Source organism: Anguilla anguilla, chromosome 12, assembly GCF_013347855.1.
Source record: "Anguilla anguilla isolate fAngAng1 chromosome 12, fAngAng1.pri, whole genome shotgun sequence".
NCBI classification, from domain to species: domain Eukaryota; kingdom Metazoa; phylum Chordata; class Actinopteri; order Anguilliformes; family Anguillidae; genus Anguilla; species Anguilla anguilla.
This window is the reverse complement of record NC_049212.1, coordinates 41,147,554-41,276,662: the sequence shown is the minus strand read 5'-3', so window position 1 is coordinate 41,276,662 and position 129,109 is coordinate 41,147,554. Positions and strand designations below refer to the sequence as shown.

At 39.1% G+C, this 129,109-nt stretch overlaps 25 protein-coding genes, 1 long non-coding RNA gene and 1 pseudogene across 27 annotated transcripts; 13 read left to right on the top strand and 14 right to left on the bottom strand.

Moving 5' to 3' along the window:
- Positions 1-2,680: 2,680 nt before the first annotated feature.
- Positions 2,681-4,998, bottom strand: LOC118210122 (annotated as a pseudogene).
- A 1,984-nt stretch (positions 4,999-6,982) lies between these two features.
- LOC118210321 (olfactory receptor 4S1-like) lies at positions 6,983-8,225 on the top strand. Its single transcript, XM_035386407.1, has one exon. It carries the CDS (start codon positions 7,296-7,298, stop codon positions 8,223-8,225), a length of 930 nt encoding a protein of 309 aa, XP_035242298.1. The 5' UTR covers positions 6,983-7,295.
- A 6,447-nt stretch (positions 8,226-14,672) lies between these two features.
- LOC118209316 (olfactory receptor 1-like) lies at positions 14,673-17,494 on the top strand. Its single transcript, XM_035384544.1, has one exon. The coding sequence runs from the start codon at positions 14,987-14,989 to the stop codon at positions 15,914-15,916; it is 930 nt and encodes a 309-aa protein (XP_035240435.1). The 5' UTR covers positions 14,673-14,986; the 3' UTR covers positions 15,917-17,494.
- A 542-nt stretch (positions 17,495-18,036) lies between these two features.
- On the top strand, positions 18,037-20,855 carry LOC118210062 (olfactory receptor 1496-like). Its single transcript, XM_035385902.1, has one exon. The coding sequence runs from the start codon at positions 18,351-18,353 to the stop codon at positions 19,278-19,280; it is 930 nt and encodes a 309-aa protein (XP_035241793.1). The 5' UTR covers positions 18,037-18,350; the 3' UTR covers positions 19,281-20,855.
- Positions 20,856-21,395: 540 nt separating this feature from the next.
- Positions 21,396-24,215, top strand: LOC118209997 (olfactory receptor 2G3-like). Its single transcript, XM_035385779.1, has one exon. It carries the CDS (start codon positions 21,710-21,712, stop codon positions 22,637-22,639), a length of 930 nt encoding a protein of 309 aa, XP_035241670.1. The 5' UTR covers positions 21,396-21,709; the 3' UTR covers positions 22,640-24,215.
- A 539-nt stretch (positions 24,216-24,754) lies between these two features.
- LOC118210046 (olfactory receptor 2G3-like) lies at positions 24,755-26,738 on the top strand. Its single transcript, XM_035385869.1, has one exon. It carries the CDS (start codon positions 25,069-25,071, stop codon positions 25,996-25,998), a length of 930 nt encoding a protein of 309 aa, XP_035241760.1. The 5' UTR covers positions 24,755-25,068; the 3' UTR covers positions 25,999-26,738.
- Positions 26,739-28,433: 1,695 nt separating this feature from the next.
- Positions 28,434-29,743, top strand: LOC118209041 (olfactory receptor 1496-like). Its single transcript, XM_035384146.1, has one exon. The coding sequence runs from the start codon at positions 28,434-28,436 to the stop codon at positions 29,361-29,363; it is 930 nt and encodes a 309-aa protein (XP_035240037.1). The 3' UTR covers positions 29,364-29,743.
- A 2,017-nt stretch (positions 29,744-31,760) lies between these two features.
- On the top strand, positions 31,761-33,153 carry LOC118209042 (olfactory receptor 2G6-like). Its single transcript, XM_035384148.1, has one exon. The coding sequence runs from the start codon at positions 31,817-31,819 to the stop codon at positions 32,744-32,746; it is 930 nt and encodes a 309-aa protein (XP_035240039.1). The 5' UTR covers positions 31,761-31,816; the 3' UTR covers positions 32,747-33,153.
- Positions 33,154-35,042: 1,889 nt separating this feature from the next.
- On the top strand, positions 35,043-37,749 carry LOC118209039 (olfactory receptor 1496-like). Its single transcript, XM_035384144.1, has one exon. The coding sequence runs from the start codon at positions 35,233-35,235 to the stop codon at positions 36,160-36,162; it is 930 nt and encodes a 309-aa protein (XP_035240035.1). The 5' UTR covers positions 35,043-35,232; the 3' UTR covers positions 36,163-37,749.
- A 1,001-nt stretch (positions 37,750-38,750) lies between these two features.
- On the top strand, positions 38,751-41,120 carry LOC118209038 (putative gustatory receptor clone PTE03). The gene has a single exon (XM_035384142.1). The coding sequence runs from the start codon at positions 38,962-38,964 to the stop codon at positions 39,889-39,891; it is 930 nt and encodes a 309-aa protein (XP_035240033.1). The 5' UTR covers positions 38,751-38,961; the 3' UTR covers positions 39,892-41,120.
- Positions 41,121-42,021: 901 nt separating this feature from the next.
- On the top strand, positions 42,022-43,688 carry LOC118209040 (olfactory receptor 8I2-like). Its single transcript, XM_035384145.1, has one exon. It carries the CDS (start codon positions 42,336-42,338, stop codon positions 43,263-43,265), a length of 930 nt encoding a protein of 309 aa, XP_035240036.1. The 5' UTR covers positions 42,022-42,335; the 3' UTR covers positions 43,266-43,688.
- Positions 43,689-53,107: 9,419 nt separating this feature from the next.
- On the top strand, positions 53,108-55,439 carry LOC118210254 (olfactory receptor 52J3-like). The gene has a single exon (XM_035386279.1). It carries the CDS (start codon positions 53,317-53,319, stop codon positions 54,244-54,246), a length of 930 nt encoding a protein of 309 aa, XP_035242170.1. The 5' UTR covers positions 53,108-53,316; the 3' UTR covers positions 54,247-55,439.
- A 439-nt stretch (positions 55,440-55,878) lies between these two features.
- LOC118210172 (olfactory receptor 1-like) lies at positions 55,879-57,812 on the top strand. The gene is made up of 2 exons (XM_035386125.1): positions 55,879-55,957; positions 56,276-57,812. Exon 2 carries the CDS (start codon positions 56,315-56,317, stop codon positions 57,242-57,244), a length of 930 nt encoding a protein of 309 aa, XP_035242016.1. The 5' UTR covers positions 55,879-55,957; positions 56,276-56,314; the 3' UTR covers positions 57,245-57,812.
- A 3,850-nt stretch (positions 57,813-61,662) lies between these two features.
- On the bottom strand, positions 61,663-62,904 carry LOC118210116 (olfactory receptor 10J5-like). The gene has a single exon (XM_035385994.1). It carries the CDS (start codon positions 62,902-62,904, stop codon positions 61,927-61,929), a length of 978 nt encoding a protein of 325 aa, XP_035241885.1. The 3' UTR covers positions 61,663-61,926.
- A 1,277-nt stretch (positions 62,905-64,181) lies between these two features.
- On the bottom strand, positions 64,182-65,876 carry LOC118210115 (olfactory receptor 2B6-like). The gene has a single exon (XM_035385993.1). It carries the CDS (start codon positions 65,874-65,876, stop codon positions 64,953-64,955), a length of 924 nt encoding a protein of 307 aa, XP_035241884.1. The 3' UTR covers positions 64,182-64,952.
- Positions 65,877-67,488: 1,612 nt separating this feature from the next.
- LOC118209198 (olfactory receptor 8I2-like) lies at positions 67,489-79,053 on the bottom strand. The gene is made up of 2 exons (XM_035384358.1): positions 78,885-79,053; positions 67,489-69,669 (listed from the first exon to the last, which is right to left on the bottom strand). The coding sequence occupies exon 2, from the start codon at positions 69,585-69,587 to the stop codon at positions 68,658-68,660; it is 930 nt and encodes a 309-aa protein (XP_035240249.1). The 5' UTR covers positions 69,588-69,669; positions 78,885-79,053; the 3' UTR covers positions 67,489-68,657.
- Positions 72,758-74,140, bottom strand: LOC118209199 (olfactory receptor 8I2-like). The gene has a single exon (XM_035384359.1). It carries the CDS (start codon positions 73,877-73,879, stop codon positions 72,950-72,952), a length of 930 nt encoding a protein of 309 aa, XP_035240250.1. The 5' UTR covers positions 73,880-74,140; the 3' UTR covers positions 72,758-72,949.
- LOC118209197 (olfactory receptor 8I2-like) lies at positions 76,066-78,891 on the bottom strand. The gene has a single exon (XM_035384357.1). It carries the CDS (start codon positions 78,704-78,706, stop codon positions 77,777-77,779), a length of 930 nt encoding a protein of 309 aa, XP_035240248.1. The 5' UTR covers positions 78,707-78,891; the 3' UTR covers positions 76,066-77,776.
- Positions 79,054-80,547: 1,494 nt separating the features above from the next.
- LOC118210086 (putative gustatory receptor clone PTE03) lies at positions 80,548-83,621 on the bottom strand. The gene has a single exon (XM_035385951.1). The coding sequence runs from the start codon at positions 83,363-83,365 to the stop codon at positions 82,436-82,438; it is 930 nt and encodes a 309-aa protein (XP_035241842.1). The 5' UTR covers positions 83,366-83,621; the 3' UTR covers positions 80,548-82,435.
- A 2,600-nt stretch (positions 83,622-86,221) lies between these two features.
- On the top strand, positions 86,222-88,806 carry LOC118209435. Its single transcript, XR_004761720.1, has 3 exons — positions 86,222-86,290; positions 88,599-88,640; positions 88,733-88,806. It is a non-coding gene; the product is annotated as an uncharacterized LOC118209435 (long non-coding RNA).
- Positions 88,807-92,125: 3,319 nt separating this feature from the next.
- LOC118210073 (olfactory receptor 1030-like) lies at positions 92,126-93,439 on the bottom strand. Its single transcript, XM_035385923.1, has 2 exons — positions 93,426-93,439; positions 92,126-93,248 (listed from the first exon to the last, which is right to left on the bottom strand). Exon 2 carries the CDS (start codon positions 93,238-93,240, stop codon positions 92,302-92,304), a length of 939 nt encoding a protein of 312 aa, XP_035241814.1. The 5' UTR covers positions 93,241-93,248; positions 93,426-93,439; the 3' UTR covers positions 92,126-92,301.
- A 2,233-nt stretch (positions 93,440-95,672) lies between these two features.
- On the bottom strand, positions 95,673-97,361 carry LOC118210113 (olfactory receptor 1D2-like). The gene has a single exon (XM_035385991.1). It carries the CDS (start codon positions 97,267-97,269, stop codon positions 96,181-96,183), a length of 1,089 nt encoding a protein of 362 aa, XP_035241882.1. The 5' UTR covers positions 97,270-97,361; the 3' UTR covers positions 95,673-96,180.
- Positions 97,362-98,615: 1,254 nt separating this feature from the next.
- LOC118210083 (olfactory receptor 6N1-like) lies at positions 98,616-100,804 on the bottom strand. The gene is made up of 2 exons (XM_035385946.1): positions 100,777-100,804; positions 98,616-100,652 (listed from the first exon to the last, which is right to left on the bottom strand). The coding sequence occupies exon 2, from the start codon at positions 100,626-100,628 to the stop codon at positions 99,687-99,689; it is 942 nt and encodes a 313-aa protein (XP_035241837.1). The 5' UTR covers positions 100,629-100,652; positions 100,777-100,804; the 3' UTR covers positions 98,616-99,686.
- Positions 100,805-101,172: 368 nt separating this feature from the next.
- LOC118209228 (olfactory receptor 5K1-like) lies at positions 101,173-109,952 on the bottom strand. Its single transcript, XM_035384398.1, has 2 exons — positions 108,892-109,952; positions 101,173-101,239 (listed from the first exon to the last, which is right to left on the bottom strand). Exons 1-2 carry the CDS (start codon positions 109,801-109,803, stop codon positions 101,213-101,215), a joined length of 939 nt encoding a protein of 312 aa, XP_035240289.1. The 5' UTR covers positions 109,804-109,952; the 3' UTR covers positions 101,173-101,212.
- LOC118209227 (olfactory receptor 6N1-like) lies at positions 104,656-106,382 on the bottom strand. Its single transcript, XM_035384397.1, has 2 exons — positions 106,355-106,382; positions 104,656-106,230 (listed from the first exon to the last, which is right to left on the bottom strand). Exon 2 carries the CDS (start codon positions 106,204-106,206, stop codon positions 105,265-105,267), a length of 942 nt encoding a protein of 313 aa, XP_035240288.1. The 5' UTR covers positions 106,207-106,230; positions 106,355-106,382; the 3' UTR covers positions 104,656-105,264.
- Positions 109,953-117,619: 7,667 nt separating the features above from the next.
- LOC118210094 (olfactory receptor 52D1-like) lies at positions 117,620-119,057 on the bottom strand. Of its 2 annotated transcripts, XM_035385965.1 has the most exons (3): positions 118,993-119,057; positions 117,803-118,738; positions 117,620-117,753 (listed from the first exon to the last, which is right to left on the bottom strand). In XM_035385965.1, exon 2 carries the CDS (start codon positions 118,725-118,727, stop codon positions 117,807-117,809), a length of 921 nt encoding a protein of 306 aa, XP_035241856.1. In that variant the 5' UTR covers positions 118,728-118,738; positions 118,993-119,057; the 3' UTR covers positions 117,620-117,753; positions 117,803-117,806. The 2 variants fall into 2 exon arrangements, with proteins under 2 accessions (XP_035241856.1, XP_035241854.1); XM_035385963.1 differs by having other exon boundaries at positions 117,620-118,738.
- Positions 119,058-122,408: 3,351 nt separating this feature from the next.
- Positions 122,409-123,806, bottom strand: LOC118210110 (olfactory receptor 51E1-like). The gene is made up of 2 exons (XM_035385987.1): positions 123,768-123,806; positions 122,409-123,523 (listed from the first exon to the last, which is right to left on the bottom strand). The coding sequence occupies exon 2, from the start codon at positions 123,510-123,512 to the stop codon at positions 122,592-122,594; it is 921 nt and encodes a 306-aa protein (XP_035241878.1). The 5' UTR covers positions 123,513-123,523; positions 123,768-123,806; the 3' UTR covers positions 122,409-122,591.
- Positions 123,807-129,109: the final 5,303 nt, after the last annotated feature.

Sequence of the window (129,109 nt, the reverse complement as noted above, 5' to 3'; positions counted from 1 at the left end):
ATGGGTACAGTCACCTTATACTGTACTTGTGTCCTTAACCTCGCTGGCCATAAGGTCAGTGGACAGCAGTGATAGAGAGGTCAGAGGGCAAATCAAACTTGTAGTCTGATTATATGGGTGTGGTCTTGGTGATTTATGACGGGCGTTGTAAGTAGCATGAGGGATCAACTTGGGGCAGTAAAACACAATAAACAGTTTATGATGACTGCAGTGTGAGTTGGAATGAGGAGGGATGGTCAGCACAGGGATGAAATATAGTACATGTGGCCCTTTTATACGTCATCTCTCTGGAAAGCAGGGAATTTTGGAGAATTCTGAAACGCCTCAGGCGTAGGTTGTTCGGAACACGTTGATGACGCCAGAGGGCAGTGATTGGTTAATAGGAATGTTGTTCCAGGAACAACAGCTAGATTGCATCTGGCGTCATCCCAGCACCCCCGCACACAGGGACATGGCTGTGTTTCCACAGACTCAACATTGTAACGAGAACAAATAATAAAGTCAGAACTTGCCAGCTAGCTCTGAGCCGTTTTCTCTAGTTAGTTATGTATTTGACACAATTGAACAATCTAGTACTTTAATGATTGTTGTGGTAACCTATTGATAGCTAGCATCAAAGTTTAAATTCCTGAACTCTTACTTGTTTCTCTTAGGGTCCTGAGCGCTCTGCCTCAGTCACTTCTGATGCTTCTGTGTACAGTACCTAATTTGTACTGAACACCAAATGTGTAAGTCTAAATAACAGGCCTCACAAAACATTTCTCTGCTTATTTATTCCCATATCAAAGATGAAAATATATGAATTGGATTACATTTTTGGAAGTACCTAAGAAAAGTACTAATGTTGGAAAAACTCAGGAACAAACTACAAATTGTGCTTTTAATTTTAACATAAAATGAGATCGACGTGTCAATTTTATTACTGTCTGGTTTGGATTATATTATTTTTTCCACAATATTTCTCATATGAATAAAATGCAAAGAACTATATGATTGAAATTTTACAACAGTTCATCAAAAAACCTTCATGTCAGAAAGTAATTTAATAATTTCCTGATGTTCAAGCCAAAAGGCTGAAATCCCCTTATTTGGTTTGTTTCTAACTGTCCAGAGAAAGCAACATGCAGAAATTTTGAATGTTTATGTTAACTGCATCAGGCTTTATATCTAGATTGCTTCAAGGGCCATTGAGAATTAACAGCCAATCACCAGCCTGTACACAGCGGCGTGTGCAGATTATCCAAGGTACAGGGGCAAAAAATGAAAAAAGGTTACGTGCATTAAGTCTTACACACACACACACACACACACACACACACACACACAGGTAATGCTGTGGAAAAAAGTAATAAATTGCACTTCCTGCCATCCAGGTGAATGGTTCTTGCTCATCTCCACCCTTGCTCCCCAGTGGTGGAAAAATTTTCCATTCCTCTACAAACCACTCAGTCACTGCCCATTTTCCACCATGGTCTGAAGACTAATCTCTTAAGATACAGTTCCCTGTATCTTGATCTTCTAGCTTTTTCATGTTACACTTGTATTTTCATCTAGCACTTGTGTTGCATTTGTACATCATCTTAATGTTGTAGCTCTTTATCATATCTCTTCTTCATGCCTCACTTCATGTCTCACCTGTATAGACAAGGTGACCAACAGGAGGCAAATGTGTCAATTGTATATAACAAGAATCTGAATATATATGCTAAAAAATTTAAATAAAATCCTTGATTTACTAAAAATATTTTTGATAAACCTGTTTCAGTCACTCATTTAAATGAGCGCTCTTTGTGGTATATATTAAGTTGCTAGCTACCTAGTTAGCTACTAATGTCAACTATTCAAAGAGCGCTCATTTAAACAAGTGACTGAAACAGGTGCAGCTAAAATATTTTAAGTAAGTCATGGATTTTTTTAAAAGCATATATATATATTCAGATTCAGTGATGCAGTGGGTAGCGCTGTTGGTTCACAGAAAGGTCCTGGGTTTGAATCTGGGCCTTTCTGTGTGGGTTTCCTCCGGGTACTCCAGTTACCCTCCCACAGTCCAAAGACATGCAGGTAGGCTCTAAAGTTTCCCATAGGTATGAGTGTGTGAGGGAATGGTGTGTGTACCCAGCGATAGATTGGCGGCCTGTCGAAGGTGTATTCCTGCCTCTCGCCCAATGCACACTGGGATAGGCTCCAGCACCCCCCGCGACCTTAGTCAGCATGAGCAGGTATAGATAATGGATGGATGGATGGATATTCAGATTCTTCTTCTATTCATGTGATGCATTTGCCTCCTGTTGATCACATGTCAATATGTTTAAAAAAAAAAAAAACAATATATGGTGAAATTTTAAAAATAGGAAAATGAATTGTTTTGATTGCAAACCATTTCACTTTTTAATTATTGTACATTGAAAACATGTTGTTAAGATATAATTTGTTTTGGTACCATGTTTGGTATGAGTAACTGATAATAATAAAAATAATACATATAAATGTGTAAACCATAAGGTAATTAAATCTAGAGTGAGACATGCAGAAATATACATACACGCAAACACACATACATTTCAGCTCAAAGAAACAAATATGCGTGAGTTCAATTATTTTTCCTGTATCATTAATTGAATTAAATTAAAGTATCTGTCATATTTTTAAAAGGATTATGGGTAAATATTTCAATGCGTTTTTATATATTATTTCATTTATTATTATTAATTTACTTTGCAATAATGTCATTGTCCATACAAGGCCTTCTTTTTCCGAAACAAGTTGTTTTGTAATGAGTCCGGCAAAGAAGGAGAAATGAGAATTGCAAATGAAAAGTTGGCACATTTTAAAAATATGAATACATTTTATTAAGGTCCATGGAGTACATAACCATTGAAAAATGTGGTTATCAATCAGGGTGAATTGTTGGATAGTTACTTAATTTTTAATGATGTGGAGCAATTTTCAGTTAACCGCTGAACTAATGAACAGAAGTTCTCACCAGCCGGAGTGACACTGCAGGATAATGGTATAATCGCAAATTATTGGGCTTCGAAGTAGCAGATTCTCAGGCAGGGCAATGTCACTATATCTCTGCGAAAGCTACTTAACCTGCAGCCCTACTACCGCAATGAATATCCATCAGTATGAACGGACGGTAAAATAAAATGTAATATATTAGTTGCCGTGTAATATAAGCTGTGTTAGTTGCGTCATAGGCTATATATCACATTGACAGTCATACATATTTCAAAGTGTCCTTCATTCAAGCTGTGGAAATTTCACAAAATATGAAAATGCACATATTACGTAACTTACAATGCCATAGTAGGGGAGAGAAACATCCACGCACATTTTCTTTAAGCGATGCGTACGGATGGATTTTTATGGAAAACCCTTCCTCAAATCGCACTGCTTGGGCCATGGTAGTGGTTCAAAAGCTTTTAGGACGATTGCTTGTGGTCTGCGGTTGACAGCTGCACGTGCTGGGCAGCTATGCTGGAGGTAGGCCTAATGCACACAATTCGGGATCTACGTCTTTTCGTTCGGTTCAGCGTCGTCGACCATGTGTCCCTTGTTCTTTCACTAACTAAAACCTAATTCCATAAGTAAAAATACATGCGTGCGATATGCAGTCTACATTTATGATATACGGCGTTTTTAAGGAATAGGATTTTTTACGCAATTCAAACGCCGATATAACTACTCCAAATGTAAAATACGGATTCTAAAAAAACAAAATTTTCCAACCTGTACAGCAAAGAACACACAATATTTATTTCAGAGTACGTATTTTCCGGCTGCAAATTCTAAAGATCCTCCGGCGGACCTGGTTCAGTCTCAGGCCATAGATTAGGGGATTTAGGAGCGGTGGAACAAGAAGGTACTCCAGGGACATGAAATTGCGGAGAGTGTGCAGATGGCTGGTGGGACCAAAGCGAGCGTACAAGAGGTCAAAAAGAAATGCGACCGAGAAGCAGGTCAATGCGACTAAATGAGGCAAGCAGCTCTGCATGAACTTGCTCCGATCCTTTTTCTTTTATCGCACGGAGACTTTTATGATATTAATATAAGAAATTAAGATCAGCACTACCTGTGAAAAGTGAAAAAACATGAGAAAGAACCCGAATACGTTGTTGATTGTGGTGTCCATACATGACAGCTTTGCCACTGCCCAAACTGTGCAATAAAGCTTTTCAATTTTGAATCTACAAAGAGTTAATCTGGCTATCAGGACCACCCCAATAGCAGATTCACTGATGGATAAAAGCCAGGTAAAAATCAGCAATTTCACAATCCTCTGAGGCGTGATGATAGAGTGGTAATTGAGTGGCTTGCATATCGCGATATACCTGTCATAAGCCATCACTGCTAGCGTATTGAACTCGCAGAATATATAGCTGTATATTACAAATATTTGGGCCAGGCAAGCTTCATATGAAATAACACTCAATTCAGATGAAAGGTCCACCAATATTTTTGGATAAAATGCAGAGGTTCCAAATAGGCCATTTACACACAAGTTACACAGAAATATAAGCATGGGCTCATGGAATGTTTTCTCCAAAATAATTGTTGCAATCAAAGTCAGGTTCACTAAAACAGTGAAAAGGTAAACAGGAAGAGTGAGGAAAAAGTATGTGTGTTTGCTTGACATCGTCTCATTCAGTCCTTGTAGAACAAACAGTATTTTAGTTGAATTCTCCATGGTAGTTTCATAGCAGGCGTGAGGTTCCAAGATGTTCTTGCGTCAGCTGTTCCAGTGTTCGGCTGCACGTCAAACAGAAAAATATGAACAATGATAAGACTGCCTGTTTGTACAGCTTGCTGATTTCTCACTCAGAAACAATCTAGCTCTCATATTATTTGTTCACAATATTTGCCATTTGAATTAAATACAAAGAAGTATGTACAGCTAGTTTTAAAAATAACATAAGGACCTTCATATATCGTAAAATAATGAAATAATTTGCTGACGTTCAAGCCAAAGGGCTAAAGTCTTCATGTGGTTTGTTTCTACAAAGGAAGCAACATGCAGAAATATTTAATGTCTATGTTCAACGTGTCAGGCTTTATATCTAGATTGCGGCAAGGGCCATTGAGAATTACCAGCCAATCACCAGCCTCTACACAGCGGCGTGCGCGGTGGCGTGCACAGACTCTCTAAGGGACAGGGGCAAAACATGGAAAAATGTGGAGCGGCATGCATTAGGTCACACACACATACACACACGCACACACACACACACACCTTAAGCAAGACTGTCTCTCAGTGGCATGTACAGTGATGAGCCATCACTTTATCAAGTACTGAAGTCTGAAGCATGAAACTATCACATCAGAGAGCCATTATTCTTCCATCACTGGATTCACCACAGTGATTTTAATAACGGCCTTTGGTTGCTATGAATGGCTAAACAATCCTATGCTGTTCACATTTACTCACATTATATTTACACCTGATTAATTCTATACGTTGTTTCCTCAATAAAGCATTCTGGCTAATCATCGCACCCACACATTTGTTTTTCCTCATATTTCCTTTTTTTACTGTACTCATTCAGGAACACATCACATGCATTACTTTAAAGGTAATGTTGTGGGGAAATAAATAAATAAATTGCACATCCTGCTATCCAGGCGAATGGTTCTCTCTCGTCCCGACCATAGCTCCCCAGTGCTGGAACAAACTCCCTGTTTGTGCTTCACATTGATGAGCGGAAACTCATCTCACCCACCACCAATGTGTAGCATCCACCTGGGTGATGCACGGCAGCCATTTTGCACCAGAACACTCACCACACATTAGCTAAACTTGACGCTCAGAGCACACATTGCGTAATTTTCTTCATCTTTCTATCCTTGTGGGGACATTTGGTTCTCACAAAGATAGTAATACTGGTCCACACACCCACCCACACACACACACACACGCACATACACACACATATACTTATGTGATGCATTAGGAGGCAAATGCATCACATAAATATATGAAGAATCTGTGTGTATATATATATATATATATATATATATATATATATATATATATATATAATGATTGGTTAATAGGAATGTTGTTCCCTGTTGTATGTTTGTGTTTACATTTGTCTCTGTTCAGTGTGTTTCGTGTTTCCGGTTCGTCATCTGATTGGCCGTTTCTGTCTCTGGTTACTCAGTGCGAAAAAGTCACTGTATTCCACCTACCATTGGAGACTGGCTCTTTGAACCCTACTTATGTTTGGGTAGGGCAAACCTTACTGAAGGTTTCGTTTTACTTTCTTTGTCATGGCTGGAGAACATGGCTGTGGCCTAGAATATAACAGACAGTAATCAAGAAAGGAGCATGCGCCACCTACTGGCCAAGCTAGATTGCATCCGGCGTCATCCCTGCAGCCCCCACACAGTTTTCACAGACTCAACATTGTGAAGATAACAGATAATAAAGTCAGCGCTTGCCAGCTAGCTCTGAGCCATTTTATCTAGTTAGTTATGTATTTGATATATCTGAAACAATCTAGTACAATATTGGTGGTTTTGGTAACGTTATTGATTACTAGCATCAAAGTTTAAATCAGGTGTGTAAAATTTTGAGTAAGAGTGAACAGCATGATTCTTAGGATTGTTTACCCATTCAGAGTAACCAAAGGCCTTAATTAAAATCACTGTGATGAGTCCAATGATGGAGGAATAATGGCCCCCTAAAGTGATAGTTCCATGCTTCAAACTTCAGAACTTAATAAAGTGATGGTTAATCGCTGAACATGCCACTGAGAGCCAGTCTTGCATAAGGAGTGTGTGTGTGTGTCTGACACCTAATGCATGCTTTTTTTTTTTTTCATTTTTGCCCCTGTCCCTTAGAGAGTTTGTGCACGCCACTACGTACACCGCTGTGTACAGGCTGGTGATTGGCTGGTAAATCTCGGTGGCCCTTGATGCAATGTAGATATAAAGCCCGACACAGTGAACATAGAAATTAAATATTTCTGTGTGTCGCTTTCTTTGTACAGTTAGAAACAAACAAGATGAAGACTTCAGTCCTTTTGCTTCAACGTCCACAAGTGATTGAATTATTTTTCCGGTATATTTGTTATTTTGCATGGATTTCAACCATATAGTTCAAATATTAGGAACAAATAATACTAAAGCTTGGCTGTTTCGGAGTTAGAAATCTGCAAGGCTTACTGTATATAAACAGGCAATCTGATCATTGTTGACGGTCTTCTTTCTTCTGTTTGTGATGGAGGAAAAACGAACACTGGAAGAGCTGACGCAAGAACATCTCGGAACCTCACACCTGCTATAAAACTACCATGGAGAACTCAATTAAAATACTGTTTGTTCTACAAGGACTGAATGAGACGATGTCAAGCAAACGCACATACTTTGTCGTCACGTTTCTCGCTTACCTTTTTACAATTTCAGTGAACCTGACTTTGATCGCGACAATTATTTTGGAGAAAACGCTCCACGAGCCCATGCTTATATTTCTCTGTAACTTGTGTGTAAATGGGATATTTGGTGCCTCTACATTTTATCCAAAAATATTTGTTGACCTTTCATCTGACTTAAGTGTTATTTCGTATGAAGCTTGCCTGGCCCAAATATTTGTAATATACAGCTACGTATTCTGTGAGTTCACTACGCTAACAGTGATGGCTTATGACAGGTATATCGCGATATGCAAGCCTCTCAATTATCACTCCATCATTACGCCTCGGAAGATTGTGAAATTGCTGCTTTTCACCTGGCTTTTATCTATGAGTGAATCAGCTTTAGCGGTGGCCCTGATAGCCAGATTACCTCTCTGTCGATTCAACATCGACAAGATTTATTGTGCAGCTTGGGCAGTGGTGAAGCTGTCATGTGTGGACACCACTATCAACAACGTATACGGGACAACTCTCATGTTCTTTCACATTTCGCAAGCAGTGCTGATCATGATTTCCTATGTTAATATCATAAAAGTCTCTGTGCGATCACCGGAAGATCGGAGTAAGTTCATGCAGACCTGTTTGCCCCATTTAATCACACTGACCAGCTTTTTGATCGCATTCTTTTTTGACATCTTATACGCTCGCTATGGTCCCACCAGCCGTTTACTGGGTCTTCGTAATTTCATGTCCCTGGAGTACCTCATTGTTCCACCGCTCCTAAATCCCCTAATCTATGGCCTGAGACTGAACCAGGTCCGCCGGAGAATCTTTAGATTTTGCAGCAAGAAAATACGTGCTCTGAAATGAATATTGTGTCTATTTTCCTGCCTGGAAATAAAAAAATTAAAAATTAAAAAACAATTTGTGATTGATTGAATTTTACATTTGGAGCTGATAAATAGGCATTTGAATTGTCATCAGTTGAGTCGTCTAATTTACTACCTAATTATTTAGTAAGATGGATTCATTTTTCTTGTGATGTGATTTTGTTTGTATACCCTGTATAGCCTGCTTTAATTCTCTCGCACACATGCAGGTAGGCCTATTGTAGGTGCCTGGCACACAGTAGCCTACACAATTTTAGTCTCAGTGTTTGCACAGTGAAACTGCTTCATGGTTAAAAATCACGTGCTTATGTGCACACCTTCCAAGAGCATGGATATTCAACATATTTCAATGAGGAAATATTTGATAACATATTAGAAACCTATTAGAATTAGAAAAAACGGACAAATGGAAGAATCCTTCCCTGTAATTCTTCAAAAGTTCAACACCAGATGTAAATACACAAGTTTCTAGAGGAAAATTATTAATTTTTAAACCTGAAAATTTAAGACTTCATATGAATATTGACATCATTGCAAAAAAACAAGAAAACTCCATTAGCAACAAGAAAAAATGATGATCAAATACAGCCTTGTCCCGCATTTCTTTTTTGCGAATTCAACATGTACCACACAAACACAAATCAACCGGTGCAGATGAAATATCAAATAATGCACAGAACAAATCACTGACACGCTTTTAAAAGTAACAATTTAAACCCCGCACTTTAAGACTAATGGGAAGTACAACAAAACTGCAACATACTATATCACGGAATGAGAATAATTTTGCAAAAAAACACTATTTGATTGGATTTGTCCAATTATAACACACGCACACACACACGCACTCATGCACACAAATTTTAGTAGTTTAAATACATCGATGTGATCTGTGTCATAATTAATTCAGTACATTTCTCCCTCCCTTCTTCTTGGAGTATGCTTTTTCATAGCCTACGCATTGTCCTTCTCCCCATATCAATTCCACAGACAACTTGCAGCTTTGGTGGTTTGCTGGGACCGCACGCGCCCAAACCGGTTACATTTCATGCGTTTATCATGTAGACATAAGACATGAAGACATAAAGACATAAAACTTTTATTTGCCATTTGCTCAGGTACAGGTGTACAAGGGCACTGGAATTCTTGTGTGGATCTTCCAGTCAAGTATGTAGGTGTTCTATTGAGCATATTCAAAGTCTCAGTTTCATAAAAAAACATGAAAATATGTCAATGGCATTATCTGCCAAATAGATGTGATCTCTGCAGAGTTCTAAGCCTATCATTTCTTCCTGGGTTCCATTGACTCTTCATCCCAGGTGTTTAAAGGTGTGTTGCTTTTCACAGATCAGGGCCGAGACCAGGAGCTCACACGGAGAGCAAGTTTTGATTTTCGTTTCGTTTAATTTCAGTTTTTTTGTCTGAGCACACAAGACAAAAAAAAAAAAAAAACTGAAACTAAACAAAACGAAAATCAAAACTCTGAGCGTGCTTACGGTCTCTGCCTCGAACAGTGGAGAGCAGCACACCTTTCAGCACCTGGGCTGATTAGTTAATGCAATCCAGGTGCGTGTGCTCTCTCCACCAGCCATCACAGCCGAGACCAATCTGCTTCTCCGGTGGACCCAATGCCATACATACACAGTGGCCCCAAAAAGTATTTGGACATTTAAGCCACGCTTAAACATGTATGGATTCCATTGAATTAGATAACAAAATTTAAAACCAAGTAGCATTTATGTTAAAGACAGATACCTTAAGCACACCTTTCAAGCAAAACTTTTCACAAAAAGATGTTTGTTAGGTTTTAAATTATAAAACAATAGATATACTGTTCCAAATTAAGACAAAAAAGTATTTGGACACTCAAACCCATACTGATTGTGAAACTTAGTGGAACATGTCCATGGTTAATTTGATGATGAACTACACCTGTGGTTGGAGCACCTGTGTGAAATTAAGGATAATTGACTCATTTACCCACTATAAATGACCTTGGAGCAGTTGTTTAAAAGTAATTGCAAAAATGGCTAAGAAAAGTGAAGTTCTGAGAAAAGGTCTAACATCATTTGTTGGCACAAAGAAGGCAACTCTATTCGACAGATCAGCAAAAAACTTAATCTCCCATCTTCCACAGTTGGGTATATTGTAAAAAAATTCAAAGATGAAGGACCTGTGAATGAGAACAGAGAGCGCAGAGGCAGACCCAGAAAGACCACCAGCAAATTGGACAGGATAATTGTAGGTAGCATCAAGAAAAACAGGCGAGAAACAGCAGCAAGGATTGCCTCAGACATCAACAAGAATCACCAGATACAACTCACAGACTATTCGAAACAGGATCAGTGAGCATGGGTACAGAGGGAGAGTAACGCGGTGAAAACCATTCATTAGCCTAAAGAATAGGAAAGCCAGGTAAAATTCGCAAAAGAACATGCGCACAAAGACGGCAGCTTTTGGAGAACCGTCTTATTTTCTGATGAGTCCAAATTTAACCTCCATGGATCTGATGGCAGAGCGTTTTGTGTGGAGAAAGCCAGGAGAAGAATTCCAACCGGACTGCACTGAAGGTACTGTAAAGCATGGAGGTGGAAATGTGAAAGTCTGCGGCTGTTTTTCTGACAGCGGTATTGGTGAGCTCGTGTGCATTGATGGAATCATGAACTCGGAAGTATACAGATGCATTTTGAATGCAAACTTACTGAAATCAGCAAAGAAATTATTCAAATTATTCAAACGACAGAAGTGGATAGCAGGATAACGATCCAAAACATACCAGCCGCCCGTTGAAAGAATACTTTGCCAAAAAGAAAATTTCAGTCTTAGAATGGCCCTCCCAGAGCCCTGACCTAAACCCTATAGCATCTATTGGATGCAATAGAGAAGAAAATGTCAGGCCATCGATGCACTCGTGTGGATCAATTGAAAGCTTTGCTGGCTGAAATGTGGAGGAAAATTTCACCACAGCTGTTCATGAAACTAATTGATTCCATGCCCAGACGTTGTCAAGAAGTTTTGCGAAGTAAAGGGTGGCAAACTAAATACTAAAACACTTAAACTGTGATCTTTATTGAAGGCATTATTGAGTGTCCAAATACTTTTTTGTCTTAATTTTCAGCAGTATATCTATTGCTTTATTGTTTAAAAGTCAAACCAACATCTTTTTGTGAAATGTTTTGCTTGAAAAGTTTGCTTACGGCATCTATCTTTAACATAAATGTTATTTGGTTTGACATTTTGTTATGTAATTCAATAATATTCATACATTTTTAAGCATGGCTTCAGTGTCCAAATACTTTTTGGGGCCACTGTATATGCTGATTCTTGTTATATTCATGTGACGCATTTGCCTCCAATCGGTCAACTTCTCTATATAGGTGAGACCACACCTGAACTTCCTTCATTTAAGCCCTGGTGAAGACCAGCCTTAGGCAATCACACTACTATTATCCCACATATTATTATTATTCTTTCTTTCCACCCATTTTTTGGACCGCTACTCCTCCCAGAGTTTTCGCACCACGTACACGTGCAATATGTCAAATCGAGCGGCTTGATCGGTAATGGTGTGCTATTACTTTGTGGAAAGATTTGTTGCACAGTTTTTGAAAAATTTGAATTTTTTTGGGCAATTTTTCCCCATAGGGAATGAATGGCAGAATGTTCAGCCTTGTGATGTCACAGTGCTCTGTCTTCTAGCACCAGTACTCTGGTCTCTCTCTAGATTTGAACATTCTGCCATTCATCTCTATGGGGAAAATTGCCCACAAATTGTGCAATGCCTCATTGGACATGGTAGAGAGTCCTTTGTCCATTGGTGTAGATTAGCCTCGCCCCCCTTCCTGATTGGCCGATGTTTGATATTTCATAGCTTTTGAACCGTTTGTCATAGAGAACTATGGGTCGCGTCATTGGACTCAGTAAAGACCTAGCAACTGCCTAGAACTCCATAGCAACCCCCTAGCAACACCCTAGCAACCACCTAGAAAACCCTAGCAACCGCCTAGAACTCCATAGCAACCACCTAACAACACACTAGCAACCACCTGGAACACCATAGCAAATGCCTAGCAACACCATAGCAACCGGCTATAACTCCATAGCAACCACCTAACAACACCCTAGCAACCACCTAGAACTGCATAGCAACCACCTTGCAACACCCTAGCAACCACCTGGAACACCATAGCAAATGCCTAGCAACACCATAGCAACCGGCTATAACTCCATAGCAACCACCTAGCAACACCCTAGCAACCACCTGGAACACCATAGCAACCACCAAGCAACAACCTAGCAACAACTTGGAACACCATAACAACTGCCTAGCAACACCCTAGCAACCGCCTATAACTCCATAGCAACCACCTAGCAACATCCTAGCAACCACCTATAAAATTCTAGCAACCACCTAGCAACACTCTAGCAACTGCCTATAACTGCATAGCAACCATTTAGCAACATCCTAGCAACCACCTAGCAACACCATAGCAAACACCTGGAACACCATAGCAACCACTTAGCAACACCCTAGCAACCACCTATAACTCCATAGCAAATGCCTAGCAACACCCTAGCAACCGGCTATAACTCCATAGCAACCACCTAGCAACACCCTAGCAACCACCTGGAACTCCATAGCAACCACCTGGCAACACCCTAGCAACCACCTGGAACACCATAGCAACCACCTGGCAACACCCTAGCAATCACCTGGAACACCATAGCAACCACCTAGCAACACCCTAGCAACCACCTGGAACACCATAAAAACCGCCTAGCAACACCCTAGCAACCGCCTATAACTCCATAGCAACTACCTAGCAACACACTAGCAACCACCTAGAATACCCTAGCAACCACCTAGCAACACCCTAGCAACCACCTGGAACACCATAGCAAATGCCTAGCAACACCCTAGAAACCGGCTATAACTCCAAGGCAACCACTTAGCAATGCCCTAGCAACCACCTGGAACTCCATAGCAACCACCTAGCACCACCCTAGCAACCACCTGGAACACCATAGCAACCACCTATCAACGCCCTAGCAACTTCCTACAATACCCTAGACACCACCAAGAATCACCCTAGCAACCACCTAGAATAACATAGCAACCACCTAGCAACAACCTAGAACTCCCTAGCAACCACGTAGCAGCACCCTAGCAACTACCAAGAAGACCTTTGCAACTACCTAAAACTCCATAGCAACCACCAAGCAACACCCTAGTAACTGCCTAGAACTCCATAGCAACCACCTAGCAACACCCTTGCCACCATCTAGAACACCCTTGCTACTGCCTAGAACACCATAGCATCCACCTAGCAATTCCCTAGCAACCATCTGGAAGTCCATAGCAACCACCAAACAACATATTTGCAGCCGCCTAGAGCTCCATAGCAACCACTTAGCTACGCCATAGACAACACCTAAAACACCCTTGCAACCTCCTACAGCAACGTAGCAACTACTTAGCATTGTTCACTCTGTTCAACAGAAAGTCGACTTTGCATTGGCGGCAACCACACTTCACAATTTCTGCAGGAATTGTCTAGTTTGTTATGTTTTCCCCTCCTAATTGCGCGAAAGGACATCCAACTGATGTTCAGCCAATCACAGAGCCTCTTTTTATTATCAGTGTTCCTTAGCAGTCACTGTTCCTTGCCTGACGACTATGATTTTGCGATTCTGTTAATATGTGTACTTACTAATACGGTAGAATTTGCATGTTCCAGTTAAGATCTTGTACCTAACGGTATGACTTCTTGATACTCAAACCACACACACACACACACACACACACATACATAAGTACGTGGGTGCACTTAGATATAAATATAGACTGTAGCTATGTATTTAAAACGTGCAATAAGCATTAAAACAAGATTCCTGACTCCTGTGTCCAGACCGACACACCATTGGGACAGCTGCCATTTTCTGGTACAGCCGATTAACCTGTAAACCTCCTTTACGGCTTTATATTGAAAAAATAATGTATAAAAATCATCAAGTGTATTACAATATGAGTGCGTGAATAGCACAATCCTAAGGAATGTTTAGCCATTCATATCAACCAAAGGCCTTTATTAAAATCACTGCCATAAGTCCAATGATTAAGGAATAATGGCCCCTTTAAGTGATAGTTTCATACTTCAAACTTCTCACTGTACATGCCACTGAGAGAAAAGTCCTACTTACAGTGTGTGTGTGTGTGTCTGTGTGTGTAAGAGAGAGAGAGTGACATAATGCATGCACCCCCCCCCCCCTCCACCTTTTTTCATGTTTTGCCCCTGACCCTTAGAGAGTCTGTGTACGCCATTGCACACGTCACTGTGTACAGGCCGGTGATTGGCTGGCTTGACGCAATCTAGATATAAATCCAGACGTGGTGAACATCGACATTAAATATTTCTGCGTGCTGCTTTCTTTGTGTGGTTCGAAACAAACTGAATGAAAACTTAAGCCCTTTGGCTTGAACATCAGCAAAGGATTTCATTATTTTCCAGTATATGAAGCTTTTTTTAAATGTTATTTTGAAAAACTCTTGAAGGACTTCAACCATATAGTTAATTGCATTTAATTCTAATGACAAATATTTGTGAACAAAATATTTGGATAATTTCTGAGTAGGAAATCTGCAAGCCTTACAAACAAGAAGACTGATCATTCTTCACTGCCTCTTTTCACTGTTTGTGGCGCAGGAGAAATTGTCACCAACATCGAGTGCACAAAACTACCATGACGAATTCAACTGAAATACTGTTTGTTCTACAAGGACTGAATGACACGATGTCAAACAAACGCATATACTTTGTTGTCACTTTTTTCGTTTATCTTTTTACTATTTTAGTGAACCTGACTTTGACCGTGACCATTATTTTGGACAAAACGCTCCATGAGCCCATGCTTATATTTCTCTGTAACTTGTGTGTAAATGGGATATGTGGTGCCTCTACATTTTATCCAAAAATATTGCTGGACCTTTCATCTGAATTGAGTGTCACTCCGTATAAAGCTTGTCTCGCTCAAATATTTTTAATATACTGCTGCGTATTCTGCGAGTTCAATACGCTAACAGTGATGGCTTATGACAGGTATGTCGCGATATGCAAGCCGCTCAGTTACCACTCCATCATCACGCCTCGGAAGATTGTGAAACTCCTGCTTTTGACCTGGCTTTTTGCCATCTGTGAACCTGCTATTGTCGTGATCCTTACAGCCAGACTGCCCCTGTGCGGAAACAAAATTGAAAGGATTTACTGCACATGCTGGGCCGTGGCGAAGCTGTCATGCGTGGACACCACCATTAACAACATATACGGCTACAGTCTCATGATTTTTCACATTGCACAAGCATCGCTGATCTTGATTTCCTATGTCAATATCATAAAAGCCTCTGTGCGATCAGCGGAAGATCGGAGTAAGTTCATGCAGACTTGTTTGCCCCATTTAATCGCAGTGACCAGCTTCTTGATCGCATTTCTTTTTGACCTCCTGTACGCTCGCTACGGTCCCACTGATCGTCTGCACGAACTTCGTAGTATCATGTCCCTGGAATACCTCATTATTCCACCGCTTCTAAATCCCCTCATCTATGGCCTGAGACTGAACCAGATCCGCCGGAGAATCTTTAGAATTTGCAGCCAGAAAGTACGTGCTCTAAAGTGAATATTGTGTCAAGTTTGCTGTCCAGGCAGGAAATGATAGATTTTCTTTTTTAATCTGTGATTGATTGAATTTAACATTTAGAGCTGATATATAGGCATTTGAATTGTTATCAGTTCAGTTGTCTCATTTACTACCTAAATTTTCTTCAAGATTTTGTTTGCAAACCCTGTATAGTCTAATTTAATTCTCTCGCACCCATACAGGTAGGCCTACTGTAGGTGCCTGGCACACAGTAGCGTACACAAGTTTAGTCCTCACAGTGAAACTGCTTCATAATTAAAAACCAACCCCTGTGGTTTGTCTGGTCTTCAAAGCACAGATATATTGCTTATGTGCACACCTTCCAAAGGCAAGGATATGCAACTGATTTGAATGAGGAAATATGCGATAACATATTAGATAATAAATATACAGAAAATGGGAGACTTCTTTCCAGTAATTCTTCAAAAGATCAACACAGAAAAAGAAACTTGAAAATTATGATGTGGCTTTAAATAACTTTTGTTTCTGTTGTGAAAACACATACATAAATTTCTAGAGGAAAATGAAAAATCTTTAATCCTTAAAATGTATTACCTCATATGGACATTGACAAAAAAAAAGAAGAAAAAACTCCATTAGCAACAGGAAAAAAATGATCAAATTCACAAACAAATCAGTGCATATACAATATCAAATAATGCAGAGAATAACTCTCAGACACACTTTTAAAAGTAACAGATAAAACCACACAGTTTAAAACTAAAGGGACGTACAACAAAACTACAACATGTTATGACACAGAATGGGAATAATTCTGCAAGGAACACTATTTGTTTGGGTTTGTGCCATTATCACACACACCCACGAACACACGCACACACACACGCGCACACATTTTTGTAGATTAAATACATGATCTGAGCTGATCAAAAAATAAGATCTTGTATTTTGTGCAAGGGTGTTATTTTTAATTGTTAAAACATGCCGACTGCATGGGTGATGCATGCATGCACAATACGCACCAATCCGCATCTCCGGTGGACCCAATGCCACACATGCATGTGCAGATTTTTGTTTCATTGATGTGACGCATTTGCCTCCAAGTGGTCACATTGACTATATAGGTGAGACCACACTGGAACTTCTTTCTTTTAAGCCCTGATGAAGACCAGCAGTTTGCAAAACATGTTGGCTTTTTTCATGTTCAGGCTTTTTTAAATACTTTTTTATATTATAGCCATGACTGTACAAAACTGTGATTCAGCCATTGTGTAATGTGTATATAGTTTGTTATGTCGTACCTTCCTATTGGCCCTAAGATAATGTGCAATTTACTTTCAGCCAATCACAGAGACCCTTTTTTAGTATCAGTGTTCCTTAGCAGTTGCTGTTCCTTTCTTGAGTACAATGATTCAGAGATTCTGTTAATATGTGGACTTACTCATTTCCTTATGTTAGAATTTGCATGTTCCAGTTTAGTTATTGTACCTAAAAGTGTGTGTTCTTGACACACAAACCACAGGCACATACATAAGTACCTGTATGCACCTATAGACTGTACCTATTTTTGAATGTGCAATAAACAGTAAAACAAGATTCCTGACTCCTGTGTCCTGACTGACACCCCAATGAGACTGCTGCCATTTTCTGGTCCAGCGGATTAACCTGCAAACCTCATTTACAGCTTTATATTGAGAAAACAATGTATTAAAATTATCAAGTGTTTTAAAATATGAGTGCGTGAACAGCACGATCCTAAGGATTGTTTAGCCATTCATATCAACCAAAGGCCTTTATTAAAATCACTGCCATAAGTCCAATGATTAAGGAATAATGGCCCCTTTAAGTGATAGTTTCATACTTCAAACTTCTCACTGTACATTCCACTGAGAGAAAAGTCCTACTTACAGTGTGTGTGTATGTCTGTGTGTGTAAGAGAGAGAGAGTGACATAATGCATGCACCCCCCCCCCCCCCCACCCCCACCTTTTTTCATGTTTTGCCCCTGACCCGTAGAGAGTCTGTGTACGCCATTGCACACGCCACTGTGTACAGGCCGGTGATTGGCTGGCTTGACGCAATCTAGATATAAATCCAGACGTGGTGAACATCGACATAAAATATTTCTGCGTGCTGCTTTCTTTGTGTGGTTCGAAACAAACTGAATGAAAACTTAAGCCCTTTGGCTTGAACATCAGCAAAGGATTTCATTATTTTCCAGTATATGAAGATTTTTTTAAATGTTATTTTGAAAAACTCTTGAAGGACTTCAACCATATAGTTAATTGCATTTAATTCTAATGACAAATATTTGTGAACAAAATATTTGGATAATTTCTGAGTAGGAAATCTGCAAGCCTTACAAACAGGAAGACTGATCATTCTTCACTGCCTCTTTTCACTGTTTGTGGCGCAGGAGAAATTGTCACCAACATCGAGTGCACAAAACTACCATGACGAATTCAACTGAAATACTGTTTGTTCTACAAGGACTGAATGACACGATGTCAAACAAACGCACATACTTTGTTGTCACTTTTTTCGTTTATCTTTTTACTATTTTAATTAACCTGACTTTGATCGTGAGCATTATTTTGGACAAAACGCTCCACGAGCCCATGCTTATATTTCTCTGTAACTTGTGTGTAAATGGGATATGTGGTGCCTGTACATTTTATCCTAAAATATTGCTGGACCTTTCATCTGAATTGAGTGTCATTCCATATAATGCTTGTCTCGCTCAAATATTTGTAATATACATCAGCGTATTCTGCGAGTTCAATACGCTAACAGTGATGGCTTATGACAGGTATGTCGCGATATGCAAGCCACTCAATTACCACTCTATCATCACGCCTCAAAAGGTTGTGAAATTGCTGATTTTTACCTGGCTTTTTGCCATCAGTGAATCTGCTATTGTTATGGTCCTTACAGCCAGACTGCCCCTGTGCGGAAACAAAATTGAAAGGATTTACTGCACATGCTGGGCCGTGGCGAAGCTGTCATGCGTGGACACCACAATTAACAACGTATACGGCTACATTCTCATGATTTTTCACATTGCACAAGCATCGCTGATCTTGATTTCCTATGTCAATATCATAAAAGCCTCTGTGCGATCAGCGGAAGATCGGAGTAAGTTCATGCAGACCTGTTTGCCCCATTTAATCGCAGTGACCAGCTTCTTGATCGCATTTCTTTTTGACCTCCTGTACGCTCGCTACGGTCAAACCGATCGTCTGCACGAACTTCGTGGTATCATGTCCCTGGAATACCTCATTGTTCCACCGCTTCTAAATCCCCTCATCTATGGCCTGCGACTGAACCAGATCCGCCGGAGAATCTTTAGAATTTGCAGCCAGAAAATAAGTGCTCTAAAGTGAATATTGTGTCAAGTTTGCTGTCCAGGCAGGAAATGATAGATTTTTTCAAATTTTTTATCTGTGATTGATTGAATTTAACATTTAGAGCTGATATATAGGCGTTTGAGATGTTATCAGTTCAGTTGTCTCATTTACTACCTAAATTTTCTTTAAGATTTTGTTTGCAAATCCTGTATAGACTAATTTAATTCTCCCGCACCCATACAGCTAGGCCTACTGTAGGTGCTTGGCACACAGTAGCGTACACAAGTTTAGTCCTCACAGTGAAACTGCTTCATAATTAAAAACCAACCCCTGTAGTTTGTCTGGTCATCAAAGCACAAATATATTGCTTATGTGCACACCTTCCAAAGGCAAGGATATGCAACTGATTTGAATGAGGAAATATGCGATAACATATTAGATAATAAATATACAGAAAATGGAAGACTTCTTTCCAGTAATTCTTAAAAAGATCAACACAGGGAATGAAACTTGAAAATTATGATTTGGCTTTAAATAACTTTTATTCTGTTGTGAAAACACATACATGCATTTCTAGAGGAAACTCATTAATTTTTAATACTTAAATTGTATTACCTCATCATTGCAAAAAAAGAAAAAACTCCATTAGCAACAGGCAAAAAAAAGAGATAAAATTCAGAAACAAATCAGTGCATATACAATATCAAATAATGCAGAGAATAACTCTCAGGCACACATTTAAAAGTAACAGATAAAACCACACAGTTTAACACTAAAGGGAAGTACAACAGAACTACAGCATATTATGACACAGAATGGGAATAATTCCGCAAGGAACACTATTTGATTGGGTTTGTGCCATGATCACACACACACACAAACACGCACACACACACTTGCACACACAAATTGTTGCAGATTAAATTCACAATGTGATCTTAGATGATCAAAATTAAGATCTTGTATTTTGTGCACGGGTGTTATTTTTAATTTTTTAAACATTCCGACTGCATTGGTGATGCATCCATGGGCAATACACACCAATCCCGTCTCTGGTGGACCCAATGCCACACATACATGTGCAGATTTTTGTTTCATTGATGTGACGCATTTGCCTCCAAGTGGTCACATTGACTATATAGGTGAGACCACACTGGAACTTCCTTCTTTTAAGGCCTGATGAAGACCAGCAGTTTGCAAAACATGTTGACTTTTTTATGTTCAGGCTTTTAAATACTTTTTTATATTATAGCCATGACTGTACAAAACGGTGATTCAGCACATTGTGTAATGTGCATATAGTTTGTTATGTCGTACCTTCCTATTGGCCCTAAGATAATGTGCGATTGACTTTCAGCCAATCACAGAGCCCCTTTTTTAGTATCAGTGTTCCTTAGCAGTTGCTGTTCCTTTCTTGACCACAATGATTCAGAGATTCTGTTAATATGTGGACTTACTCATTTCCTTATGTTAGAATTTGCATGTTCCAGTTTAGTTCTTGTACCTAAAGGTGTGAGTTCCTGACACATAAACCACACAGACACATACATAAGTACCTGTATGCACCTATAGACTGTACTTATGTATTTGAACGTGCAATAAATAGTAAAACAAGATTCCTGACTCCTGTGTCCTGACTGACACCCCACTGGGACAGCTGCCATTTTCTGGTCCAGCCTATTAACCTGCAAACCTCCTTTACGGCTTTATATTGAAAAAATAATGTATAAAAATCATCAAGTGTATTACAATATGAGTGCGTGAATAGCACAATCCTAAGGAATGTTTAGCCATTCATATCAACCAAAGGCCTTTATTAAAATCACTGCCATAAGTCCAATGATTAAGGAATAATGGCCCCTTTAAGTGATAGTTTCATACTTCAAACTTCTCACTGTACATGCCACTGAGAGAAAAGTCCTACTTACAGTGTGTGTGTGTGTCTGTGTGTGTAAGAGAGAGAGAGTGACATAATGCATGCACCCCCCCCCCCCCCACCTTTTTTCATGTTTTGCCCCTGACCCTTAGAGAGTCTGTGTACGCCATTGCACACGTCACTGTGTACAGGCCGGTGATTGGCTGGCTTGACGCAATCTAGATATAAATCCAGACGTGGTGAACATCGACATTAAATATTTCTGCGTGCTGCTTTCTTTGTGTGGTTCGAAACAAACTGAATGAAAACTTAAGCCCTTTGGCTTGAACATCAGCAAAGGATTTCATTATTTTCCAGTATATGAAGCTTTTTTTAAATGTTATTTTGAAAAACTCTTGAAGGACTTCAACCATATAGTTAATTGCATTTAATTCTAATGACAAATATTTGTGAACAAAATATTTGGATAATTTCTGAGTAGGAAATCTGCAAGCCTTACAAACAGGAAGACTGATCATTCTTCACTGCCTCTTTTCACTGTTTGTGGCGCAGGAGAAATTGTCACCAACATCGAGTGCACAAAACTACCATGACGAATTCAACTGAAATACTGTTTGTTCTACAAGGACTGAATGACACGATGTCAAACAAACGCATATACTTTGTTGTCACTTTTTTCGTTTATCTTTTTACTATTTTAGTGAACCTGACTTTGACCGTGACCATTATTATGGACAAAACGCTCCATGAGCCCATGCTTATATTTCTCTGTAACTTGTGTGTAAATGGGATATGTGGTGCCTCTACATTTTATCCAAAAATATTGCTGGACCTTTCATCTGAATTGAGTGTCACTCCGTATAAAGCTTGTCTCGCTCAAATATTTTTAATATACTGCTGCGTATTCTGCGAGTTCAATACGCTAACAGTGATGGCTTATGACAGGTATGTCGCGATATGCAAGCCGCTCAGTTACCACTCCATCATCACGCCTCGGAAGATTGTGAAACTCCTGCTTTTGACCTGGCTTTTTGCCATCTGTGAACCTGCTATTGTCGTGATCCTTACAGCCAGACTGCCCCTGTGCGGAAACAAAATTGAAAGGATTTACTGCACATGCTGGGCCGTGGCGAAGCTGTCATGCGTGGACACCACCATTAACAACATATACGGCTACAGTCTCATGATTTTTCACATTGCACAAGCATCGCTGATCTTGATTTCCTATGTCAATATCATAAAAGCCTCTGTGCGATCAGCGGAAGATCGGAGTAAGTTCATGCAGACCTGTTTGCCCCATTTAATCGCAGTGACCAGCTTCTTGATCGCATTTCTTTTTGACCTCCTGTACGCTCGCTACGGTCCCACTGATCGTCTGCACGAACTTCGTAGTATCATGTCCCTGGAATACCTCATTATTCCACCGCTTCTAAATCCCCTCATCTATGGCCTGAGACTGAACCAGATCCGCCGGAGAATCTTTAGAATGTGCAGCCATAAAATACGTGCTCTAAAGTGAATATTGTGTCAAGTTTGCTGTCCAGGCAGGAAATGATAGATTTTTTTTAAAAATCTGTGATTGATTGAATTTAACATTTAGAGCTGATATATAGGCATTTGAATTGTTATCAGTTCAGTTGTCTCATTTACTACCTAAATTTTCTTTAAGATTTTGTTTGCAAACCCTGTATAGTCTAATTTAATTCTCTCGCACCCATACAGGTAGGCTTACTGTAGGTGCCTGGCACACAGTAGCGTACACAAGTTTAGTCCTCACAGTGAAACTGCTTCATAATTAAAAACCAACCCCTGTGGTTTGTCTGGTCTTCAAAGCACAGATATATTGCTTATGTGCACACCTTCCAAAGGCATGGATATGTAACTGATTTGAATGAGGAAATATGTGATAACATATTAGATAATAAATATACAGAAAATGGGAGACTTCTTTCCAGTAATTCTTCAAAAGATCAACACAGTAAAAGAAACTTGAAAATTATGATGTGGCTTTAAATAACTTTTGTTTCTGTTGTGAAAAAACATACAAAAGTGCCTAGAGCAAAATGAAAAATCTTTAATCCTTAAAATGTATTACCTCATATGGACATTGACAAAAAAAAGAAGAAAAAACTCCATTAGCAACAGGAAAAAAATGATCAAATTCACAAACAAATCAGTGCATATACAATATCAAATAATGCAGAGAATAACTCTCAGACACACTTTTAAAAGTAACAGATAAAACCACACAGTTTAAAACTAAAGGGACGTACAACAAAACTACAACATGTTATGACACAGAATGGGAATAATTCTGCAAGGAACACTATTTGTTTGGGTTTGTGCCATTATCACACACACCCACGAACACACGCACACACACACGCGCACACATTTTTGTAGATTAAATACATGATCTGAGCTGATCAAAAAATAAGATCTTGTATTTTGTGCAAGGGTGTTATTTTTAATTGTTAAAACATGCCGACTGCATGGGTGATGCATGCATGCACAATACGCACCAATCCGCATCTCCGGTGGACCCAATGCCACACATGCATGTGCAGATTTTTGTTTCATTGATGTGACGCATTTGCCTCCAAGTGGTCACATTGACTATATAGGTGAGACCACACTGGAACTTCTTTCTTTTAAGCCCTGATGAAGACCAGCAGTTTGCAAAACATGTTAGCTTTTTTCATGTTCAGGCTTTTTAATACTTTTTTTATATTATAGCCATGACTGTACAGAACTGTGATTCAGCCATTGTGTAATGTGTATATAGTTTGTTATGTCGTACCTTCCTATTGGCCCTAAGATAATGTGCAATTTACTTTCAGCCAATCACAGAGCCCCTTTTTTAGTATCAGTGTTCCTTAGCAGTTGCTGTTCCTTTCTTGAGTACAATGATTCAGAGATTCTGTTAATATGTGGACTTACTCATTTCCTTATGTTAGAATTTGCATGTTCCAGTTTAGTTCTTGTACCTAAAGGTGTGTGTTCTTGACACACAAACCAAAGACACATACATAAGTACCTGTATGCACCTATAGACTGTACCTATTTTTGAATGTGCAATAAATAGTAAAACAAGATTCCTGACTCCTGTGTCCTGACTGACACCCCAATGGGACTGCTGCCATTTTCTGGTCCAGCCGATTAACCTGCAAACCTCATTTACAGCTTTATATTGAGAAAACAATGTATTAAAATTATCAAGTGTTTTAAAATATGAGTGCGTGAACAGCACGATCCTAAGGATTGTTTAGCCATTCATATCAACCAAAGGCCTTTATTAAAATCACAGTCATAAATCCAATGATAAAGGAATAATGGCCCCTTTAAGTGATAGTTTCATACTTCAAACTTCTCACTGTACATGCCACGGAGAGAAAAGTCCTACTTAAGGTGTGTGTGTGTGTCTGTGTGTGTGTGTGTGAGAGAGAGAGTGACATAATGCATGCACCCCCCCTCCCCCACCTTTTTTTCATGTTTTGCCCCTGACCCTTAGAGAGTCTGTGTACGCCATTGCACACGCCGCTGTGTACAGGCCGGTGATTGGCTGGCTTGACGCAATCTAGATATAAATCCAGACGTGGTGAACATCGACATTAAATATTTCTGCGTGCTGCTTTCTTTGTGTGGTTCGAAACAAACTGAATGAAAACTTAAGCCCTTTGGCTTGAACATCAGCAAAGGATTTCATTATTTTCCAGTATATGGAGCTTTTTTTTAATGTTATTTCGAAAAACTCTTGAAGGATTTCAACCATATAGTTAATTGCATTTCATTCTAATGACAAATATTTGTGAACAAAATATTTGGATAATTTTTGAGTAGGAAATCTGCAAGCCTTACAAACAGGAAGACTGATCATTCTTCACTGCCTCTTTTTACTGTTTGTGGCGCAGGAGAAATTGTCACCAACATCGAGTGCACAAAACTACCATGACGAATTCAACTGAAATACTGTTTGTTCTACAAGGACTGAATGACACGATGTCAAACAAACGCATATACTTTGTTGTCACTTTTTTCGTTTATCTTTTTACTATTTTAGTGAACCTGACTTTGACCGTGACCATTATTTTGGACAAAACGCTCCATGAGCCCATGCTTATATTTCTCTGTAACTTGTGTGTAAATGGGATATGTGGTGCCTCTACATTTTATCCAAAGATATTGCTGGACCTTTCATCTGAATTGAGTGTCACTCCATATAAAGCTTGTCTCGCTCAAATATTTTTAATATACTGCTGCGTATTCTGCGAGTTCAATACGCTAACAGTGATGGCTTATGACAGGTATGTCGCGATATGCAAGCCGCTCAATTACCACTCCATCATTACGCCTCGGAAGATTGTGAAACTCCTGCTTTTGACCTGGCTTTTTGCCATCTGTGAACCTGCTATTGTCGTGATCCTTACAGCCAGACTGCCCCTGTGCGGAAACAAACTTGAAAGGATTTACTGCACATGCTGGGCCGTGGCGAAGCTGTCATGCGTGGACACCACCATTAACAACATATACGGCTACAGTCTCATGATTTTTCACATTGCACAAGCATCGCTGATCTTGATTTCCTATGACAATATCATAAAAGTCTCTGTGCGATCAGCGGAAGATCGGAGTAAGTTCATGCAGACCTGTTTGCCCCATTTAATCGCAGTGACCAGCTTCTTGATCGCATTTCTTTTTGACCTCCTGTACGCTCGCTACGGTCCCACCGATCGTCTGCACGAACTTCGTAATTTCATGTCCCTGGAATACCTCATTGTTCCACCGCTTCTAAATCCCCTCATCTATGGCCTGAGACTGAACCAGATCCGCCGGAGAATCTTTAGAATTTGCAGCCAGAAAGTACGTGCTCTAAAGTGAATATTGTGTCAAGTTTGCTGTCCAGGCAGGAAATGATAGATTTTTTTTTTAAATCTGTGATTGATTGAATTTAACATTTAGAGCTGATATATAGGCATTTGAATTGTTATCAGTTCAGTTGTCTCATTTACTACCTAAATTTTCTTTAAGATTTTGTTTGCAAACCCTGTATAGTCTAATTTAATTCTCTCGCACCCATACAGGTAGGCCTACTGTAGGTGCCTGGCACACAGTAGCGTACACAAGTTTAGTCCTCACAGTGAAACTGCTTCATAATTAAAAACCAACCCCTGTGGTTTGTCTGGTCTTCAAAGCACAAATATATTGCTTATGTGCACACCTTCCAAAGGCATGGATATGTAACTGATTTGAATGAGGAAATATGCGATAACATATTAGATAATAAATATACAGAAAATGGGAGACTTCTTTCCAGTAATTCTTCAAAAGATCAACACAGTAAAAGAAACTTGAAAATTATGATGTGGCTTAAAATAACTTTTGTTTCTGTTCTGAAAAAACATACAAAAGTGCCTAGAGGAAAATGAAAAATCTTTAATCCTTAAAATGTATTACCTCATATGGACATTGACAAAAAAAAAAAGAAAAAACTCCATTAGCAACAGGAAGAAAATGATCAAATTCACAAACAAATCAGTGCATATACAATATCAAATAATGCAGAGAATAACTCTCAGACACACTTTTAAAAGTAACAGATAAAACCACACAGTTTAAAACTAAAGGGACGTACAACAAAACTACATGTTATGACACAGAATGGGAATAATTCTGCAAGGAACACTATTTGTTTGGGTTTGTGCCATTATCACACACACCCACGAACACACGCACACACACACGCGCACACATTTTTGTAGATTAAATACATGATGTGATCTGAGCTGATCAAAAAATAAGATCTTGTATTTTGTGCAAGGGTGTTATTTTTAATTGTTAAAGCATGGCGACTGCATGGGTGATGCATGCATGCACAATACGCACCAATCCGCATCTCCGGTGGACCCAATGCCACACATACATGTGCAGATTTTTGTTTCATTGATGTGACGCATTTGCCTCCAAGTGGTCACATTGACTATATAGGTGAGACCACAATGGAACTTCCTTCTTTTAAGCCCTGATGAAGACCAGCAGTTTGCAAAACATGTTGGCTTTTTTCATGTTCAGGCTTTTTTAAATACTTTTTTATATTATAGCCATGACTGTACAAAACTGTGATTCGGCCATTGTGTAATGTATATAGTTTGTTATATGGTACCTTCCTATTGGCCCTAAGATAATGTGCGATTGACTTTCAGCCAATCACAGAGCCCCTTTTTAAAGTATCCGTGTTCCTTAACAGTTGCTGTTCCTTTCTTGAGTACAATGATTCAGAGATTCTGTTAATATGTGGACTTACTCATTTCCTTATGTTAGAATTTGCATGTTCCAGTTTAGTTCTTGTACCTAAAGGTGTGTGTTCTTGACACACAATCCACACAGACACATACATAAGTACCTGTATGCACCTATAGACTGTACTTATGTATTTGAACGTGCAATAAACAGTAAAACAAGATTCCTGACTCCTGTGTCCTGACTGATACCCCACTGGGACAGCTGCCATTTTCTGGTCCAGCCGATTAACCTGCAAACCTCCTTTACAGCGTTATATTGAGAAAATAATGTATTAAAATCATGAAGTGTATTAAAATATGAGTGCGTGAATAGCACAATCCTAAGGATTGTTTAGCCATTCATATCAACTAAAGGCCTTTATTAAAATCACTGTCATAAATCCAATGATGAAGGAATAATGGCCCCTTTAAGTGATAGTTTCATACTTCAAACTTCTCACTGTACATGCCACTGAGAGAAAAGTCGTACTTAAGGTGTGTGTGTGTGTCTGTGTGTGTGTGTGAGAAAGAGAGTGACATAATGCATGCACCCCCCCCCCCTCCACCTTTTTTCATGTTTTGCCCTGGACCCTTAGAGAGTCTTTGTACGCCATTGCACACGCCGCTGTGTACAGGCCGGTGATTGGCTGGCTTGACGCAATCTAGATATAAATCCAGACGTGGTGAACATCGACATAAAATATTTCTGCGTGCTGCTTTCTTTGTGTGGTTCGAAACAAACTGAATGAAAACTTAAGCCCTTTGGCTTGAACATCAGCAAAGGATTTCATTATTTTCCAGTATATGAAGCTTTTTTTAAATGTTATTTCGAAAAACTCTTGAAGGATTTCAACCATATAGTTAATTGCATTTCATTCTAATGACAAATATTTGTGAACAAAATATTTGGATAATTTCTGAGTAGGAAATCTGCAAGCCTTACAAACAGGAAGACTGATCATTCTTCACTCTTCTCCTTTTTACTGTTTGTGGCGCAGGAGAAATTATCACCAACATCGAGTGCACGAAACTACCATGAAGAATTCAACTGAAATACTGTTTGTTCTACAAGTACTGAATGACACGATGTCAAACAAACGCACATACTTTGTTGTCACTGTTTTCGTTTATCTTTTTACTATTTTAGTGAACCTGACTTTGATCGTGACCATTATTTTGGAGAAAACGCTCCATGAGCCCATGCTTATATTTCTCTGTAACTTGTGTGTAAATGGGATATGTGGTGCCTCTGCATTTTATCCAAAAATATTGGAGGACCTTTCATCTGAATTGAGTGTCAATCCGTATAAAGCTTGTCTCGCTCAAATATTTGTAATATACTGCTGCGTATTCTGCGAGTTCAATACGCTAACAGTGATGGCTTATGACAGGTATGTCGCGATATGCAAGCCGCTCAATTACCACTCCATCATCACGCCTCGGAAGGTTATGAAATTGTTGATTTTTACCTGGTTTTTATCCATCTGTGAAATAGTTATTGCTGTGGGCCTTGCAGCCAGACTGCCTCTGTGCGGAAACAGAATTGAAAGGATTTACTGCACAGCCTGGGCCGTGGTGAAGCTGTCATGCGTGGACACCACAATTAACAACGTATACGGCTACATTCTCATGATTTTTCACTTTTCACAGGTATTGCTGATCTTGATTTCCTATGTCAATATCATAAAAGCCTCTGTGCGATCAGCGGAAGATCGGAGTAAGTTCATGCAGACCTGTTTGCCCCATTTAATCGCAGTGACCAGCTTCTTGATCACATTTCTTTTTGACCTCCTGTACGCTCGCTACGGTCCCACCACTCGTCTGCACGAACTTCGTAGTATCATGTCCCTGGAATACCTCATTGTTCCACCGCTCCTAAATCCCCTCATCTATGGGCTGAGACTGAACCAGATCCGCCGGAGAATCTTTAGAATTTGCAGCCAGAAAATACGTGCTCTAAAGTGAATATTGTGTCAAGTTTGCTGTCCAGGCAGGAAATGATAGATTTTTTTTTTTAATCTGTGATTGATTGAATTTAACATTTAGAGCTGATATATAGGCGTTTGAATTGTTATCAGTTCAGTTGTCTCATTTACTACCTAAATTTTCTTTAAGATTTTGTTTGCAAACCCTGTATTGTCTAATTTAATTCTTTCGCACCCATACAGGTAGGCCTACTGTAGGTGCTTGGCACACAGTAGCGTACACAAGTTTAGTCCTCACAGTGAAACTGCTTCATAATTAAAAACCAACCCCTGTGGTGTGTCTGGTCTTCAAAACACAGATATATTGCTTATGTGCACACCTTCCAAAGGCATGGATATGCAACTGATTTCAATGCGGAAATATGTGATAACATATTAGATGATATATATATATATATATAGAAAATGGAAGACTTCTTTCCAGTAATTCTTCAAAAGATCAACACAGAGAAAGAAACTTGAAAATTATGATGTGGCTTTAAATAACTTTTGTTTCTGTTGTGAAAGCACATACATAAATTTCTAGAGGAAAATGATTAATTTTTAATCATTAAATTGTATTACCTCATCATTGCAAAAAAAGAAAAACCTCCATTAGCAACAGGCAAAAAAAAAGAATCAAATTCACAAACAAATCAGTGCATATACAATATCAAATAATGCAGAGAATAACTCTCAGACGCACTTTTAATAATAACAGATAAAACCACACAGTTCAAAACTAAAGGGAAGTACAACAAAACTACAACATATTATCACAGAATGGGAATAATTCCATAAGAAACACTGTTTGATTGGGTTTGTGCCATTATCACACACACACACACACACACCCACAAACACACGCACGCACACACTTGCGCACACAAATTGTTGCAGATTAAATACAAAATGTGATCTGAGATGATCAAAATTAAGATCTTGTATTTTGTGTAAGTGTGTTATTTTTAATTTTAAAAACATGCCGACTGCATTGGTGATGCATGCATGCACAATACACACCAATCCGCGTCGCCGGTGGACCCAATGCCACACATACATGTGCAGATTTTTGTTTCATTGATGTGACGCATTTGCCTCCAAGTGGTCACATTGACTATATAGGTGAGACCACACTGGAACTTCCTTCTTTTAAGCCCTGATGAAGACCAGCAGTTTGCAAAACATGTTGGCTTTTTTCATGTTCAGGCTTTTTAATACTTTTTTATATTATAGCCATGACTGTACAAAACGGTGATTCAGCACATTGTGTAATGTGCATATAGTTTGTTATGTCGTACCTTCCTATTGGCCCTAAGATAATGTGCGATTGACGTTCAGCCAATCACAGAGCCCCTTTTTTAGTATCAGTGTTCCTTAGCAGTTGCTGTTCCTTTCATGACCACAATGATTCAGAGATTCTGTTAATATGTGGACTTACTCATTTCCTTATGTTAGAATTTGCATGTTCCAGTTTAGTTCTTGTACCTCATAGTGTGAGTTCTTGACACACAAACCACACAGACACATACATAAACACCTGTATGCATCTATGGACTGTACCTATGTATTTGAACGTGCAATAAACAGTAAAACAAGATTCCTGACTCCTGTGTCCTGACTGACACGCCACTGGGACAGCTGCCATTTTCTGGTCCAGCCTATGAACCTGCAAACCTCCTTTACAGCTTTATATTGAGAAAACAATGTATTAAAATTATCAAGTGTTTTAAAATATGAGTGCGTGAACAGCACGATCCTAAGGATTGTTTAGCCATTCATATCAACCAAAGGCCTTTATTAAAATCGCTGTCATAAATCCAATGATAAAGGAATAATGGCCCCTTTAAGTGATAGTTTCATACTTCAAACTTCTCACTGTACATGCCACTGAGAGAAAAGTCCTACTTACAGTGTGTGTGTGTGTGTCTGTGTGTGTAAGAGAGAGAGAGTGACATAATGTATGCACCCGCCCCCCCACCCCCACCTTTTTTTCATGTTTTGCCCCTGACCCTTAGAGAGTCTGTGTACGCCATTGCACACGCCACTGTACAGGCCGGTGATTGGCTGGCTTGACGCAATCTAGATATAAATCCAGACGTGGTGAACATCGACATTAAATATTTCTGCGTGCTGCTTTCTTTGTGTGGTTCGAAACAAACTGAATGAAAACTTAAGCCCTTTGGCTTGAACATCAGCAAAGGATTTCATTATTTTCCAGTATATGAAGCTTTTTTTAAATGTTATTTTGAGAATCTCTTGAAGGATTTCAACCCTATAGTTAATTGCATTTAATTCTAATGACAAATATTTGTGAACAAAATATTTGGATAATTTCTGAGTAGGAAATCTGCAAGCCTTACAAACAGGAAGACTGATCATTCTTCACTGCCTCCTTTTTACTGTTTGTGGCGCAGGAGAAATTATCACCAACATCGAGTGCACGAAACTACCATGAAGAATTCAACTGAAATACTGTTTGTTCTACAAGGACTGAATGACACGATGTCAAACAAACGCACATACTTTGTTGTCACTTTTTTCGTTTATCTTTTTACTATTTTAGTGAACCTGACTTTGATCGTGACTATTATTTTGGAGAAAACGCTCCATGAGCCCATGCTTATATTTCTCTGTAACTTGTGTGTAAATGGGATATTTGGTGCCTGTACATTTTATCCTAAAATATTGGTGGACCTTTCATCTGAATTGAGTGTCACTCCATATAAAGCTTGTTTAGCTCAAATATTTGTAATATACACCAGTGTATATTGCGAGTTCAATACGCTAGCAGTGATGGCTTATGACAGGTATGTCGCGATATGCAAGCCACTGAATTACCACTCCATCATCACGCCTCAGAAGGTTGTGAAACTTTTGCTTTTCACCTGGCTTTTATCCATCTGTGAATCTGCTATTGCCGTGGCCCTTGCAGCCAGACTGCCCCTGTGCGGAAACAAAATTGAAAGGATTTACTGCATAGCCTGGGCTGTGGCAAAGCTGTCATGTGTGGACACAACAATCAACAACGTATATGGCTACATTCTCATGATTTTTCACTTTTCACAGGTATTGCTGATCTTGATTTCCTATGTCAATATCATAAAAGCCTCTGTGCGATCGGAGGAAGATCAGAGTAAGTTCATGCAGACCTGTTTGCCCCATTTAATCGCAGTGACTAGCTTCTTGATCACATTTCTTTTTGACCTCCTGTACGCTCGCTACGGTCCCACCAACCGTCTGCACGAACTTCGTAATTTCATGTCCCTGGAGTACCTCATTGTTCCACCGCTCCTAAATCCCCTCATCTATGGCCTGAGACTGAACCAGATCCGCCGGAGAATCTTTAGAATTTGCAGCCAGAAAATACGTGCTCTAAAGTGAATATTGTGTCAAGTTTGCTGTCCAGGCAGGAAATGATAGATTTTTTTTTTTTTAAATATGTGATTGATTGAATGTAACATTTGGAGCTGATATATAGGTGTTTGAATTGTTATCAGTTCAGTTGTCTCATTTACTACCTACATTTTCTTTAAGATGGATTAATAAGTCTTGTGAAGTGATTTTTTTTGCAAAACCTGTATAGCCTACTTTAATTCTCTCGCAAACATACAGGTAAGCCTACTGTAGGTGCTTGGCTCACAGTAGCATACACAAGTTTAGTCTCAGTGTTCTCACAGTGAAACTGCTTCATAGTTAAAAACCAACCCCTGTGGTGTGTCTGGTCTTCAAAACACAGATATATTGCTTATGTGCACACCTTCCAAAGGCATGGATATGCAACTGATTTCAATGCGGAAATATGTGATAACATATTAGATGATATATATATATATATATATAGAAAATGGAAGACCTCTTTCCAGTAATTCTTCAAAAGATCAACACAGAGAAAGAAACTTGAAAATTATGATGTGGCTTTAAATAACTTTTGTTTCTGTTGTGAAGACACATACAAAAACTTCTAGAGGAAAATGATTAATTTTTAATCCTTAAATTGTATTACCTCATCATTGCAAAAAAAGAAAAAACTCCATTAGCAACAGGCAAAAAAAAAAAATCAAATTCACAAACAAATCAGTGCATATACAATATCAAATAATGCAGAGAATAACTCTCAGACGCACTTTTAATAATAACAGATAAAACCACACAGTTTAAAACTAAAAGGAAGTACAACAAAACTACAACATATTATCACAGAATGGGAATAATTCCACAAGAAACACTGTTTGATTGGGTTTGTGCCATTATCACACACACACACACACACACACCCACAAACACACGCACACACACACTTGCGCACACACATTTTTGTAGATTAAATACATAATGTGAAGTGAACTGATCCAAAAATAAGATCTTGTATTTTGTGCAAGGATGTTTTTTTAAATTTTAAAAACATGCCGACTGCATGGGTGATGCATGCATGCACAATACGCACCAATCCGCGTCGCCGGTGGACCCAATGCCACACATACATGGGCAGATTTTTGTTTCATTGATGTGACGCATTTGCCTCCAAGTGGTCACATTGACTATATAGGTGAGACCACACTGGAACTTCCTTCTTTTAAGCCCTGATGAAGACCAGCAGTTTGCAAAACATGTTGACTTTTTTCATGTTCAGGCTTTTTAATACTTTTTTATATTATAGCCATGACTGTACAAAACTATGATTCGGCACATTGTGTAATGTATATAGTTTGTTATGTCGTACCTTCCTATTGACCCTAAGATAATGTGCGATTGACGTTCAGCCAATCACAGAGCCCCTTTTTTAGTATCAGTGTTCCTTAGCAGTTGCTGTTCCTTTCATGACCACAATGATTCAGAGATTCTTTTAATATGCGGACTTACTAATTTTTTTATGTTAGAATTTGCATGTTCCAGTTTAGTTCTTGTACCTAAAGATGTGAGTAATTGACACAAAAACCACACAGACACATACATAAGTACCTGTATGCACCTATAGACTGTACCTATGTATTTGAACGTGCAATAAACAGTAAAACAAGATTCCTGACTCCTGTGACCTGACTGACAGCCAACTGGGACAGCTGCCATTTTCTGGTCCAGCCTATTAACCTGCAAACCTCGTTTACGGCTTTATATTGAGAAAATAATGTATTAAAATTATCAAGTGTTTTAAAATATGAGTGCGTGAACAGCACGATCCTAAGGATTGTTTAGCCATTCATATCAACCAAGAGTTTTTATTAAAATCACTGCCATAAGTCCAATGATGAAGGAATAATGGCCCCTTTAAGTGATCGTTTCATATTTCAAACTTCTCACTGTACATGCCACTGAGAGAAAAGTCCTACTTAAAGTGTGTGTGTGTGTCTGTGTGTGTGTGTGAGAGAGAGTGACATAATGCATGCACCCCCCCCCCTCCACCTTTTTTCATGTTTTGCCCCTGACCCTTAGAGAGTCTGTGTACGCCATTGCACACGTCGCTGTGTACAGGCCGGTGATTGGCTGGCTTGACGCAATCTAGATATAAATCCAGACGTGGTGAACATCGACATTAAATATTTCTGCGTGCTGCTTTCTTTGTGTGGTTCGAAACAAACTGAATGAAAACTTAAGCCCTTTGGCTTGAACATCAGCAAAGGATTTCATTATTTTCCAGCACATGAAGCTTTTTTTAATGTTATTTTGAGAACTTCTTGAAGGATTTCAACCCTATAGTTAATTGCATTTAATTCTAATGACAAATATTTGTGAACAAAATATTTGGATAATTTCTGAGTAGGAAATCTGCAAGCCTTACAAACAGGAAGACTGATCATTCTTCACTGTCTCCTTTTTACTGTTTGTGGCGCAGGAGAAATTATCACCAACATCGAGTGCACGAAACTACCATGAAGAATTCAACTGAAATACTGTTTGTTCTACAAGGACTGAATGACACGATGTCAAACAAACGCACATACTTTGTTGTCACTTTTTTCGTTTATCTTTTTACTATTTTAGTGAACCTGACTTTGACCGTGACCATTATTTTGGACAAAACGCTCCATGAGCCCATGCTTATATTTCTCTGTAACTTGTGTGTAAATGGGATATGTGGTGCCTCTGCCTTTTATCCAAAAATATTGGAGGACCTTTCATCTGAATTCAGTGTCATTCCATATAAAGCTTGTCTAGCTCAAATATTTGTAATATACTGCTGCGTATTCTGCGAGTTCAATACGCTAACAGTGATGGCTTATGACAGGTATGTCGCGATATGCAAGCCGCTCAATTACCACTCCATCATCACGCCTCGGAAGGTCATGAAATTGCTGATTTTTACCTGGTTTTTATCCATCTGTGAAATAGTTATTGCTGTGGGCCTTGCAGCCAGACTGCCCCTGTGCGGAAACAGAATTGAAAGGATTTACTGCTTTGCCTGGGCCGTGGTGAAGCTGTCATGCGTGGACACCACAATCAACAACGTATTCGGGACAATTCTCATGATTTTTCACTTTTCACAGGTAGTGCTGATCTTGATTTCCTATGTCAATATCATAAAAGCCTCTGTGCGATCAGCGGAAGATCGGAGTAAGTTCATGCAGACCTGTTTGCCCCATTTAATCTCAGTGACCAGCTTCTTGATCACATTTCTTTTTGACCTCATGTACGCTCGCTACGGTCCCACCACTCGTCTGCACGAACTTCGTAGTATCATGTCCCTGGAATACCTCATTGTTCCACCGCTCCTAAATCCCCTCATCTATGGCCTGAGACTGAACCAGATCCGCCGGAGAATCTTTAGAATTTGCATCCAGAAAATACGTGCTCTAAAGTGAATATTGTGTCAAGTTTGCTGTCCAGGCAGGAAATTATAGATTTTTTTTTTTTTAATCTGTGATTGATTGAATGTAACATTTGGAGCTCATATATAGGCCTTTGAATTGTTATCAGTTCAGTTGTCTCATTTACTACCTAAATTTTCTTTAAGATTTTGTTTGCAAACCCTGTATAGTCTAATTTAATTCTCTTGCACACATGCAGGTAGGTCTACTGTAGGTGCTTGGCACACAGTAGCGTACACAAGTTTAGTCTCAGTGTTCTCACAGTGAAACTGCTTCATAGTTAAAAACCAACCCCTGTGGCGTGTCTGGTCTTCAAAACACAGATATATTGCTTATGTGCACACCTTCCAAAGGCATGGATATTCAACTGATTTCAATGCGGAAATATGTAATAACATATTAGTTGATATATATACAGAAAATGGAAGACTTTTTTCCAGTAATTCTTAAAAAGATCAACACAGAGAATGAAACTTGAAAATTATGATGTGGCTTTAAATAACTTTTGTTTCTGTTGTGAAGACACATACAAAAACTTCTAGAGGAAAATGATTAATTTTTAATCCTTAAAATGTATTACCTCATATGGACATTGACATCATTGCAAAAAAAGAAAAAACTCCATTAGCAACAGGCAAAAAAAATGATCAAATTCACAAACAAATCAGTGCATATACAATATCCAATAATGCAGAGAATAACTCTCAGACACACTTTTAAAAGTAACAGATAAAACCACACAGTTTAAAACTAAAGGGACGTACAACAAAACTACAGCATATTATGACACAGAATGGGAATAATTCTGCAAGGTGCACTATTTGATTGGGTTTGTCCCATTATCACATACACACACGCACACGCACACTTGCGAACACAAATTTTTGTAGATTGAATACACAATGTGATCTGAGCTGATCAAAAAATAAGATCTTGTATTTTGTGCAAGGGTGTTATTTTTAATTGTTAAAGCATGCCGACTGCATTGGTGATGCATGCATGCACAATACACACCAATCCGCATCTCCGGTGGACCCAGTGCCACACATACATGTGCAGATTTTTGTTTTATTCATGTGACGCATTTGCCTCCAAGTGGTCACATTGACTATATAAGTGAGACCACACCTGAACTTCCTTCTTTTAAGCCCTGATGAAGACCAGCAGTTTGCAAAACATGTTGACTTTTCTCATGTTCAGGCTTTTTTTTTTATTATAGCCATGACTGTACAATACTGTGATTGGGCCATTGTGTAATGTATATATAGTTTGTTATGTCGTACCTTCCTATTGGCCCTAAGATAATGTGCGATTGACTTTCAGCCAATCACAGAGCCCATTTTTAGTATCAGTGTTCCTTAGCAGTTGCTGTTCCTTTCTTGACCACAATGATTCAGAGATTCTGTTAATGTGTGGACTTACTAATTTCCTTATGTTAGAATTTGCATGTTCCAGTTTAGTTCTTGTACCTAAAGGTGTGAGTTCTTGACACACAAACCACCCAGACACATACATAAGTACCTGTATGCACCTATAGACTGTACCTATGTGTTTGAACGTGCAATAAATAGTAAAACAAGATTCCTGACTCCTGTGTCCTGACTGACACCCCACTGGGACAGCTGCCATTTTATGGTCCAGCCTATTATCCTGCAAACCTCCTTTACGGCTTTATATTGAGAAGACAATGTATAGCCTAATATGAATCAAGCATATTAAAATATGAGTGAGTGAACAGCACGATGCTTAGGATTGTTAGCTATTCATATCTCCCATGTGGACCCAAGTCGGGAAAGGTGCAGTAACACACTGAGGGCCACTTTCCAATTGAAAAGGTTTCATTTCGATGCGCAAAGGGAGACTCGCTACGGTGCCACGACAAGCGTTCCGTACGAATCTCAACGAGACAGCCACAAGTGAGGGTGTAAGTATTCTGTTCAATAGTGTGGAGATTACCAAGTGTGAACGTTCCTAGGAAAAAATATACATTGAACCAGACTTCCCGGGGACACCCAAATGGTCTGCTGCGGGTGACACCCCGTTGATCTGTGGCAATTGTACATCCTTACAAACAGTGATTGAACTCTATTTGTGCCCATTTGTCTCTAGCAATGGGAAGCAGTTACAGAGTGTGAGTGTAGGAATGTGTATACAGAATAAAGTTAAGACACAGAAAGCAACTTAATTGTTCAAACCTATCAATATCAACCAAAGGCCTTTATTAAAATCACTGTGATAAGTGAAATAATGGTGGAATGATATCCCCCTGATGTGATAGTTTCATGCTTAAACCTTCAGTACTTGATAAAGTGATGGCTAATCACTGTGCATGCCAGTGAGAGACAGTCTTGCTTAAGGTGTATGTGTGTGTGTGTGTGTGAGACCCAATGCACGCCTACCACCCCCCCCCCCCCCCCCCCTTCATGTTTTGCCCCTGTCCCTTAGAGAGTCGGTGCACGCCATTGCACATGTCGCTGTATAAAGACCGGTGATTGGCTGGTAATTCTCAATGGCGCTTGATGGAATCTAAATATAAAGCCTGACGCTGTGAACAAAGACATTAAATATTTCTGTGTGTTGCCTTCATTGTACAAATAGACACAAACCAAATGAAGACTTTAGCCCTTTGGTTTGAATGTCAGCAAATGATTTTGTTACTTTTCCAAGATATTTGTTATTTAAAAAAACTGTTGTGGGAATTTAACCATTTTCTGTTTGTGATGGAGGAAAAATGAACACTGGAACAGCTGACGCAAGAACATCTCGGAACCTCACACCTGCTATAAAACTACCATGGAGAACTCAACTAAAATACTGTTTGTTCTGCAAGGACTGAATGAGACGATGTCAAGCAAACGCACATTCTTTGTCGTCACATTTCTCGCTTACCTTTTTACAATTTCAGTGAACCTGACTTTGATTGCGACAATTATTTTGGAGAAAACGCTCCACGAGCCCATGCTTATATTTCTCTGTAACTTGTGTGTAAATGGGATATTTGGTGCCTCTACATTTTATCCAAAAATATTGGTGGACCTTTCATCTGATTTAAGTGTTATTTCGTACGAAGCTTGCCTGACCCAAATATTTGTAATATATAGCTATGTATTCTGTGAGACCACTACGCTAGCAGTGATGGCTTATGACAGGTATATCGCGATATGCAAGCCTCTCAATTACCACTCCATCATCACGCCTCAGAAGGTTGTGAAATTATTGCTTTTTACCTGGCTTTTATGCATTTGTGAATCACTATCATTGGTGGCCCTGACAGCCAGACTACCCCTCTGTCGATTCAACATCGACAAACTTTACTGCACAGTTTGGGCCGTGGTGAAGCTGTCATGCGTGGATACCACTATCAACAACGTGTATGGGACATTTATCTTGTGTTTTAACATTTCACAGGCAGTGCTGATCTTGATTTCCTATGTCAATATCGTCAAAGCATCTGTACGATCGCAGGAAGATCGGAGTAAGTTCATGCAGACCTGTTTGCCCCATTTAATCTCATTGACTAACTTCACGATCGCACTCATTTTTGACATCTTGTACGCTCGCTATGGTTCCACCACTCGTCTGCACGCTCTCCGCAGTTTCATGTCCCTGGAATACCTCCTTGTTCCACCGATACTGAATCCCCTCATTTATGGCCTGAGGCTGAACCAGGTCCGCCGGAGAATTTTTAGATTTTGCAGCCAGAAAACACATGCTCTGAAATGAATATTGTGTCAAGTGTGCTGTCCAAGCAGGAAATTATGGATTTAAAAAAAAAAATCTGTGATTGGTTGAATTTAACATTTGGAGCTGATACATAGGCTTTTGAATTGTTATCAGTTCATTTGTCTCATTTTCTACCCAAATTTTCTTCAAGATGGATTAATAATTCTTGTGAAGTGATTTTGTTTGCAAACCCTGTATAGCCTACTTTAATTCTCTCGCACACATTCAGGTAGGCCAACTGTAGGTGCTTGGCACACAGTAGCGTACACATGTCTAGTCTCAGTGTTCTCACAGTGAAACTGCTTCATAGTTAAAAACCAACCCCTATAGTGTGTCCGGTCTCCAAAACACAGATATATTGCTTATGTGCATACCTTCCAAAGGCATGGATATGCAACTGTTTTCAATGAGGAAATGTGTGATAACATATTAGATGATATATATACAGTAAATGGAAAACTTGTTTCCAGTAATTCTTAAAAAGATCAACACAGAGGAAGAAACTTGAAAATTATGATGTGGCTTTAAATAACTTTTGTTTCTGTTGTGAAAACACATACAAAAATTTCTAGAGGAAAATGATTCGTTTTTAATCCTTAAAATGTATTACCTCATATGGACATTGACATCATTGCAAAAAAAAAAAAAACTCCATTAGCAACAGGCAAGAAATGATCGAATTCACAAACAAATCAGTGCATATACAATATCAAATAATGCAGAGAATAACTCTCAGACACACTTTTAAAAGTAACAGATAAAACTACACAGTTTAAAATTTAAAGGGAAGTACAACAAAACTACACATATTATGACACAGAATGGGAATAATTCTGCAAGGAACACTTTTTGATTGGGTTTGTCTCATTATCACACCCACACACACACACTCGCGCACACACATTTTTGTAGATTAAATACATAATGTGAAGTGAACTGATCAAAAAATAAGATCTTCTATTTCGTGCAAGGGTGTTATTTTTAATTGTTAAAACATGCCGACTGCATTGGTGATGCATGCATGCACAATACACACCAATCCGCGTCGCTGGTGGACCCAATGCCACACATACATGTGCAGATTTTTGTTTCATTGATGTGACGCATTTGCCTCCAAGTGGTCACATTGACTATATAGGTGAGACCACACTGGAACTTCCTTCTTTTAAGCCCTGATGAAGACCAGCAGTTTGCAAAACATGTTGGCTTTTTTCATGTTCAGGCTTTTTTTTATACTTTTTTATATTATAGCCATGACTGTACAAAACTGTGATTCGGCCATTGTGTAATGTATATAGTTTGTTATGTTGTACCTTTCTATTGGCCCTAAGATAATGTGCGATTGACTTTCAGCCAATCACAGAGCCCCTTTTTTAGTATCAGTGTTCCTTAGCAGTTGCTGTTCCTTTCTTGACCACAATGATTCCGTTAATATGTGGACTTACTAATTTCCTTATGTTAGAATTTGCTTGTTCCAGTTTAGTTCTTGTACCTAAAGGTGTGAGTTCTTCACACACAAACCACACAGACACATACATAAGCACCTGTATGCATCTATGGACTGTACCTATGTATTTGAACGTGCAATAAACAGTAAAACAAGATTCCTGACTGACACCCCACTGGGACAGCTGCCATTTTCTGGTCCAGCCTATTAACCTGCAATCCTCCTTTACGGCTTTATATTGAGAAAATAATGTATTAAAATCATCAAGTGTATTAAAATATGAGTGCGTGAACAGCACGATCCTAAGGATTGTTTAGCCATTCATATCAACCAAAGGCCTTTATTAAAATCACTGCCATAAGTCCAATGATGAAGGAATAATTGCCACTTTAAGTGATAGTTTCATACTTCAAACTTCTCACTGTACATTCCACTGAGAGACAGTCCTACTTAAGGTGTGTGTGTGTGTCTGTGTGTGTGTGTGTGAGAGAGTGACATAATGCATGCACCCACCCCCCCCCCCCCCCACCTTTTTTTCATGTTTTGCCCCTGACCCTTAGAGAGTCTGTGCACGCCATTGCACACGCTGCTGTGTACAGGCCGGTGATTGGCTGGCTTGACGCAATCTAGATATAAATCCAGACGTGGTGAACATCGACATTAAATATTTCTGCGTGCTGCTTTCTTTGTGTGGTTCGAAACAAACTGAATGAAAACTTAAGCCCTTTGGCTTGAACATCAGCAAAGGATTTCATTATTTTCCAGTATATGAAGCTTTTTTTAAATGTTATTTCGAAAAACTCTTGAAGGATTTCAACCATATAGTTAATTGCATTTAATTGTAATGACAAATATTTGTGAACAAAATATTTGGATAATTTCTGAGTAGGAAATCTGCAAGCCTTACAAACAGGAAGACTGATCATTCTTCACTGCCTCTTTTTACTGTTTGTGGCGCAGGAAAAATTGTCACCAACATCGAGTGCACGAAACTACCATGAAGAATTCAACTGAAATACTGTTTGTTCTACAAGGACTGAATGACACGATGTCAAACAAACGCACATACTTTGTTGTCACTTTTTTCGTTTATCTTTTTACTATTTTAGTGAACCTGACTTTGATCGTGACTATTATTTTGGAGAAAACGCTCCATGAGCCCATGCTTATATTTCTGTGTAACTTGTGTGTAAATGGGATATTTGGTGCCTTTACATTTTATCCAAAAATATTGGTGGACCTTTCATCTGAATTGAGTGTCACTCCGTATAAAGCTTGTCTAGCTCAAATATTTGTAATATACACCAGTGTATATTGCGAGTTCAATACGCTAGCAGTGATGGCTTATGACAGGTATATCGCGATATGCAAGCCACTCAATTACCACTCCATCATTACGCCTCAGAAGGTTGTGAAACTGCTGCTTTTCACCTGGCTTTTTTCCATCTGTGAATCTGCTATTGCTGTGGTCCTTGCAGCCAGACTGCCCCTGTGCGGAAACAAAATTGAAAGGATTTACTGCATAGCCTGGGCTGTGGCAAAGCTGTCATGTGTGGACACCACAATCAACAACATATACGGCTACATTATCATGATTTTTCACTTTTCACAGGTATTGCTGATCTTGATTTCCTATGTCAATATCATAAAAGCCTCTGTGCGATCGGAGGAAGATCAGAGTAAATTCATGCAGACCTGTTTGCCCCATTTAATCGCAGTGACCAGCTTCTTGATCACATTTCTTTTTGACCGCCTGTACGATCGCTATGGTCCCACCACTCGTCTGCACGCACTTCGTAATATCATGTCCCTGGAGTACCTCATTGTTCCACCGATCCTGAATCCCCTCATCTATGGCCTGAGACTGAACCAGATCCGCCGGAGAATCTTTAGAATTTGCAGCCAGAAAATACATGCTCTAAAGTGAATATTGTGTCAAGTTTGCTGTCCAGGCACGAAATTATAGTTTTTTTTTTTTTTTTTTAAATCTAAATCACACACACACACAAACACACGCACACACACACTTGCGCACACAGATTTTTGTATATTAAATACACAATGTGATCTGAGCTGATCAAAAAATAAGATCTTCTATTTCGTGCAAGGGTGTTATTTTTAATTGTTAAAACATGCCGACTGCATTGGTGATGCATGCATGCACAATACACACCAATCCGCGTCTCCGGTGGACCCAGTGCCACACATACATGTGCAGATTTTTGTTTTATTCATGTGACGCATTTGCCTCCAAGTGGTCACATTGACTATATAAGTGAGACCACACCTGAACTTCCTTCTTTCAAGCCCTGTAGCAGCCAATAATGTAATAACTACCGTTAATGTAATAACTGCCAATAATGTAATAATTTTTTAGTTCTTAATGTAATAAAAGTTGATAATGTAATAACTGACCAATAATGTAATACATATTCTGAACCAATAACGTAATAACTTTTTGCATATAATGTAATAAGTTATTATATTATTGGCTGGTTATTACATTATTAGCTGGGTTTTTAAAAAATCATTAAAAAAGGTAATAACAGGAGCCGATAATGTAATAATATACTCATATCGCTTTAAGTTTTATTTATTGGCTATAAAGTGTCACACTTCCATGACACTTACCCTTGTTTCCTCTTTCAAATGGCTGCTCAAAAACCTGACCACGTGCGCGCACACGCACACACACACACACACACACACCTGCTCTCTCTCTAGAAATGATGACTATTTATTTGTTTGTGGTGCTTGGTTAGACTTATCTCCGGCCCTGCCTTCTACTCCTTAACCATTTGAGTACCAAATGAAGTGCGAGCACATATGTTTGCAAACACAGGCAATTACTCTTATGTCATTTAATATGAAATCGATACTTCTTTGATGATGCTTTGTCCACGAATACAAAGACCACCATTTCTTTTCATGAAAAATGTCATCTTTAATTAAATGTATTTAAATAACTTTTTCAAGCAAACTGTTTCAACCACACTATTATAGCTATTCAGCACTCTCTCTCTCCATGTATATATACCAAACCTGACTCCTGAAAGGTTACATGAAAATGTATTACCAAATCAGAGTCCTTGCCCTACTGACATCCCTGGCTATTTGAATACAGTCATGACAAGCTCAACAAAGAGTCTAAAACCAAAGCAAATTATATCTATAGTTCATTCTTTTTTATTTTTGCCATTTTCTCCAATTTTATTCGTAATACCAATTCTCTGTGTGTATCACGGTCCTGGTCGATGCACTATCCTCTCTTGGTCTGGGGAAGGTGTAGACTACCACATGCCTCTGATACATGTAGAGTCGCCAACTGCTTCTTTTCACCTGACAGTGAGGCAGAGGTGGGAGTAAGTCACACTTGTGCAAGTCACAAGCAAGTCTCAAGTCTTAACCTTCAAGTCTCAAGCAAGTCCCATGTCACTGTGTTCAGACTCAAGCAAGTCAAGTCGAGTCACTAGTAAACGTCAAGCAAGACAAGTCAAGTCATTGCTCAGGTCAGGCAAGTCACAAGTCAAGTCATCATGAAAGAAGTGCTTAAAACAAGAGAGAAAGGGGCACAATGGCAAGCCATGTCATGAGAAAACTGCACCTGTTAGTGAGTTAGTTTCTACAACTAGGGATGGGCATGGTTAGGATTTTATCAATACCAATACCACTACTGATACTGCTTATCAATACCAATACTTATCAATACTCTTATCGATACTTCCTAATTTGGAGTGCAAAATGCATGTTGTTAAAAGAATTATCAGTACTACTTTTATATTAGTTTGGGCAAAAAATATTTAACAAAATAGTTCTGTTGAAAAAATGAAACATATTGTTTTCTGAGACAAAACATGATGCTGGGACCAATTGGCATAGATACTGTAAATGTAATGTGTATCAAGGGAATGTTTAATTCTTTAAAAAAGGGACGGTAAACCATTCTTTATTATTATGATAAAACTGAAAGATGTGTTACCAAAGTTATCTTTGTAGGTCATGTTATATACTATATTTTACAGTTTAGAATTTTGCATTAAGAGTTTGAAAATTGAGCACAAGGGATAATAGTGCCTGTTTGGTTGAAGAAGTTATTTAAATACACTTGATTAAAGATTATATTTTTCATGGAAAGAAGTGGTGGTCTTTTTTATTTGAGAACACAGCATCTTCAAAGAGGTATAGATTTCATATTATACAACATAAGAATAATTGTGTGTGTTTGCAAACATGTGTGCTCCCACTTAATTTGGTACTCAAATGGCAAAGGAGTATAAGGCAGGGCTGGAGATAATACTAACCATCAAGTTACACAAACAATTAATTCAGAGAGAGAGAGAGAGAGTAGGTGTGTGTGTGTGTGTTTTCTCAGAGTTAGGACTAAGATTCAGGGGTCAGGATTGGCCTGGTTTTTGAGCAGCTATTTGAAAGAAGCAACAGTAAGGGTAGGCGTAAGTGTCATGGAAGTCTGAAACTTGATAATAAATAAAACTTATACATAGTGATACAAGTATATTATTACATTATCGGCTCCTATTATTACATTTTTTTCATGATTTTTTTAAACCCAGCTAATAATGTAATAACCAGTCAATAATCTAATAACTTATTACATTAAGTGCAAAAAGTTATTACGTTATTGGTTCAGAAATTTTATTACATTATTGGTAAGTTATTACGTTATCGACTTTTATTACATTAAGAAAGGAAAAATTATTACATTATTGGCAGTTACTACATTAATGGCAGTTATTACATTATTGGCTGCTACAAGCCCTGATGAAGACCAGCTGTTAGCAAAACATGTTGACTTTTCTCATGTTCAGGCATTTTTTTTTATTATAGCCATGGCTGTACAATACTGTAATTGGGCCATTGTGTAATGTATGTATATTTTGTTATGTCGTACCTTCCTATTGGCCCTAAGATAATGTGCGATTGACTTTCAGCCAATCACAGAGCCCCTTTTAGTATCAGTGTTCCTTAGCAGTTGCTGTTCCTTTCTTGACCACAATGATTCAGAGATTCTGTTAATATGTGGACTTACTAATTTCCTTATGTTAGAATTTATTATTATTATTAATTACTTATTTATAGAGCACTTTTCCAGATGCTCAAAGTGCTTTACAGTGAAGGGGAACTCACCTCACCCACCACCAATGTGTAGCACCCACCTGGGTGATGCACGGCAGCTATTTTGCGCCAGAACGCTCACCACACATTAGCGAAGGTGGAGAACATTTATTTAGCCAATTAAATCTGGGGATGATTTTTAGTGGCAAGTTTTTGCGAGAGCCAGATCTGGGATTTGGCCAGGACACCGGGGAACCCCCTACTCTTAGCGATAAGTGTCATGGGATCTTTAATGACCACAGAGAGTCAGGACCTCGGTTTAAGGTCTCATCCGAAGGACGGCATCTCCTACAGCACAGTGTCCCCGTCACTGCACTGGGGTATTGGGGTTTATTTGTACCAAAGGGAAGATTGCCCCCTGCTGGCCCACCAACACCACTTCCAGCAGCAACTCAGTATTCCCTGGTGGTCTCCCATCCAAGTGTAGTGCCCTTGGAAGATGTTTGCCAATTTGATCTGATATTTGCAATGTATTTTAATTAATTCATTAATTCTTGGATTTGGGTTAATGTTGTTCAGAGAGGCCAGTGTTTTTTTCTGTGCCATTCGTGTGGGGCTAGCTGCAGTTTATCCTATGCAACTGTGTGATTTAGATAATTGGTTCACGTGATAGAAGCTGATAAAACGAGAACTACTTTAGAAAGTTCACGGAGAGTGAAGGTCTGGTTAAACTTTTAGTGAACTGTCTGGCGCCTATTGCTGTGCTGATTAGAAGATATGTTGTCCAATCACGCTGCACGATGGGGGGTTCGACAAGAGGTCAAGTGGGAACTGGTTAGGGGTTGGACTAGAAGAGAGAACTGAAGAGAGAAGCAGATGGTGCACGGTGCAGGAGAGATCGTAAAACTGTTTAGCGAAATTGAGTTGAATGCACGTTCGCCATCGTCATTGAATTAAGTCGAGGTACGGGATGGGAAGGTGCGGACGTTTTGGTGTAAATTCCAGTTTTTCTTATTTTCTTCTCGTCGAAGTGTTTTCTCTACTGTTTCGGGTTAGCTAATCTGCAGCTAGCCACACGAAGAGGACAGCACGCGGCTGGACGAGTGTGTTTGTGTCGGACCTGCATTCGGATCGCCAGTGACTTGTTTTCCTGTGTGTGTGAGTAAACCTCAACATTATTCTTGTGTGGATTCATATGAGCTCCAACATGCGCGCCAACGTATAAAGACAAACTGTGCACGAACAGCCTAAAACCCCGGGTTATTTTCTTTAGTTTGTTATTTTTGTTTCGTGTTCATTTCTTTCATTTAATACTGTGACAGTTAAAGGGGCCATGCAGTGTGTATGGGCTGCCTAAGTTTGAATGGCGTCAAGTTGATGGCACTGTGGTGTTTCTTTTTTTAAAATAAACGCCACTATTGTAGTTAAAGATATATTCTGGACTGTGTATAGTGTTATTGCATATTTTTCTCTTGAAATTGATTAAGCCCATTATAATTTGATGTATTTTGGTATTGTGGTTTTACTCCTTATACATGGAGTCAAATGTTACGCACAAGTAGAGCACCATTTTAGGTTAATAAAATAACTGGTTCTTTGAGTGTGAGTGCTCAAAGTGGGGGCTCGTGAGTCAAAGTGTTTATGCATGGGAGTCATTGTTCACAAGCAGTATAGCTAGGCCTACATACTAACATCTTTAAAGCTACCTGAGGCCTCCCAGTCTCCCAGGTGAGATCCCTAGACATTGGGATGGCAGGTATGCCATCCCGCCAAGTTACGCCTTGGCGGGGGCATGCCCCATACCTATACAGCACCGAGACTTTGGCACTTTTCAGGGTTCCCCACAGAAATAACCACAACAGCCACAGACACTCAGCCCTTAAAAACATTAAATTCTGTTCATTCTGACCCCATTTCAACAGACAGAATTCATAAACAACTTCACATGTCCACACAATAAAGCCCCAAACTAAGGGGATTTTGCGTTTTCTCCTTCTTCTTCTTCTACTTCTTCTTCTCTTTCTTCTTCTCATTCTTATTTTTCCTGCCGCCTATCCCACTAACAACATGTCTCCCCATTGGGCATTTCACTGACACCAGCCAAATCTGCACCTACACGACCCAATCAAAAACGCGCATACACACGCAAAATACCCATACATTTTTACTCTGAAACATTTCCCGTTCAAACAGCTAGTCCGCCTGTGGCCTAGTGGGTAAGGTTACAGTCTTGGGAACATGGGGTCGTAGGTTCAAACCCAGCTTGGAACACGTTTCTTTAACCGGCTTCAACCCTCACTAATAATTGTCTACTAGCCTACTTATCAATTATTGCTTTTGCACCATATTTACCCGCCGTTCACCGTTCAGTTATTAACCGGCTACAATATTGCTAAGCCACATGGATTCAACGGGAGCTCTTCTGTGCTTACTGGCCTGTGTTCTTTAAAACCACCGGCAGGTTTGCTAATGATATGTCACGCATTGCATAGCTATGGCATGGTGCTGCACTAACGAAGTCACAGACTGGTAAACCTCCGGTACGAGGCTTGAACCCCGACTCGCCCTCAGGCAGAAAATTTCCTCTTTTACACTAACGTTTTCTTACGCCTATATTTGCTTTACCAAAACTCACTCACGACCACCCATATGCATTTCATCACGGCAAATGTATTCCTTTTATTAAAAAGTTACACCAGTTCACCACTGTGCCATTTCTACTAACTATATTTCTTCACTTGGCTACCGTACAAAACTTTCATATCAGCAAACGCCACGTTTCTATTTCTACATTCATGTTACCTCGCTCTGTTCTCTATTTAGCTACATACGCTACAAACAATTACTACTTCTGTACATTCTGCAACTCCGCAGTTTGAACAGCTAATCCGACCGTGGCCTAGTGGGTAAGGTTACAGGCTTGGGAACACTGGGTCGCATGTTCAAGCCCAGTTTGGAACACGTTTCTTTTACTTGCTTCGACCCTCACTAATAATTGTCTACTACTTCTTAATTATTGCTTTTGCACCATGTCTACCCGCCGTTCACCGTTTAGTTATTAACCGGCTACAATATTGCTAAGATATATGCATTATGACGTACCGTCCGTACGTTCAGTTATTGACCGGCTACAATATTGCTAAGCCATATGGACTCAACGGAAGCTCTTCTGTGCTTACTGGCTTGTGTTCTTCTTTAAAACCACCGACAGGTTCGCTAATGATATTTCACGCATTGCATAGCTATGGCATTAGCTAACGAAGTCACAGACTGGTAAACCTCACTCACTCACGGCCACCCATATGCATTTCATGACGCAAATGTATTCATTTTATTTAAAAGTTACACCAGTTCACCACTGTGCCATTTCTACTAACTATATTTCTTCACTTGGCTACCGTACAAAACCTTAATATCAGCAAACGCCACGTTTCTACATTCATGTTACCTCGCCCTGTTCTCTATCTAGCCACATAGGCTACACACAATTACTACGTATGTACGTTCTGCAGCTCCGCATTAAAACATTACATTTAAAATCATGATTCACTCATAAGTATAACTACTAGCACTGAACATGAGAAAAACACATTCGTGCAATAGATTACATTACAGTACAGGCAAATAATGAGTGCAATGTTATTTAACCCTCCACTTCAACAACTAACGTTCAATACCGACTGTTATATATACCATTTGATAAGGAATATAAGCTCGCTCATGGTCACTCCATTTACTTCGCACTATACTCCGTGATCATGTCAACCTTCACCTACATGCCCATTCTGCTAAAAACATATTGTTTCAACTACGGAATTTCGTAATTTCATTTTAATTTCTCTCACACTGTTGTTTTTCTCTCATATGCAAAGCCTGCTGGGACATATGCGTCTGCTCCTATTCTCCACTATCATGTTTTCCGGTTGTCGTTTAGCAAAACAGCGAAGAGGATTCCTACCTGCAGATAAGCCTATCAAAATGCCTTATAAACCTTACAAACACTAAAAGTGCATCTCCATGAAATAACAGACAATGGAGCAGGACAGAAGGATAAACCTTACAAACACTAAAAGTGCATCTCCACGAAATAACAGAAAACGGAGCAGGACAGAAGGCTACACAAGTTGCGACCTAGGGAGTTATAATTCTACGGGCGTGTTGATTATTTTGTCAGTCAAGGCTCGTTGGATGGACGTCAAATCCGTGAGTACATACCATATTCCATCTGCGTTCCTGATACGTTTACGCTTACGCCACTGCATCCTTTCTCACAGCCACTGTTTCACATATATAGCAAACCGAAACTGCTGAACGGTACACGCTCATCAGACTGTACAGATTCACACAACGATAGCCATAATCCACAACCGTTTCTTGCAGGGTCGCATTTCTCACTCTCATAATAAAACGCTTTGCAAAAAGAACTGATATCTCATAAAAAAACACGTTTTCAACGTACAAAAATGCCAAGTTACTAAAAAGTATTGATATCAAAATGACGCCAAGTTACGATACTACAAACAATATAGGCTATCTTGCCTCACCGAAATGACATAAGATGTATCTCAAAGCAATGCTACCCAATATTTCCTCAGTTCTTTCAAGTCACTTGGCCCTGTGTTTTCTAATCTTACCATTTCACAATGTCATGCAAACTTTCTGTCAGATCAAAGAGACAAATATTTCGAATTGCCTCATGGAACACATTGAACATTGTACATTGAAATTAATGTATAAATTCATTAATGTACAGAACTGCTGCTGAGCAACGACAGGAAGCACATTTCTCCAGAAAACATGTTTATACTTGCTTCTGAACTGAATTTGAGTACATGTGCAAGTTATTGTATATTTGCTACGTACAATAAATACTGCATGTAAAACACATATTGTACATACATACATAGAGAACTTCTTTATCCGCATGGGGACATTTCCCTGGCAGCATCTTACATTCACATTCACGAACACACTTGTACCAAGAAACATACTATCATTCACGCAACAGAAAGCCTGGGCAGCGAAATACATAGGCCTACATACCAATACAAATTGGACATACACACACCTATTCAATCAATCTTGACTGTGAGAGAGCCATCCACACATATGTTTGGCCTGTCCATGTAGTGCATGCTTATACACAGGGCCAAGTGACTTGAAAGAACTGAGGAAATATTGGGTAGCATTGCTTTGAGATACATCTTATGTCATTTCGGTGAGGCAAGATAGCCTATATTGTTTGTAGTATCGTAACTTGGCGTCATTTTGATATCAATACTTTTTAGTAACTTGGCATTTTTGTACGTTGAAAACGTGTTTTTTTATGAGATAGAGTAAACTGGTGCATCCCATCACAGCTCCTCCCATGCATTTTCCTGTATTAGTGGAAGTTTCATAGGGTTCAGCATTACCTATGTATATTATGTAAATAAGCATTGTAGTGGGAGGGCTACACAAGTACTAACCAAGCCCACACCTGCTTAGCTTCAGCCATTTGGTAGGAGCAGAGTGCATGGAGGTATGGCTGCTGGAATTTGAATTTGCATGTTCCAGTTTAGTTCTTGTACCTAAAGGTGTGAGTTCTTCACACACAAACCACACAGACACATACATAAGTACCTGTATGCACCTATAGACTGTACCTATGTGTTTGAACGTGCAATAAATAGTAAAGCAAGATTCCTGACTCCTGTGTCCTGACTGACACCCCACTGGGACAGCTGCCATTTTATGGTCCAGCCTGTTATCCTGCAAACCTCCTTTACGGCTTTATATTGAGAAGACAATGTATAGCCTAATATGAATCAAGCATATTAAAATATGAGTTTTATATTATAATATAACAGCACGATGCTTAGGATTGTTAGCTATTCATATCTCCCATGTGGACCCAAGTCGGGAAAGGTGCAGTAACACACTGAGGGCCACTTTCCAATTGAAAAGGTTTCATTTCGATGCGCAAAGGGAGACTCGCTACGGTGCCACGACAAACGTTCCGTACAAATCTGAACGAGACAGCCACAAGTGAGGGTGTAAGTATTCTGTTCAGGGGTGTGGAGATTACCAAGTGTGAACGTTCCTAGGAAGGAATATACATTGAACCAGACTTCCCGGGGACACCCAAATGGTCTGCTGCGGGTGACACCCCGTTGATCTGTGGCAATTGTACATCCTTACAAACAGTGATTGAACTCTATTTGTGCCCATTTGTCTCTAGCAATGGGAAGCAGTTACAGAGTGTGAGTGTAGGGATGTGTATACAGAATGAAGTTAAGACACAGAAAGCAACTTAATTGTTCAAACCTATCAATATCAACCAAAGGCCTTTATTAAAATCACTGTGATAAGTGAAATAATGGTGGAATGATGTCCCCCTGATGTGATAGTTTCATGCTTAAACCTTCAGTACTTGATAAAGTGATGGTTAATCACTGTGCATGCCAGTGAGAGACAGTCTTGCTTAAGGTGTGTGTGTGTGTGTGTGTGTGTGTGTGAGACCCAATGCACGCCTACCACCCCCCCCCCCCCCTTCATGTTTTGCCCCTGTCCCTTAGAGAGTCGGTGCACGCCATTGCACATGTCGCTGTATAAAGACCGGTGATTGGCTGGTAATTCTCAATGGCGCTTGATGGAATCTAAATATAAAGCCTGACTCTGTGAACAAAGACATTAAATATTTCTGTGTGTTGCCTTCATTGTACAAATAGACACAAGCCAAATGAAGACTTTAGCCCTTTGGTTTGAATGTCAGCACATGATTTCGTTACTTTTCCAAGATATTTGTTATTTTAAAAAACTGTTGTAGGATTTTAACCATTTTCTGTTTGTGATGGAGGAAAAATGAACACTGGAACAGCTGATGCAAGAACGTCTCGGAACCTCACACCTGCTATAAAACTACCATGGACAATTCAACTAAAATACTGTTTGTTCTACAAGGACTGAATGAGACGATGTCAAGCAAACACAAATATTTTGTCGTCACATTTCTTGCTTACCTTTTTACAATTTCAGTGAACCTGACTTTGATTGCGACAATTATTTTGGAGAAAACGCTCCACGAGCCCATGCTTATATTTCTCTGTAACTTGTGTGTAAATGGGATATTTGGTGCCTCTGCATTTTATCCTAAAATATTGGTGGACCTTTCATCTGACTTAAGTGTTATTTCATATGAAGCTTGTCTGGCCCAAATATTTGTAATATACAGCTACGTATTCTGTGAGTTCGCTACGCTAGCAGTGATGGCTTATGACAGGTATATCGCGATATGCAAGCCGCTCAATTACCACTCCATCATCACGCCTCAGAAGGTTGTGAAATTACTACTTTATACCTGGTTTGTATGCATTTGTGAATCACTATCATTGGTGGCCCTGACAGCCAGACTACCCCTCTGTCGATTCAACATCGAAAAAATTTACTGCACAGTTTGGGCCGTGGTGAAGCTGTCATGCGTGGATACCACTATCAACAACGTGTATGGGACATTTCTCATGTTTTTTCACATTTCACAAGCAGTGCTGATTTTTATTTCCTACATCAATATCATAAAAGTCTCTGTGCGATCACCGGAAGATCGGAGTAAGTTCATGCAGACCTGTTTGCCCCATTTAATCACACTGACCAGCTTCTTGATCGCATTCTTTTTTGACATTTTGTACGCTCGCTATGGTCCCACCACTCATCTGCACGCTCTCCGCAGTTTCATGTCCCTGGAGTACCTCCTTGTTCCGCCGATCCTGAATCCCCTCATTTATGGCCTGAGGCTGAACCAGGTCCGCCGGAGAATTTTTAGAATTTGCAGCCAGAAAACACATGCTCTAAAGTGAATATTGTGTCTAATTTGCTGTCCAAGCAGGAAATGGTTTTTTTTTTTAAATCTGTGATTGATTGAATTTTACATTTGGAGCTGATAAATAGCCGTTTGAATTGTCATCAGTCGAGTCGTCTAATTTACTACCTAAATCTTCATTAAGATGGATTCATTTTTCTTGTAAAGTGATTTTGTTTGCAAACCCTGTATTGCCTACTTTAATTCTCTTGCACACATGCAGGTAGGTCTACTGTAGGTGCTTGGCACACAGTAGCGTACACAAGTTCAGTCTCAGTGTTCTCACAGTGAAACTGCTTCATAGTTAAAAACCAACCCCTGTGGTGTGTCTGGTCTTCAAAGCACAGATATATTGCTTTTGTGCACGCCTTCCAAGAGCATGGATATGCAACTGATTTCAATTAGGAAATATTTGATAACATATTAGAAAATAGATAAACGGAAAGTGGAAGAATTCTTTCCAGTAATTCTTCAAAAGATCAACACCAGAGAAAGAAATCTGAAAATTATGAACTACATGTAAACAACTGTTCTATCTGTTGTGAAAAGACATACACAAGTTTCTAGAAGAAAATAATTAATTTTTAAACCTTAAAATTTAAGACCTCATATGGACATAGACATCATTGCAAAAAATGAAAAAAACTCCATTAGCAACAAGAAAAAATTATGATCAAATTCAGCCTTGTCCCACATTTCTTTTTTGCGAATGCAACATGTTCCACACAAACACGAATCAACCTGTGCAGATAAAAAATCAAATAATGCACATAACAAATCACTGACACACTTTAAAAAGTAACAGATTAAACCACGCAGTTAAAGACTAATAGGAAGCATAACGACCTACAACATATTAAATCACAGAATGGGACTAATTTTGCAAGGAACACTATTTGATTGGGTTTGTCCTATTATAACACACACACACACGAACAAACACACACACACACACACACAAACACATGCGCACATGCACACTCGCGCACACAGATTTTAGTCGATTAAATACACCGATGTGATCTGAGTTAATCCAAATATTAGATCTTGGGTTTTGTGCAAGGGTGTTATTTTTAATTTTAAAACATGCGGACTGCATTGGTGATGCATCCATGCACAATTCATACCCTACTGTGAAAGCACAGAAAGAGAAATAACAGAAAACACAATACTAGGGGTGGAGAGAGATGCCTCTATTTGTATTTGTATCTGTATTTGTTCACCATAAAAATTATTTGTATTTGCATTCGAATAAAAACTGAAAGTGGGCGTGGCTAAAACCAGAGTCTAACCCAAAGCTATATAAAATTCCACAAATCCCTGATTTTTGCCATTATAATCACTGCCACTCTCATTAAAGATATTAAAGCATTAAAGTCATGGTTTTACTCTGACATCAATAAGAATGCAGTTTAACAACAGGTCATTTGCTTTTCGAAGCTGTGTTTAACAAACAATGAATTATACTTTACGTTATACAGCCATAACACGATTTTAAAACATTGAGGAAAAGAAACAGCCAAATCAAGTTTCAAACATAGGCAAATGTTTTTTGAGATCAAAACATAGTTATTCATCCTATTGCACGCGGCCCCACATTTTTTTCCCCTGTCCCTTAGAGAGTCTGTGCACGCCACTGTGTACGGGCTGGTGATTGGCTGGTAGTTCTCAATGGCACTTGACGCAATCCAGATATAAAGCCTGACGCGGTGAGCTTAAATATTAAATATTTCTGTGTGTTGCTTTCTTTGTACAGGTAGAAACAAACCAAATGAAGACTTTAGCCTTTGCTTGAACATAAGCAATAGATTTCATTATTTTCCAGATATTTGAAGGTTTTTATGTTATTTTGAAGAACTGTTGTAGGATTTCAACCATGTAGTTCTTTGCATTTAATTCAAATGACAAATATTTGTGAACAAAATAATATTAGGGCTAAATAATTTTTAAGTAGGAAATCTGCAAGCCTTACAAAAAAGCAGTCTGATTATTATTCACAGTCCTCTTTTTTTCTGTTTGTGGTGCAGGAGAAATTATCACCAAAACATCGAGTTCACGAAACTACCATGAAGAATTCAACTGAAATACTGTTTGTTCTACAAGGACTGAATGAGACGATGTCTACCAAACAAACATACTATGTCATCACTCTACTTGCTTACCTTTTTACAATTTTAGTGAACCTGACTTTGATTGCAACAATTATTTTGGAGAAAACGCTCCATGAGCCCATGCTTATATTTCTGTGTAACTTGTGTGTAAATGGGATATTTGGTGCCTGTACATTTTATCCTAAAATATTGGTGGACCTTTCATCTGAATTGAGTGTCACTCCGTATAAAGCTTGTCTAGCTCAAATATTTGTAATATACAGCAGTGTATTCTGCGAGTTCAATACGCTAGCAGTGATGGCGTATGACAGGTATATCGCGATATGCAAGCCACTCAATTACCACTCCATCATCACGCCTCAGAAGGTTGTGAAACTGCTGCTTTTCACCTGGCTTTTTTCCATCTGTGAATCTGCTTTTGCCGTGGTCCTGATAGCCAGATTACCTCTCTGTGGTTTCAAAATTCAAAGGATTTATTGTGGAGTTTGGGCAGTGGTGAAGCTGTCATGTGTGGACACCACAATCAACAATGTATACGGGACAATTCTCATGATTTTTCACTTTTCACAGGTGGTTCTCGTTTTGATTTCCTATGTTAATATCATAAAAGCCTCTGTGCGATCACCGGAAGATCGGAGTAAGTTCATGCAGACCTGTTTGCCCCATTTAATCGCACTGACCAGCTTCTCGTTCGCATTCCTTTTTGACCTCCTGTACGCTCGCTATGGTCCCACCGACCGTCTTCTGGCTTTTCGCAACTTCATGTCCCTGGAGTACCTCATTATTCCACCGCTCCTAAATCCCCTCATCTATGGCCTGAGACTGAACCAGATCCGCCGGAGAATCTTTAGACTTCGCTGCCAGAAAATACGTGCTCTAAAGTGAATATTGTGTCTACTTTGCGGTCCGTCCTGGAAATTTTTTTCAAATTTGTGATCGATTGAATTGAACATTTGGAGCTGATATATAGGCGTTTGAATTGTCATCAGTTGAGTTGTCTCACTTAACCTCACTACCTAAATCTTCATGAAGATGGATTCATTTTTCTTGTGAAGCAATTGTGTTTGCAAACCCTGTATAGCTATACTTTAACTATCTCACATGTATACAGGTAGGCCTATTGTATGAGCTCGCTACACAGTAGCCTACACAAGTTTAGTCTCAGTATTCTCACAGTGAAACTGCTTCATAGTTTAAAACCATCCCGTCGTGTGTCAGGTCTTCAGAGGTCAGATAATTGCTTTTGTGTACACCTTCCAATCGCATGGGCAAAAGTTTTCAAGGAGGAAATATTGGTAACATATTCAAAATATTGGTAGATAAACAGAAAATGGAAGAATTGCTTCCAGTAATTCTTCAAAAAATCAATCTCAGAGCTAGATGTAAATAACTGTTTTGTATTTGTTATGAAAAAAAACATGCACAAGTCTCTTGTGGTTGATTTATTTTTAAAACTCAAAACAAAAAATGAATTAGAGCAACTTCTTCCTGAAAATGAAATGAGACCTCATGGACTTTGACATCATTGCAAGACAACCCCATTAGCAACAGGAAAAAATTAGGACCAAATTCACTCTTGTCCCACATTCTTTTTTTTGCAGAAGCAACATGTACCACACAAACACCAATCAACCAGTGTAGATAAAACATCAATTAATGCACAGAGCAAATTTCATTGCACCAATCTGATCCAAATATTAGATCTTATGTTTTGTGCAAGGGTGTTATTTTTATTTTAAAAACATACTGACTGCATTGGTGATGCATCCATGCACAATGCACACCATGCTGTGAAAACACAGAAAGAGAAATAATGGCAATCACCTAGCAGAGGAACAAATGCAATATCCCACCTGCTGCAGAAAAGTTTTCATAAAAATGACTAGATGACAACAATTATCAGAGAACAGTAGACAGTAAGGAACTATAGGATTCTCTGATGCAGCACAGTAAGATATTCCCAGAAGTAATATAAGCCTGTCTTTGTCTAGTGGCCTAGTTTGGCTGATATTATGTATATGATATATATTATATTATTTATGCAGAACATTGTGGGTCATGGGTCATGTTGCTTTGTGTATGAAAACACTGTGCTTTTGGTCAATTCAGAGTTGGATAGCCCAAAGAAATGCAAGCTGGAATGAGTCTCTTTTTTTACCTGTGTTGAGGCTGCTATTTGTATCCACAAAAGACAGTAATAAAATCGACACGTAGATCTCATTTTATGTTGCAGCGCTAAAAAATAAAATTTGCCACCTCCACCCTGACCTGGACCAAGCGGTTAGAGAATGGATGGATCTCATTTTATGTTGCAGTGCTAAAAAAAAAATAAAATCACTAGTTGGTTCCTGTGTTTCTCCAACATTAGTCCTTTTCATTGGAACTACCCAAAAATGTAATCCAAAATATATATTCATCTTTGATATAGGAATAAATAAGTGGAGCATTGTTTTTTTTTAAAATAAGGTCTGTTATTTAGACTTCAGAATATAGGTGTTCAGTACAAATTAGGTACACAATTTCCACACACTAGCTGAGCAGTCTCTGTGACTGAAGCTCCCGCAATCCGTGCCCCAATAATGAACCATCTTTCAAAGTCACTTCGATCGTTTCCTCTTGCCATCTTGATCCAAAATTGAGGTCAACTGGGCCTGCTCGGCATATACATGCCACAGAGCATTATAAGATGTTACTTGCTTGATTAATTGTATCATGTAGTGCACCTGTATGGAAGCATCTGCATTTGTTATGTTTCTCCACTCATTCATTCAGGTTTTTTCCTTTAATTTGTCACCCGTCTTTATATAAACTAAAGAAAAAATAAATAAATGTGAAAAAAGAGCATTAAAGTAAATACTAATGGAGAAATAGGCGAAGGATGAACAAAAGCCATTATTATCCACAAAGTAACATAAAAATTTGGGTGAGATTCTGCCCAATCTGGTAACACTGATGCTGTGGAATTCAAATAATGCCCCCCCCCCCCCCCCCCCCCCGCCCCCACTTAATAACTGTCAATTATATTATGTCATTGTTTAAAGTTACTAAGTGAAAATACTTACTGTACTTAAGTATTTCCGTGAGGTATCTGTACTTGAGTATTTATATTTCTGTTGACTTTCACTTTTACTTTGCTACATTTTAAATATGAAAGGCTTAGTCCCTTATACATTTCCCCTGAACCCCTTTGTTATTTACAGTGATAAAAAAATAAGGTAAAAAATAAGTATTTTGTGGGATAGGCCTATCCGTACTTTTCTCTAGCTAAGCTAACAAGCAAATTTAGCTTTTGAGTTGTAGTGGACATCTTTTGTCGTCTAAATAGTTGATGACTTAAAAATAACTTGAAAATAACTTGCTAGCTAAATAATGTTTGGAATGGAGGAAGGAATACAGGGAAGAATTAAGTAATCTACGGAGGTACGAAGAAAAAGAGGGTGGAGGGAGAGCAAAAGGAAGAATGAACAGAGACACAGAGGAAAGGAGGAAGGAACTGAAGAAGGAGGGAGGGAGAGAGGAATGAAGAGAGGGAGGGAAAGTGGATGGAGGAATGAAGAGAGGGAGGAATGGGGGAAGGATGGAAGAGGGGGAGGAAGGAAGGAAAGAATGAAGGGGATAAAGAAAGAAGGGAGGAATGAATGAAAGGAGGGGAGGGAAGCAGAGGACTTGCTGACTGCAGAATGAGGATAACACTCATCCCACCTGAATATCATCTGAAATTTTTTTTTAAATCTTACAAATATCATTCATTATTTTAGCTTTATTTATTATTTATTTTCATGTTTTTTTTATGTGATGATGTCATTGTCCTCTGTAAGTTATATTATTTTCTGCTTTATAATTAGTCCAATAAAGAAGGGACACATTTCTTATTTTAAGCTTTAAGAATATATAATTCTCCTCTGCAACAGACACAACACAGATAATTACTTCTAATAACTGTCATTTCAAAATTACTTTCTCGTGTTCATCTTTTGAAGAATTACTGAAAACACGTCTTTCGCTTATCTTGTATTTTTGCAAAATGCAGAAATTCAGCCCCCAGTATTCAAATTAAAATTTTAATTGCACATATTGCCAAGTGTATGCTCATTGCAAAGAAAAGGTTAGCACATGCAAAAAAAAATTCATTACATTACATTACAGGCATTTAGCAGACGCTCTTATCCAGAGCGACGTACAACAAGTGCATTAGTTCAAGGTGCAGAGGTGCAAAAGAAACACACTAGAGTGAAGTAAAGATCATAGTGCCAGAAGTGACCACATAGATCAGGACTCCAGCCCTGTAGGGTAACCTGTTCAGCAAACAAACAAACAATCCTGCCAAGTACAAACTAGCACTGAAATCACATTTGCCTAATCAGAATCAGACAAAAACAATCCTGCCAAATAAAAACTAACGTGATTGTATTAGCCTAACTAGGTACATTGAGCTAAACTATAGGCTAGGGAGGGGTGGGGAGAGGTGCAGCCTGAAGAGATGAGTCTTTAGTCTGCATTTGAAGGTAGTCAGATTCTCTGCTGTTCTGACCACCACGGGGAGATCATTCCACCAGCGAGGGGCCAGGACAGACAGCAGACGCGAGCGGGAAGTACAGACACGAAGAGGGGGAGGTGCCAAGCGTCCAGAGGTGGCAGAACGGAGAGGTCTGGCTGGTGTGTAGGGTCTAATGATCCTCTGGATGTATTCTGGTGCTGACCCCTTAGCTGCCTGGTATGCAAGCACCAAGGTCTTAAATTTGATGCGAGCCATAACAGGCAGCCAGTGGAGGTCAGTGAGCAGGGGGGTGACATGGGAATGTCTGGGGAGGTTGTAGACCAGACGCGCTGCAGCATTCTGGATGAGCTTCAGGGGTCTGATGGCGGATGCTGGCAGACCAGCCAGCAGCGAGTTGCAGTAGTCCAGGCGGGACAGGGCCATCGCTTGAACCAGGAGCTGGGTTGCGTAGGTGGTGAGGAAGGGGCGGATTCTCCGGATGTTGTACAGGAAGAACCTGCACGTTCAACTCACCGCCGTGATGTTCTGGGAGAGGGACAGTCTGTTGTCCATCACCACTCCGAGGTTTTTTGGGGTACATAACCATTCAAAAATCAGTGATTAATAATCAGTGTAAAGATGAATCATTGGACAGTTCCTTAGTTTTTTTTTAATATATAAAATTGGCTACATAAATATGTTTGTCCTGCTCAACCCCAGTGCATGACTGCCTGTAGTTTCATTTTCTTGAATGAAATCCTGGGATTAATAAAGTGTCTGCAGTCAATAAAGTAACCCCCCCACCCCCCACCCACACCCGACTTCAACAAAGTTTTTTACTGCTGTCTAAATGAAATAATGTGAAAATGAAGTACACAACAGCTGTCTCATGCCAAGAGAGGAACAAAACAATATGAGAAAAAAAAGAAGAAGAATACAATTAAAAGTAAGAGAGGGGTCAATATTTCTGATGTCTAAGAAATAAATCATTGACTTGTTATTATAATTCGATGAGTTTGTAAAACAGTCTCATAGTTTTCTTTCTTTTTGCTGTAAATACTTGATGCGAACACTCATACGTCACGCACGCTCATCCTCTGTTGCCGTTCTTCTGCTGCCGGGTCTGTTTCGTCGGACCCTGTGAGTCTTTGCAGCGCCCGTCAAAAACTTTTAATATTCTTCTCTTTATTTCCCGCAGACTCAGTCCATATATAATCGGGTTGATCAGAGGCGGAATGACCAGGAATTCAATAGCCATTATATTACGCAGACTCAGAGGAAGCTGGCTGGCGCCATACCTGCTGTGAAAAACATCGAACAGAGTCGCGATACAGAAATTGATTAGCGCCAACAAATGCGGCAGGCATGTCTGCATGAATTTAGTTCGCCCCTCCTTGGACTTCACACACACGCTTACAATTAGAACATAAGAGTACATAATAAAGACTACCTGCGCCATCTGAGAAAGTATGATGATGTATGCGCAAACATTATTCAGCGTCGTCGGCACGCATGACAACTTAACAACCGACCAGTTGTCGCAGTAGAGCTTCTGGATGTGAGATCCACACAGAGGCATCGTAGCAGTGAAGGATATCAGAACCGCCGCAGAGAAAAGAGGAAAACCCCAAGCAAACAGCAGCAATTTACAGATCATCAGTGACGTCATAACCGCGTGATAATTTAAAGGCTTACATATGGCCACATATCGATCATAAGCCATGGCTGTCAAAATGGTAATCTCGCATAGGACTGAACTGTAGATAAAATAGACCTGCGTCATACATCCTCCGTAGGAAATCGTATGAATGTCAGAGAGTAGGTCCAGTAGGATTTTAGGGTAGAAACCAACAGTACCAAACAGTCCATTGGCACACAGATTGCACACAAATATGTACATGGGCTCGTGGAGGCCTTTCTCCACAATAATTGTTAAAATAAGAATCAAATTACATAAAATGATCAGCAGGTAAATGAGAAGAGTTAAGGCAAAGTAGAGGAACTTATTGGTCCTGGTTTCCTGTAACCCTGACAAACTAAAGAATTTAACTGTAGATGAGTTCTCCATTGCCCTTGATGAGAGTCTTCCCATCCTGTTTGAAAAATAAAATTTCATTGAAATTTTCACAGAGCATCGTGATTAGTACAACAAGTTTTGTCTTCATATAATTTGAGAGTTAAAAATATGAAATAATTTGAAATTATGAAATAAAGTAAATGTTTACTCATCAGATGGTTTCCCCTTTGTCAGAAATGTCTGAATATTTTTACCTCTGCTTCAGAAGTATAAAACAGCATCACTGACATGTCTTAGGAAGCCCTGTACCTTTTATACTCTATTTAAAAGAGACTCCCAGCAGTTACAAACTCCTTGGAGACATCCTGCTGTACTCTTAATTAACCTGTCTCCCATTTTCTTTATTCAGTGGATTCATTCAGGGACACTATCAGGGCCCTGTAGGGTGGTTGCTAGGGGTTATGTGCAATCTTTCTGGATATTTAAATGTAATAGATACACTACGTCAGTTTTTCAACAGGTTTAAATAAAGCTGTGATGATAAAAAAAAACAAAAACAAAAAAACAAACAAAGACAATTGTGACTTGAACCATTAGGAATATCAATCACCATCAGTGTTATTCTATATGTTGGTACCAACCTACCACAGGATCGATTGTCCTAATCTCTGTTTTCCTCTTGTAAAGCAATGCCAGGACTGGTTTGTCTGTAGTTTGTAGTCCATTGAGATTTTGCGTAATTTGCGGTAGTGCAGGCGAGACTTAAATCCGGGATGAAAACTAATAATATATCATTACAGCATGCTCATTTGACGTTTTAAAAATCTTTCCAACACTTTTGAGGTCATGCAATGTCAAAGGCAAAGCACTTTTTTTAATTAATTATGGGGAGACCTGAAAAACACACACACGTCTAAAAACACAATATCAAATAGACAAGACAGATCAACAAGTGGTGATGCTCTAGCAAACCACAGAATAAGGACCTGAACCCTGGACAAGCTCTACATTGCTCTCGAGAATCTGTCCTGCTTAGGAAGACAGAAAACATTGCTATAATGCGACGTAAGTTCAGTACAGTACATGCAGAGCATCATTATGAGTTGTTATCATAAAGTTGTTTGATTAGTAGAATGTATTCCTGAACAGGTTCACCAAATAAATTACAGTATCATTTCTAATGCAGCTCCATGTCATGGTGCCCTAGACGAACCACCAGAAGGTGACCACCACTCATTCCCATAGTTCTATATACAATAGTATTAGTATTAGAGAGACATGCATACCCGTTCATACATGCAAACACACGTACATTGAAGAAACACATAGGCATGGATTTTTGTCATTTTTCTTTACAATGAATGACAAATAAATGCAAGTGTTCTTGAAGGGGTATCGTAAACACAACAGACCTCCTCATTGTTTGTAAGTCAGTAGATAATCTACAGGGCTGCCTAACATTAATTTTAAAATGTGTGATTTGTAGGCTAGCTAAAGTAGCCTAGTGAAAAATAGTTTACAGTAGAAATGCCATAGCGGTCAATTTGACCGTTGTCACTAAGAAAATTAATAGACCTGTCCTCATGAAATCCACAGCCTATGGCTTCTCCTTTGTGAATTTTACTAAACATGTGTATTGAACATTGTGATATAATTTTAATATTAATAATGTTAAGTTTTATATGGCCATGAATGGTGTATTTAACCATCATTTATCTTGCCTGTATGCTTTTGATGATTTAGATCGCTGCATGTATAACACTGTTGCCCCCTAGTTTGACTTAGCATAGGTTAGGTCAGAATAATGTTCACTGTGTGAACTCCACGGTTAAAACTGTGCAGGCAACTGTCTGCCAGGTATACATTCCAGTAGCCTATTTGTGTGAGAGAACTAAAGTTCCCTATACCAAGGTTTGCAACAAAAAGACGTTACAAGAAGAAATAATCAATTTTACCACAGACCAAGGTAGTAAATGTGATGGATTGAATGATAAGAATTCAAACACCAACATATCAAACATAAAAAGTATATCTAGAACAGGTTAAAAACATAGCCTATTTTCCAGCGTTGTAGATGAAGGTATAAAACGGCATTCATTTTAGAACATCGGTTTCCGGCTGTAAGTTCTAAAGATTCTTCGGCGTATCTGGCTCAGTTTCAGACAATAGATGAGGGGATTTAGGAGCGGTGGAACAATGAGGTACTCCAGGGACATGAAGTTGCGGAGAGCCTGCAGACGGTCGGTGGGACCATAACGAGCGTACATTATGTCAAAAACAAGAGCGATCGTCAAGTTGGTCAGTGCGATTAAATGGGGCAAACAGGTCTGCATGAACTTACTTCGTTCTTCCTGCGATCGCACACATGCTCTGACGATATAAATATAAGAAACAAAGATCAGCACAGCTTGTAAGAAGTGAAAAATCATGAGAATGTACCCGTATATGTTGTTGATAGTGGTGTCCACGCATGACAGCTTCACCACAGCCCAGGCTGTGCAGTAAATCTTTTCGATGTTGAATCCACAGAGGGGCAGTCTGGCTACCAGGGCCGTCACACCAACTGATTCACAGATGGATGAAAGCCAGGTAAAAATCAGCAATTTCATCACCGTCCGAGGCGTGATGATGGAGTGGTAATTGAGCGGCTTGCATATCGCTACATACCTGTCATAAGCCATCATTGTTAGTGTAGTATATTCGCAGTAGATGTAGCTGTATATTACAAAAACTTGAGACAGGCAAGCTTTATATGAGATAACACTCAAGTCAGATGAAAGGTCCACCAATATTTTGGGATAAAATGTAGAGGCACCAAATATGCCATTTACACACAAGTTACACAGAAATATAAACATTGGCTCATGGAGCGTTTTCTCCAGGATAATTGTCACAATCAAAGTCAGATTCACTAAAATAGTAAAAAGGTAAACGAGAAGAGTGACAACAAAGTATGTGCGTTTGTTTGACATCGTCTCATTCAGTCCTTGTAGAACAAACACGATTTCAGTTGCATTCTCCATAGTTTCAGAATAGGTGTGTAACAGGTGTGCACACTGGGGAGGTTCAGAGCTGTTCTTGCGGCAGCTCTTCCGTTGATAATTTCTCCTGCACCGCAAACAGGAAAAGTACAGACGATCAGCAATAAGCAGACTTCTTTTTGTACAAAGGCTTGTTGAATTCCTTTTTCAAAATCCTTTAAGTCTGATATTGCCTCTTCACAACACTTGTCATTTGAATAAAATGAAACTAGCTATATGTTTGAAATCCTACAGCAATTCTTCAACTTCAACATTGAACCTTCCCATATCGAAAAATAATGAAATTTCCAGTTCATTCGGTTTATGACAGTAAACAAAGCGCAGAATGATTTAGAGTCTGTGCCCACCTTATCAGGATTTATATCTGGATTGTGTAAAGGCCCTTGAGATTTTTCAGCCAATCGCCATCCACTTGACCGAATCTCATTACCCTAATTAAATCAAGTCAATGATGAGAGACAAAAAAAGAGAAAGATAACTGCAGCTGGAGTTAAAAATGTGCCCTTAAAGAACTGAATGTGTGTATTTAGCATGCATGGAAACTGATTTGTATTACACTTATACACTCAGTGGCCACTTTATTAGGTACGTCTATGTAATACCAGGTAAGACCCCCTAACCCTCTCCTTTTTCCAAGAGCACGGCAGGAATTCTTTTGAAATGGATTCAACAAGGTGCTGAAAACTTTTGTTAGCGATTTTGGTTTGATAGCATCACGCAGTTCTTTCAGTTTTTTCAGCCACACGCTGAAAACCTCCCATTCCACTTTATCCCAACGGTGCTCAATTGAGATCTGGGGATTGTGCAGGCCTTTGGAGTAAACTGAAGTCACTCTCATGTTTATGGAAGCAGCTTGAGATGATGCCTGATTTGTGACATGGTGCATTATCCAGCTGGAAGTGTCCATTTGAAAAAGGGTAGACTTTTGCCATGAAGGCATGGAAATGATCAGTAACATTGCTTAGGTATTATGTGGCATTCAAATGATGCTCAGTTGCTATTTAGGGGCCTAATGTGTGCCAAGAAAACATTCCCCACACCATTGCACAGCCACCACTAGCCTGCAGCATTGACAAACGGCAGGATGGATCCATCGATCCACGCTGTTTACTCCTAATCCTAACCCTACAATCTGTGAGCATTATGTGAGAGGCAGGAATACACCCTGGACAGGCCACCAATCTATTGCAGAGGGCTTTAGCTGTTATGTCCATTTTCCGATGTTGCTATTGGCTGACGTAGCTAAATTTCTAATGGGGAGAATTATTCATTGTAAAGTTTTTTACAACTTAGTTTTTTTTGGTAAATTTTTTAGTTCAGTGTTTAATGTTAAATGAGTTCAGATGATTTGCATATTATCATGTCCATCAGAAGTTTTTCTGATGCATTTCATTTTGATATATTGCATTTCACGTTGATTTAAAAAAAATTGATGATATATCTCATTTGGCAGCGATAAGGTCACAATAGTATATACTGAGGGATATATTCCCTGAAAATAGCACGGTTACATGCTAGGTTATATTCACTTTGGTGCTGATATAGCCTATACCCAATATGACATAAGGCATTTTACTGTTAAGAACCGGTCTCGGACTGGACCCAAACGCAGGACTCAGAGGCAGCAGTAGATAGAATACAAAAGGGGTTTATTTGGGTACAGACAGAGGCGGGAGGAACCAGGGCAGACTTGGGACAGGAACCGTGAAGGTAGGTGCAGAGGTCCGGGATCCGGCTTGACGTGGCGCTGAGCAGGCTGTGGCAGGAACCCAGGCAGGCTTGGAGCAGGGCTGTGGGGTTTTGTGGGGAGGTCCGGAATCCGGCTGGGCGCTGAACGGAATACCTCCGGTGTCGGTGGCGGAGCTGGGCTGGAGACTGGGAGGCCAGCGAAGGACGGGCTGGATCGGGAGGATGGAGCTGGGGAGGTAATTGGGGAGAACAGGGGAACACGGAACAGGACGCAACGCAGACAACACGTAGGCACGACAGACAGGGGAACACTGAACAAGGTACATGAACAAACAATCTGTGGCCAAGGAAACAGTGCGAGGTGAGGAAACCGAGGAAGGTGCAGAGAAAACGGGGTATAGAAAATAGTGCTAGGCTAGGTTTTAACGTGATAGCAAAGTGTGACGCTGGGCAATAAATCAACGATCTGGCAAAGACAGAAACAAAAAGTGTGGCTTTATAGTCTAGTGCAGAATGGAATTAATCAGGGAGGGTGTGAGGAATGCGACCTGAACGAGTGTGCAAATTGCTGAGGGCTGGAAGTGATTAGGGAGTGCATGGGGAAAGACGTGGTGAGGAACAAGGCACGCGGAACAGAAATAACCGGAACACAAGGGAAACCATAAGACAACCGAAACACGGGGGCATGACATTTACATTGCTGTATTCTGACATAAACTATACAGCTACCAAATGTGACTGGAATATAGGTACATAAAACTGTACCCCAAACCAGCAACACATAATTCGTTTGTATCTTTTTTGCTTTTAAAATGTACTTATTAGTAAAGTACCCAAATAGAACTGTATTGCACTTTCAGGCTACATGTTGGAAATTTGCTCCCTAAAATTAAAAAAAAAAAAAAAACATCCACTGTACCTTCATTACGCAGTGTGTGCTGGAAGCTAAGGTAGTAAGCGGTACGACTTGACTCGCAACAATTCAAACACCAATAGGCTATATCAACTCGAAATGTACAATTTGATCAATTACATTTTTTCACATCAATTGTTTCCAGTCAGAGGTTAAAACATTCACTTCAGAGCATGTATTTCCTGGCTGCAAATTCTGAAGATTCTCCGGCGGATCTGGTTCAGTTTCAGGCCATAGATGAGAGGATTTAGGAGGGGTGGAACAACGAGGTACTCCAGGGACATGAAATTGCGGAGAGCCTGCAGACGGCTGGTGGGTCCATAACGAGCGTACATGATGTCAAAAACGAGTGCGATCGTGAAGTTAGTCAATGAGATTAAATGGGGCAAACCGGTCTGCATGAATTTACTCCTTTGTTCCTGCGATCGCACCGACGCTTTTACGATATTAATATAGGAAACCAAGATTAGCACTGCTTGTGAAATATGAGAAAACATGAGAATGTACCCGTATATGTGGTTGATAGTGGTATCCACGCATGACAGCTTTACCACTGCCCAGTTTATGCAGTAAATCTTTTCTATGTTGAATCCACAGAGGGGTAGTCTGGCTACCAGGCTCATTCCAATAATTGATTCAGTGATGGAAAACAGCCAGGTAAAAAGCAGCATTTTCCCCACCTTCCCAGGTGTGATGATTGAGTGGTAATTCAGCGGCTTGCATATCGCGACATACCTGTCATAAGCCATCACTGCTAACGTAGTAAATTCACAGAAGACGTAGCTGTATATTACACACATTTGAGCCAGACACGCTTCATACGAAATAACACTCACGTCAGATGAAAGGTCCACCAATATTTTGGGATAAAATGTAGAGGCACCAAATATGCCATTTACACACAAGTTACACAGAAATATAAACATGGGCTCATGGAGCGTTTTCTCCAAAATAATGGTCACGATCAAAGTCAGGTTCACTAAAATAGTAAAAAGATAAACAAGAAGAGTGACGACAAAGTATGTGTGTTTGTTCGACTTCGTCTCATTCAGTCCTTGTAGAACAAACACAATTTCAGTTGAATTCTCCATTATAATTTTATAACAGGTGTGTATAAAACATCGGAGAGACTTTGTGATGTTCTTGCGCCAGCTTTTCTGGTGTTAATTTCTCCTGTACCACAAACAGAAAAGGCACAGCCCGTCAGCAATGATCAGACTTCTTGTTTATACAAGGGCTTGTTGAATTCCTTTTTCAAAATCCTTTAAGTCTGATATTGCCTCTTCACAACACTTGTCATTTGAATAAAATGAAACTAGCTATATGTTTGAAATCCTACAGCAATTCTTCAACTTCAACATTGAACCTTCCCATATCGAAAAATAATGAAATTTCCAATTCATTCGGTTTATGACAGTAAACAAAGCGCAGAATGATTTAGAGTCTGTGCCCACCTTATCAGGATTTATATCTGGATTGTGTAAAGGCCCTTGAGATTTTCCAGCCAATCGCCATCCACTTGACCGAATCTCATTACCCTAATTAAATCAAGTCAATGATGAGAGACAAAAAAAGAGAAAGATAACTGTGGCTAGAGTTAAAAATGTGCCCTTATAAGAATTGAATGTGTGTATTTGGCATGCATGAAAAGTGATTTATTATTATTATTATTATTATTATTAGTAGTAGTATTATTATTTTGCCAACAGAATAGCAGGAATTTGTGTGGAATGGATTCAACAGGGTGCTGTAAAATTTTGTTAGGGATTTTGGTTCGATAGCATCACGCAGTTCCTGCAGATTTTTCAGCCACACGCTGAAAACCTCCCATTCCACTTTATCCCAACGGTGCTCAATTGAGATCTGGGGATTGTGCAGGCCTTTGGAGTAAACTGAAGTCTCTGTAATGTTTGTGGAAGCAGCTTGAGATGATGCCTGATTTGTGACATGGTGCATTATCCAGCTGGAAGTGTCCATTTGCTAAAGGGTAGACTTTTGCCATGAAGGCATGGAAATGATCAGTAACATTGCTTAGGTATTATGTGGCATTCAAATGATGCTCAGTTGCTATTTAGGGGCCTAATGTGTGCCAAGAAAACATTCCCCACACCATTGCACAGCCACCACTAGCCTGCAGCATTGACAAAAGGCAGGATGGATCTATCGATCCACGCTGTTTACTCCTAATCCTAACCCTACAATCTGTGAGCATTGTGTGAGAGGCAGGAATACACCCTGGACAAGCCACCAATCTATTGCAGAGGGCTTTAGCTGTTATGTCCATTTTGCGTGTGTATCCGATGTTGCTATTGGCTGACGTAGCTAAATTTCCAATGGGGAGAATTATTCATTGTAAAGTTTTTTACAACTTTACAACTTAAAGTTTTTTTTTGTAAATTTTTTAGTTAGTTCAGTGTTTAATGTTAAATGAGTTCGGATAATTTGCATATTATCATGTCCATCAGAAGTTTTTCTGATGCATTTCATTTTGATATATTGCATTTCACGTTGATTTTTAAAAATTGATGATATATCTCATTTGGCAGCGATAAGGTCACAATAGTATATATTGAGGGATATATTCCCTGAAAATAGCAAGGTTACATGCTAGGTTATATTCACTTTGGTGCTGATATAGCCTATACCCAATATGACATAAGGCATTTTACATTGCTGTATTCTGACATAAGCTATACAGCTACCAAATGTGACTGGAATATTTTTTCCTGGTTTGTGAAAATGTTCCATCTTCAGTGCTGACCTCAACCCCATCAAGCACCTGTGGGATGTATTGGAACATTGACTGCAACCAGGTCTTATCGCCTAACATTAGTGCTCAACTTCAGTCTTATGGCTGAATAGAAGCAAATCCCCACAGCCATGTTACAAATCCAGTGTAAAAAAAAGCCTTACCAAAAGATTGGTGGCTCTTATACCTGCAAAGGGGGGTCCAACTCTTTATAAATGCCCATGGTTTTGGTATGAAATGTTCAACAAGCACATATGGGTGTGGTGTTCGAGTGTCCACATACTTTTGTCAATGTAGTGTATGACATAAAAACATTTATGAATTGTATTATGAATTCCTTTTTGAAAGCTTCCTTTATTAAAAAGCTGTGAAATTTTCACAAAATAAGAAAGTGCGAATAGTATGTATAATTTGCAATGTCGTTCGTATATTTGGGCAGAGACACTGGCACAACATCCAGGCACATTTTCCTTGTGAATGATGGTCCGCAAATGCTTCTGCATGGGCTGTGGTAGTGATTTAAGAACAAGATGACTGCTTGTGCGCGAGGCCACAGGCTCGTGAACTCTGCGGCTGACAGTTGCTTGAGCTGGAAAGTGGTGCTGGAGGTAATGCACAAAATTAGCCATGTACCTCATTTCATTCTGTTCAACGTCTGTACCCCTTGCTCATCAACTAAATCATCCACGAATGAAAATGTGTTCGACACATAGTCTAATTTATTATATACGGCGTTCTTTACAGCATGTCACGTTTTTCTGACGCATTTAATTTTCATATATTTAATTTAACATTCATTTATTTGTTCTCATTGATGGTCATCTATTTTACAGCGACAAGGTCACAGTAGGATATATTCCAGGATATCCTATGTTTCCTGAGCATAGCTAGGCTACATAGCCTACTACATGCTCTAGATATAATCACGTTGATGCTGCTGTAGCCTACATCTGATACGATATATGCATTTGACATTATCATATTTTTCGGACATAAGCTATCGGCTAGCTACCAAATGTGACTGTAATGCTCTCGCTTGATATCTGAAAAGTTTCTAATTCCAACGCGTTTAACATCCAGGCACTCGGAAGGTGCCGGGGGAAAAAAAGACTTGACATCCGACAAGGGTTTCGGGTTTTATATGTTGCAGTTTCGTTGCGCTAACACCGATGGTAAAATTGTGTAGGCAGCTGTCAATGGGAAACATACTTGCAGAAGCCTGTACGCATTCGAAGGGAATTAACGCAGGCTACATCCCCAGGGCTTTCAAACAAAATCACATCACAAGAAAAAATACTCCATCTTACACTCTCAGAAAAATGGTATGAAGAAGTGCATCAAAAGGTACAAATGCTTGTCACAGGGGTGGCACCCTATAGGTACATAAAACTGTACCCCAAACCAGCAACACATAATTCATTTGTATCTTTTTTGCTTTTAAAATGTACTTATTAGTAAAGTACCCAAATAGAACTGTATTGCACTTTCAGGCTACATGTTGGAAATTTGCTCCCTAAAATAAAAATAAATAAAAAAACGTCCACTGTACCTTCATTACGCAGTGTGTGCTGGAAGCTAAGGTAGTAAGCGATACGACTTGACTCGCAACAATTCAAACACCAATAGGCTATATCAACTCGAAATGTACAATTTGATCAAGCACATTTTTTCACATCAGTCGTTTCCAGTCAGAGGTTAAAACATTCACTTCAGAGCATGTATTTCCTGGCTGCAAATTCTGAAGATTCTCCGGCGGATCTGGTTCAGTTTCAGGCCATAGATGAGAGGATTTAGGAGGGGTGGAACAACGAGGTACTCCAGGGACATGAAATTGCGGAGAGCCTGCAGACGGCTGGTGGGTCCATAACGAGCGTACATGATGTCAAAAACGAGTGCGATCGTGAAGTTAGTCAATGAGATTAAATGGGGCAAACAGGTCTGCATGAACTTATTCCGTCCTTCCTGTGATCGCACAGATACTTTGACGATATTGACATAAGAAACAAAGATCAGCAATGCTTGTGCAATGTGAAAAAACATAAGAATGTATCCGTATACGTTGTTGGCTGTGGTATCCACACATGACAGCTTTACCACTGCCCAGTTTATGCAGTAAATCTTTTCGATCTTGAATCCACAGAGGGGCAGTCGGACTGTCAAGCCCACCAAAATAACCGTTTCAGAGATGGAAAACAGCCAGGCAAATAGCAGCAATTTACCCACCTTCCCAGCCGTGATAATGGAGTGGTAATTGAGCGGTTTACATATCGCGACATACCTGTCATAAGCCATCACTGCTAATGTAGTATATTCGCAGAAGACGTAGCTGTATATTAAAAAAATTTGAGATAAACAAGCTTTATACGAAATAACACTAACGTCAGATGCAAGGTCCACCAATATTTTGGGATAAAATGTAGAGGCACCAAATATGCCGTTTACACACAAGTTACACAGAAATATGAACATTGGCTCATGGAGCGTTTTCTCCAAAATAATTGTCACAATCAAAATCAGATTCACTAAAATAGTAAAAAGGTAAACGATAAGAGTCACAACAAAGTATGTGCGTTTGTTTGACATAGTCTCACTCAGTCCTTCTAGAACAAACACAATTTCAGTTGCATTCGCCATGGTAGTTTCAGAATAGGTGTGTAACAGGTGTGCACACCGGGGAGATTCAGAACTGTTCTTGCGGCAGCTTTTCCGTTGATAATTTCTCCTGCACCGCAAACAGGAAAAGTACAGACGATCAGCAATAAGCAGACTGCTTTTTGTACAAAGGCTTGAAGACTTTCTTTTTCAAAATCATCTAGGTCTGATATTATTACCTCTTCACAACACTTCTCATTTGAATAAAATGAAACCAACTATATGTTTGAAATCCTACAGCAATTCTTCAGCTTCATCAGTGAATCTTGCCATATCGAAAAACAATGAAACTTCCACTTCATTCCGTTTATGAAAGATTTAGAGTCTGTGCCCACCTTATCAGGATTTATATCTGGATTGTGTAAAGGCCCTTGAGATTTCCCAGCAAATCGCCGTCCACTTGACCGAATCTGCTTACCTTAATGAAATCAAATCAATAATGCGAGACAAAAAAGAGAAAGATAACTGTGGCTAGAGTTAAAAATGTGCCCTTATAAGAATTGAATATGTGTATTTGGCATGCATGAAAAGTGATTTATTATTATTATTATTATTATTATTATTATTATTATTATTTTGCCAACAGAATAGCAGGAATTTGTGTGGAATGGATTCAACAGGGTGCTGTAAAATTTTGTTAGGGATTTTGGTTCGATAGCATCACGCAGTTCCTGCAGATTTTTCAGCCACACGCTGAAAACCTCCCATTCCACTTTATCCCAACGGTGCTCAATTGAGATCTGGGAATTGTGCAGGCCTTTGGAGTAAACTGAAGTCACTGTCATGTTTGTGGAAGCAGCTTGAAATGATGCCTGATTTGTGTCATGGTGCATTATCCTGCTGAAAGTATTTAGGGGCTTAATGTGTGGCAAGAAAACCATTGCACAGCCACCACTAGCCTGCACCATTGACACAAGGCAAGATGGATCCATGGATCCATGCTCTTTACTCCCAATTCTGACCCTACAATCTGGGTGACACAGCAGAAATTGAGTGTCGTCAGAGCAGGCAACATTTTTTCTAATCTTCAGTCGTACTGTTTTGATAATCATGTGCCCACTGTAGCCTCATCTTCCTGTTTCTAGTTGACAGGAGTGGAAACTGGTCTTTTGCTACTGTAGCCCAACCACTTGAACATTCGACATGCTGTGCTTTCGGTGATGCCCTTCTGCACACCACCGTTGTAAACATGTGTTGTTTGAGCATTTCTAGCCTTTCTGTTAGCTTTAATGAGTCTGCCTGTGCTCTTCTGACCTCAGCCACAGAGCTGCCACACTCTAGACAAGCTCTCCGTTGCTCTTGAGAATCTGTTCGTCCTGTTGTGTAAGAGAGAAAATGTCATTATGATTTTATATAACTGTTGTATATGCAGAACGTCATTATGATTATAATATTATGATATCTTCTGACAACAAAATCATTATTACCTGTTGACGATGTAATACGTCTAAAAATAATGAAATCATTTGCTGATGTTCAAGCTAAAGGGCTAAAGTCTTTACTTGGTTTCTTCTTCTAACTGTCATCCATTCTGCATGGATAACATAAGTTGTTTTTGCTTGGTCAATTGTCAAGTCCTGTATTGTCAAGCATTGGCTAGGCCAGACGCAGTGCTGGATTTTTTCTGGACTACTGAGAAATTATTTGCCTAGATTGGCAAATTGACCTCCCCTCATTTTGTGTTACATTCTGTCGGAAAGGCTGCCTTTTCAAAACTTTTGAAGGATACTGCTACTGCTTGGCCGACTGATTGAGCGACAGCTTTCCTTTTGTGTCATTGATGTGACTTTGAGTGTCAATTCGCAATTTTGTTTGAATTTCCTTATGGAAACAAGATTTTGTGTGCATGAAAATACAAAAGCAGGTCACAGTTCCAGATGGGCCCCACCAGAGGGCGCCAGCTCCCCAGTCTGTTTCTTTGTGCTTGCTTTGTGTTAATTCGTTTCTATTATTGTATTAGCGGGGTGGTGTCTGCACTTGCGCTTTCAGTACTATTATTTATTTATTTATTTATTTATTTATTTATTTATTTATTTATTTATTTTTTGCACCTGTTAGATTCAGTATTTAAGTTCCTGGGTCCTTTGTCACTTGATCTTTGACTTTGTCTCTTGTGGTCTAGTGGATCCCTAGCCTTGTGCATCTCGTCTTTGTTTTCTAGCGCGTGCTTTTGGCTATTTGTCTTTTCGTATTTTTCATACATGCCAGAGTAAAAACCCTGTGATTTTTGCTAGAATCTGCTTCGAGTTTTCTTCTCCTCGCCTGGGTCCTACTGCACGCTTCCCCCTCTAGAGCACAACACCTCAGCCAAATAATTGACTCTCATCGCGCTTTTCTGCATTACAAAAAAAAAATTCTCACATGAGACTGATTAATATAAAAGTCTTTCACACAATCTGGGGGCTTTTCAAACTCGAAATATCGCAACCTCTAAACCAAAAGCGATTTGGAATGACCAAGTTTTGTGGCTGATTTGCACACAAGTAAAAGAAATCGTATTCTTTGCTTATATGTGAGCAACATTTTAATTGTACAGCATATCCCAGTTACAATTTTAAAACCATTATACCACTAATGGGGACACCATAGGTCCTAGTAAGACATAAAGACTTTCCATGTTTATTTCCACTATGGGATTATTTATAGGCTACTACATTGGTATATTAATTACAGGTTAATTTCGTGATCGTTATTTACTTTTTTCCTGAATCAGGTTGCCTTAGTGTGTAATTTCTTCTTCGAGGTTGACAGAACCTCGGCGCTCTGAGGCAGAACTTTTTTTCGTGGCGTTTTACTGACATCCTGTGGTGTAGACCACAAACTGCAGGACAGAGGGCCTTCTGCTAGATCCTCTCAGGCCAGGCCTTACCCTTTGTGTTAAATTTGTTCCAGAATTCTAAATGAGTGTCCTAGATTGCTTTCGGTTACCAGTAGTGACAGTTTCATCAGCATTAGGATGATCAGATAAGTGTGATCACACTTGTGATCACACTGTAAAATGTCCAGTTTAGATTCAGCTCTTCCTACATATGAGTCCAATCAGGATCATATGTACTGTGCAAGAGTTTATTTAATGCCGAACATTTTTACTGAGCAGGTCCGTAAATGAGGGGACATTTTGTATCGGGTTTCTCACTAAAATAAAATAAATGTCTCAAAAATCTTACACGTGTATTTTCTACGTCTTTATTTCGGTTGAAATTCATCGTCCAGTTCGTCACTTGTTCGTCTACAAACTAAATCATAACTCTATGAGTCAAAACTAAGTGAATATTTTCCATACGTAAGGTTTAGTCTACGTTTTATGATCTACGGCGTCCTTTACAGCATAGAAAGTGTTTCCTGATACATTTCATTTCGATATATTAAATTTAACGGTGATTTATTTTTTCTTGTAGATATTACAGACTAACATAATATGACAACGATAAGGTCACAGTAGTTGCCTATAAATTCAGGAATATATTCCCTGATAAACACATTTTCAAATTCAATTGCGTTTAATATCCAGGCGCTTGGGCCGTGAGTGCCAAAGGAATTATCTGCGCTTGGAACACCTGGTGTAGCCTGCGGCGAAGGTTAAGGTTCTTAACCATGAAGCAGCTTCATTGTGCAAGCACTGAGGCTAAAATTTGGTAGGCTACTGCCTGCCAGGCACATACCTGCAGGGGTGCGAGAGAATTAAAGTAGGCTATACTGGCCTTGCAAACGAAAGAACATCACAAGAAAAATTAGGATTGATCTTAATGAAGATTAAGGTAGTAAATGAGACTGATAACAATTCAAACACCAATATTTCAGATACATATGCAAAATTCAATCAAGCACATATTTAAAAAAAAATATTTTCCTGTCTGGAGGGGAAAGTAAAAACAACATTCACTTTAGAGCATCAATTTTCGGACGTAAAGTTCTAAAGATTCTCCTGCGGATCTGGTTCATTTTCAAGCCATAAATAATGGGATTTAGGAGCGGCGGGACAACGAGGTACTCCAAGGCCAGGAAATTGCTGAGAGGCTGCAGACGGTTGCGGGAACCATAGCGAGCGTACATTATGTCAAAAACTAGTGCGATTAAGAAATTGGTCAATGTGATTAAGTGGGGCAAACAGGTCTGCATGAATTTACTCCGTTGTTCCTGCGATCGCACCGATGCTTTTACGATATTAATATAGGAAACCAAGATTAGCACTGCTTGTGAAATATGAGAAAACATGAGAATGTACCCGTATATGTTGTTGATAGTGGTATCCACACATGACAGCTTTATCACTGCCCAGTTTACGCAGTAAATCTTTTCGATGTTGAATCCACAGAGGGGTAGTCTGGCTACCAGGCTCATTCCAATAATTGATTCAGTGATGGAAAACAGCCAGGTAAAAAGCAGCATTTTCCCCACCTTCCCAGGTGTGATGATTGAGTGGTAATTCAGCGGCTTGCATATCGCGACATATCTGTCATAAGCCATCACTGCTAACGTAGTAAATTCACAGAAGACGTAGCTGTATATTACACACATTTGAGCCAGACACGCTTCATACGAAATAACACTCACGTCAGATGAAAGGTCCACCAATATTTTAGGATAAAATGTAGAGGCACCAAATATGCCATTTACACACAAGTTACACAGAAATATGAACATGGGCTCATGGAGCGTTTTCTCCAGAATAATGGTCACGATCAAAGTCAGGTTCACTAAAATAGTAGAAAGATAAACGAGAAGAGTGACGACAAAGTATGTGTGTTTGTTCGACTTCGTCTCATTCAGTCCTTGTAGAACAAACACAATTTCAGTTGAATTCTCCATGATAATTTTATAACAGGTGTGTATAAAACATCGGAGACACTTTGTGATGTTCTTGCGCCAGCTTTTGTGGTGTTAATTTCTCCTGTACCACAAACAGAAAAAGCACAGACCGTCAGCAATGATCAGACTTCTTGTTTATACAAGGGCTTGTAGACTTATACAGTAGCGCTGATTTTACCGTGCTTGAGATTTGAATAAAATGGAAAGAACTGTACTGGTGAAGCCCTGCAAAAAGTCTTCTGAAGAAATTTTAAAACCTTCATACATCCAACAAATGTTCATCATTTCCTGATGTTATGGCAATAGGCTAAAAATCTTCATTTGATTTCTTTCACTGAACACAAGAAATCAACATGCAGAAAGATGTAAAGTCTGTGCCCACCGTAGGCTATATATATCTGGATTGTATAAATGGCCTTTGAGATTTGCCAGCTAATCACTGTTCTCATCGTATCTACTTAATGAGCTCAAGAGAGATTAAAAAAAGAGAAAGATAACAAAGCAAGGTGTCAGATGTGCCCGGAATAATATAACGTGTTTATGTGAACTGCTTGTATAACAAACAGATGTCCACATTTAGAGTACCTCTACCTGAAAAACGGACTTGTAAATTTATAAGGCAAAGTAATTTGCGGAAGTATTTAAATTGCTTAGTGTGCGTCGTGCACCATCTGTTCGTTTGACCCAGTTTTGCAAGGAGTAATGTTATAGTGAAGTAGATGTACCGCAAACGGCCCTTTATGTGGAACTCAAACCCCAGCCCCTTTTCCTTTAATTTAATCACTTAATTGAGGATGAATTTTATGGTGTAAATGCTGTACACATGCCTCTAGATTAGGCTTAAATTTGTGAAAATATTAAAGACCATTCATTCCCCTCCCAAATTAATTGCAACGATTTTTCTCACTAAAGACTGCAATTAAATAGGGTACAGGCTTTAGAAATGGACATGAAAAAATGCAGAGGACATGACCTTTGTGTCGTCTATGGTAGGTACTGCCCTGAGGGGTTGGGGAGTTAAGAAACAGGATGCTGAGAGATGCAGTACGTTTTTAATATTCATAAAAGTAATGAAATTAACTGCATCTCATTCTTCTCAATAGATTAAAAAACAAAAAAAACAGTTTCAGGGGTTCTGCTCCAGAATAATCTTATGTGCGAAATACATGGAAGACTCAGTGATTGACTCCAGGTTTCTTTCACAGAGCTGGATTTGTTCTGTATCTTTCACAGCGCTGGATTCGTTTGATATCTTTCACAGCGCTGGATTCATTCTGTGTCTTTATCAGAGCTGGATTCGTTTGGTATCTTTCACAGAGCTGGATTCGTTCTGTATCTTTCACAGTGCTGGATTCATTATGTGTCTTTCACAGAGCTGGATTCATTTGATATCTTTCACAGAGCTGGATACGTTTGGGATCTTTCACAGCGCTGGATTTGTTTTGTATCTTTCACAGCGCTGGATTCATTCGGTATCTTTCACAGAGCTGGATTCCTTCTAGACTGCTGAAAAATAAATGATGAGCCGACAATTTATGTGCATGGAAATAAATGTAAGCTAATTATATAAAAGCACTAGACTTCTGTCTTAAATGCTAATAATAACGCATATTTTACCTTCATAGTATGGCTATATTTAAAAACAAGTAAAATTACCACATGAGAATGATTCATTAAAATATATTTGATACAACCAGGCTGTCCTAAATCTCAATAATTACACCGTCTAAACAAATAGCTATTTGGAGTCATCAGTTTTTCTGACTGTTTTGTTCACAAGTTAAAGGAACTGTATCCTTTACTTATATATAAGTGAACGACATTGTACAACATTATGCTTGTTCTACAGTTATTTTTATTTTTATTTTTTTGCTTGAAATCAGATTGGTGCCCGGGGGCAGAACTTGTTTCTGTGGTGTCTTACTGTCACCCTGTGGTGTCGACAATGAACTGCAGGCGAGAGGACCTTACAGTGTAAGATTGTCTCTGTCCCAGCATTCCCCTTTGTGTTTAATGTCTTCCTTTGCAATTAATGATTAATTGCCGTAAGAGAGTGATTTCCTACAATTTGTACAGAATGCAAAGAGAAGCCTTTAAGCATACATATACACTACATTTCCAAAAGTATGTGGACACCCCTTCTAATTAGTGGTTTAAATTATTTCAGCCATACCCGTTGCTAACAGGTGCACAAACTCATGCATATAGCCATGCAATATCTATAGACAAACATTAGCAGTGAAATGGGTCGTACTGAAGAGCTCAGTGACTTTCAACGTGGAACTGTCATATGATGCCACCTTTCCGACAAGTCAGTTCATCAAATTTCTGCCCTGCTAGAGCTGCCCCAGTCAAGTGCCGTTACTGTGAAGTGGAAACATATAGGAGCTACAACAGCTGAGCCACGAAGCTGTAGGCCGCAAAAGCTCACAGAACAGGACCGCCAAGTGCTGAAACTTGAAGCGCATAAGAATCATCTGTGCTCGGTTGCGTGTTTTATATTTTCAAATCTGATGTTTCTTTAATCACATCAAAACACAGTGTTTCTTTTCCTGAACTTGGCCTGTGCACAACATTAACACACTCTCTCTCTCTCTCTCTCTCTCTCTCTCTCTCCCTCTCACACACATACACTTCCACACACAAACAACAACAACAACACACATCTGAAATAAACCTACAAACAGAGCTACACTCATCACTTCCCACATACAAAATTATATGATTGCCACAAACAAAACCTAAATGCATGTTTGCTTAACAAAATATTTATGTGCAGCAAATGACTTTTATCGATCAAAAAATAAATAAATTTGTAGATCTAAAATTGATGTAATTGGGGGGGACAAACAAAGAGAGCAAAGCATCTTATCATGTTTTACAAAGAACAACCTCTAATGTGGTGAATTATTTATATTATTTTGGCTGCATTATTAGATATTTATCAGTAGAATTATACTGGGTGTACACACAAAATATTTTCTGGGGCAGCTTGCATTAAATAATCAGGATGCAGCCTTCAAATTTATAAACTCATAAGGAGATGTAAGGAGCAAGCTCCTAACCAGTGTTACACAAAACATAAATATACACATTTATCATTTATTATCTCATTGTTATAGATAATACATTTGATCATATTGATCTGCTTGCTGCACAATTATATCTCTGGACTAAGGCTCAGAAACTGATTTACCTCTCGGGATGTCACCTATACCTCTAATGCTCCCTCCCGTTGTTCTGTCGAACAGTGACACAGAACCAGCCACCTTGATGAGATCTCATTTGATACACTATGACAGAGTTAATATGCGAGAGATCTCAAACTCTCTGTACTTTACTGCTTTCCTGGTACGACCCAATTTTATAAATATAGTAGTGGTGAGATACGTGCCAGAGACACAATATTAAGGCACTCTAACTCCAGTACATTGCATTAAATCATATAGTTCAAATATAGAAAGGAATATCAATGAAAATGCCATGTGCAACATCTAACAGGATGCAACTCTACAATTTGAAAACTGGCCAGAGTATTTTTTCCTGGGTGCAAAAACAAACAAAAACAAAAAATAAAAAATAAAAAACATTGCGAAGTCAAAAGAAACATGAATCCTCGACACTAACAGCAGTCAATTCCTTGATCCACCAATCAATCCATGCATCAGTTACTGCTTTCAAAATTAAGTCACGTTTTCCTGACACCTGTGATTATAAAGCCACGGGTATTCATTTCAAAGCGGAAACTCTAAAGCGGAAAATTCTAAATATTCGCCGGCGGATCTGGTTCATTTTCAAGCCATAAATGAGAGGATTTAGCAGTGGTGGAACAACGAGGTACTCCAGCGCCAGGAAAGTGCGGAAATTCTGCAACCGACTGCTGGAACCGTAGCGATCGTACATTACATCAAAAACGAGTGTGATTGTGAAGTTGGTCAGGCTGATTAAATGTGGCAAACAGGTCTGCATGAACTTATTTCGATCTGCCGGGGATCGTATAGACGCTTTAATAATATTAACATAGGAAATCAAGATCAGCACTGCTTGTGAAACGTGAGAAAACGTCAGAATGTATCCGTAAATGTTGTTGATAGTGGTGTCCACGCACGACAGCTTTACCACTGGCCAGTTTGTGCAGTAAAGCTTCTCGATGTGGAATCCACAGAGGGGGAGTCTGAGTGTCAGGTTCAACCCAATAATTGATTCACAGAGGGAAAACAGCCAAGTTAAAATCAACAATTTCACCACCGTCCGAGGCGTGATGATGGAGTGGTAATTCAGCGGCTTGCATATTGCGACATATCTGTCATAAGCCATCACTGTTAACATAGTAAATTCGCAGAAGACGTAACTGTAGCCTATAAATAACTGAATCATGCATGCGGCATACGAAATGACGTGCACGTCAGATAGAAGGTCGAGCAACAATTTAGGATAAAAAGAAGAAGCCCCTACTAACCCATTTATACACAAACTACACAGAAATATAAACATTGGCTCATGGAGCATTTTCTCCAAAATAATTGTCATAATCAAAGTCAAGTTCACAAAAATAGTGAAAAGGTAACCGAGAAGAGTCACAACAAAGTAGATATGTTTGTTTGTCCTTGTTTCATTCAGTCCTTGCAACACAAATACTATTTCACTGGAATTCTCCATTGTTTCCTTAGAAAGGGTGTGTACCACACTTGTGTCCTGGATTAGTTCAATGATCTGAAATCAGTCCAGATCAATACTGATTTCACCTCTGCTTTATACTGTAACACCAATTAATATGATGACATCAAGGCTTACTGTTATTAAAATACTCAGATAGATTCTGATAGATCCAAGAGATGTTTGGCTGAAATCCTATAAACACGGTCAATTAGCCCACAGACTTGATGTTGTAAAAAAGAAAAAGAAGAACCCTCCAGATATCAGGCAGTAATGATGTTATTGAGACAAGCTGCAGTCCATGATTGTCTGTAAGAAAGCAGTGCACAGGGAGAGTTCATGTCTATACCCAGCATCTCTGCTTTATATATATATCTGGATTGTGTAAATGGCCTTTGAGATTTGCCAGGTAAGCACTGTCCTCACAGACTCAAATACCTTTCGACTCCACTTAATGAGATAAAGCCAATAATGAGACCGAAGAAAAAAAAACAGTCCATTGTTACATTTGTTCTTTAAAATATGTCATGCACTCCAGTAATATTTGGACCATGACATCATTTTTGTTGTTCTGGCTCTGTGCTCCAGCAGATTGGATTTGAAATTAAACAATGGATATGAGGTTAAAGTACAGGTTTAATCTGAGGGTACATCCATATTGGATGAACCATGTAGGAATATCAGCCCTTTTAATAACACAGCCCCCCATTTTAGGGGACCAAAAGTAATTGGACAATTGGCTGCTCAGCTGTTTCTTGGCCAGATGTGTGTTGTTACATCATTAGTTCATGCAGAAGAAAGCTAATAAAACGTCTTGAGTCGACTGTATGCGTGGAATTTGAATTTGGAGTCAGTTGCTTTTGTCTCCCTACAGAATCAAAGAAATGTCAATGCCAGAGAAGCAGGCCATCTTGGGGTGGAAAAATCAGGGTAGGTTGATCAGAGACATAACCAAAACATTGGGTGTGTCAAAATAAACTGTTTGATACATCATTAAGAAGCAACAACCCACTGGTGAGCTCTGCCACTTTAATAGACAACTGAAGACCAAATTTCAGTTGTGAAAAAAGAACACTTTTCGACTGTTGAAAAAAATCAAGATAGGCATTCTTAGTCACCAGAGGAAGAGTTGGTCTGACCGGGTTAGAGTTTGAATTAAAAAAAACTGTGGAGTTCTGGAACAAACTCTTATGGACAGATGAGATGAGTATAAACCTGTACCAAAGTGATGGAAAGACAAAAGTGTGGAGAATGAAAGGACTGCACATGAGTCGAAGCACCCCCCCCCCCCCCCCCCCCCCCCCCCCCCCCCCCCCCCGCCTCATTCTTGAAAGATGGTGGAGGCAGTGAGGCTTGGAAATGTATGGCTGCCACTGGAAGCTCTATTGTCTTCATTGATGATGTGCAGCAGGATGAATTCTGAACAGTACAGTAACATCTTATTTGTTCAGATCCAACCAAATGCCTTAAAACTCATTGGACAGTGCTTCAACTTGCTGTAATTCTTTCATAGATCACTGGATACAGATGCATACCCTTAAATTAAAACCATCAGTCTGCACTTTAACCTCACATTTATTGTTTCACTTCGAATAAAATTTTCTGGAGTACAGAGCCAAAACAACAAGATTGTGTTTCTATGCAAATACTTAGGGACTGCACTAAATGTGTAATAGTCATACATAAAATCTGGCTTGTATCAATACAAGATTGTGAAGTTAGTATCCATGCATATGTATAAACACGTGTATATATATATATATATATATATATATATATATATATATATATATATAGCATATTAGAAGACAAACCTTTAGGAGGAACTCAGGTGGGGGGAGATATCCTTCTCTGCTCAGCTAATGGTGTGGGTTAATAGGCTACGGATGAACATGAAGTCCATTTTTGGTTGCATGAAAGCACCTGGAGGTGGCGGTCCTGGGGTAGGTTGGCAGGCTGGAGAGGCGGGGTGGGTTGGGGGTGGGGCTGTTGGGGGGGGGGGGGAGGCTTGCAGAAAGCAGACTCATAAGTGGCTTGAGACCCAGGTCCTCATGCCCCACTATTGGGAGTCAATACAAGAATAGACAGATGGGAAAACCCCTGGGGAGCAGATGGGGGCAGAGACAGATAGAGGGCAGATGGCTTGATGATGAGAAATATGATGAAATGCTTAAATAGAAAATTTACATCTGAATTAGATTTTTTTTTTATGCAGACCAATATTTGCACACATGTAAATTTCATATTTCCATGATAATTTGTTGGGGTCTATTTTTAAAGTCTTTTGGGGACTTGGCTCCTCATGACAGAAAAAATTAGAAATCATGGAGGTCTTGTGTCACTATGACTATCGCTTTACAACAGACAACGTGAGCAACGAATTAGGAATCCACGAACGTATTTAGTAAACTAAAATCAATCTATATGGCAATGGCGTCCTCTAGAGGAGAAAGAACGTCGTAAAAAATAATTATCTGAAGCATTTTTTTTCACTGCATGAGGAGCTGCGAGACGGCCTTTCCTGTGGTAATGTGTCTTTAATGAGTTCAAGCGCATTAATGTTTCACGTATATTTGACCACTATCGGGCAGGCGGGGAGTACAGAATGAATGAATATAACTAAAGTGATTATTATATTACACTTTTTCTACATCAATGAACAATGCAATGTAATACATCGCAAGGTGTTCACAGGACAATGGCTTAGCCTATTGTCGATTCTCCATTAGTGTCGTGCGTTCACCTGTCTGCTGGCCTCAATTGACAGATATACAGATAAACCGTATGGGAGGTGGGACGTGGGGCCATACTGTAAGACGCCAGCCGTGCGCTGACCCCTCGCGCTCTCTGTAGAGGATTGTTTGCCCGCGCTTTTGCATCGCACTCTCGAGCCAGGACAGGATGGCGTCTGTAAAAGAAGTTCCTGAGGTAATCTTTTCAAGCGATTTTATTTACATACAGTTGTAGCCTACTTTTAAGCGTCACAGCTGACATTTAGGTAAAATTGAATTAGCTAGCCACATAGAGTAACAATAACAAAGTAGTATTGATAAACAGCTGTCTACTCAGTGAACGGTTAGCGCTTCTAAATGCCTGTAATGATTATTAAGTGATCAATTACTGTCGACAAACGGTCGCTAGCTAGCTAGCTAACCCCCGAACAAGCGTCACTACGGAGTTAGATAGACCTAGCGAGTACGGTCCCAGTAGTATTTATCTCGCCAAAAACGTTTTCCACCTGCAAAAATGCCAAGTCACTCACGCATACATAGCATTGCTATTATGTAAAATTTAGAAATGAAAGTAAAACTCGAAATCTAGGTCTGTCCGAAGTATTTAGGCTATATCAAAATGAGGCCAAGTTACACCAAACAATGTTGGCTGTCTTAGCTCACACAAATTAAACAAGCAGTATTCCCAGAAAAATGCTGCCAGTGTTTCCTAAATTATTTAAAGTAACTTGTCCCTGTGTTTTTTTCATCTTACCATCTGAAGAGAATGTAGCCTTTGAAAGTTTATGTGTCACATGAAAGTGTGAAATGGCAGTCATTTATAGTGAAAATAAAGTGCATTATGTCCACTATAAATTAATTATTGGGTCATTAACTGTACCGGGCCCTTCTCAATTACTGAGCTCACCAACGCTCTTTTTCTTCTTAATGACATTCCAAACAGTTGATTTTGGCAAGCCTAAGGCAGGTTCTAAGTCTGATGGTTTCTTCATATTTCTCAGCCTCATAATGGCTTCCTTGACTTTCATTGGCACAACTCTGGTCCTTATGCTGACAAATGCCAATGAAAGACTCCATAGGCAATCAAAAGCTTAGAATCAAGACTAGATACTGAAAGCACTCTTATACTTGCAGTAAAGAAGCATTTGAACACACCTGAAAAATCAGGTACACCTGTGAAGTCATTAGTCTGAAACATTATGACACCCTGAAATGGGGGGCTGTGTGTAAAAAGTGCTGTGATCACTGTATATTTGTGTATGGATATACCCTCCAAAAGTATGGGAACAGTAGAGTGAAATGTATTATTTTTCATAACTTAAGGCATTTGGATTTGAAATCAAAAGATGAGTAAGGGACAAAAGTAATCAATCAGCTTTTATTTCATGTTAGCTTTATACATTCGTAGATATTTTACAATTTTACACATACAGCTGTTTTGTATTGAGTCCCTCCATTTTCAGCTGTGCTAAAGTAATTTGTGACACATTTTATGGTTTTGTGTGAGTGCACTGGTCAATTTTTTTAAACCTTTCACCTGTGTGATGGTATTACACCAGATAACACCAGCTTATGTGTGTGGGTGCACTTCAGAAAAAAAAATATCCTGACAAAGACCAGTGTTTATGTATATTTTTACATTTTTAAAAAGAGACCAGCTATTAAAAGAGAGCGGCTCTTGGCTTGGCTCGGCTTGTAAGGACAGTTTCATTGTATTGGGATAAATATGTCTGGAACTATACAGCCATCCACATGCAATCACAGAACATACCGGCACCTGCTGTATTTTTGTTTTATTATATAAATAAGTAGTCTCTTTAAGTGGCCTTACACTAAAAACAAAGAAAATTGTGGTCTGTCCAGTTCTTCAAAATGGAAAGCATTGTGTTTGCATTGAAAACGCAAATGCTTCCGTTAATAATAGAGTGAAGAACAAGAGTTGATTTTGAGAGGTACAAGGCACAAGGCTGTTCTTCCACTTACTGTGGCAATCTACCCTTTCATTTGTCCTCATTATACCTCCCCCCAGATATTACATATCTGCTCACATTGTACACGGTCTACTCTTACCCCCCCAAACACACGCACACACATACGCACACACACATATGCATGCACGCACACACACACACACATACACACACACACACCCAACCCTCCACTCACACACTCACCTGCCTCACTTTGCTGATGGCCTGCCCATCTGTACTCTTAATTTTTTTACCCTCTTAATTCCTTATTTTCTTTAATCCTCAAATATGTATACATACAATTTTTATTCTTTATCCCTCTCCCTTGATGAGGAACAAGAAAACTGCTGAAAAACAGTCACGCTCTGTTAACTGTAATTGTACGTTCTACTCATGTAACACCTAATCACATAACTGATTTTGAATCCTTTCTTCTGAATGAATGAATGAATGACTGAACCATTGATCATGTAGTCATCAGGTGTGGGACAAACCTCAGCTGACCTTTAACCTTTAATTCTTGTGTTTACGCAGCAATCCATGCAGGACACAGCAAAGCAGCACACAGGACGAGAGGTAAGTAAAAACCAGGCTTTAGTTATAAGCAATTGAAGGGGCATACACAGTATGACTTTGCTTACCATCCCCCTTTCTACCTTCTCCCACAGCATCCTGGGTGACCAGGACACACTGCAGCCTGCAGGTAGGTGATCCTCTTCTAGGTAACACATCGATTCTCTGCTACACACAGACACGCATCCCCAAAACGTATTTTTCACACTTACTTTTTTACAGTTTCATCCCCAGATGGGGGGCTGTTAAAATTTTTATGTTTTGAATCAAAATTAAGAAATTCAATCATTTAGTGGAGAATAATGCAGCTTTCGCCTGGTTAAAATGGGTAGCCATGACAGTACCTCTGCTACGTGACTATCACACTTGTCAAATGGTAGGTCTATGATGGACCAAACTGGAGTAAGTTGCTTCTTTTTGGCAAAAGCATTTTTTATGGCTAAAGCTGTAACAATAAATGTTTATTTTTTGTTAATGAGTACAGTAGAGGTGTTGTAAAAATTGATATAGGTGGTATTGCCATTTTTTTTCTGCAATACAAAATAGATACTGTGGTTATTACTGTATTATTTTATCATAATATACTGTATATTTTATAATACAAAGAATGCAGTGAATAAATATAGTATATGATTGATTCCTGTGTTTTGAAAAATTATTTATCCTTTTTAAGGAGTATTTTTTTCTTTAGGGCTATTTTTTCAGTTGCACAGATATTGTGATGTTGTGTAGATGATTGCCTAGCAATTTATTGCATATCACATAATCACCTGTATCGTGATACCACTGTTATCCTGGCCAACGTATCATGATAGTGTCATATGGTGGGTTACTCTACGTTTCCCACCCCTAGAGTACAAGTTTGCATTAAGGCAGGAAGCTGTAAGCTAATGACCTTGGACTGGAACATTGATGTACAATTTAACATTAGTTATATATAATGCTGCAATAAGACTCCCTGAAGATTTAGATTTTTTTTAATGCTGTAGCAACGAAGCAGAAACCTAAACTTATAGATTCATCAACATGAAGATTTAATTCAGTTTAAAAAAATGATGGCATTAGGAAAAATATTTGTAACCAAATTATCTGTACAGTGTTTTAGTGACTGTTCATGTCTGTATAATACTGTGCAACCCCAAATCAGCAACTTTGTGTGCTTGGATCGACATGCAGGCCAGTCCGCAGCAAAATGGCTAAACAAAAATGTTCAATGAAATTCCAGGGCAAACCTTTGTTTCTTTAAGTCAGGGGTGCACAACTCCGGTCCTGGAGGGCCGATCTGTGTGCTGGTTTTTGTTCCAACTGATTACCATTCCTACATGTGCATCAGCTACAGCTCTATGAAGTATGCTGCTTCACTCCTGTGCTTGAGCACAGTGAAATCTCTAGGATACACTTGCAGGCTGTGACTCTAGCTGTAGCTGATGCACATGTCAGATCAAGATATGATTAGGCCAATTCAATAAATGTTGGGAAATGTTGGCACAAAATTCTGAAATGGATCGACCCTTGTTGTGCACCCCTGCTTTTTTAAGCCATGGTGCATTTAGATATTACGCTATGTTTCTTATGAGCATAAGCAGAGTTGCTCTTGGCCTGGTCATTTCTTCTGTAATCAAATGAAACCAAGGGAAAACAAATGTTAGGTTACTGTTTTATTGCATTACAGGATGTCATATTGAAGTAGCAGCAGTCTATTTTCCCAAGGTTTGATATCTTCCTGTGTTATGGAGAGAACATTGAACCGAATGTAAATTGCTTGAAAATGGGCAACCCAAACGGGGCATTTAGCATAGAAAAAGGTCGGTATTTTAGAAAGTTATTTGTTACCATGGGTGTCCATCACGCTATGAAAACTTCCTTTACTTCCCTCGGGGAGCGATTGAGGGAAGGGGTCGGTACTTTGCAATGTAATGGCAACTTTATTACGGGGTGGATTTTTCGCTGACAGTTGTTCAAAGCTGCAGTGAATATCTTGCCAGCTATCGTTGCATTCACCTGACTCATCCGCTAGAAAAAAGAAGAATTCAACTGAAGTAGTGTAGCTGTCTATACTGGCTAAATTCTGCTGATATTGCTGGTTATAGCAGACTATTTCAGTAACATATAGCCTACTATTTCTGCAGTACAATGCCAGCTAGTGACCTAACGTTATTCCTCTCAGGTTTATGTTCTAAATCTGGGTTTTTACTGATTCTCCTCCAGTTTGATTTACTGTAGCTCCGATTCTGTTCAGCTCCAGTTCGATATGATTTGATTCAGCCCTGATTCAGTTCAGTTCCCATTCAGTTCAGATTTGCTACAGTGCTGTTCAATTTAACACGTGTTGTCTATGTTGTCAGAAGAAATTCTTTATTAAAAATCATGAAAGTCAAGATTTTATTCTTTCAAGTCACTATTAAAAAGCATTGTAAGAGGTGACGTTTTTACAAACTGTGTATTTAAGGTTGTTAAATAGTGCCCTCCAAATGTATGGGAATGGTAGAGGGAAATCTGTTATTTTTGCTGTATACTTAAGGCATTGGCATTTGAGATCAAAAGGTGAATATGAGACAAAAGTACAGACAATCACCTTTTATTTCATGTTATTTACATGTGTATACATTTTACCATTTTAGAGAAACAGCTGTTTTTGTGTTGAGTCCGCTCAGTTTCATCTGAGTGGGAGTATCGCCATTGACAGGTCACACGGTAGCTTCTTTTTAGCAAGCGAAACTGATTTTTTTTCTCTAATAATAGGGCCTACTAACTAATTCTTATCATGTCCAGGCCAAAACTTGACATTTCCTGATAGGGACAAGTCTTCTGGAAAAAATGTGGGATGCAACCCTTATCTTTTAGATAAGTCTGTAATCTGTTAAATCTGTAAAAAAAAAATAAAATAAAAAAACTGATGACAGTGAAAAAATGTGACAATCTCCCCAGGTCTCTAAGGGATAAACAAACAGATTTGCAGAAAAAACCATGCAGTTTCTTCAACCTCTCTATTATATGATTTATTAACAGTATGAAATATCATATTGAGATCTACAGTAAATTAATCTGATTGATATTCGGTTAATTCTCTCTACTCTATAGCTACTATAATATTTTTTGTTGGAAACAGTTTAAGTAATTCAAAATGTTTGTTAAAATTTGTTGATAGCCGTCAGTATCCTTCAGGTAGAAGCAATGCATCCATTAAAAATGTCATCAAAATCATACATGGAAAATAACTGAGAACTTGCAAGGATGATGAAGCGATGGTTAGAATCAAAGCGCAATACCACTCGAAAATACAGCACTTGCATCACTATGTGATACTGTGTGTAAAAATCGGGCCTTTCATTATTGAATTGTTGACCTTGTACAATGATCAAAATATTGTTAACAATCATAGCTAAGGACTGTATGGACTGCCATCCAGTAAATGCTGGACAACATCTGGTATACATTTTGAAACAAATTATTAACAGATCTTTATTATTTTTTATTTTTCACACTAATTTCACACTGTCCCGCATGGGAAATGTTGTGAACATTTTTTGACATTTTAGAATATAGAATCATTCTCTTGAAAGTGAGAAAATCAAAATGGTTTAATAAAAAGAGGGGTTACTCATGTACTTATATTAATATTAAAACTTGATCATTATTTGATATCATTTTAAAAATGTATTATTTAAGTTACCTCATTGACTTTCTTATGCATTCTCAACAGTGCATGTCGAAGTTTAGTCAGTTGTATTCCATAAATGATGGGGTTGAGAAGTGGAGGGATAACCAGAAATTCCAGCGCCAGGAAATTTCGTAGACGTTGTGGAATGTTGTTTGAACCATAACGACTGTACATCACATCAAAGAATACAGCAACTGTCACATTTGTCAATGAAAACAAATGTGGCAAGCATGTCTGCATGAATTTGCGCCTGTTTTCTGTGGACTTCAAACACGTTCTGATCAGTTTAATGTAAGAGTAGAGAATGAAAAACACATGCGCTAAATACACAAAAATTACAATGTAACCAACCACATTATTCACTATAGTTGAAGAACAAGAAAGCCTAGCAATTGACCAGTTTGCGCAGTAGAATTTTTCTATGTTTGATCCACATAAATTCAGTCTGTGACTCAGAAAAATCAAAACACCCTCACACAAAAGAGGAGGAACCCAGGGAAACACAATGAATTTAACAACAGCCTGATTAGTCATAATAGAATGATACTGCAGTGGTCTGCATATTGCAACGTACCTGTCAAAAGCCATAACTGTTAAAATTGAATAATCACACAAAACATTGGAGTAGATGACAAATGCTTGCAGGAAGCATCCTTCATATGAGATCACATCATGTCCAGAGAGTAGGTCAGATAGGAATTTAGGGTAGAATCCCGCAGTTCCATAGAGTGCATTAATACACAGATTGCACAGGAAGATGTACATGGGCTCATGGAGGGATTTCTCTTGAAGGATGGTGAGAATTAGTGTCAAATTGATGAGCACAATGAGTAAATAGCAAATCAAAGTCACAGAGAAAAGAAAATGTTTGGTTTCCTTTGTTTCATCTTCTAATCCAGAAAGACTGAACAGTGAGACACGAGAGGAATTCTTCAGTTCCATTGTAAAATCTGAATAGGAAAAAAATAAAGTGTGATGTTTCCATATTTTTAAGGACCTTTATCTGAATCCATTTTTTAAAATATTAAATTAAAATGTGTCAGTAAAACAATCTTAATTTCTTAACATATTTTTGTTCAAAGTTCATTCAGTGAAATATAATGTCAAAGAAAAAGAATAGTAATTACTCTTGCTGTGAATTGCCTTCTTGATACTTCTGTGCTGAACCAAGCAGTACTTTTTATATCCACCACTCACTGCCTCATGACGACCTGACAGGGAGAGCTGGGACTTATGGGTAGTGAACGACTAACAGTGGTCACACAAGTGTCATTTTACCCCGGGGAATGAAACTGACTGTCTTCACCAGGCAGAAGATGGCCTCGTGAAACATGTACTATCAACTATAATGCAGCGACGTGAAAAAGTATTTGCCTCGTTCTTGATTTCTGATTTCCTCTTTTATTGCATTTTTTCCCACACTGAATGGTTTTAGGTCTTTAGACAAACTGTAATATTAGACAAAGGGAACCTGAGTAAACAGAAAACAACACATTTTAAAAAATATTTATTTCATTTATTTAATGAAAAATGTTCTCATGCACCCGTATCACCCGTGTGAAATGTACATTGTCGTACTGTACATGTATAAAAATAATTAGCTAACATTAGGTATCGCGAATCGTCATGAAAAATAGTTAGCCTAGAAGAATTGCCTTCAAGTCAGGTCTGTCTGTCAGCTACTAGCCCCAGTATGTTAGTGTGGCTCAACACCTTAGTGTTCCCCGCTATTGCTATGAATGGGCATGAACCTGACATGACAAAATGTATTATTGCAATCATGCTGCTTATGTCAGATGATTCAGTGTGCTGTCGGGGCTAACTCAGGTTATTCATACTGTTATTTCCCGCGTCCGTGTTTATTTCGGTTCATCAAATCACACCGTTTTCCGTCTCCTGCGTTTGCACACCTCAGTTCCTCCTTACAGCAAGACGGGGCCACTAAACAGACCCGGAGCAGATCTGCTCAGCTCTGGCCCGTCTAGGCCCCACGGTCGGGTCTGTTCAGACCTGTTGCAGACCATCTCAGATCCCTGTGGGCCCAGACTGTGGCACTGCAGTGAGTGGAGTCATCACCTCGGCTCCTCCTGTTCAGCCCGTGCTGAGATCTTGCGATCGCAACCACTCGCGATATCTGCACCTGCCGCTGAAGCGTGCGACGGCCACTGTCTTTGATGAAAAGCAATCCATTCTCAGCATTCTTATTTTAAATATATTTTTTAGGCTTTTTCAGCTTTATTTGATAGAACGGTGTAGAGAGACAGGAAGAACTAGGAGAGAGGGAGAGACACGCGACAAAGGTCGGCAGTTGGATTCGAACCGCCGACGTCATGGCTCGCATTGAGCATGTGGACAGCGCTCTACGGACTGCGCCACTAGAGGCCCCTACCTTTCAGTATTCTTAAATTTATTTTTTGGGCTTTTTCAGCTGTTTGTAAAAGAACAGTGTAGCGAGACAGGAAGAATTAGGAGGAGAGAGGGAGAGACGTGCGACAAACGGATTCAAACTGCCGACGTCACGGCTCGCATTGAGTATGTGGAGAGCGCTCTACGGGCTGCGCCACTAGAGGCCCCTTTGGAAGAAATTATTGACGTGTAAATGCTCTTAGTTTCCCATTGACTTCAATGGAGTTTATGCTGATTGATTTTTAAAAAATGTGTTTTTGAGCTGTCATTTTGTAAATCTGAAGTAATTTTATGATGTTTCCTTCAGCTGTCAGTTTTTTTTTTCATAAAGATTAGACAATGAAGAAGTGAGGTCAGTTTCTCAGTGGAAAAGTGTGCTGTGATGCCCGTCACGGATTTTGGTATAGATTGGACCTATGATCAAAAAGTTTTATTGCTTAATTTGTCACAGTTTCTGAAAAAAACAGTTATGGACTTCAGAATTCACACTCAGCTGTAGAGTATTAAAGATTTGTCTTGGGACTATAACCCCACAAAGTGTTAATTTTTAATAGTGGAACACAAGCAAAAACAAAGGGTGCCTTGCACCTTTGGTGCTTGGCACCCTAATACAAGTCAGAGGTCCAGAAACCATAAAAAACACACACTAAAACTAAGCATGAAGCACAGTTATTTTCTGTTTTTCTCTTACTTTCAATTGCTTCACTTGTCATAGTTGTGTACAGTTTGAGGTTCTTCCGAATCATGGAACAATACAATATACAATCAGAAAAAGGCAAATGAAATGCAAATTTTAAAATGTAATAGAATGCAGGAATTTAGCAGACGCTGTTATCGAGAGCGACTTACACAACATTTACATAGAATCCAGTTATACAGAAGGACATATACTGAAGCAATGCAGATTATTACCTTACTCACGGGTACAACAGCAGTGTCCTACCTGGGAATTGAACCTGTGACCTTTAGGTTACAAGACCAGCACCGAACCCATTATACTACACGGCCGCCCTGGCAGCGTAGTATGATGTTTACTCACAACTTTCCCGTCATATACATATTGAGGCATGGTAATTGCCTCTGGTGTTACCCATATCACTTCAACAGGTGAACCTGTGTGCACCTGATCGACCAGCAGGGGTCGCTGGTGCGTGGTGAGATGCTGTCATCCGGGCCAACCAAGCCCTCCCACCTGTGGATCACATAAGTACCAACAATTGTGCGTCACCTTGCGAAGCAGTCGGACATAATCAACACAGTCCATAATCAGTACCAGCACATGGGCTCCAGCCCTGTAATAGGAAGATAGAAATAGGCTATCTTTAATAAGCTAATGAGAACATGCAATGAGAGCAGAAAAAAGGGTCTGACTCACACTGATGTGAAACTCTTATTTTTCGAAGCTACCATTAAAAACATATTTCCAAGTTATTTAACAGAATGAAAAGGCAGGTTGAATCACACTTCGATAATGTTTTAATCATGGTTGAGCCGACTGTGTTTCTTGCATTTGCCAAAAACTTTGCTCCGAACTTTTGTCAGTTGTATTCCGTAAACTAGGGGGTTGAGAAGTGGGGGGAATACCAAAATGTCCAGTGCCATAAAATTTAGCAGCCTCTGCGGAAAATCCTTGTTTCCATATCGATTGAACATTACTTCAAAGAGTACAGCCACTGTCACGTTAATCAGTGAAAACAAATGTGGCAAGCACGTTTGCAGGAATTTGCCCCTGTCTTCTGTGGACTTCAAACATGTTCTGATCAGTTGAGCGTAAGAGTAGAAAATGAAAATCACATGACCGATATACACAAAAATCACAATATAACCAGCCACATTATTCATTGTGTTTAAAGAACAAGAAAGCTTAACAATTGACCAGTTTGCACAGTACAGTTTTTCTATGCTTGATCCACATAAATTCAATCTGTAACTCAAAAAAATCAAAACACCCTCACACAAAAGAGGAGGAACCCAGGGAAACACAATGAGTTTAACCACAGCCTGATTAGTCATAATGGAATGATACTCCAATGGTTTGCATATCGCAACATACCTGTCATATGCCATAACTGTTAAAATGGAACAATCACACAGAAAATTGGAGTAAATGACAAATGCTTGTAGATAGCATCCACTGTATGAGATCACGTGTTCTTCAGAGAGTAGGTCATATAAGAATTTAGGATAGAAACCTATTGTTCCATACAGTGCATTAAAACACATATTGCACAGAAAAATGTACATGGGCTCATGAAGGGATTTCTCTAGGAGGATGGTGGCAATCAGTGTCATATTTTTGAACACAATAAGAAAATAACAAATCAAAGTCACAGAAAAAAGAACATATCTACTTTCCTTTGTTTCATCCTGCAATCCAGAAAGAGTGAACAGCGAAAAATGCGTTGCATTCTTCAGTGCCATTGTTGGTAAAACCTGAGAATGATTACTGTAGTCCCCGTTACACTTTCTATCGAAGTTATTATTTGAATTATTTGAAGCAGATTTTTTGTTAACAAAGCTCACTAAAATCAAACTGCTCCATAAATAAGCTGAATTAAAGAACATAAATAATATTTAAGTTCCATGTTATATCATTTAAGCATTTTTCAGTTTGTCTGGTCTGTAGCTTAGATGTATTTTTCAATGGTAATATTAAATGTAATAATAATTTCTGCATCCCTATTAATGCTCTCTATAATGTGCCATTTGACCTGAAGAGAACTACGAAGGCCTTTTTATATGCTCTGTCTCAACGCCCAACCAGTACTGGGGGTTCCTGGACTTAAAATAACTCTAATTCATGTGATCATCACACAAGAGATGAGAGTTTCTTGGGAACAGTTATATTGCCTTTATGCTTGATTGAACACATTTGGAGTGTGATAGCGGTAGTCCACAAGAGACCACGTTGCCTCTGGATCAGTCACTTGGTCCCTCTGGCACTGCCAAGGATTTTGGGCCCCATGAAAAGAGCACACTTTGGACCTCACCACCCCAGAAAATCTGTTCTGTTTCATCCTTCCATGACCACCAGGGGCAGTGCGTAATGCTGAATATCTCCGGGGTGGTGATTGTGTGTTATCCATTTAGTTTAGTATGATTAAGACAAAGATGGTTTGTAACTTGATTGGTACAGTTCTGCGCCAGACCGCCTTTAATCGGATGACACCCTCGTATTGGTTTGCGTAATGGCTCCACAGTCTTTATACTGTCAGCATAGACACATGCAGATTGCTCAGTATAGCTTACCTAGGGACTCCAGTTAGTGTAGCATAATTCATTAGGCAACAGCTACATTTCAGTTTTTTACTTTATAGTCTCTTATATAAAGTCAGGGCATTTTTGTGTAGCTATGTCTAGGTTTTTGAAAAATTTCTCTTTGCAGCTAGTGGACAAGCTTTATAAGCACGGCTGGCGGTGGCTATGGGCAGGGGTGGGCTCAGCCCACCCAAACGCGCGTCTTGCCAATTTTTTTTTTGTTCAGCCAAAATGACTGTCTAAAATTTTTGTGCAGTGTTTTTGTGCAGTGATGGGTTGAACAGCTAGTTTCTCTGATGCAGTGTACTGCCGGTTGATTTAATTAGCGGTATTAATGTGACGAGAAACGCTTTGTGATTTGAATGCATAACACGCAATTCCTCGTGCCCACGCCCACCAGCACTCCCCCACCCCCCGGTCGACTGCACTGGGTGACACGTTGCCCAAGTTGCCCGCCTATTATTTCTACCAGCCCAACCTAATATAGCAGGCTATATAGCAGGTGTTTTTTTTTTTTACTGTGGTGTTATTTATTTATTTATTTATTTATTTATTTATTTATTTATTGTCTGTATGTAGTGTACTGACCTGAGCAAAACAAATTTCCCTTGTGGACAATAAAGAACATCTATCTATCTGTCTAAAACCGGCCCTGTTTATAAGTAGAGTATAGATTAGCTTACATATTGTGTACATGATGGTGAATCTACCAAGTGGTCGTCTTGTTGCTTGTTGACATGTTATTTTACTAACAATGTTATGCTGTAAATGTGTTGAAAGTCACACAAGCAGGTATAGGGCTCAGTGGTATACATAAAGGTACACACTGTTTTGCAATAGAGTTGTCACCAATGTTTTATTATTTTTATCCAGTGAATATTAAAATTAGCATATTGCATCAGTATGATTAAGAATTAATGCCGTAAACCTAAGGTGAATGGTCTGTTCTGAATGTAACTAACTATTTCAGAAAATGTGACCTGATGCTGTAAACAATACTTTCTAAGATGTTTCTGGGAACGAGTACTTGCTGTAACTGTATCTGAGGAAATTGTACAAGAAAATTAATGTCCTAGTGAGCAGCAACGTGTGAACCCTTGCATTGAGCTAATACTAATCCTAATACGGGGGCATTGTCAGGCTGAAACAGGGAGGAGCCTTCCCCAAAATTGTTGCCACAAAATTGGAAGCACACAATTGTCTAGAATATCACTGCATTGAGATTTGTCTTCACTGGAACTAAGGGGCCTAGCCCAAATTATGAAAACATAGAGTTATGCAAAATTTCTGTGATATTGATTTTAATGTGGAGCACACTGAATTTAATTGTGTACAAAATGTGCTGTATAAATAAAATCTGAGTTGATCTGAGTAAAACATGCATCGCATTGCCTAATGAGGGCATACAGCTGGACACACCAGTAATTATTACTGGCAGTTTATAGTTTCAAATTGCAGTTACATTTAAATCAACTTATTTGCAGAACATGCTTTCATTTTCTTTGTCTAGAGAACATATTTTCAGTCACTTGTGTACAGAGAATTTTCACTTGCTTGCATGCAGAACACTGTCCAGCATGGGCAAGATATGTAAACATTTTTCATCATGCTGGAACATGGTAACTAGACTATGCATTAAAAAAGGTTCAAAAATATATATGAATTCACAGAAACGGACATATTCAGAACAGACATTCATTCAGACACACTGTGAAAATTTTTGGTCAGTACTGAACTGCACTATGTTTCTTATATCTTTTGAATACTGCCTCTCGAACTTTGGTCAGTTGTATTCCATAAATCAGAGGATTGACAATTGGAGGGAAAATCAAAAATACCAATGACATAAAATTTCGTAGACCCTGTTGGAAACGTATTGTTCGATAGCGAATATATAGCATGTCAAATAGTAAAGCAGCGGTTACATTAGTCAGTGAAAACAAATGGGGCAAGCACGTGTGTAGGAATTTCTGCCTGCCGTCACTGGACCTCAAACACGTTCTGATCAGTTTGACGTAAGAATGGATGATAAAAAACACATGACACAAATATGCCAATGTTATAATGTAGCCAACAACATCATTAGCTGTTGTTGAAGAACAGGAGAGCTTAACAATGGACCAGTTCTCACAGTAGAGTTTATCAATATGTGACCCACATAGGGCTAATCTGGAAGTCAAAGAAACCACAATGCATTCACAGAGAATAGGGGGAACCCAACACCATATGACTAATTTGGCAACATTTTTGCTAGTCATGATGGAGTGATACTCCAGTGGTCTGCATATGGCAACATATCGGTCAAAAGCCATAACTGTCAAAATGGAAAAATCTACGATAACAGAGAGGTAAATGATAAATGCTTGTAAGATGCATCCAGTGTATGAGATCACGTGGTGTTCAGAGAGTAGGTCATATGAGAATTTTGGGTAGAAGCCTGCTGTTCCGTACAGTGTGTTAATACACAGATTGCACAGGAAAATGTACATGGGCTCATGGAGCGATTCTTCTTGGAGGATGGTGACAATTAGTGTCATGTTGATAAACACAATAAAAAAATAACAGAATAACAATGCAGAGAAAATGGCGTATCTGCTTTCCTTTGTTTCATACTGTAATCCAGAAAGAGTGAACAGTGACACAGGCGTTGTGTTCTTCAGTTCCATTGTGGGTAAAATCTGCAGATAATTCTGTAGAGAGATGATGTCTCATGGTTTAGTACATTTTGTATAGCAATCTTCTGAAACACATTTCACATCAAACCTTGCTTAAGCTTTGCCAAGGTTAATGCTATGAATGAATAATGAGACTTACTCAGCTCCTGTGATTTCCCCTCATAGTGTGCTTCTTATCTCTCAGATGAACTAAGCTGGGCTTTTTATACCCACTGCTACACTATGAAACAAATACTAGTGAGACCTGTGACATGAGAAAACTATTGCGTAAGAAAATTGAGTTTTGCCAGGGGACAGGAGAGATTCCTTGTCCCAAAGAGTACAGCCTTCAAACACACATGCTTAACCTTAGTGATGGACTATGTAGAAAAAACAATCCAGTACAAAAAAAATGAATATGATCTCATATATATATATATATATATATATATATATATGTTTCATAACCAGTACTCACGAGGGGCCTGCAAGTTGGAAAACATATTTTACTTAAAAAAAATTAAAAAAAAATTAAAAATTTAGGTCTTGGAAATAATGTGAATATTATATTTTTTTGAGAACAATACTTCAATAAATTATGGAATGTTCACTCCCTTAGATTCCTTAAGATGAGAGATGAGAGTTTCTTGGGAACAGTTATATTGTCTTTATGCTTGATTGAACACATTTGGAGTGTGATAGCGGTAGTCCACAAGATCAATCAATCAATCAAATTTTATTTATATAGCGTATTTTACAACAGTTGTCACAATACGCTTTACAGACAGCCCTAGCCTAAACCCCCACAGGAGCAAGCCTAAGGCAACAGTGGCAAGGAAAAACTCCCTGTGGCAGATGGGGAGAAACCTTGGAAGGTGGGGCGGCAGTGTAGGGTAATGGGTAAGGAGCTGGGCTTGTAACCGAAAGGTCTCCGGTTCGATTCCCGGGTAGGACACTGCTGTTGTACCCTTGAGCAAGGTACTTAACCTGCATTGCTTCAGTATACATCCAGCTGTATAAATGGATGCAATGTAATGCAATGTAAAAAAAAGTTGTGTAAGTCGCTCTGGATAAGAGCGTCTGCTAAATGCCTGTAATGTAATGTAATGTAATGGAAGGAACCAGGCTCAAGGGGGAAACCCATCCTCCTCTGGTCGGCTCAGGGTGCCGACTGGTGACCAGCATGTCAGCCAGTTTATGCAGAGGATATGATAAGTGATGTGGCTCAGATGATGGGTGGGGCCAGGTGGCGGTGATGGGGAACAGCAGGTGGCGGCAGATGTGGGCAGGGTGGAGGCAATGACGAAGGAGGGGCTGGACCGCAGAGGTGGGGGAGACCAGACGACTCTCGAAGCACTCTCGAGGGTTGGGGCAAGAGCCCCGCCGGCAGCGTGGGGAAGAGGGTGGAAACAGCAGTTAAGGGATTTGCAATATACCAGACAGTGAGTAAGTGCCAGTGCTATGTATTGTGGGACGCCGCCAGGAGTAGAATATGGCTGCATATCTACTAGGACAGGGATGGAGAGCCCATGCAGTCATGAGGGGTAGACAACCATACCCGCCTATCAAGAGCCAGCCCATGTAAAGTCGGGTCACAGCTGACTGACAGGTGACAGTAAGGAAAGGATTGCCACCTAGAAAGCTCTATGACTACAGGCTTCTCGCACCCTGTCTCCAGACTATAACTGATTGTAAGCTTGAGCATAGAGGTGCGTTTTTAATCTAGATTTAAATATTGAGACTGTGTCTGACTCCTTTATAAATAATGGAAGCTGGTTCCACAGTAGTGGGGCCCTGTAGGAGAAAGCCCTACCACCTTTTAGGTTCTTGGAAATTCTTGGGACTACCAAGTAGCCTGCGTCTTGAAATCGGAGTGACCTTGTGGGCTTATAAGGTAGGAGCAGGTTCGATATGTACACAGGTGCACGTCCATGCAGAGCTTTAAAAGTCAGGAGCAAAACCTTGAAGTCTATCCTATACTTAATGGGTAGCCAGTGAAGCGACGCTAGTACTGGTGTAATGTGCTCATACTTCTTAGTTCTGCTCAGGATACGAGCAGCTGCATTCTGCACAAGCTGGAGACTCTTTAACGAGTTATTAGGGCAGCCAGAAAGCAGGGCGTTACAGTAGTCTAACCTAGACGTAACAAATGCATGGATCAATTTTTCAGCATCCTCGACTGACAGGAAATGTCTAATTTTAGCTATGTTGCGCAGCTGAAAGAAGGCAATTCTGGATGTGTTTTTTATATGGGTGTCAAAAGATAGATCAGGATCAATGGTGACACCAAGGTCTTTAACGACCATATTAGGTTCAGCCAAACAACCATCACAGTTTAAGGTGAGAGTAGACAATTTCTCCCTTAATATTTTGGGACCTAAAACCAACATTTCAGTCTTGACCACGTTGCCTCTGGATCAGTCACTTGGTCCCTCTGGCACTGCCAAGGATTTTGGGCCCCATGAAAAGAGCACACTTTGGACCTCACCACCCAAGAAAATCTGTTCTGTTTCATCCTTCCATGACCACCAGGGGCAGTGCGTAATGCTGAATATCTCCGGGGTGGTGATTGTGTGTTATCCATTTAGTTTAGTATGATTAAGACAAAGATGGTTTGTAACTTGATTGGTACAGTTCTGCGCCAGACCGCCTTTAATCGGATGACTTTTGTTGATTGATAACTGAAGGAGCTCATCGAAAGTGGCAATTAGGGCCTGGGGTCCGCCTCCAGATTCAAGCCTGGTTTGCTCCCATTGTATTTCAAATCTGTCTGTAAATTTATCACGTCAATAATGTAATCTTCAAAGCAATCCGTTATACATCTTGTCCAGCTTTGTATACACCCTCGTATTGGTTTGCGTAATGGCTCCACAGTCTTTATACTGTCAGCATAGACACATGCAGATTGCTCAGTATAGCTTACCTAGGGACTCCAGTTAGTGTAGCATAATTCATTAGGCAACAGCTACATTTCAGTTTTTTACTTTATAGTCTCTTATATAAAGTCAGGGCATTTTTGTGTAGCTATGTCTAGGTTTTTGAAAAATTTCTCTTTGCAGCTAGTGGACAAGCTTTATAAGCACGGCTGGCGGTGGCTATGGGCAGGGGTGGGCTCAGCCCACCCAAACGCGCGTCTTGCCAATTTTTTTTTTGTTCAGCCAAAATGACTGTCTAAAATTTTTGTGCAGTGTTTTTGTGCAGCGATGGGTTGAACAGCTAGTTTCTCTGATGCAGTGTACTGCCGGTTGATTTAATTAGCGGTATTAATGTGACGAGAAACGCTTTGTGATTTGAATGCATAACACGCAATTCCTCGTGCCCACGCCCACCAGCACTCCCCCACCCCCCGGTCGACTGCACTGGGTGACACGTTGCCCAAGTTGCCCGCCTATTATTTCTACCAGCCCAACCTAATATAGCAGGCTATATAGCAGGTGTTTTTTTTTTTTACTGTGGTGTTATTTATTTATTTATTTATTTATTTATTTATTTATTGTCTGTACGTAGTGTACTGACCTGAGCAAAACAAATTTCCCTCGTGGACAATAAAGAACATCTATCTATCTGTCTAAAACCGGCCCTGTTTATAAGTAGAGTATAGATTAGCTTACATATTGTGTACATGATGGTGAATCTACCAAGTGGTCGTCTTGTTGCTTGTTGACATGTTATTTTACTAACAGTGTTATGCTGTAAATGTGTTGAAAGTCACACAAGCAGGTATAGGGCTCAGTGGTATACATAAAGGTACACACTGTTTTGCAATAGAGTTGTCACCAGTGTTTTATTATTTTTATCCAGTGAATATTAAAATTAGCATATTGCATCAGTATGATTAAGAATGAATGCCGTAAACCTAAGGTGAACGGTCTGTTCTGAATGTAACTAACTATTTCAGAAAATGTGACCTTATGCTGTAAACAATACTTGCTAAGATGTTTCTGGGAACGAGTACTTGCTGTAATTGTATCTGAGGAAATTGTACAAGAAAATTAATGTCCTAGTGAGCAGCAACGTGAACCCTTGCATTGAGCTAATACTAATCCTAATACGGGGGCATTGTCAGGCTGAAACAGGGAGGAGCCTTCCCCAAAATTGTTGCCACAAAATTGGAAGCACACAGTTGTCTAGAATATCACTGCATTGAGATTTGTCTTCACTGGAACTAAGGGGCCTAGCCCAAATTATGAAAACATAGAGTTATGCAAAATTTCTGTGATATTAATTTTAATGTGGAGCACACTGAATTGAATTGTGTACAAAGTGTGCTATATAAATAAAATCTGAGTTGATCTGAGTAAAACATGCATCGCGTTGTCTAATGAGGGCATACAGCTGGACACACCAGTAATTATTACTGGCAGTTTATAGTTTCAAATTGCAGTTACATTTAAATCAACTTATTTGCAGAACATGCTTTCATTTTCTTTGTCTAGAGAACATATTTTCAGTCACTTGTGTACAGAAAATTTTCACTCGCTTGCATGCAGAACACTGTCCAGCATGGGCAAGATATGTAAACATTATTCATCATGCTGGAACATGGTAACTAGACTATGCATTAAAAAAGGTTCAAAAATATATATGAATTCACAGAAACGGACATATTAAGAACAGACAATCATTCAGACACACTGAAAATTTTTGGTCAGTACTGAACTGCACTATGTTTCTTATATCTTTTGAATACTGCCTCTCGAACTTTGGTCAGTTGTATACCATAAATCAGAGGATTGACAATTGGAGGGAAAATCAAAAATACCAATGACATAAAATTTCGTAGACCCTGTTGGAAACGTGTTGTTCGAAAGCGAATATATAGCATGTCAAAGAGTAAAGCAGCAGTTACATTAGTCAGTGAAAACAAATGGGGCAAGCACGTGTGTAGGAATTTCTGCCTGCCGTCACTGGACCTCAAACACGTTCTGATCAGTTTGACGTAAGAATGGATGATAAAAAACACATGACACAAATATACCAATGATATAATGTAGCCAACAACATTATTAGCTGTTATTGAAGAACAGGAGAGCTTAACAATGGACCAGTTCTCACAGTAGAGTTTATCAATATGTGACCCACATAGGGCTAATCTGGCAGTCAAAGAAACCACAATGCATTCACTGAGAATAGGGGGAACCCAACACCACATGACTAATTTGGCAACATTTTTGCTAGTCATGATGGAGTGATACTCCAGTGGTCTGCATATGGCAACATATCGGTCAAAAGCCATAACTGTCAAAATGGAAAAATCTACAATAACAGAGAGGTAAATGATAAATGCTTGTAAGATGCATCCGGTGTATGAGATCACGTGGTGTTCAGAGAGTAGGTCATATGAGAATTTTGGGTAGAAGCCTGCTGTTCCGTACAGTGTGTTAATACACAGATTGCACAGGAAAATGTACATGGGCTCGTGGAGCGATTCTTCTTGGAGGATGGTGACAATTAGTGTCATGTTGATAAACACAATAAAAAAATAACAGAATAACAATGCAGAGAAAATGGCGTATCTGCTTTCCTTTGTTTCATCCTGTAATCCAGAAAGAGTGAACAGTGACACAGGCGTTGTGTTCTTCAGTTCCATTGTGGGTAAAATCTGCAGATAATTCTGTAGAGAGATGATGTCTCATGGTTTAGTACATTTTGTATAGCCATCTTCTGAAACACATTTCACATCAAGCCTTGCTTAAGCTTTGCCAAGGTTAATGCTATGAATGAATAATGAGACTTACTCAGCTCCTGTGATTTCCCCTCATAGTGTGCTTCTTATCTCTCAGATGAACTAAGCTGGGCTTTTTATACCCACTGCTACACTATGAAACAAATACTAGTGAGACCTGTGACATGAGAAAACTATTGCGTAAGAAAATTGAGTTTTGCCAGGGGACAGGAGAGATTCCTTGTCCCAAAGAGTACAGCCTTCGAACACACATGCTTAACCTTAGTGATGGACTATGTAGAAAAAACAATCCAGTCCAAAAAAAATGAATATGATCTCATATATATATATATATGGGTGACAAATTAAATGAAAAACAAATGTTTTTGGTGTTTTGATTATGGTGGAGAGTGGTGTCTAACAAGTCAATCAAAAATCTCCCATAGGTGTTCAAATGGGTTGAGATCTGGTGACTGTGAAGGCCATAGCATATGATTCACATCATTTTAGTACTCATCAAACCAGTCAGTGACCCCTTGTGCCCTGTGTATGGGGCCGTAGTCGTCCTGGAAGTGAACACTCCCATCAGGATAGAAATGATTCATCATAGGATAAAGGTGATCACTCAGAATTGATTTTCAGTGACCCTTCCCTCTAAGGAGACAAGTGGACCCACACCATGCACAGAAAGTGCCCCCACAGCATTACAGAGCCACCTGACCCCCTCACTGTAGGGGTCAAGCATCAGGCCTGTACCATTCTCTTGGTGTACGCCACACATGCACTCGTCCACTTGTCGAGAATATTGTGAAGGATGACTCATCTGATCATATCTATATACTATAATATCCCTCCCTATGTACTTGTCGACGGACTGTTCTTGCTGACAGTATGATCACGTCCTGCATTGACATTCTCAGTCACCTGAGTTGCTCTTCTGTTTTTCCTTACAAATTGCTCTAATGCACGAGCATCACAGTCATCGAATGTGCGTTTTCGACTACAATTTCCGACCCTATTTATCAATGTCTTTCCCATAGATCTAAATGCAGAAGTCACTTTAGTCATCGTTCCTATTGAAACACTAGCCAGTTGAGCAGTCTTTGTGACTGAAGCTCCTGCCATCCTCTTTCAAAGTCTCTTAGATCTTTTCCTCTTGCCATCTTGATCCAAAATCGAGGTCAAGTGGGCCTGCTAAGTATTTTTATTCATGCCACAGAGCATGATAGCATGTTAATTGCTTAATTGTATCATGAAGTACGCTTGTATGGAATCATCTGCATTTGTTTTTCCACTTATTTATTCAGGTTTCTCCTTTAAACTGTCAAGATTTGTCTCTACGCCACAATTTTGTATTTGTTATGAACAATTCACATGTGGTTAAAGTTTAGACAGGGTTTAGACAAAATGTAATAATAGTCAAAGGGAACCTGAGTAAATACAAAACACATAAAAAATGTATTTATTTAATGAAAACGTTATCAAACACCCACATCACCATGTGAAAAACGAATTGCTCCCTTAAACTTAATAACTGGTTGCACCACCTTTAGCAGCAATACCTGCAACCAAACATGCTTGATTTTATTTTATATCAGTCTTTCCATCGCCGTGGAGGAATTTTAGCCCAGTCTTCTGTGCAGAACTGCTTTAATTAAAACAAATTGGTAGGTTTTCAAGCGTGTACTGCCAATGTCAGGTCCTGCAACAGCATCTTTATTGGGTTCAAGTCAGAACTTCAATTTCTGACTTGTTTCTCTTCAGCCTTTCAGATGTAGATTGGTTTTTGTGTTTTGGATCACGTTCTTGCTGCATGACCCAATTATGCTTCAGCTTCAGCTCACGGAAAAATAACCAGACATCCTCCATTAGATATTTTTGGTACAGAGCAGAATTCATGGGTCCTTCAATAATGGGAAGCCAAAATTTGTCCTAAAACTTCATTAAAGATAGTTGGCCATGGCTGCATTAGATATCACTTGGTATATTATAGTTGGAAACAATGCATAATTAAATGTCTGAAACATCAAACTGACACAGCCTAATTTGCCTAAAAATACAAAAATATAAAAGCATAAATATGGAAAAACTCTTAGCAAGTACTCTTATTAGGTATGGTAAATTAAAAAAATTACTTGAGTATTATTTGTGATAGAGTACATTATAAAAAAAATAATATTGATATTGTCTTCAAATTCAGTTTTCGTCTTGCAACAAAATAAATGCTGCCAACAATTTTATGTATTGTATAAATTAATAAATTTAATGCAAATTTCTATTTTAACAAAAGGTTTCTGTGGCATTCGGTCCGCCGGAGAGGCGGATTGGTCTTGGTTGCGCTGGCTGGTGTAGCTAACGCAGCCCATGTGCGTGTGCTCTCTCCACCAGCCGGCGCAACCGAGACCAATCCGCCTCTCCGGCGGACCGAATGCCACTGTTTCATAACCAGTACTCACGAGGGGCCTGCAAGTTGGAAAACATATTTTACTTAAAAAAAATAAATAAATAAAAAAAAAAATTTTAAATTTAGGTCTTGGAAATAATGTGAATATTATATTTTTTTGAGAACAATACTTCAATAAATTATGGAATGTTCACTCCCTTAGATTCCTTAAGCCCTCCCAAAATTTTTTTCCGAACTTTAGTCAGTTGTACTCCATAAATAACCGGGTTGAGAATGGGAGGAATAATCAGAAATTCCAGTGCCAGGAAATTTCGTAGACCTTTCGGAATATCTCTGGATCCATATCGAGAATACATCAAGTCAAAAAGTAAAGCAACTGACACATTGATCAGTGCAAGAAAATGTGGCAAGCATGTCTGCACAAATTTGCGCCTGTTTTCTGCAGACTTGAAACATGTTCTGATCAGTTTAACGTAAGAATATAAAATTGAAAGCATGTGGCCAAAATACACAATAATTATGAAGTAACCAACCGCATTATTCACTGTAGTTGAAAAACAAGAAAGCCTTGCAATAGACCAATTCTCACAGTAAAGTTTTTCTATGTGTGAACCACATAAGGTTAATCTTTGACTCAAAAATATCACAATCGACATAAGCAAAAATGGTGGAGTCCAGGAGAATATTATAAATTTTACAACAGTTTGATTAGTCATAATACAATGATACTGCAGTGGTTTGCATATTGCAACATACCTGTCATAAGCCATCACTGTTAAAATGGAATAATCACACATAACAGATGAGTAGATAACAAATATTTGCAGGAAGCATCCAGCATAGGAGATAACATGATTCTCAGAGATGAGATCATATAAGAATTTAGGGTAGAAACCTATTGTTCCATACAGTGCATTAATACACAGGTTACCCAGGAAAATGTACATGGGCTCATGGAGGGATTTCTCTTGAAGGATGGTGACAATTAGTACCATGTTGATAAACGCAATGAGAAAATAAGTAATAAAAGTTGCAGTGAAAAGAACATATCTAGTTTCCTTTGTTTCATCTTCTAATCCAGAAAGACTGAAAAATGAGGCATGAGATGAGTTCTCCATTTCCACTGTGATTAAAATGCGCTGGAGCTAAAATCCAAAAAGTCACATGCTCTTCTCTATAAGTACGGTTAAGGCAATTAACAAAATAAATAATTGTCCTGTGTCTGAATATCCTCTTTCTTCCTTGGGAACCAGTTTGTGCTTTAATATATACCCTCTACGATTGCTGGAAATGCACGGTACAGTCAACGAAATACAGTGAGAGACCTGGGACCTGAAGGCATAGTGCACTTAATGCCATGGACACAAATCAGGAGTGACCATTTCTCAGAGGACTAATAACTTTCCACAGGTAACCTTGAAAAACACAAATGGTTTGGTACAGTGAAATCAAATTGATCGTACTTAGTGCTTGACTAGCTTAAAGCAGTCGCCAAACTTTTCAGTTCTCACCATTTTATGAATAATATATTTTACTCATAGGAAATTTTAAGATAAGATCATGTAATTTTATTGAGGAATGACTTTAGACTACATTCTGCGATGTTATACGAATCACAACTGTTGAGGAATCAAAAATGTATTTGTTTACTGAATCAAAGCTAGGTGAACTATTAATAGTATTTCTCATAAAAAATATTGTTAATGAAAGCAGTTGGAGTCTTTAAATTGCCCATTGGTATGAGTGTGTTAGTGAATGGTGAGTGAAGGATGTGTGTGCCCTGCGATAGATTGGCAGCCTTTTCAGGGTGTATTCCTGCCTCTCGCCCAAAGCATGCTGGGATAGGCTCCAGCACCCCCCGTGAACCTGCTCAGGATAAGCGGGATAATGATAGATAATGGATGAATAGCTAGTTAGTTTTTTGTTAGCTAGCTAGCCAAATGTTGTGTCATAAATGGTATTATGATAAATCACAAAAGCTGGTTACTCATTGTGGTCCTGCAGAACTAGCTGTGTGTCACAGGGAAAAGATAAAAAGAGAAGCTCTCTGAGACATTGGGCCTCATTTGCTGAACGTTTGTTTGGTTCTTCTTACTTTTATTATTAACCCCTTTGTATAATCCCCTAGTGGCCATGACGCCAGTGTCCTGAGATTGTTCAACCAAACTGTGAGTTGAAACCACAAACTCTGTGTTTAGAATTTATTAGTAGGTGATACACGACAACTCTGTCAAATACGGAGTTTCTAAGAGCCACCATTGTCGCATTGTCGGTTGTCCATTTAACAAGCACCCCCACCCAGCAGTCTCATCTGCAACTACACCCCCAAAGCGTGACACACTGGACAATAGACACTATTCTGGGAGTTCAAAAAAATGTTATTTTACCACCATAAATTAGTATTCTGTCATAGCTACACGATAAACCCGGGTTATTTGAAAATGCTGAAGTTATATTTTCCCCAACTTGGATCAGAGCTATTTTGGAGGACCTGTTCTGTCATAAAGAAGTGTCAAAAGTTTGAGACCTTTTAATTTTGGGGAGAGACTCCAATCCAAAATTTCACTTTTTTCAACAAACCTGTATTGGTTGCGTAGATTGTTTGGGGGAGTGAGATTAAACAGAGCACAAACAAAGGTGTGAGGTGTGTTCTGTGGCCCTATTGGTTGTTAGAATTCCTTCCCCATTGTCTGTCATAGTTGCGACTTCAGGGGATTGGATCCAGACAACGGTACAGATTTACTTTTGGAATTTGTAAATGCTGTATTTCAAATAACTAAAAAAAAAAAGTATTTAAAAGTAATTAAAATACTTTAAATTTGACCCAGGTCTGGCCTGCACAAAACTTTGCTCACATATACACAGTTGCCGTTCTTTGGGTAGAAGTAGTAGTTCTGAATGAAATCTTGCATGAATTAAGCTTTGTGGATGTTCCTGAGTAACTGTGGCATTATATGTTGAAAGAGATGTTGCTGTTGAGTTTTCAAAGGGAAATATTCACAGTATTGAGTGCCACAAAAATATGGGTCAATAGAGGTCCATTGAATCAAGATGAATTGCATCCATAAAACTCGTCAAATCTCAGCAAAACTATCTGAGGTGATAGATAGTAAGTGGAACAATGCCAAAAATAAATGGTACCCCTCAGGATTTGTTCAGTAAAAGGCAATGTGTATTTATGCCAAATTTCAAGTTTTTATTGATAAAGGGAAGGATCCAAAATATAGGAGGTCCATAGGTGGTGCCTCAGACTCATACCATGTAAATATGACTCTCATTGTGAGATCCAAGAGCACTACCTATGGGGGGGCACACATTATACTTTTTATGGTTTCTAGGGTTAGGTTTGTGTGTGGATGGGGGTTAGTGTGTATTTCCTAAATCTAGGATATCTTAAAGGCATTTGCTGAAGAAAATCACCAATTTGAAGATATACGAAAACAAAAAGTAATTTCTGGTCGTATAGATCGTAACATGATAGGAAGGTAAATAAAACTTCATGATACTGTTAGAACACTTGCAAAATGGGGAACGTTTGGCCACATTTGACATCTGAATTACACTACATTACATTACATTACAGGCATTTAGCAGACGCTCTTATCCAGAGCGACGTACAACAAGTGCATTAGTTCAAGGTGCAGAGGTGCAAAAGAAACACACGAGAGTGAAGTAAAGATCGTAGTGCCAGAAGTGACCACATAGATCAGGACTCCAACCCTGTAGGGTAACCTGTTCAGCAAACAAACAATCCTGCCAAGTACAAACTAGCACTGAAATCACATTTGCCTAATCAGAATCAGACAAAAACAATCCTGCCAAATAAAAACTAACGTGATCATATTAGCCCAACTAGGTACATTGAGCTAAACTATAGGCTAGGGAGGGGTGGGGAGAGGTGCAGCCTGAAGAGATGAGTCTTTAGTCTGCGTTTGAAGGTAGTCAGGTTCTCTGCTGTTCTGACCGCCACGGGGAGTTCATTCCACCAGCGAGGGGCCAGGACAGACAGCAGACGCGAGCGGGCAGTGCAGACACGAAGAGGGGGAATTGTTACCTAACTCAGTACTCAGAGGTCTTTGACTTAGAATTGGACACTACAGATAAATGATTTGTCAATTAACCTCTTAGCGCACAGCTCCTAGTGGTGGGCACGCCCGCGTGCCTAGATTACTAAAGTCAAACATTCGGTGCTACTGCAACCAACGTGTGAGATGAAAACAGAAACGCGTTGTTTCAGTTTCATTAGTAGACGATACATGACAACTATGCCGAAAACGGAGTTTCGCAGCCCCACCATTGTCGCTCCGGTCGTTCATTTAACACGCACCCCCTCCCTGCAGTCTCATCTAAAAAACACCCCCCACCCTTGACATAATGGACAATATTGTCTATCCTGGCATTAATAAAAATATTATTTCACCACTAAAAAATCGTATTCCGTCATAGCAGCAAGATAAACCCGACAATAGCCCTAAGATATGCCTATACAGCAGTGAAAACGCTGCTCACTGAATAACGAAATAAACTAGAAAAAGTTTTTAAAAATGATACCGTGTCATTCTACAGTCAATATCTGGGACTAAATATTGAATAAATATAAAACCTTACTGTTGGTTTTACGTGTAGAGATGTCCCTTTTGAGACTGCGTGGTCATATATTGTCTTGGACAATCCGTTTGTGAAATATAGGCGCATCTGTGACGCCTGAGTATCTTCCAAAATAGCTGTGCGTAACACCACACCTGTTGTTTACGGCGTCGTCGTCCTTTTTAGTACAGTCTGACTTGATTTACAATTCATTTATTCGGTAGGCGAGAGTATAAGCTTTCTAACGATGTATAACATGTCTAATTCTGCTTTTGGAATAGCGTTTTATAGGTCAACGTAACAGAAAATATTCTTAGCATAGCATTCACTTACGCAATCACTCTGTTAGCAGACAAATACGATGCACCTAACGAAACGTGTTCAAGGATATTTCGTAATTTCTTGGAAAATACTATTATTATTGAGGACTTCTGAACATAACTAAGCCATATGTTTGCTGATAGACCTAGCTGACATCGTTTTCTGGAGCAAAACAGAAGCGAATAGAACAATATAATTGATACTGTCTCTGTCTCCATCTACTGAACATAGAGGAGATTTCATCATTGCTATGTAAGTATTACCGTTCAAAATATTTCGGTTATATACGTTATTTTTGAAATTGAGTATCTTTAAATAGGTTATTGGTGTTATATAATGTAAATATTTCACACTGTAATGTAAGCGGTAGATGGAAGTGTAATAGTTTTTGTGAAGCATGCAACAGTGATGACGTCAGAGCTGGAACATTGCCAAAACCTGGTGGACGGGTGAAAATTGTTTTCATGTTGTCTCATCCCCATACAAGAAAACATACGAGAGTACAGAGTATAGAAATACACATGAGTTAATTATTACACATTTAGGTACTGTACCGCATTGTGTGACAATATTTTTGCATTATTTTTTTAATCTGATAGCAATGTTTCATCTTAAACCCTCATAAGGGGCTCATTTATATGCTTTATAATGGACAAAAAGCATTTTATTCAATTTTGGAGAGATTTTGGATATGTTTCTGGACACCTAGCTATTTTAGACCACTGTACTGACTGAAAGCTTGTAATTCCCATTTGAAAATTATGCAACAGTGATTTTCTTGAGTCAAAACAGTTGATTTGTAGTGAAATACATGGATATGTTATGATTTACAGCAATGCATAATTTAGACATTTTGGATAGATTTGGAGATGCTGGGTACACTGCTTAGTTTTTGCTTCATACATCTACAGTAGTTCTACATATCCACCCTTAGATTTTATGAACTTGTGGTCAAGAAGTTTTTGACCTAGCACATGTATAGTTTAACCTCCTGCATATATGCAATCTCGCAGTATTTCATTGCAAACTATAAAGTGCAATTTTTTTTTTTTTGTCAAAACAATTGCATTTGTGGCACTTTATTTCTTCCAAAATTATGAATATAAACTAATCTGCATTAGTATTGTAAATTGTACAAATGTCTTGCTTCTTTTAAGCCATTTTTCAAGTCTTTGTGGTGTTCACATCTGGAGTTATGAAGCTTTAAATGGGGTACCCCCTAAATGGGCAAGGATTGGCAAGATTTGGCTTGTGCCTTAAGAGGTTAAATAGATACTCGGTCACGCACAACAGTCAAAGCTTATAGAAGAGAGAAGCTGCTCTCGGTACGAGACACAGCATATACAAAAATATATATCTGGGCTCTTCGGAGACACTACCCAAAGTAGACACTGGACCACTCATACAAAATAAAGCATGTTTATTTAAATAAGACTGATGTTTTGACTTAGCATTCAGAGTCACTGGGTAAACTGGACAAAGGGGGAGGTATATATGTCCTCTCATATGTTGACCTGGCATGTGCATAGCAATGACAAAAAATGAAAACAAATGTGTGTATACACATACATTCATCCATTGGCTATACACACATTTATAATTGCATATACATACATACACTATCTAGAGCAAACATACAAATGGGAGTGTAGACATATGTGTACAAAGACGTGTAGACATAGTGTAGTCTCTCTAAGAACTTGGGCATATATTTTTGTTAAATTATTTCTGAAGTTCACCCTGCACAGTCAGAGCACAGTATGCAGGACATGGAAGCCTGTGATCTGTGACCTTTCAGCATGAACTGCATCATTCCAGGCCCTCTCCAGATGGAAAAAGAGAAATGCAGATGATAATGATGTAACTTCTCTCATCAAAGTCAGTGTGGCCTGAGCCTCCTCTTCAGCTCACAGGGAGACCGTATGAAGCACTCAGGGGTCAGAGTCCCCAGGCTGTCCAAAGGGAGGTCATTATTCCCTCTCTCTGAGACCCATCGCTCTCAGCTCCTCACTCCATCCCCACTACAGTCTGCAGGCAGCTGCTGTTTCTCACGGTGTCCTTTTGGTCTCAGGTGTGAAGGGCTCTAAATTGCTATCCAGGGGATGAACATGTACAGTGGACTAATGACCTCCTGTAATGTCTAATGACTAATGAATGATGGACTAATAAACATGTTTATCACTTAATTGGCTCTGTCTACTGTTGACCCTCAGAGAGAGAGAGAGAGAGAGTCATTGGGTCCATCTACCGAAGGGAGTAATCAGTTCACAGATCATTTTATAAAAGAAAGGTTACGTCATCTAGCTTTGGCCTTCCACATGCATCTGTTCAAATGAATTCATAAGGCGCAGCATGAAGCCAAATTCATCAAATTCTGGGAAAATTGATATTTAGAATGTTTGCACCGGTACCTCACAAGTTTTAAAAAGAAAAGTTCCTACATAATGAAACAACCGCACTACATGCAAGTTAATCAGTGCCATAAATAACTACATATGTAAATGAGGCTATTTCAGTCATTGTTATGCTGATCTTTTTCAAACTTTGTCTGCCTCAACACAGTGCTATGTGACATAGATGTGTACCAGGGTTGAACCCAATCGGATAAAAAAGGCTGCCACAAGCGATTAAATATCCTGCATTTTCTGTCCGTTTCTTAAATGTAAAAAACACAATTTCACTGTAATTAAATCCAGACTTGGTATATTGGCTTAAGTCATATTCTGAATCAAAGGAAACAACATCATTAATAAGGTAAAATGAGAATGATATCAACGCCTGAAAGAAACAAAGATGCTAATTTTAAACAGAAAAGTTTCTTCGTAAAAAACAAAACTAAAAACCGTCACTAAAGACTGAATACACTGCTTTGTCAGCAGTGTTTTTTAAGGAGCTGAAGCACATGACATAAACTTGGAATTTATCAAACTTCATTCCAAAGACCTAAAGATTGGAAGACCAGCTATTTTTATTTTTGTCTTCATGATGTCCATTATAACAGCCTTAATTGCTACTTGCGGCCATATCTTCTTATTCTTATTCCACATCAAATTTCCCTGTTGCACTCCTCCTACAGCTCAAATATGTTTTCCGAAATTTACAATTTTATATTGAAAAAATTCCCGTTGATTAACACTGATGAAACGTTCAGAATTTGAACAACGGACGTCACAGTCGGTTGCTGCAGCTGCCACTGATATAGACCGTCTCTCCCAAAGTTTCTAACCTCATTAAATTTGTGGGTGATCAATACAAGTTCTAACCAAATTTATAAGAGTTAGTTTTCTGTTAGCAGAAAATATCTAAACTAGCACACGTCTAATACGACCAATGCAAGGACTACAACTACTAAACAACAATTACTTACATAATTACAACTACAGGAAGCCTTGCATGCCCTATTACTATCATTAGTCTTCTTACTCTACATATTTCTACTAGTACTGCTAGCATGCTAGGCCTTTTCGAGCCAACTTGAAGGTTGTCCTCAGACTTTCCTGTCTCTTTATGCTCTGTGCTCATAGATGGTGAATCATGAAATGGTGGACGTTACTTCCTTCTCGGAGGTTGACCGAGGACAGGTTTATGCAAATGGAATAGTTTAAATTAATGGGCTTTTCAGAGGACCACAGCTGTGACTTAAAAACTTGGGCCAATTCTGAGTGGGTATTTTAGCCTGGTGATTTATCTTCACCAGAACAACATGAAATACACCTTTCATGGATTTCTGATAGTGTACTTTCACTTTAGTACCAGAAGACTGAAAATCTTTAATTGAATTTTCCTTAAAATCAGAATATATTTCATTTGTCCATATAACTTGACTGACCAGTTTCAGACAGACAGTGATCAGGAGGTCTGGTATTGCCACTGACGTGTAGTAACTCCTGCCTGTATTTTAGTGAAAAACGAGCGCATATGCAGCTGAGATGGAACATCTTTCACTGCCCCCTTCCCCCATCCAGCACTCCAGTGCAACATTGTGCTTTGGAACAGAAACACACACTGAGCTACTGTACACATTATTCTGCTTTATTACAAACTTTTGCTTGAGAGAAAAAACATTCCTGCTGGACCCAGGACTTGTGCATGATTCAAACCAGCCTATCGCAGGCAGCAGAGAAAGACTTTTCACACAGTGTACTGCACTGAGAGTAACAGAAAATGGAGTCGTGTCCAAGGCTGCTGAACAATCTTGTGCTCTCTACAAAAACTACTTTAAGCTACGACACTGCTTCAGTAGTCTTTTGCGAACCTCAGTCAGTTTGAGTCCATAAATAATTGGGTTGAAGAGAGGAGGGATGATGAGAAATTGTAGCGCCAAAAAATTGCGCAGACGCTCTGAGATATCTCTTGATCCATAGCGACTGTACATTGTGTCAAACATCAAAGTGACTGTGAAATTTGTTAAGGCACATAAATGTGGCACACAAGTCTGCATAAATTTAATTCTGTCTTCTCTACTTTTCGTGCACACAGAAATCAATTTAATATATGAAACCGTGGTGAAAATTGCAAATACTAAAAATGTTAGAATAACAATAAACCCAGTCACATTATTTACCACTGTTGCTTCACAAGAAAGTTTCACAATGGACCAGTTTTCACAATATAATTTATCAATATGGGACCCGCATAATGTAAGTCTTCTTGAAAGTGCTATAAGCAAGGACATCATGAAGTAGGGAAAAAGCCAGCAAAATGTTATTAATTTATACACCATCTGACCTGTCATAATTGAATGATACATTAAGGGTTTGCATATGGCCACATAGCGATCGTAAGACATCACAGTGAGTGTTGAAAATTCACACTGTACTGATGAATAGATCACAAATGCCTGCAGGAAACATCCTTCATATGAGATAACATGATGTCCAGAGAGCAAGTCGGATAGGAATTTAGGGTAGAATCCTGCAGTTCCGTACAGTCCATTAATACACAGATTGCACAGGAACATGTACATGGGTTCGTGGAGGGCATTTTGCAATGTAATGGTGAGAATTAGCATCACATTTACAAACAGAATTAAGCTATACACAAACAGAGTCAGAGAAAATAAAAAATAACGACTTGTCCAAGTTTCATTCAGTACAGATAAATGGAACACTTTCACACCTGATACATTTTCCATTGCTGGTGTACCTGTAAAAGAAAAAATGGTTGCAGGTGATTTAAAATGAATAAAATATTGCATGGCTAATAGTAATTTGACACAGTTATGCACATTATAAATATGCTATTGTTTGTTAGAAACCAAATTGTCTTTTTTACTGCACGTAAAGGCAATTCTATGCATTAATAAATTATACACTAGTTTTTTGAACAATGTATGTCTTCAGTGGTATTTGTTTCCATAAACCCCTAATGTAATATTTAAATTAACATTAATTTTGTACCTGTAACATACTGCTTAAGAGGATTTTCTGTTCCAGCAGAATGTGTCCTGTGATGTTCATTAACATTTAACCATCCCCTTTTATAGTATTTCTGCACTGTTGTTCTCTGTGCAGAACATACCCTGTGGATCACAGTAAGCAACACTTTCATTTCTGTCCACAGAGTATTAACTGTCTCAACTTTTATTTCAGACCTACGATACAAATGTGTTCCTATTAATGATTCCTGTTTGGTAATAACAATAAACGTGCATATTATGTCATCATCAGTTCTATTCAAATAGATTAAAATAGTTCTCGGCTACGTTTACACCACCTGGTATGCATGACCAAATTCTGATTTTTTGTAGCACAGATCAGATGTGCATTATGAACACACAAACAGAAGAGAAGCACGTGGGATTTAATATTTTCAAATCCGTTTTGGGCCACATTCACATCACATTCAAATAAAACCAATAGGAATCTGACGCACCAATAGGACTTTCCCGGTCATTGCGATTCGCACATCATTCATATGTTATATTTTCATACTTTTTTTTTTTTTTTGCATTTGAATGACGTGTAATAATTATATGCACAAGTGCTTTCTGCTGGTAGCATGAAATATTTAGAGAGTAAATTATATGATTTATACCGTGCGAAACTATTGAATGACAACCTGTCTTTATTTTTTAATTTTATTATTTGTTTTATTTGATAAACACAGTAAGTTATGAACTGGGTGCTGCTCAAACATTGGCAGTTTATTATGGTTAGCTTGCACTCATTTATAACGTAAATACAGCTAGATAGGCTAGTTGACAACAATGAAGTTACACAAAATGTTGTAATAAGACTATTATATTTTCTTTAGCTTTACAAAAATGAAAGTGATACAATCACCCCCCCCCCCCCCCACCCCACCCAGGGGTACATGTGCTGCTTTATAATACGTGACTTTAGGCTTGTTGATTTCTGAAGTCACTTGAAAAACCTGAAGCCAAAGGTTTTTTATGGACTTCTTTTCGAAAAATGTGGCCGCTTGTTTGGAAATGTCCCAAGTGACCTTGTTTTTTTACAATTACTTCAGTTAAATAACACTAGCTAACCTATTATTTAATTTTGATATTTCCCCAATTCCACCCCCCATTTCCTCCACTGAGTCTGTGCAGATTACAGTCATACACCATCATGTTAGCTTAGAATTCTTTTAGCTAACAGGATAACAATAGCTAAACATTGATATCTTGATATCATTGATATAATTGATAGTTTCGCAGTGCTGCAATGAGAAATTGAGGTACCTTCAACTGCGTCTGCTGTGAACTCTAATCATGGTGGGATTGAGCTCCATAGACCAGGGCGATCTGCTCATGGGAGAAAAATTACGGTTCCTATTGGTGTTGCCATAGATGCAGCTATGGTGGTTGCCTTGATGTGCTTTGATAGTGCAATATTGTTTTTAAACTTACAACATTTTTGATAAATATTCAGTTACAGACTCCCCAGATTATTTCAAGCCTAAGAATTAAGTACTGCACTTGGTTTTCCAAATTTGATGAGGATTGGACATAGTGTTCATGAGTTACAGCTGTTTAAGTAAAAAATGGCCACACCCACAATAATTGATTGACATGTTATGCACAAATGGTTTGCAGCATTAAAAAAAAGTGATAACTTTTTTTTCAGGCTACGCCAGACACGCTCTGTGTTAAATTGGGTAAAGATTGGACCAACTTTGCGGAAGAAGAAGCACGAAATATGCTGTTTGCAAAATTAATAGTGGAAAATCAAAGTGGTTGCCAGTGGTGGCAACCTCCCCAGACACTCCCACGTCACTCCCCTGCTCACTACCCTCCACTGGCTGCCTGTTATAGCTCGCATCAAATTTAAAACATTGGTCCTAGCATACCAGGCAGTCAAGGGATCAGCCCCAGCTTACCTCCACAAGATATTCAAACCCTACATGCCAGCCAGATCCCTCCGTTCTGCTACCTCAGGACGCCTGGCACCTCCCCCTCTTTGCACCTGCATTTCCAGAACACGTCTCCTGTCTGTTCTGGCCCCACGATGGTGGAATGACCTCCCTGTGGAGGTCAGAACAGCTGAGACACTGACCCATTTCAAGCGACGGCTGAAGACTCATCTCTTCAGGCTGCACCTCTCCCCATCCCTCCCTACCTCCCTGTAAATGACTGTAAGCTTAGGGTTGTAACTAGGCAGCTGTTTCGTAGATGACTTAGGTGCATTAACTGTCTTAACTACTGGGGGGGGTGGGGTGTTCTCTGCTTGGACCCCTAATAATAATCAGAACAAACACAATAGAGTTCCAGCACTTCATGCTTGGACCCCTAAGAATAGAACTGGTCCTTTTTTCAGTTGTTTTATCCACTGAATTACATTCCAGGGACAAAGCATGGCCTAAAGCAAGGAAAATGGATGTGCAGTCAGATTGGTAGGTTTTTAAAAAAGCTATAGCCTACATCCTGCGAACTGATAAAGAAGGCAAAATTTGAATATTGCATCTCTTCATTATGGAAAGGCGAGGATAATCTCTCAAAATGGTTAAATCTTTAAATTCTAGCTTTCCCAAATATTTATCCACTCCATCCACACTGACTCTGGACATATTGCTGATACTCACAGGATGTGTGACTTCGTAGAAGAAATTTTATAGCAGCAGGTAATCTTTTTAGGGAACTCAGTCCAGTCCTGACCTCGGTTCTGAATTCGATTACCAAGTCTCCAGAAAAGAGATTATTGTTTACATTTTTGGATTTCACAGTGAACGAGGTCCTATCAGAATCATACCACATAGATGTAAAGAAATCCACCCTGGGAGGATCAGTTAGTCTTGCGTAATGTACTAGGTTCCAGGGCATCCGTCTTTTTACTAGAAAAAAAGCTGTTATGGCTGGGGATGTGAAGTCTCAATTCATAGAAGTTAAGAAAGGAGCACCTCCAGGATCCGTACTTAGACTTATTTTGTTTACAATCTATATAAATTATATAGTTAGTCATATAAAAAAATGGAAATGTTAACTTTTCTGCAGATAACACTGTGCACTACTCCTCGGCACAAACTGGTACCCCGGTGCGTGCATACTTGCAGTCTGCTTCTGATGTTATACAGCAAGCTCTGTCTGGTCTTAAGCTAGTTCTGAATGCTCAGAAAACTAGGTTTGTAGAACACCTTCCACTGTTCAGAGGGATGATGGTAGAGAGAAGTGTGATTCACTGAAGCAGATCAGTTTACCCCAGAATCTTCCTAAAAATCTGAATTAGAAACATGATTATTGCATTTGTGCATATAAAATGAACTTGTTCTCAAAACCGTTTCAGACAGACCAGTAATCAGGAGGTCTGACATGCAGTAACTCCTGCTTGTATGTTGGTGGAAAAGCAGCACATATGCAGCTGAGATAGAACACCTTTCACTTTATTATCACTTTATGCTTTAATACAAACTTTTGCTTGAGAGAAAAAACATTCCTGTTGGACCCAGGACTTGTGCATGATTCAAACCAGCAGGCAGCAGAGAAAGACTTTTCACACAGTATACTGCACTGAGAGTGAAATAAAACAGCTGCTGAAGCATCTTGCACTCTTCACAAAAACTACTTTAAACTATGACACTGCTTCAGTAGTCGTTTCCGAACCTCAGTCAGTTTTAGTCCATAAATAATTGGGTTGAAGAGAGGAGGGATGATGAGAAATTGTAGCGCCAAAAAATTGCGCAGACGCTCTGACATATCTCTTGATCCATAGCGACTGTACATTGTGTCAAACAACAAAGTGACTGTGAAATTTATTACAGCACATAAATGTGGCACACAAGTCTGCATAAATTTAATTCTGTCTTCTCTACTTTTTGTGCATACAGAAATTAATTTTACATATGAAAGCATAGTGTACATCGCAAGTCCAGCAAATGTTATTATTACAATGAACCCACTTATATTATTTACCACTGTTTCTTCACAAGAAAGTTTCACAATGGACCAGTTTTCACAGTAAAGTTTATCAATATGGGACCTGCATAATGTGAGTCTTCTTGCCAGTGTCATATTCAAGGACATTGTGACATATGGATAAATCCAGCAAAATGTTAATAATTTACACATCATCTGACCTGTCATTATTGAATGATACATTAATGGTTTGCATATTGCCACATAGCGATCATACGCCATCACAGTCAGTGTTACAAATTCACATTTTACTGATGTGTAGATCACAAATATCTGCAGGAAGCATCCATCATATGATATCATATGAGAGCCAGAGAGTACATCATATAGGAATTTAGGGTAGAATCCTGCAGTTCCATACACTGCATTAATACACAAATTACACAGGAAGATGTACATAGGCTCATGGAGGGCTTTCTCCAATATAATGGTGACAGTTAGCATCACATTTACGAACAAGATTAAAATATATACAAGGAAGGTCAGAGAAAATAAAAAATAACGAATTGTCCAAGTTTCATTTAATCCAGATAAACTGAACACCTTCACACCAGACACATTTTCCATTGCTGCTGTATCTGTAAATCAGAACAAAAATGTTTGCACTGATTTAAATGAATAAAATATTGCATCTCTAGTCATAAGCTGATGGTGTAATTCAGTTATAAATATGGTTATAAATGTGGTATTATTTGATATAAACCAAATTAGCTGCTTTTTTTTCATTGCTTGCGATAACATTGCATGCATTGAATGCCATTTCTTTTTATTTTCTGTCTATCAGTTACTAATGTAATGTTTAAAATAACATGAATTCAGTACCTGTAACAAAATCTTCATGGGACTGCTCTTTGCCAGCAGAATGCGTCCAGTGATGGACATTAACCCGTAACCCTTCCCTATTATAGTATTTCTCACAGTAGTGTGGGTTGTTGTTCTCTGTGGATCATACAAATACTCTGTGGATCAAGCAAATCTCTGGCAGCTATAGATAGATTTCACTCCATGGGGTATAAATGGTCCCAACTCATTTTTTCAACTTTTAAATAAAGAAGGTTTTTCTTAATTATTCCTGTCTTAGACGATTTTTTTTAAAAACATGGTCAAATTTGTGTTATCAGAGATATACAAAAAACATTTGTTATGGGTTTGCAGGGAACCTTTTTTTATATCTTCATGTTTTTAGTACCTGATAACTTGCTTAGCTGGTTATAGTAAAATAATCAGTTTCTACTTAACTATAGCAGCCAATGAGGTACCTAGTTAATTTGTGCTCAGTGCATCATTAATGATCTTATGCAGGCACACTCTCATAGCTATTTGTGTGATAGTGTGATTGTGTGATAGCTATTTCTGCTAGCTTGTTTTAATATTCTACTGGGTTTGTTGCATGTCAACACCCTGTTTTATTTTTTTTATGATAAACCCCAACAGGTTTCATGATGACATGTAGATTTTATATTAAAACAAAGTTCCTAACATCTTTTTATGTGTATTTCCTATCTCTCTAAGGCAGTGGTGTCAAACTCGTGCCATGGAGGGCCGTGTGTATGCAGGTTTTCATTCCAGCCTCAGATCTTGATTATATAATTAGTTAAATTATTTGCTGAATTAGGGATGCAGGTTTGTGCACAATGGTGACCCGACGTCTATGGTGACCCGCATTGTCTAAATAAAAATTTTCTTATATTCTGTGCTTCAATGCAGTTAAACGCATATGGCTGAATGAGTAATTGGACTCAATTAAGGCAGCATTAATTGGTTGGAATGAAAACCTGCATACACATGGCCCTCCATGGCACGAGTTTGACACCACTGCTCTAAGGCATTTGCTGAAGAAAATCACCAATTTTAAGTTATATGAAGGTTAATAAAATTTGAAAATACTCAAAAAAGTCATTATTTCTTAGTTATAGCCTGGCGTGTATAAGCCATTTAGCTACACATTTAATGGGAAATAAAAAACTTGGCCATAATAATTGTACATTTAGGGAACTTAGGGAAAAAATTTTTTAAAATTTGAACAGATTTCTCTATTTTGAGATTCTTTCGAACTCAATTTTTAGAAAAAGTAACATAGTAGCCATAGTACATATTTACTGTGTGTGTGTGTGTGTGTGTGTGTGCATGTGTGTGTTTGTCCTGTCACACATGTATTGCTTACCTGTATTTGTCTACTGCGAATTACGCACTTAATAATGCTCAGCGTATTCGAACTGGGGGCTAGCTAATAGCTGTTTGTATAGGGGCATTGTTAGCGTACCCTGGGCAGAGTTGTAGTGGCTTGTCGTGGCTTGCTTTGCAAGAACTAATAACACTGGCAATCAAATTGAGTGTACTTCAAGAGGTTCACTCTATTATGTACTGCGGGAATTTCACGTACTGCAGCGTAAGAATTCATACAGTATGGAGCTCAATCATGCATTACGTTTGACGCACCGGTTTGCCGTGAAGCTAGAGCATGGTGAATATTATCTTATCGTACAGTGTAGGGTATTTGTACCTCCATGGGTTATACCTGTCACGTAGAGAATGGAAAATACTGATTCACGTTTACTGTGTGCAAATATGTGCTAGATGAATGTAAAAATGTCCCTTGGTGTGATCATAAATAGTAACATTTGTAAAATGTCACCATCTCCATGCAATGAAATATACATGCTGTGGAGTACAGAAAAACATGCAAAAGTGAATATTACATATTTTGCTATGTGTATCACAGTATGTCACAATGTTTTTTGGAGAAGTTTTGGATAGGTTTTTGGGCCCTTAGATACCTTAGACCCCTGTACTGATAAAAAGATAGCAATTCCCATTTGAAAGGGTTTCAAAACAGTTGATGTGTATTAAAATATGTGATTATGTTATGATTTACAGCAATGCACAATTTGGACATTATGGATAGATTTGGGAACACTAAGGGACACCTGGGTACACTGTTTACCTTTGGCTTAATAGGTCTAGTTGTTCTGCATTTGTGACATTTTATAATCATAATTTTGGTAGAAATAAACAGAATTATGTATTCTAAGTATCGTAAAGTGTCTTGCTTCATTTTAGCCATCTTTCCAGTCTCTGTGATGCTCACATCTGGAGTTATATGACCTTTAATATGACCTTTAGAACACTACCTAAATGGTTGAGGGTTGGCCAGATTTGGTATCTGCACAAAGGGGTTAAACTCTTGCTCAGTGTGAGTAAATGTTCCCTTACAGAGCAACACAACAGATAAATTATTTGTGAAAAGTTCACCCTGTACACTCAGAGCACAGTATGCAGGACATGGAAGCCTGTGATCTGTGACCTTTCAACATGAACTGCATCATTCCAGTCCCTCTCCAGATGGAAAAAGAGAAATGCAGATGATAATGATGTAACTTCTCTCATCAAAGTGAGAGTGGCCTGAGCCTCCTCTTCAGCTCACAGGGAGCCCCTATGAAGCACTCAGGGGTCAGAGTCCCCAGGCTGTCCAAAGGGAGGTCATTATTCCCTCTCTCTGAGACCCATCGCCCTCAGCTCCTCCCTCCATCCCCACTACAATCTACAGGGAGCTGCTGTTGTTCACTGTGTCCTTCTGGTCTCAGGTGTGAAGGGCTCTAAATTGCTATCCAGGGGATGAACATGTACAGTGGACTAATGACCTCCTGTAATGTCTGATGATTAATGGACTAATGAACATGTTTATCACTTAATTGGCTCTGTCTGCTGTTGACCTTCAGAGAGAGAGAGAGAGTCATCAGATCCATCTACCAAAGGGAGTAGCTCAGTTCATAGCTCCATTTCATCTGATAGATTTTCCATTTTCATTGTACCTGTACATAACAAGAAATAAAAAATGTTATTGAAGTAATTCAAACAATTCCCACCTTAATTATCCTTAATTTATTATCCTTATATTTTGTATGTATGTAGATAGTTTTATTAATAGTTTGGCTGGTTCAAATACATGAAATTTGTCTTTTAAGGATTTTGTGATACTGGTAAAATAAATTGAATGCATTAAGAGTATGCTATATTGCAGTACAATGCTGTACATTGTACAGCCTGAAAGCCACTTCTTTCAGCGAATAACTCATATAATAACTAGCGTGGTATAATTCAGTACCTGTAACATACTTCTGAGGAGAATTTTCTGTGCCTGCAGAATGTGTCCTGTGATGGACATTTACATTGAACCAGTCCTTTTATAGTGTTTCGCACAGTTGTTTGGGTTGTTGTTCTCTGTACAGAACAGCTTTAACATGTCAGTATTCATGAGCTGTTTCAATTACATTCATAGCTTAAAAGAGTTAGATACAATTAAAACCAGAGTACTCAAGTCTGATGTTACCTTCATACCACCTAGTCGGTATGATTGTAACAGGGGCAGAATAATTGTAACAGTAAATTAAAACAACCATTAATGTGTGTAGGGTGGTTTTTTGTCTTCACATGCTAATGTTAATCAAGGAGACACATTTGCAGTGGTAATGTGAGACAAGCCACATCCTCAGATTATGAAGCATGGGGACTTTATTCATGAACAAGACCAGGTCAAAACCTAGTTTATGGCTGGACCGGCCGACCAATGCTGTAAATTCATAACTCGGCCGACCAATGGTGTAACTTCATCACTCAGTCAGTCACAGACATTTGTGTTTACAGGGCTGGCCCCACTGTTGCGGTCCAGCCAAAAAAGACAACTTTGAGGGAAGCATGGCATCGATTGTGCAACTTTTAGGGAGGGATTATCTTGTCTTCAACAGCATTAACCAATATTTAGTGGTATTTGTACAGTAAATGTAATGTAGGGTATGCATTTACTCTGGTATATTGTTATGGGATGCATCATTTAATAAAATATGTACTCTCAAAATGGTATACGTGCCAATGCGTCTCAGTTTCAAACCTAACAGCCCCATGGCTTCAGAATTTCATTGCAGTTGGGGACTCAAATTAACGAGGCGCACGTCCCATTTTTCACCGAAATTACAAAAAACACCCATTCGTAAAACTAAAATGCTTTGTACCACACTGTAGACAAGACATTGGTCAAGATACATATAAAAATATTGTTATTCAATCGAAGTTTAGCTGTCTAGCCATGTCATAAAACACTGTCTTTGGGTCCACTTCGGAATGGTTCTGACTGCCTTTGGGTCCACTTTGGAATGGTTCTGACTGCCTTTGGGTCCACTTTGGAATGGTTCTGACTGCCTTTGGGTCCACTTTGGAATGGTTCTGACTGCCTTTGGGTCCACTTTGGAATGGGTCTGACTGTCTTTGGGTCCACTTTGGAATGGGTCTGACTGTCTTTGGGTCCACTTTGGAATGGGTCTGACTACCTTTGGGTCCACTTTGGAATGGGTCTGACTGTCTTTGGGTCCACTTTGGAATGGTTCTGACTGCCTTTGGGTCCACTTTGGAATGGGTCTGACTACCTTTGGGTCCACTTTGGAATGGTTCTGACTGCCTTTGGGTCCACTTTGGAATGGGTCTGACTACCTTTGGGTCCACTTTGGAATGGGTCTGACTACCTTTGGGTCCACTTTGGAATGGTTCTGACTGTCTTTGGGTCCACTTTGGAATGGGTCTGACTGTCTTTGGGTCCACTTTGGAATGGGTCTGACTGTCTTTGGGTCCACTTTGGAATGGGTCTGACTACCTTTGGGTCCACTTTGGAATGGGTCTGACTGTCTTTGGGTCCACTTCAGAATGGTTCTGACTGCCTTTGGGTCCACTTCAGAATGGTTCTGACTGCCTTTGGGTCCACTTCAGAATGGTTCTGACTGCCTTTGGGTCCACTTTGGAATGGTTCTGACTGTCTTTGGGTCCACTTTGGAATGGGTCTGACTGTCTTTGGGTCCACTTTGGAATGGGTCTGACTGTCTTTGGGTCCACTTTGGAATGGGTCTGACTGTCTTTGGGTCCACTTTGGAATGGGTCTAACTATCTTTGGGTCCACTTTGGAATGGGTCTGACTACCTTTGGGTCCACTTTGGAATGGGTCTGACTACCTTTGGGTCCACTTTGGAATGGGTCTGACTGTCTTTGGGTCCACTTTGGAATGGGTCTGACTGTCTTTGGGTCCACTTTGGAATGGGTCTGACTACCTTTGGGTCCACTTTGGAATGGGTCTGACTACCTTTGGGTCCACTTTGGAATGGGTCTGACTGCCTTTGGGT

What these genes read in the sequence shown, in the direction of transcription:
- LOC118209042 (XM_035384148.1), top strand. Translation starts at nt 31,817, where the DNA reads ATGAAGAATTCAACTGAAATACTGTTTGTTCTACAAGGACTGAATGAC.
- LOC118210083 (XM_035385946.1), bottom strand. Translation starts at nt 100,628, where the DNA reads ATGGAACTGAAGAACACAACGCCTGTGTCACTGTTCACTCTTTCTGGA.
- LOC118209198 (XM_035384358.1), bottom strand. Translation starts at nt 69,587, where the DNA reads ATGGAGAATTCAACTGAAATTGTGTTTGTTCTACAAGGACTGAATGAG.
- LOC118210073 (XM_035385923.1), bottom strand. Translation starts at nt 93,240, where the DNA reads ATGGAACTGAAGAATTCCTCTCGTGTCTCACTGTTCAGTCTTTCTGGA.
- LOC118209316 (XM_035384544.1), top strand. Translation starts at nt 14,987, where the DNA reads ATGACGAATTCAACTGAAATACTGTTTGTTCTACAAGGACTGAATGAC.
- LOC118209228 (XM_035384398.1), bottom strand. Translation starts at nt 109,803, where the DNA reads ATGGAGAACTCATCTCATGCCTCATTTTTCAGTCTTTCTGGATTAGAA. An exon ending in AAATTTTGGGAGGGCTTAAG is followed by an intron (nt 101,240 to 108,891) that starts GAATCTAAGGGA and finishes TCTCATCTTAAG; the next exon opens with GAATCTAAGGGAGTGAACAT.
- LOC118210113 (XM_035385991.1), bottom strand. Translation starts at nt 97,269, where the DNA reads ATGTTCTTTAATTCAGCTTATTTATGGAGCAGTTTGATTTTAGTGAGC.
- LOC118210116 (XM_035385994.1), bottom strand. Translation starts at nt 62,904, where the DNA reads ATGGAGAACTCATCTACAGTTAAATTCTTTAGTTTGTCAGGGTTACAG.
- LOC118209227 (XM_035384397.1), bottom strand. Translation starts at nt 106,206, where the DNA reads ATGGAACTGAAGAACACAACGCCTGTGTCACTGTTCACTCTTTCTGGA.
- LOC118209199 (XM_035384359.1), bottom strand. Translation starts at nt 73,879, where the DNA reads ATGGCGAATGCAACTGAAATTGTGTTTGTTCTAGAAGGACTGAGTGAG.
- LOC118209040 (XM_035384145.1), top strand. Translation starts at nt 42,336, where the DNA reads ATGAAGAATTCAACTGAAATACTGTTTGTTCTACAAGGACTGAATGAC.
- LOC118210110 (XM_035385987.1), bottom strand. Translation starts at nt 123,512, where the DNA reads ATGGAAAATGTGTCTGGTGTGAAGGTGTTCAGTTTATCTGGATTAAAT.
- LOC118210086 (XM_035385951.1), bottom strand. Translation starts at nt 83,365, where the DNA reads ATGGAGAATTCCAGTGAAATAGTATTTGTGTTGCAAGGACTGAATGAA.
- LOC118210046 (XM_035385869.1), top strand. Translation starts at nt 25,069, where the DNA reads ATGACGAATTCAACTGAAATACTGTTTGTTCTACAAGGACTGAATGAC.
- LOC118209197 (XM_035384357.1), bottom strand. Translation starts at nt 78,706, where the DNA reads ATGGAGAATTCAACTGAAATTGTGTTTGTTCTACAAGGACTGAATGAG.
- LOC118210172 (XM_035386125.1), top strand. Translation starts at nt 56,315, where the DNA reads ATGAAGAATTCAACTGAAATACTGTTTGTTCTACAAGGACTGAATGAG.
- LOC118209041 (XM_035384146.1), top strand. Translation starts at nt 28,434, where the DNA reads ATGAAGAATTCAACTGAAATACTGTTTGTTCTACAAGTACTGAATGAC.
- LOC118210321 (XM_035386407.1), top strand. Translation starts at nt 7,296, where the DNA reads ATGGAGAACTCAATTAAAATACTGTTTGTTCTACAAGGACTGAATGAG.
- LOC118210062 (XM_035385902.1), top strand. Translation starts at nt 18,351, where the DNA reads ATGACGAATTCAACTGAAATACTGTTTGTTCTACAAGGACTGAATGAC.
- LOC118210254 (XM_035386279.1), top strand. Translation starts at nt 53,317, where the DNA reads ATGGACAATTCAACTAAAATACTGTTTGTTCTACAAGGACTGAATGAG.
- LOC118210094 (XM_035385963.1), bottom strand. Translation starts at nt 118,727, where the DNA reads ATGGAAAATGTATCAGGTGTGAAAGTGTTCCATTTATCTGTACTGAAT.
- LOC118209038 (XM_035384142.1), top strand. Translation starts at nt 38,962, where the DNA reads ATGGAGAACTCAACTAAAATACTGTTTGTTCTGCAAGGACTGAATGAG.
- LOC118209997 (XM_035385779.1), top strand. Translation starts at nt 21,710, where the DNA reads ATGACGAATTCAACTGAAATACTGTTTGTTCTACAAGGACTGAATGAC.
- LOC118210115 (XM_035385993.1), bottom strand. Translation starts at nt 65,876, where the DNA reads ATGGAGAATGCAACTGAAATCGTGTTTGTTCTACAAGGACTGAATGAG.
- LOC118209039 (XM_035384144.1), top strand. Translation starts at nt 35,233, where the DNA reads ATGAAGAATTCAACTGAAATACTGTTTGTTCTACAAGGACTGAATGAC.